This window comes from Bos javanicus, chromosome 3 (genome assembly GCF_032452875.1).
Source record: "Bos javanicus breed banteng chromosome 3, ARS-OSU_banteng_1.0, whole genome shotgun sequence".
NCBI classification, from domain to species: Eukaryota; Metazoa; Chordata; class Mammalia; order Artiodactyla; family Bovidae; genus Bos; species Bos javanicus.
Window position 1 is genome coordinate 33,340,245 of NC_083870.1, and position 144,179 is coordinate 33,484,423.

The following is a 144,179-nucleotide window of genomic DNA, read 5'->3' on the forward strand; positions in this document are numbered from 1 at the left end:
TGCTGTGGCTATCAGGGTGAAGATCATTTCTAGTTGAGGGATTCAAAAACCTTTTCACTTTTGAAATTAGCCTTATGATTAATGACTAGGCTTGGAAGATAGACATGGTGGTTTGGGGTGAACATTAAAGACCCCAGAAACAGCAGGAAGACCGTTTTCCTTGCTGGCTGTTCCTTTCTTGTGTGTCTTAGCCAGCAAAGGCTATTGGCCAACACAAGTGTTGATACTTTTTATGAGAAAGCCTTGGGGGAAAAAAAAGCGCCTTGCCTCTTCCATATGGCATTTTCTTCGCAACAGAATCCTGCCACGCTGCCGGGTCAGTGCCTCCTCCTGAGCCTGCACCCCTATCTCACCCCCTTCCTCTACCTCAATGAGAGACTTGAAAGGCCTGGGCCTTTCTCTCCCCATTTTAGATTCGTCTCTGATTATGCCTTAACCAGGGAACTGCATTTCCTGGCTGTCTCCTTCCCACCACATGGGGCATCAATGAAATATCTCCCTGACAGAATCTAAATGTTACCAGCATCAATCACACGGATAAACCACAAACAAGCCCAGGACAGAGCAGTCATCTCTGTCGGATCCAAAGTGGTATTAATTAGAAAACTTAACTTCTGGCCTTGGAGGATGAGAACTGCCGCCCTCGAGTTACCTGTCTCAGCAGTGTGTCTGCAGCCACGGCGGGCAGCGAAGCCCCTCTTTCTGGGGACCTTTACTCTGCAGGGTGCTTCTGCCCCTGGTGGAATTTAATGCTGGAGCTTGGTTTCCTGGGATCTCAGGTGTGCACATGCCTCCTTGGGTTTTTGAGATGACATTGTTGTGGTCCCCAGGCCTTCCCCACCTAAGCTTCCTCGCCCATGGCATTCCCTCAGGCTCAGCAGCCACAGCAGCCTGCCCGTGGCTGGATGCTGGATGTCCCAGCTTCTGTCTTACTGAGAGGCTGTCGCTGGCCTCCCTTTCCTCCATGGGAATCCACACACAGCTGTGACCTAGAAGAGCCTCAGAAGAGCTTGCACCCCACACGCTGCTGTGACCCATGGCCTTGCGCTGGCCCAGTCCTCTACCCTCCAAGAATCTCAGCTGTCCCGACTCTCTGACCGGGACCCTTCAGCCTTGGTTCAGCCTCTACTAAGAGTAAAGACGCCTCCCCGCTGGGAGGGCTCCCTATGGGGCCGACCAAGGAAGGACTGAGTCGGGTGAAGATGCAGGGATCTTAAAGTAGGGCTGCTGGGTAACTTTCCCAGTTGGGTAACCAGTATAGACTGTGGGTGGTTGAGGGCAGGCTCGGGCTCAGCCAGCCCACACTTGATTTGAGCCTATGCTAGCTGAGTAACCTTAGGCAACTCGCTCAACCTCTCCGAGCCTCAGTGCTCATAGTAATACTTCACAAAGTTGCTCAACAGTAAATATAAAACAGTATAGCCCCTGGCAGTACTCGATCCTCAACAAATGTTAACAATTTCTTGGGGATCAGGGGGTGGGTTTTGTCATGCTTGTGCTGTTACAGTTGTGTGTACACAAAGAACATGAAGTCCTAGGAGAAGGACAAGGGAACAAAGGCCAGAGATCCTGCCACTCACATCCCTAGACGCTCTCTTTGCTAATCAATGCTTCTGCAAACTCATAAAGGAGGTCATCCTACTTTCATATCTGCTTGTACAGAGAGTGATAAACTGTTATCTCCTTAAAGTAATCTGGGCTGTTTTCTGCTGGGCCCTGCTCCACCTTGACAGATGGAATTACATCCATCTCCCTTCCCCTTTGGCCATCGGAAAGATCAATGAGACATTAGTCTCCTTGCCTCCTACTTTTTCCTGGGGGAAATGCTGACAGCCCAGAATTAATGTGGCAATTGATTTACCCATGGTATCTAAAGGCACAAGACAAGTCTTCCCACTGCTGGGCGGGGAGACGGGGAGACAGCAGCCTCTGGCCACTTTATGGGTCTGGCTCACAGGCCTGCACTGTCTAGACTGGTTGGGGAGACAGTGGCAAAGAGGCCAATTCACCTGGGATCTACAGCCTGGAGACTGGCCTGCCCTAGTCTTGAAGTCCCAAAGCCATGGACACTCTCAAGTTCTACAACCTTAACAAGCTGTAGGCCTCTCCAGACCTCAGTTATTTCATCCACACAATGAGGCTGGAGATCCCTGCCATGATGACTGGGGGAATATGAATAGATGTGCTTTGTAAATGTTAATTTTTTATCTAAGTACAAATGTAAATGTAATGTTCTTGAGTGAGAAACTGACCAAGTTTACAGATATTAAAACTGAGGCCTAGAGAGATGAAATTCATATCATTTAGGGAAGTTAGGAAGACTGTCCACCGCCTTCACTGCTGTTGACACTGGGATTGCCTCCCATTCCCCACTTTCTACCGGTTCCTTGGGAGCAAGAATAATGGACAGATGAAGGGTTGAGAGGGTCACGTTCTTGAGATTCTCAAAGGAGATTTCCTCTTGAATAGAACATTTGTTGGGCACCTGCTGTGTGTCAGATGCTTTCCTAGGGACCATGGAAAGCAGACTCTCCTTGAGAGTCCCTTGGACAGCAAGGAGATCAAACCAGTCAATCCTAAATCAGTCCTGAATATTCATTGGAAGGACTGATCCTGAAGCTGAAGCTCCAATACTCTGGCCACCTGATAACGAAGAGCCAACTCGTTGGAAAAGACTCTGATGCTGGGAAAGACTGAAGGCAGAAGAAGGGGGAGACAGAGGATGAGGTAGTCGGATGGCATCACCGACTTGACAGACATGGGTTTGAGCAAGCTAGGGAGCTGGTGATGGACAGGGAGGCCTGGCATGCTGCATGCAGTCCATGGGGTTGCAAAGAATCATATGAGGCAAGTGAATGCATAACCATGAGACCACCAGGGAAGTCCCCCCCATATAACTCATTACTCACACAAAGGATGAGATGGTTGGCTGGCATCACTGACTCAAATGGACATGAGCTTAAGCAAACTTCAGGACACAACTGAGTGACTGAACTGAACTGAGGGACCAGGGGGGTAAAGACAACACATTCAAGTTCTGAAAAGCCCTCGATCCTGAGGATTTGGTGATTCTCTTTTCACCCCCTCTCTCTCACTGTCATCTTCTCCTTCCCAGAAGCAGCTCTGCTTGCCCCTCTGAGTCCTTTCCTCACAATGAGCCAGACATTCGGGTTGTTAATGGTAATGATCATTGGTCTGGAAAGTTTCTCTTACCCAAAATAAAACTTGGGTGTCTTTTTTTTTTCCTTTCATTACCTCTAGCTTATTTAGTGTACAGAACATAAACTCCTGCAGTGAGGAAGCTCTGCCTAATTTACTACTACTATCCACATTGAATTTGGCAAACTAAGAGTGAGAAATTGATTTTAAAAACTGGAACTACAGATCTATCGAGGAAGCGGGGTGGGGCGGGGGAGGTGCACAGCATGCAGCTGGCTGACATACAGACTCTGAGATGCAGAATCTTTATGGCCCTTATCTTTAGAAGCACAAAGCAAAATGACTAGCCCCTTGAATTCTACATACTTCTTTTTTTGTTTTTTGGCTGCGCTGGCTTTTGTTGCTGTACTTGGGATTTCTCTAGCTGGAGTGATGGGAGGTCCTCTGTTGCAGTGCTTGGGCTTCTAATCGAGGTGGCTTCTTTGTTTGGAGCACGGGCTCTCGAGTGCAGCTTTCAGTAATTGCGGCACGTGGGCTCAGTAGCTGCAGCTCCCTGGCTCTGGAGCGTGGGCTCAGTAGTCGTGGTGCATAAGCTTCGTTGCTCCGAAGCATGTGGAATCTTCCCAGACCAGGGATAGAACCTGGGTCCCCTTATTTGGCAAGTGGACTCATAACCACGGGACCACCAGGGAAGTCGTCCCCGCCCCCCCCCCCCCACGTATAACTCATACTCACACAAAGCATGAGATGGTTGGCTGGCATCACTGACTCAGATGGACATGAGCTTGAGCAAACTTCAGGACATAGTAAAGGACAGGGAAGCCTGGCTTGTTGAAGTCCATGGGGAGTAGCTGAGCAACAACTCACACAGAAGAAAGGGCAGAAAACTCCCCACTTCACTTGCCAGGAGGCGGAACGCTGCCCAGGAAAGTTGCTCTTGGAGCTGTGGAAGGAGCTGTGGGTGCCCCACCTGAGAGCTTCCCTCATGCAAAGCAAGAAGCCCCCTATAGGAGACACGGGAAACACTCTCCAGCTGCCAGCCCCCTGTGAATGCCTTTGCTTTGCTAAGGGCACTTTCAGAACAGATAGAAAAGGCAGGCGTTTCCTCTTCAGCCTCCTTTGCACCTAAAGCCAGGCATGTGATCCAGGCTGCATCACTTAAGCCTACCCACATGAGACTTCAATTCAGAGGCTCTGCAAAAATCCTACCCTGCTAGCAAGGGCAGCAACAGAGGGGTCTGGCTTCAGGGGCACAGTGGTTACAGAATTGGGTTCCTGCCACAGTAACAGCCTTGGTGCCACAACTGTTGTGTGTGTTGCTGTGACACCAGTGGCAGGGGTGGCATGGTGGGATTAGAGCTTCATCACCAGAAGCTTAGACTGAGCTCTCCGGCCTGCCTAACAATTGGGTAACCATGAACTACTCAGTGTCAGTTTACTGATTTTTTTTTTTTTTAAAGCTCTGAGTTTTTGTTTGTTTGTTTTTTGGCTGTGCTGGGGCTTCCCTAGTTGCAGCACGAGCCCAGTATCATTTTAAAATTTCCTTTCCTACTCTATAAGCCAGGGTCAGCTTCTGTTGCTTGCAACTAAGAGCCCCGAATGACAGTCTAGTTCAACTTCGCCTCAGCCATCATTTCCTGAGGTCCCGGCAACAAGAGCAGCACTCACATGTTCGCTGTCTGCGGTGGTCCCAGCGACTGGGTTAGGGGCTTTGTATGCATGTCTCAAGGAGTTCCTACACTGTGAGGTGGATACTATTCTCATCTTCTGTGAGAGGTGAAAAAAATCTGAGCTATCAAGGCATTAGAGGACTTGTCCAAGGTCTTACAAGAGGGTAATTCAATGTTGCAGCAGTAGGTAAGCTCTCATAGTTACACTCGGATTCCAGGAGAGACAGTGGCAGTCAACTGCTCTGCATGGCAGGATGCGCAGAACTAGGCGGACCATCTGTCTTCACAACATTCTCTACTCTGAAGGAAGGACCAGAAACACTTCATTAAGTTCACAGAGGGTGAAGTAAAGACACAAAGATGGTTCACTGTCCGAGGAGGATTTTTCCAGGACAGTGGCAGAGATTATTAAGAAGGGATCACATTGTTACCCCACAAGCATGTTTTCTGAAACTTGCAAGGGGAGGGCTAAGGGAGTCCACGCCTGGTAGACAGTGAGGAGTAGCCAAAGAAGCTGAAAGCCTGCATTTAATTAAAAAGCATCAGTTTGCTCAGGCCTGCACTGCAAATACATTCTAATACAGGTAATTTCTGTTCCATTCATTTTCAAGCACTTATTTCATTTATGCAATTCCAAGGCCAATAAATCTTGGCATTAAGGCTGGCTTGATGCGTGATGCAGACAGTCTAATTAAGGATAGGGCATTTTATCAGCTCCTCGAAATTTCCTTTTCCCTAGTATACAATTTTTTATACGGGGCTGATCTTTTTTTTATTCATAAGGGCTTCATTGCCATTCATCATAGCTGCGTTAACTGGGCATCTAATGAAGACTTGGATATGGAAGTCTGCATCTCATCTCTCCTCAACAGGGAAATTAATAAAGCAGCAGGAAAATAGCTTCCTGAACTGAAATGTTTTTAGCCCACCCTGAGTCATCTAAAATAAATTTTGCTTGTGTCTTCCAAAATTGGGTTTTGTATAAACTTTAGGAGACAATATTCAATTTCAGCTCACACCCACTGACAGCCTGTACCCTACTCCCCTACTTAACACATCACTTGGAGAGGCTTGGATCAGAGTAGCCACAGCCTATTTTCCCACTACCCCCTCTACACACATTTACTGAGAACCTGTCATAGGCCAGGTTCAGGGACAGAAAACAGGCTCTAGAAGGCCACAGTCAAATGAGCCATGTTACCACTATTGGCCAGTGTAAGAAAAACATCTTAGTTAACCAAGCATCAAGGTTGGGAGCAAGCTAGGAAGATTAGCTGCTCTATCCTTTTGCCTCTGAGAGTGAGCCTCCTAACTCTTTTCTCCATAACTGTTGCCTGTGATCACAGACATTAACTTTTATGGATATGTGAGTACACTGGGTTTCCCAGGGGTGTCACAACAAAGTACTACAGGCTGAATGGCCTGAACAACAGAAGCATATTGCATCACAGCTCTGGAGTCTAGATGTCCAAAATCAAGGTGTCAGCAGGGGTGGTTCCTTCTGACAGCTGTGAGAAAGGGTTCACTCTTTGGCTTGGAGATGGCCATCTTCTCTCTCTGTCTCTTCACGTTGTCTTCCCTTTATGAATGTATCTAAATTTCTCCTTTTTATAAGGATGTCAGTCATATTGGATTAGTGAAAGTCACTCAGTCATGTCTGACTCTTTGCGACCCCATGGACTGTAGCCTGCCAGGCTCTTCTTTCCGTGGAATTCTCCAGGCAAGATACTGGAGTGGGTAGCCTATTCCTTCTCCAGCAGATCTTCCCAACCCAGGGATTGAACCAGGAGCTCCTGGATTGCAGGCGAATTCTTTACAAGCTGAGCTACCAGAGAAGGACCCACCCTAATGACCTCATTTTAACTTGATTACCTATGTAAAGACCCTGTCTCCAAACAAGCTGACATTCTGAAGTACTAGGGGTTAGGAGTTCAACATATGAATTTTGGAGACACACAATTCAACACATAGTAATGAGTGTCTCTAAAACTGATTTAACTGGGAAATGCCCTGGTGGTCCAGTGATTAGGACTCCACACTCCCACTGTAAGGGGCCCAGGTTTGATTCCTGGTCAGTGATCTAAGATCTTGTAGGCTGTCCGGTGCGACTAGAAAAAAAAATTTTTTTTTATTTAAAATAAAATAGGTGTAAATAAGCAGTAGCAGCACAAAACAGCTAGAACACTGCATAGAGGGCTAAGAATTCCATGTTCAAGTTCTAAATTAGCCACTTCCCCTCTCAGAGTCTTGGATTTCTTCTCTAGAGAATAAGAGAGCTGGACGGGGCCTCCAGAACCCTCTCATCCCCCGGGATCCTGTTGCTGACAAAGTGAAAGAAGTTGAAGCAGCACAGCAGGAAGGTTAATGATGAGGCTCCCCCACTCACTAGAAAACTGATCCTGAGCAAGGACTGATGTGAGCCTTGGGGATTTTTTTTGTTTTTAATACTCTAAAGTGAGGACAGTGATAATACCTACTTCAAAAGGTTCTGAGGACTAATAAGGCCTGTGAATTGCCTGACATACGGTTGTCACACCAACCGTTATGTTATGAACCTCTAAAGGTATTACTGCTCTTATTACTACCAGGAATCAGGCGTTGGACCTAGGACTCGGCTCTCAGGTGGTGTCCGCGATGATCGGAAGGCAGGGGTCTGTGTCCCAGGGTCCTATCCCATAGCTCACGTGGAGTGAGAGGCTGCAGCTGGCAGGATTCCTGTGAATTTTGTAGCCATTCTCTTCTCCAAGGGACCTTCCTGACCCAGGGATCAAACCCGGGTCTACTGCATTGCAGGCGGATTCTTTACCGCTTGAGCCACCTGGGGAAGCCCAACTTTCCCCACCTCCACCTTATCCAAATCCCATCCCATTCTGACATCCACATTCATGTCATTAGGGTTAGGGCTAGGATTTCAGGTGATTTTTTTTCTCACTGTTTTATCGATTTTATACACCCTAGAAAAGTTTAATAAAATCTATTTAATTATCTCATTTAATGCAGCCCTGTGACCTCACCCCCACATGAACACTAGATTGCTTGGGGTCTGTAGTAATCATTCAGCTCTCACCTTCATTGAACTGTTAATTGTTCATATGTGTCTCCACCTAGACTGAAAGTAACTTGAGAAAACAAATGGGTCTTCTTAGTGATATTTAGCAAAGCTTATTGATTGACTCCCACAATGCACTGGCCCTCTTACATAAACTATCTCATATCCTCCTGATGACACGATGAGGCAGGTAATGGTGCTCCTGCATCACAGATGAGACTCTGAGGCTCAGAGGTCGCATGGGTAGGCAGTGACCAAGCTCAAAGTCCAATTCCACATTTGTCTGACCCTGAGGTCACCAACCTAGCCTAGTGCTGTCCTCAGCAAGCTACCAGCTACGGAATCATGAGCGCTCCTGTCCCTCACCTAGGCTCCTCCGGCCTGATGGGGTTTTCCGTGGGCTTGCTGCCCCCTGGTGGCCTGTGAAGGCCTGCTCCCCCTCCCAGCTTCAGGCTCATTCCACTCCAGACCTGAGACCCTAAGCACCTCCAAGAGTTACCAGCGGGGCTGGCCTTGGTGCAGCAGAGCCCTCTGCACCTACGGGAGGGTTAGAGCCTCTTGCAGAGTGTCACTTTTTAAATGGACCCCCCTACCAGGAGGATTCTGCTCCTAACAGCCAAAGAAGAGGGCTTAGGGTCCGGGGCCAACACCTGTGAGATGACCCACAGGGTTTGGTTCACCCCACCCAGCTTCTCATCTCCCCCTTCCCAGTCAGGACACGTGGGCGTGGACACTCTCTGCAGAATCCGCCTGGGATTTCCATTTCCCAAGAGCTTGTTTACGGACCAGAGGAGGGAGAAAAGGATAAAGGTGGTTAAAGTGAAGAGCTTAAAGTTTCTTTACGTAACACAGAGTCCTTTTCTCAAACAACCCATCAAGATTCTTCAATAAGTACTACTGGATTCCTATTGTGCTCCGCAGCTGCAGTGCTCAGGATGCAGAAAACACTCTGTCTTGAAAGTAAACATATAAAAAATTACAATTCAGTGAGACAAGTACTCTGATATTGGCGTCCTGGGACTTCAATCACACGAAAAATGGTTATCAGCACTCAACACTGAGAATAGTTTCATCACAAACTGAAGAAAGTAGAAAACAATGAGGGCTCAGACACCTCCTCCAGCTAACCATCACTCCAACCCCCAGCACTTCTGTAACTCATATAAGCCATTTGCTCCCTCTGCCTACCTGGGCAGGGGAAAAACAGCAGGAGGACACAGCAAGAGGGGGTGGTGTGGAATAGCCTGTCTTTCCATCTCTGGAGGGACAAGGATGTTTGAGCCAGTGGTCATCCTTTTCCTATTTGTTCGTTTGCCCTCCAAAGACCTTCCTTAACAGAATAAAAAGTGATCACTACCTTTTCTGAGACTCCTATAATGACTGTGGAAAATTCTGAAAGAGATGGGAATATCAGACCACCTACCTGCCTCCTGAGAAACCTGTATGCAGGTCAAGAAGCAACAGAACTAGACATGGAACAACAGACTGGTTCCAAATTGGGAAAGGAGTACATCAAGGCTGTAAACCGTCACCCTGCTGATTTAACTTATATGCAGAGTACATCATGTGAAATGCCAGGCTGGATGAAGCATAAGCTGGAATCAAGATTGCCAGGAGAAATATCAATAACCTCAGATATGCAGATGATACCACCCTTATGGCAGAAAGTGAAGAAAAACTAAAGAGCCTCTTGATGAAAGTAAAAGAGAGTGAAAAAGCTGGCTTAAAACTCAACATTCAAAAACCTAAGATCATGGCATCTGGTCCCATCACTTCATGGCAAATAGATGGGGAAACAATGGAAACAGTGGCAGACTTTTTTGGGGGGCTCCAAAATCACTGCAGATGGTGATGGCAGCCATGAAATTAAAAGATGCTTGCTCCTTGGAAGAAAAGCTATGACAAACCTAGACAGCATATTAAAAAGCAGAGACATTACTTTGCCAACAAAGGGCCGTCTAGTCAAAGCTATGGTTTTTCCAGTAGTCATGGTCGGATGTGAGAGTTGGACTATAAAGAAAGCTGAGTGCCAAAGAATTGATGCTTTCAAACTGTGGTGTTGGAGAAGACTCTTGAGAGTTCCTTGGACTGCAAGGAGATCAACCAGTCCATCCTAAAGGAAATCAGTACTGAATATTCATTGGAAGGACTGATGCTGAAGCTGAAGCTCCAATACTTTGGCCACCTGAGGCAAAGAGCCGACTCACTGGGAAAGACCGTGACGCTGGGAAAGGTTGAAGGCAGGAGGAGAAGGGGACGACAGAGGATGAGATGGTTGGATGGCATCACCAACTCGATGGACACGAGTTTGAGCATGCTCCAGGAGTTGGTGATGGACAGGGAAGCCTGGAGTGCTGCAGTCCCTGGGTTCGCAGAGTTGGACACAACTGAGCGCGACTGAACTGAAGATGCTCCAGCCCAGCAAAGTTTTACACCACAAGGGACCACTAGGGGGCGGTACTGCAATGGCAAGCTGCCTGGGGCAGGACTTCCACCGCCAGCCCGCCAGCTTTTTACGTTTTCTAATGCTAATTTTTAAAGACTGTTTTAAACTGCTCTTTCTAAAATTTAAATGACCCATAGTACGTGACCCCTGCTGTTGCTGCTAAGTCGCTTCAGTCGTTTCCGACTCTGCGACCCCAGAGACGGCAGCCCACTGGGCTCCCCGTCCCTGGGATTCTCCAGGCAAGAACACGTGACCCCTAAGTTAATATAAATAATTTCTCTAGGGCAGAAATCTAAAACTCCCGAATTACAACATTCAAGACTGGAATTAAGAAGGGGACAAAAAGTAATTTTTAAGGCAGCTGCAAGTTTCTCACGGTCACAGCTCGGGAACGAAGAGAGACTCTGAATTTGAGAAGAGCCTTGAAGCTGAGCCCCAGAACAGAAGGTGTACTGTAAAAGCTCGAAGTGAGAGGATTGGAGAAAAGGTAGATCCAGGAGTGATGTAAGGAGGGCTTAAGCACAGGGAGTGAGTATCGGCTTATGGAGGATGGGTGAACTCGGGACATAAGTCCCATTTTTATCAAAATGCTACCAATCTTACTGTAAATTGGCACCACCTTTCTGGGGTACAACATGTAAGTGCATATTAAGTCTTAAAAATGTCAATATCCTTTGACCCAATAATTCCATCTTAGTAACTTATAAGGAAAATTTTTAACTGCACAAATATTTGGCTATAAGGATATCCAGCATTTGTAAAAGCCAAAACCCCCAAAATAACAAAAAACTATAAACAACCTAACTTCACTTTAATATGAGTTGCTTAAATCAATTAAGGACTATTTTGTAAGTATTACAAAGGATGTGTAAATAAAAACTTACATGTGCGTGCATGTGTGCTCAATCGTGCACACTCTTTGGGCCCCCATGGACTGTAGCGCCACAGGCTCCTCTGTCCATGGGCTTTTTCAGGCAAGAATTTTGGCGTGGGTTGCCATTTCCTTCTCCAGAGTGTAAGGTATAGTTCAGACCGAGACAGAAAGAGGAAAGACAACCTCAACAGAAGTAGGTTACCTTTATTCAGGCAAGGAGGGGAGACAGTCGGCCTAACGACCAGGCTGAGCGCTGAGAGGGATCAGGGAGGCTCCATATTTATAGGGAGGTTTGTGGAAGCCATAAGGGAAACATGAGTCAGGCAGGATGTTTTGGGTATTCTTTAGTTGAGATGGCATTTGTAGTTGGGCAGGGGGTGATAAGTCTTCTGGGCAGGTGCAGGGGGTTACAGGTGAAGGTTTCTGGACAGGGGGTGATAAGTCCCAGATAGATGCAACCTACCTGGAGCATCAGGGCGGGACCTAAAGTTCTGTTTTGTTTTCTCTGAAGTTAGATGATTCAGCAAGGGTCTTTGAGACTGTTGTTTTCTTTTCTAGGCCCAAAAGACTCCTTCATTCCAGACCCTGAAATCATAAAAAAATGGGGAAAAGGGCGCCGTATCTCTCTGACTACTTCCTGCTGGATAGGGGTGACGATTTTGGGTCTGGAATGGAGGATCATCCTAGGGCCTAGGGTCTCCTTTTTCTGAGCTTGGGGTGAGGCTCTCGAGAAGAAGAATGGTCTTGACCTGATCTCGAGAGATGGCCCAAATCCATTCTTGGAGAAACCTTTGAAAGAGATTGAAGAGACAGGGTCCAAATAAGAGGAATAGAATGATAAGTACCAGTGGTCCCAGGAAAGGGAGCAACCAAGAGAGGACCTGTTGGAACAGGTTTTGGGGACTGTAAAGGTTTTGTAACTCTTTTCTGCGGCCTTCAATTCTGTCTCTAAGTTCTTTGACTCTGCCCTGGACTATGCCTGTTTCATTAACAAAATAGCAATAGTCCTCTCCTAGGAAAAGACAGGTCCCTCCCTTTTTTGCAGTGAGAAGGTCCAGGGCTCACCTATTTTGTAGGGCCACAGAAGCTAATGAGTTAATTTGTCTTTGGATTGAAACGAAGGACTCCACTACCTGCTCCATGTCTTCATTAAGTTCTTGGGACAGCTTGTAGTAAAAATGGGCCGAGGTCGAGATGCCCCCAGTCCCAGGGCCTAGGGCTGCTGCCATGCCGGTACCAATCAGGATGGGGGCTATGACAGCTCGTCTTTTCCTGTGGGAAAGTTCTCCTTGGGGGTAGACTATTTGTTCTACCTCTTCTTCTTTGAGGAATGTTAGGCCCAGGGTCAGGAAGACCAAGATACAAAGTCCAGGGGGGTCCAAGGGGAGACATGAATATGCATAGGTCCCGCAGAGAATGAAGATTCCCGGATTGGTGCAATTATTTGTGCTGTTCCAGAGAACCCAAGTGGAACAGAAGGAGGGAGCGGAGTTTATAAGACCAGTGTAGTTGGGAGTAGAGTAGTTGATACAGGTTAGGTTTGAAGAGGCTGAGAGTAGGACATTGTCAGAGACTGGCCCAATGAGTTGTGTAGTTTTTTTGTTGGGAAGGGGAAGTATAGTTGCCCTGTAACAGCCAGGTTGAAGGTAAGGGAGTTGCTATGTGCGGTGAGAGAGACAGTGACATGCATATCCAACACTGGGATGTGTGTTGTGTATACTGAAAGAATTGGAAGGAAGAGTTGAGAAGGCGGGTAAGGTTGCCAGAGGGAGGTTTTAGGAGAGGCCGTAATTGGGAAAGGAGGTCTAAGCGTTTTTAAGGCTCAGGGGTTGCCTGTAACCGGGAAATTATGTTCTTTATGACTTGTTCTTGTTTCTTTTCCCAATTTTGATCTAGTACCCCGCCCCCGTCTGAGTTCCCCTAGTGGGTAATGGGATAGAAACATATGTTTCTTCCATTTGGCTTATGGCAGGTACTCACAAAACTCCCTCTCTTTTGTACTTTAACAGTGAGTAGGGATTTGGACTTCTGCCCCCGAGGTTCATGGTGCATGGTTTTGGAGCTGTATTATAACATGAGGAATGTACATAGGAATGAATGTCAGAGCAGGGGCAGGGAGTAGCCAGAAGGCTGTGGAGTGCAGCAAGGATAAGGAACAGAGAAGTCATGGGGCTGTTAGTTAGGCAGTGCAGAGGAAATAGAACCCTAGGAGTGGAACACAGCTAGCAATGCAGGCAATACCCACGGAAAGATGAAGGATAGGTGGCCAGTCCTGAGGGGAGACAGTTACTAGACCTATAGCAGGATTAAGATTAAGAGTGCTATTATAGTTAGAGAGACAGGGAGAGGCCAGTCAGGGCGAGGGGAAAAAGGCTCCAAGTTGGTGGTTGTTTGAATCTGAGGGGGAACAGTGTTCATTAGGATGTAGAATGATGTAGAGAATGAGAGTAAAGAAATCAGTTTCGTCTGAAGTCAGGTTGTAGAAGGTTCCCTGGAGCCACAGTTGAAACACCAGTGTGTCAGGTCTTTGAAGGAGGTTCCTGTCAGGGTGCTGGTCCAGAGGTCTTGTAGTAGTTGGGTCAGGATCGGTTGTAGGTTAAGGAGAGTCCAGGTCACTCAGTGTCTTCTTGGATGGTTGACAGAACTTGTTGCCTGGTGGATTTTAAGGAGGTGGGTCCTGTGAGGGAGACCTGATAGGGGTCAGTTAAGGAGGGAAGTGCAGGGTCAGAGGTGACCCGTTTTAGGCAAGAGAGGTGTACCCAGGAGGTGACCTTCTCGAGTTTAGCTGCAGTTGGGGTAAGGAGGGTGATTTTGAATGGTCCCTGCCACTTTGGGTTTAGGTCACCCTGGGGATTATCAGACAGATAGACCATGTCCCCAGTTTGTAAAGGGGGCAGGGAGGCTTGGGGGTCAGGGGCAGGCACGTTGTGGTTGACATATTTCCAGAGGGCATTGCGGAGTTCCGCCAGCAGAGGGGAGCGTAGGAAGCTTGGTGTGGGAGGAGGTTCAGGGGGGAGTCCAGGAGGGAGCATGGGCCTTCCATACATCACCTCAAAGGGGCTCAGCCCCAGGGGCTTTCTGGGCAAAGCCCATATTCTGAGGAGAACAATTGGCAAAAGTTTAGTCCAATCCAGATATACTTTGAGGGTTAGTTTAGTAAGGGTTTTTTTTTATTCTTTTCATCCTTTCTACCTTTCCTGAGGACTGGGGATGGTATGGAATGTGAAATTTCCAGGGTATCTGTAAGAATTGGACAAGTTGTTGGGTGACCTTGGATGTAAATTCTGGGCCATTATCAGACTGTAAGGATGAAGGCAGGCCAAACTTGGGGATAATTTCTGTGAGGATTTGGGCCACGGTGTGGGCTCTTTTGTTTGTAGTGGGAAATGCTTCTACCCATCCCGAAAAGGTGTCCACAAGGACCAGGAGGTATCTGACTCTCCAGACTGGGTGCATATGAGTAAAGTCTATCTGCCAATCCTGTGCTGGAAGCCTGCCTCGCATTTGATGGGTTGGAAAGGATGTCGGTTTAAGGTTGGAATTGGGGTTAGTACGTTGACATGTTTGACAGGAGTGGGTAAGGTTATCTAAATATTGTTGGTCAGCATTGGATATGGGGAAGTGGTTATGCAACAGTTGAGGAACTGTTGGAGTGTCTTGGATTAGGGATGAAAAAGTGAGTGTAGACAAGAGAGGATTTCTCTGGTGGTGGGAGGGTCGGGTGGAGTCAGAGCTAAGATGACAGGAGACTGGAGGGAAGGATGGGACAGGGCTATCTCCTTTGCCTTCTGGTCTGCAGCATTGTTGTAGGCTGATATGAGACTTCTCTTTTGATGTCCGCTACAATGGAGGATGGCGGCTTTATTTGGTAAGAGTGCTGCTTCTAGAAGTTTGTGGATCAGGTCTGAATTAATAATGGGGGATCCCTTTTGGGTTAGAAAACCTCTCTCTCTCCATATTAGGATGTTTGAGTGAAGTATGTTATAGGCATATTTGGAGTCTGTGTGGATGTTAACCCTTAGATTTTTAGCCAGAGTCAAAGCTCTGGTGAGAGCTATCAGTTCTGCCTGGTGGGAGGTGGTGTGAGGTGGCAGAGGTGAAGCTTCAATTGTCTGGGTCTCGTAATTGTGGCAAAGGTCCCCCTGGATGATGGTATATCCTTCTGCGAAGGGTGGGGATTTTTGAGAGCTGCCATCAATGAACCAGTGTGGGGTGTCTGGGTCTAGGATGGGCTGATCTGTTAAATGTTGGAAGGGGTTTTGGGTAAGATCTACTGTTAGGTTGAAGCTATGTAGGAGAGGGTCTGTTGTAGAGGATGTGGGTATTAAGCTGGCAGGGTTAAGGGGAGAGCAGGGAGAGAATGAGAGCTGAAGGTCGAGGAGAAAGCCATGTAGGACCTGTACCCTGGAAGGGGGAAGAGAGAGGAAAGTCCAAAGTGATAGTAAGTCTCAGAAGGTGTGTGGAGAACAGACTGTTAAAGGGGCATGCCTAGAGAGTTTATTTGCTTCGGGTACGAGGGCTGCAATAGCAGCCATGGCCTGTATGCAGGGAGGCCACCCCTTGGTCACCATGTCAAGCTGTTTTGATAGATAGGCTATGGGAGCCCAGGTGTCTCCAGCCTGCTGACACAGAAGTCCCAGGGCCTGTCCTTGGTTGGAATGGGCAAAGAGAAAGAATGGTCTGGTGTGATCTGGCAGGTGGAGAGTTGGCACTCGGAGGAGGCTCTGGGTGAGCTGGCGAAGAGGATTGGCCAGCGAGGAGGGATTAAAGAAGAGCTCATCCAGACATCCTTTAGTTGCCTCATAGAGCGGCTTTGCAATGAGGGGAAAGTTAGGAATCCAGATACAGAAAAAGTTTAGGAGATCGAGCATAGACAGGAGTTCCCTTTTTGTTTTTGAAAGTGGACAGTTAATCAAGGTCTGGATTCTATCTGGGGGGATAGTTCTTTGTTGATGGGATATGGAGAGCCCCAGGTAGGTGACGTTTGTCTAGGCTATTTGGGCCTTAGATTGGGATACCCGATAACCACAGGATCCCAGGGCCCCAAGGAGTTTGGCAGTATGTTGAAGGCAGAGTTTTCCGGTTGGGCTACAAAGGAGGAGGTCATCTATGTATTGGAGGAGATGACTCGGGGCTAGGTCAAATGTCTGTAGGTCCTTTTGTAAAGCCTGTCCAAAAAAGTGGGGACTGTCTCTGAACCCCTGGGGGAGAACTGTCCATGTTAGTTGTTGGGAAACGTGAGTCTTGGGGTCTTGCCAGGTGAAGGCGAAAAGGGGTTGGGAGAGGGAGTGGAGGGGGATGGTGAAAAAGGCATCTTTGAGATCTAATACGGTGAAGTGGGTTGCAGTCGGGGTATGGTAGACAGAAGGGTGTAAGGGTTAGGGACTACTGGGAATGTCGATGTGATGGCCTCATTGACTTTTCGCAGATCCTGGACCAGTCTTCAAGAGTTTGGTCCCTTCCTTACTGCCAGAATAGGGGTGTTGTGTGGTGAATGGGTAGGAATTAGGATAGAGGCTTGAAGAAGACGGTCTCTGATAGGTTTAAGTTCCTTGTGGGCATCCGGAGTGAGAGAGAGTACTGTTGTTGGGTGATTATAGTCGAGGGGTCTTTTAGGGTAATGTGGACTGGGGGATGCTGTTTGGCTATGGAGGGGTGATCAGTGTCCCAGACTTGGGAGTCTAAGGGTAGATCCAAGGGAAGGTCAGGGGTGAGGGATAGGGACTGTCCAGCTGCCATCTGCATGCAGAATATAGAGACTGTATCGAGGTGGGGTATGGTAATAAAGACCCCCAATTTGGATAACAAATGTCTCCCTAGGAGTGCCATCGGGCACTGAGGCATTGAGGAATTAGTGTATAAGGGTCAATCTTCCAAATTGACAGAGTAATGGAGGGCTGATTTTTGGCCTTAGAGGAACTCCAGAGACCCCCTTGATTGTGAGTTCTGAGTCTTAAGTTGGGCCAGAGTAGGAAGTTAAGAGAGAGAAAGTGGCTCCAGTGTCTACTATATAAGAGGTCTTTTTTTCTGGCCACTACCCCGTCTACCCTAAGTTCCAAGCTCGTGTTCGGGACATGGGCTGGGGGTTGGAACCCAGGCCCCATCATTGGAACAACTCTCGTAGTGCTGGGCTGGGGTTCTGGGGAGAAGTGGGGGTTTCCCCAGAGGCGCCAGGGCATCCCTGTGGGCATTCCACTCTCCAGGTCTGGGAGGTGGGGACCTCTCCAGGGGCATCAGGGCACCCCTGGGGACAGTCCATCTTCCAGTGTCCCCATTGGCCACAGGTTGGACATGCTTTTGTGGGGGGCTGTGGGTTTGGGCATGCCTTTGCCCAGTGTCCTGACCAGTTGCATTGGAAGCAGTGTCCAGTGGCGGGGGGGGGGGGGGTGGTGGTCTTAAGCCCCATTCTGGGATGACTTGGGCCAGGCTGATCTCTTTTTTTAATTGCTGCCACCAAAAAGGCATATTTAGCTTTTCTCTCATGTTCTTTTTTTCTCTTAGCCTCCTCTTTATTATTGAACACCTTGAAGGCTACTTCTAGAAGGTCTCTTTGGGGGTCTCAGGGCCCTTTTCTAGTTGTCGAAGCTTGCGTCTAATGTCAGAGGCGGACCGGCTGATGAATTAACGTGAAGGTAGAGTAACCCAGCAAGGGTGGTGATACCTAGGTTGGTATACTTCTGCACTGTGTCTGTGAGGCATGCTAAGAATAAGGCTGGATTTTTTTCTGTCCCTTGGGCGATTTCTCTGACTTTATCATAATTGACATGGATATGAGTATTTTTTTGCATTCCTTTGAGAATGCAGGTAATCATATGATTGAGTTTTTTGATACCTGGGTCACTGAGCTGGTAAGTCCAGTGGGGATCTAACTGAGGCACCACCTCATCAGCAACTGGGCTATCTCAGTCTTGGTTGTGTAAATGATCAGCATGGGCTTTTGCCACTTGCCAGATACAGTCTTTTTTGTCATGGGTGAGAGTGGCATTTAGGATATAATATATGTCACTCCACTTGAGGTTATAGGCCTGGGAGAGTCTCAGGAATTTTTTTTCTGTATCTGGTAGGATTTTCAGAAAATGACCCTAACTTTTCTTCTATCTGGCTCATATCTGACAATGAAAATGGCACGTGGACTTGGGTGGAACTTCTGGTCCTGCCACCTCTCTCAGGGGAAACGTGTTGGGTACATGACCATGGGGGTGGGGCGGGGGGGAGTCGGGGAAATGGGGTAGCAGGGTCGAGGCGGATTCAGGAGAGGTTTCTAGGCCAGTAGGAGAGTTGGATGAAGGGGAAGGAGAGTGTTGGCGGGGTGGCGGGTAGGGACAGGCTTGTCCACGGGGTCGAACTCCGAGGGTGCGAAGGTCGCGGTCTGCAGTTAGTTGAGGAAGAAGAGCCCTTTTGCTTGGGAGGCAAGGTGCATAGACGACCTCATGGGTGGAGCAGGCCTTGTATAGGAAGGGCCTGCTCCGAAGGGCCCAAAAGGCCTGGGCATATGGGACCTCCGACCACTTGCCATTCTGTTTAAGGAAGTCAGTGAGATTTTGAAGAATGTTAAAGTCAAATGTGCCGACCTCAGGCCAGCGGTCTTGATTGTCTAATTGGTATTGAGGCCAAATCTGTGTACAGAGTTGTTTTAAACGGTCATCTTTGAGTTCAGTGAGTGAGAGTGGTTTGAGATTTTTGGGAACACAGGTCAGAGGGGAATCTTTTGGGACAGATTGGTCAGACCCCATAATTGAAAGGCAAGCGGAGGCTCCTATTGAGAGCTGGAGTCGTCACCCGTAGTCGCAATAGGAGTTATGAGAAGAGAGCTCTGTGTCGAGGTGGAGCATCCCCCACCGTCGCCCTCGGAGCGGCCCTGGGCCGGGGGTCCCCGGGACCCGGAGAAGCCTGAGTTCTAGGGCGCCTCTAGAACACCATCTGGATCTTACCTTAATCTAGGGGCTGGCTTGAGTGGAGTGTTGCGTGTAGAGCAGTAGAATGGCAGGAGTTCCCTATTCTGGAGGTCGTCAGAGAGAGAGAGAGAGGGGGCGCGGGTACAGCCGAGGCCTGGGGGGTACGCAAAGCATCAATAAAGCCTTAGCCCAAGGCTTGCACCACTCACGAAGACACTAGGCGTCCCCGAGGGGAACTTGAGCCCCGGGAGAAAAGTGAGCTCAGCGGATGTTCACCCTCCCAGGCTCCGAGAAAATGGAAAGCAACGAGAGGAAGGGAGAGTGAAAGAGGGTGAGACGAGTGCCTCGCCCCTTCCCAGTTTCGGCACCAAGAATGTAACGTATAGTTCAGTCCGAGGCAGAAAGAGGAAAGACCACCTTAACAGAAGTAGGTTACCTTTATTCAAGTAAGGAGGGGGCGACAGTTGGCCTAACGACCAGGCTGAGCGCTGAGAGGGATCAGGGAGGCTCCATATTTATAGGGAGGTTTGTGGAAGCCATAAGGAAAACACGAGTCAGGCAGGATGTTTTGGGTATTCTTTAGTTGAGATGGCATTTGTAGTTGGGCAGGGGGTGATAAGTCTTCTGGGCAGGTGTAGGGGGTGGAAGGTTTCCGGACAGGGGGTGATAAGTCCCAGATAGATGCAACTGGCCTGGAGCATCAGGGCAGGACCTAAAGTTCTGTTTTGTTTTCTCTGAAGTTAGATGATTCAGCAAGGGCCTTTGAGACTGTTGTTTTCTTTTCTAGGCCCAAAACACTCCTTCACAGAGGATCTTCCCAACCCAGGGATCGAACTCACGTGTCCTACACTAGAAGACAGATTCTTTACCCCTGAGCTACCTGGGAAGCCACTTACTGACAGGGAAAAACATTTATGCTAAATACTGTGAAAAAGATCAGCAGCAGAATTGTATACCCAGTATGTGTGTCAATTTTGCTTTAAAAAGATACAACAACAACATAAAAGCATTTACTTGCAAAGATAATTGGTTGAAGAATAGTCTCCAAGGGATTAATATTCATCTTTGGACAGAGACTATGGGTGGGCTAATTAACTTTTTTAAAAGGTTATTCTAAAGTAGTCCTGCTGCTGCTAAGTCGCTTCAGTCGTGTCCGACTCTGCGACCCAATAGACGGCAGCCCACCAGGCTTCCCCGTCCCTGGGATTCTCCAGACAAGAACACAGGAGTGGGTTGCCATTTCCTTCTCCAATGCATGAAAGTGAAAAGTGAAAGGGAAGTCGCTCAGTCGTGTCCGACTTTTAGCGACCCCGTGGACTGTAGCCCACCAGGCTCCTCCATCCATGGGATTTTCCAGGCAAGAGTACTGGAGTGGGGTGCCATTGCCTTCTCCGAAAGTAGTCCTACCTAGTCTTTATCACAAGGGCCAGGTTTTTTCCCTTGCCAAAGGGGAAGAACCAACATTTTCCTTAAAATCCCGACAGTTTCCCCAAACCTCCATTAGCCTCGTTCCATCTCGTCCTCTAGTCTGTGTTCAGTCGTTTCCCCTACAAGCCTGGGGATCCTTCACTGGGGTCCTGTGTCGCTCTTGTCTGTCCCTGCCCCACCGCCTGGATGAGATCCCGCGGAACAGGGCAGGTTATTTATTGTAAAACTTCAATTAGATCTGGCCCGACTTCTCGGAGTCGGTGGGACTGCAGATCTCCCGCCGCAGGGAACATTCCACGCCATCCAGTCGCCCGTCGCCCGTCGCCGCGCGGAAAACAGAACCCCTGCCAATACGCGGCGGCGGGCGCGTAATGATGTCATCCTGAACATAACGCGCCGCGAAGTTTGTCCCTTTGGAGGCGCCGTCCTTGCTCACGGCCCGCTCACGTCATGTGACCGCCCGAGAAGCACCTGACACCAGTGGCGAAGAAGAAGGAGGCGACCCGCGACGAGATGGAGGCTACCTTAGAGCAGCACTTGGAGGACACGTGAGTAGTATCCTTGTCGGCCCGTCCTGGGGTCGCGGGTGGAGAAGTTGAACGGGACAGACTGCGAGCTGCGAGCGCCGGCTGGGCGTCTAGGAGACGCTCTGTCCCGGAGCCTCCGGTGGGGGTGCGAGGTGACCCGGAATTAAATCGCGCCGGGGCTCCGCACACTCCCTCCCGAGCCGGTCTCCGCGGTCCGAGCCCCAACCCCTCTGTTGTGCTGAAATTGTCTGGACAGGGTCGTTCTTCGACAGTTTCAGGAACCTGGTTCTTTTGAGGGAAAGATGTACCACCTGTGCCGAGCCCTGCCTTTATAAACGTAAACACACATGCTTATTTCCTTCCGGGTGTAACCAGTTACTTGTCGCCTAAGGAAATGAAAGGCATCCCTTAAATTTTTCGAATGAGTAATATCTACATAAAATCCAAAATTGGAAAAATATAAGACAGCGTACAGGGGAACGCCTCCTTCCCATCAGTACCGCTGAGCTTCCCACTTCCTCTGCATGAGGCAACCCATTGTTACCTAAGAGTTTCTCAGCAGTTCTTTCAAGTGAGTAGGTATGCTAAAGTATGCGTTTTTAACAAAGGCAACAAAATCCCAGCTATTGCAGCGTTCCTGGCACTCCAGAGCTCAACAGTACCGTGCCAGTCTTTTCTCTTATGAGAGAGAAATTGGTTTAACTTCATTCAAAATAGTTGTAATTGAAGTTTTCTTGGGGTAGGAATGGATGATAAGTGAAAAAAGATTGAGTAACACGAATTTAATGTCTGGTACATAGAAAGCCTCTTTGTGTTATAATTAATGTCATTTTCCCACATCATTTTCTTCCTTTTTCCTGTGTTCCTGGAATTAGAATGAAGAATCCATCCATTGTTGGAGTCCTGTGCACAGATTCACAAGGACTCAATCTAGGTTGTAAGTATCTCACATCATCCCTTTTGGTGGACTGCATAGCACTTGATGTTGACTGAGAGCCTGCTGCTAAGTCACTACAGTCGTGTCCGACTCTGTGCGACCCCATAGACGGAAGCCCACCATGCTCCCCCGTCCCTGGGATTCTCCAGGCAAGAACACTGGAGTGGGTTTCCATTTCCTTCTCCAATGTGTGAAAGTGAAAAGTGAAAGGGAAGTCACTCAGTCGTGTCCGTCTCTTAGCGACCCCATGGACTGCAGTCTACCAGGCTCCTCTGTCTATGGGATTTTCCAGGCAAGAGTACTGGAGTGGGGTGCATTGCGTTCTCCGGACTGAGAGCCTAGTGTGCTATTGTTCTCTAGTTTTTATTTCTTGTTATCCGGACCCTTTCTGGGGACTTTTATGAGAGTAGATATCATCTCCAAATAACAAGATTAGAAAACTGAAACTTCTCAATTGACATTTGTAAAAGTAGAAATGTTCCTTGCAGTTCTGGCACTGCACAGTTGCTGCTACTGAAGTAGTATTTGAATCATTTTAAATTGGGTCTAGAAAGGACTTAAGATAATGACAGTAGTTACTATTTATTGAATAGATGTTGGGGCTGCTAAGCTCTGTATACATTATCTCTAATTTTCACAGTAACCCTGCTAAATGTGTGATGGTGTTATTTTTCAGTTCAACTTCACTTAACGGTAAGTGAGTAGGCAATAAAAATGTGGGATGCAGGGTTGGACACACGTAGGTTCAACCCCTTGCTCTTCTATTTACTAGTAGTGTGAACTGGGACCAAAAAGAACATCTCAGAGGCTCAGTTTCTTTACTGAGTTGTTTTTTAATAATAAATATTACGGAATTGCATCCATGAGCTCTTACTGTGTACCAGGTACTATTCTAAGTGCTTTACATACACTAAGTCATTTAATCCTCATGACAACCCTATGAGGTAAAGAAACTGAGGCACAGAGGTTGAGTAAATTTGCCTAAGGTCACACAGTTAGTAAATGGTTCAGCTAGGATTTGAATCTGACTCCAAAGTCTTTTAATCACAGTACTATAAGATTATATATATAATACACTCAACACAGAGTTCAGACATAATGCTCAGTAAATGGTAACAATTACACATGAGAAAATAAATCCAGAAAAGTAAACAATGGAAGGCTTCAGCTAAGTCATGTCAGAACAAGTAAACCCAGGACATCTTGTTCTTTACTCCTCTGTACTATGGGGCTTTTTAAAGCTCAGAATTGTTGCTGGCAGAGTAATTGAAAGTAGTAGTCTGTGTCACCCAGTTAGATTTTGCACACAGACTGGTTGGTTGGAGGAAAAAGGGCAGATTTTTTTGAGGTGCTTCCCACGTTCATAAATGGAAAGGCTGAAATTCAAGTGCAGAAATCTAAAACTAAATGTATTCCTTCAAGAAACCTTCAAGGCCCAAACGACTGCACTGTATGTCCGATTAATGTTTTACATAATAATAATAAATCCATCATCCCTGCCATAGTGGCATATCTGTGACCTGACTTAGTTTCAAGCAGAGGGGCTTGTGTTGCCTTTATATACAGAAAGATATTGTAAACTTAGTAATTACTTTTTGGACCTGGCACCTAAGATTTAGTTATTATTTACAGGCTAAAACAAACATTAGTAAAAAGTCAATTCTGTTGCTCTTTGAAAACAATCAGCTTATTCTAGTGGAAATAACTGCTCGCAGAATATTTATATATGCTGTCAAGGTGATCTTACAGCTGAACTCCTGAGTAAAAATCTTTATATCCTTTGAGGTTGAGCTCAGTAAAAGGAAATCAGATTTCCCATGAGGAATTAGTTTCAACGAGTCTCTGGCCCTTACCGGCTGCTTTTTGTCAGTCTCACCTCTGAATTTCTTCTTGGTTTCAGTTTGCTTTCAGATTGACTTGAATTATAGCTTACTCATATGCTTGAGAAGGTGTTTAGAGACGGTGATGGGAATGATCTGGAAAACTGAGTAGTTATGACCTTACTGAGTTAAAAGCTGTTGTTGGTTTTCTGGCTAACGTAACCAGCTGAATATCAGGGCAGAATGATTTTGTCACCACATAACCTAAGAGACCATGAGAACCCTCTTTTTGTGAATAATTCAATTCAGTTCTGTGGTACCTCTGTACTCATGTTTGGACAGTCAGGCAACATGATATCATCTCTGTGTTCCAGGCCGCGGAACCCTGTCAGATGAGCATGCTGGGGTGATATCTGTTCTAGCCCAGCAAGCAGCTAAGCTAACCTCGGACCCCACTGATATTCCTGTGGTGTGTTTAGAATCAGATAATGGGTGAGTAAATGGCAACAGATCCCTTCCTTTCCTATTTATTCAGGAAAATGCCTCAGAAACGCGACCAGGGCTTGCCCTGTGTTCATCAGTGATTCCTCACTCCAAGTACTTGGAGGGAGCTTCCACCCTTTGGACAACAGGACCAGATAGGTTGGTCTCTGAAGCTAATGTGCTTTCAGACCACAATGACATTTAAATGAAGAGTAAGAGTTGTCATGAACTATCATAAAAGAAAGTAATAAATAACACAGAGGAAGACTCAACAACAGAAACAATGTCTGTAATAACAGAAGCACTAAAGACATTTCAAGTGAGAGTCCTCCGAATAATAGTGAAAAAAGCAGAATACAAAGGTATGCACATTATGATCACAGTTTTGTATCAATAAAATGAGAGAAAATGTATATATAGTATACATGCAGATGAAAAAAAGGAAAATATTAATAGTGGTTGTCTTTGAGGGATAGGATTATAAGATTAATTTCACATTTATATTTTATACTTTCCTGTATTTCCCAAATGTTTTATTGTGTTTAGATATTGCTTTCATATATAGAAAAATAAGTATTACTTTTTTAGTTGTATCCTAAATCAAACAGCCTCTTTAATCTTATATTGCCACCCACTTGTAGCACTGTATTGATATCTTCCATGTTGCCTTTCAGGAACATTATGATCCAGAAACATGATGGCATCACAGTGGCAGTGCACAAAATGGCCTCTTGACATCTCGTATCACTTCTCCTGCATATCAGTTCTTCCGCAGCCTGTCACAGGGACTTAGTTGTACCTTATGTTAATTATCTCATAGAACTATTAAACCATTCATGTAATATGCATTGGGCACTTTTCTGTTAATTTTAGAGTAGGTTGCTTTTTGACACTTTGTGGATTTAGTTAGGAAAGGATCATGTTTTGAAGCAGCAGGTTTAGGCCACCTTGTATATAGAATTTTGTTAAGTTTAATAAACCTGGTTGGAGGAAAGCTTGGATCTTTTCTGAATTCTTTAAACTCTTAACAAATGTTCATTTTTTCAATTATCAAATTGTAATTTTTCTTAAAAAGGGTAACTACTACAAATTGTTTTCTTTCAGAAGCTCCTGAAATACATAGATTCTCACAGAAGCATCTATGGATATGTAAACCAAGTCAAGCTTACTGTTACCCCATAATAAAACATAATAGCAGATATCATAAGTATTTACTATATGCCAGGAACACATTTAATTCTCATTAACAACCGTATATGGGTTTTCCTAGCAAAAAGGTGGAAGCAACTCAAATGTCTTACCGATGGGTGAATGGATAAGCAAAACATGGTATATACATACCATGGAATATTATTCAACCTTTAAAAAGGAAGGAAATTTGGACACATGCTATAGCATGGAGGACTCTGGAGGACATTATGATAAGTGAAATAAGCCAATCACAAAAAGACAAATACTGTATGATTCCATCTATATGGGGTGCTACCAAGAGCAGAAGAATTCATAGAGACAGGAAGTAGAATGGTGGTTGCTAGGGTGAGAGAGGGGAAAAATGGGGAGTTACTGTTTAATGGGGTACAGAATTTTTGTTTTACAAGATGAAAAGAGTTCTAGAGATGGAAGGGGTGATGGCAGCAACAATATAAATTATTTAATCCCACTGAACTGTACACTTAAGGATGGTTACAATTAAAAAAATGATTACAATAGTAAATTTTATGTTTTATGTATTTTACCACAATAAAAATTTTAATTTAAAAACATGAATAAAAATACCACATGAACTAATAAATAATTCAGCACAATTACAAGAGGAAGATCAACTTATAAAAGTGAAAAGGATTTTTCTATATCTCAAAATAGAAAATAAAAATTTGCAATAACAATAATAATGAATTTAGGAATTTAATAAAGGATGAAAAAAACTTGTATAGGGAAAAAATTTTTACTCAAGGATTAAAAAATGAGCAGCACTAAATAATTATACAATGTAACAAAATATCAAATCTGCAAAGAATTTTTCCTGAATATAGTTTTTCTAATAGTAATATAGTTTTCCTGATTTTTCAATATAGTCCTAATAAAGATGGTGGTAGAAAATTTTTTTGTAAACTTGATACACTTTTCTAATATTTCATGGAAGAATAAAGTTTTCATAAATAGTTGTAAAAAAAGAAAAAACCCATATGGTAGGTACTCATTTGTCCCATTTTGCATTTGTATAATTAAGAGATTAGCAGTCACCATTTGTACCTAAGATTCCAACTCCGAATCTTACTTGTCTTGGTTTCTCCCATACAACAAGGCAAATCAATCATAATTGTACATAAATTCCTTCCCTCCAAAGCCTCCCTCCCCTTCCCTCACCCCCTCCCTCCAGGTCATCACAGAGAGCCAGACGGGGCTCCTTGTGCTATACAGCAACTACTCACCAGCTATCCATCTTACACCTAATAGCATGTACATGTTGAAATGGACAGAAGACCTAAACAGAGCCTTGTTTTTAACAGCCCAATCACTGCAGAAATAGGTATGATTGGCCAGAAGAAAATCTACCGTTCGAAATACATGCTATCTTCTTTTCAGCCTTTATCATTCTCAACAACAGAACGGTGCACAAGCAGATTAAAAAGTCTCCATTTTGTTGAATTTGAATGCAGCTTCTGTTGCGTTCTAGCAGTTTAATATCTGACAGTATAAAAAGAAATCTCCAGAATAATATTCAAAAATACCAAGCACCTACAAATAAAAAGTGCTAAAGTAAGCCCAGTGGCCTACTCCTATAACTTAAGAAATGGTGGGAACTCTCCCCAAATCTTAACTCTTGTGCACAAAGAGTGAGGACAGAAAAATTCAGCTAAAAATAAAATCTTGGTAGTTCTGTATTAACACTCTTAAGTCCCTAAGTGCCAAAAAGTATTCATGGGCTATGTTTGTCAGTGGATTGACAGTGGTGACAGGAAAATCATGCTGCATTCTTGCTGAATAACTTTAAGGCCAAGAGTTAGAAAGTCAGAGGTTGAGGGAATTATTTATGCTTAGTTGAAGATCCTAAAAGCTTTATGAAATCAATTGGGTACAGATGTCAGAATTGAACCAAAAAATTGAAAGCATTTCCTCTAAAGTCAGGAACAAGACAAGGGTGCCCACTTTCACCATTACTATTCAACACAGTTTTGGAAGTTTTGGCCACAGCAATCAGAGCAGAAAAAGAAATAAAAGGAATCCAAATTGGAAAAGAAGTAAAACTCTCACTATTTGCAGATGACATGATCCTCTACATAGAAAACCCTAAAGACTCCACCAGAAAACTACTAGAACTAATCAATGACTATAGTAAAGTTGCAGGATATAAAATCAACACACAGAAATCCCTTGCATTCCTATACACTAATAATGAGAAAACAGAAAGAGAAATTAAGGAAACAATTCCATTCACCATTGCAACGGAAAGAATAAAATACTTAGGAATATATCTACCTAAAGAAACTAAAGACCTATATATAGAAAACTATAAAACACTGGTGAAAGAAATCAAAGAGGACATTAATAGATGGAGAAATATACCATGTTCATGGATTGGAAGAGTCAATATAGTGAAAATGAGTATACTACCCAAAGCAATTTATAGATTCAATGCAATCCCTATCAAGCTACCAACAGTATTCTTCACATAGCTAGAACAAATAATTTCACAATTTGTATGGAAATACAAAAAACCTTGAATAGCCAAAGTGATCCTGAGAAAGAAGAATGGAACTGGAGGAATCAACCTACCTGACTTCAGGCTCTACTACAAAGCCACAGTTATCAAGACAGTATGGTACTGGCACAAAGACAGAAATATAGATCAGTGGAACAAAATAGAAAGCCCAGAGATAAATCCACGCACATATGGACACCTTATCTTTGACAAAGGAGGCAAGAATATACAATGGATTAAAGACAATCTCTTTAACAAGTAGTGCTGGGAAATTTGGTCAACCACTTGTAAAAGAATGAAACTAGAACACTAACATCATACACAAAAATAAACTCAAAATGGATTAAAGATCTAAACGTAAGACCAGAAACTATAAAACTCCTAGAGGAGAACATAGGCAAAACACTCTCTGACATACATCACAGCAGGATCCTTTATGACCCACCTCCCAGAATATTGGAAATAAAAGCAAAAATAAAGAAATGGGACCTAATTAACCTTAAAAGCTTTTGCACATCAAAGGAAACTATTAGCAAGGTGAAAAGACAGTCTTCAGAATGGGAGAAAATAATAGCAAATGAAGCAACTGACAAACAACTAATCTCAAAAATATACAAGCAACTCCTACAGCTCAACTCCAGAAAAATAAATGACCCAATCAAAAAATGGGCCCAAGAACTAAATAGACATTTCTCCAAAGAAGACATACAGATGGCTAACAAACACATGAAAAGATGCTCAACATCACTCATTATCAGAGAAATGCAAATCAAAACCACTATGAGGTACCATCTCACACCAGTCAGAATGGCTGCCATCCAAAAGTCTACAAATAATAAATGCTGGAGAGGGTGTGGAGAAAAGGGAACCCTCTTACACTGTTGCTGGGAATGCAAACTAGTACAGCCACTATGGAGAACAGTGTGGAGATTCCTTAAAAAACTGGGAATAGAACTGCCTTATGATCCAGCAATCCCACTGCTGGGCATACACACTGAGGAAACCAGAAGGGAAAGAGACACGTGTACCCCAATGTTCATCGCAGCACTGTTTATAATAGCCAGGACATGGAAGCAACCTAGATGTCCATCAGCAGATGAATGGATAAGAAAGCTATGGTACATATACACAATGGAGTATTACTCAGCCATTAAAAAGAAAACATTTGAATCCGTTCTAATGAGGTGGATGAAACTGGAGCCTATTATACAGAGTGAAGTAAGCCAGAAGGAAAAACACCAATACAGTATACTAACGCATATATATGGAATTTAGAAAGATGGTAACAATAACCCTGTGTACTAGACAGCAAAAGAGACACTGATGTATAGAACAGTCTTATGGACTCTGTGGGAGAGGGAGAGGGTGGGAAGATTTGGGAGAATGGCATTGAAACATGTAAAATATCATGTATGAAACGAGATGCCAGTCCAGGTTCGATGCACGATACTGGATGCTTGGGGCTAGTGCACTGGGACGACCCAGAGGGATGGTATGGGGAGGGAGGAGGGAGGAGGGTTCAGGATGGGGAACACATGTATACCTGTGGTGGATTCATTTTGATATATGGCAAAACTAATACAATTATGTAAAGTTGAAAATAAAATAAAATTTAAAAAAAAAAGAATTCTGCTCTTGATATTAAGCCCCACATGATTAATAAGAACCATTTTTAATGAACTAAGTATACCAATAGCAGGTCATTTAAGTGCAGTTACTATACATACAGAGTCCTCACAACAAACTTTCAAATAATATTAGCCACAATTTACAGGGCTGGAAACAGATTCAGAAAGGGTAACTTGCCCGGAGTCTGCAGACTTAAATAACGGTAAGGTGGAGATTCTACCCAAGTTTGCATTTCCCACTGTACCTCAGAGTTTTCTGTATGAAAGATATGTTTCAAGGGGTTCATCTCTTACAGCATATTTGCAGCTTTCCTAGCCTCAGTGAATGACTCACTGTTCTGCTGCATTTTAAATCGGACCCCGCCCTCAGTATCAGACCTGTCTATCAATACAAAGCTAGCCTCTTGTCATCGTATTATCAGAATCAGCCCTGCTTTAAAGAGTAACAAGTTCCTACCCTTCCCCCCAAAAAAACTTACAGATGTTTACTAAAAAGTTATTTGTAGAGTATGATCAGTATTACCAACCACGCATAACTGCCCACTTAGAGGGCATCTTCTCAAACCACAAAAGCTCTGCTTCTGGTAGCACTTTAATCAAAAAGTATTATAGAGTTGGTTTTAAAAGCCTGAGAAGCCCCTTACTTTTTAAAAAGGAACATGCATAAATATGTGCAGATTTTTCAGATAAGAAAAACACACATTGGCCTAAAACACGCTCTGGTTTAAAACCTGGAATGTTGGTGCTGGGGAGATGAAAGGCAATTTCCTATTTACTTTTTTTTTTTTTTTATGTGGAAGGTGGAGCAGAGGAAGGAAATGGGATAAGAAAACTGAATTATCCCAGTTATTTTCTAGGAGACTTAGCCTTCACCACTTCCAAAATGAAATGGGAAAAAAACAAGTTGCATTAAAATTACAAGAATATACCTTTCATAGGAGGTGTGTGGAGTTAATCAAGTATAGAAAAGTAATTAAAACAGGGCTTCGAACTTCAAAGTACTAACCAGAATCTTCAGTTATACACAGAAGCACACACAAATAGGCTGCAGATTGCCATTTGTAGCCCAGAAACTGTATCTCTCTGGAGAAAGAAATGTCAGTGCACTCCAGTATTCTTGCCTGGGAAATTCCATGGACAGAGGACCTAGTGGGTTACAGTCTATAGAGTTACAAAGAGTCAGACACAACTGAGTAACTCAGCATACACCTCTCCTGGACTTTACAGGTTTCTCAAACTCCTACAGAACTCAACTCTCCCCAAACCTGTTTCTTTGTTTTGTTATCTGTCCCAGCTTGGGACCTTGGAATTATCCTAGACTTCTCATTCCCTGCGTCCTAGCAGTCTTCAAAATCCTTCTCTTAAAGAATTAATGGGCCTTGTTCATTCTCCTGCTTGATTTTCTTCAAAAAATACCATGTTGACTTAATTTCCAGGTTTAAATGTATTATTTATAGAGGCAGTATTTTCTTTAGACATTCTTTAGGAATTTTTTTAAGGTATTCTTTAGACAATGCGAATATACAAGAAAGGTAGTCATTCATCCCACCAGCAAGTGATAGTTTATATTATTTTACTGTATTACTTGTATTTCAAAAAACAACAGCTTACATGCTTGGGAACAAATGTATGCTTGCTATATCTTGTTTTGCTTTGTCACTTAAGTACCATTTTTCTTGTCGTTAACAATTCTCAGGAAGCACGGTCATACTCTTGAGAGTCCCTTGGACTGCAACATCAAATCAGTCAATTACAGGAAATCAACCCTGAATATTCATTAGAAGGACTGATGCTGAAGCTGAGGCTCCAATACTTTGGCCACCTGATGTGAAGAACCGACTCATTGGAAAATATCCTGATGCTGGGAAAGGTTGAAGGTAGGGGGAGAAGGGGACAACAGAGGATGAGATGGTTGGATTGCATCACCGACACAATGGACATGAGTTTGAGCAAACTCCAGGAGATGGTGATGGGAAGGGAATACTGGCGTGCTGCAGTCCATGGGGTCACAAAGAGTCGGGCACAACTGAGCGACTGAACAATAACAAACTCTTATACTCTATGTGTTGCTCTCAAGTTCTTGCCAAATAACTCTGATAATTATCTTTGTAAAAAAAAGAACAAACTGTTTCCCAACTCTGGGGCTCCACCCTCTGCCTTGAGCATAGAGTTAAACGATAAATCGAGGCATATTTAAAATGATAGTTTTTTTGAGCAAAAAAAATATTTGAAGCAGGCACTGACAAACCTGAAGAGGTTAGGAGCAGTCTATCATCAGGAGTTTAGGGAGAGGCTTTTATAGAGAAAATGCAGAAGCAAAGCAAGGCAATTACTGATTGGCTACAGCGTAAAGCCTAGTTCAGTTCAGTCACTTAGTCATGTCCAACTGTTTGTGACCCCATGGACTGCAGCATACCAGGCTTCCCGGTCCATTATCAATTCCCAGAGTTTGCTCAAACTAATGTCCATCGAATCGGTGATGCCATCCAACCATCTCATCCTCTGTTGTTCCCTTCTCCTCCTGCCTTCAATCTTTCCCAGCATCAGGGTCTTTTCTAATGAGTCAGTTCTTTGCATCAGGTGGCCAAAGTATTGGAGTTTCAGCTGTGTGTGATTGCTTGTCTCTAGGTTTTAGTTTAAGAATCTTTAAGCATTTACAAGCTTAGGTTTGGGTTTGTTTATGTAGGCCACACAGCACTAAAGCCACCTTGTTCCTAGTGGCCTCCTTCTGCTTTAGCCAAGTGACTTATCAATTTCTTGTATTCGCTACAGTATCAGAGGTGTTGATCCAGGTATAGCAGGAGGTGTTTGCCATGGCACAGACTCTTCCTGGTTTAGCCAACATGTAATTTAAAGCAATTCTACTGTCTCAAATCATCTTACCAAAAGCCTAGGGACTTTTGTTGTATAGGTATGGCTTTAGCAAGATTCAGTGATAGTTGCCAGAGGAGCATTGTCTTCCCATGCATTAACAGAGAGAAAGAAAGTAGTGAAAAGGCAAAATGAATAATGGTTTCAAATAGGTGATGAAGATCTTGATCCATGATCTTGGGAGAACTGTCTACCTCAAGATGCTATCTGCCTGTGGGGAGGAACTTCCGTAAGCCAATTTTAATTTTAGTCTCCAGTTAGTGCACAGTTCTTGGAGTCTGGAGGAGCCCTTTTTAATTGGGAGATATGGACCCAAGGTTTAAGGCTCTGAAGTTTTACTGCTGACTTGGTGTGGTCCCTTCTAAGGAGGTTCAAGGGCAATCTTTGTTCTTAGTGATTTCAAATCAGAAGGGCGGGAGAAAATTGGAAATCTTAGTCTGGAGAATAACTAGATATTTGAGAAAACTAGAACAATTCAGGATTCAGCTTAGTTTACAGGTATTTAACAAAAGCTCAAAAACAATAAATAGGACTAGAATGTGATACCCACAAGATTCTATTATACTTTTCCATTGAAATTTAATTTTTTTGTAATCACCCCCATCATAGTAAGACTAACTTGTTTGCAAAATAATTCTAGTCTCATTAAACTTGGCCTGATTATTTACAGAGATGCAGTAAGAACAGTAATTGACCATACAGTTTCTATTAAAAATCTTTTATTCTAGAACTTTTTTTTTTTGCTAGAACTTTTAATAAGGAATCTTACATTGAACTTTTAAAGGCTCTCCAGATTAAGAAGCCAAATCAAGAGTTTGTCATTTCAGACTGTATCTGGAATACCTATAGATTTGTGTGAAATCCTCTCTTCTTGAGGTTCCCAAGATGTCCTGAGGTTCCTGGGCCTGCCAGGAAGTGACCATTCTTACTTACCTGGTAAAGTTTCTAGGAACCCTGTAAACAAGATGCCAGGTCAGTTTTTCTTTAGGAACTTTATTGCATCCATAAAGTCAACCTTAGTTCCTTAAAACTGCCTGGTCATATCTGATTTTATGTATATTCTCAAATATGACATTCTAATCAAAGCCTTGGTAATATACAATGCTTTCAACTGTATCCTGTTATAAGAACATATTCTTATTACTGCTAAGTCACTTCAGTCGTGTACGACTCTGTGTGACCCCATAGACAGCAGCTCATCAGGCTCCCCCATCCCTGGGATTCTCCAGGCAAGAGTACTGGAGTGGGATGCCATTTCCTTCTCCAATTCATGAAAGTAAAAAGCAAAAGTGAAGTCGCTCAGTCGTGTCTGACGATTAGCGACCCCGTGGACTGCAGCCTACCAGGCTCCTCTGTCCATGGGATTTTCCAGGCAAGAGTACTGGAGTGGGGTGCCATTGCCTTCTCTGCATATTCTTATTGGGCTTATGTAAATCACAGTATTGCCATGAAAATAAGACTATGTAACAAATTTCCAAATTCTGGAGGGATCAGATAGGGGAAAAAAGTGAATGTTTCACTTTTGTTTACCAAGGTACACTTTACTAAATTGCCTGAAGTCATAAGTAGTTTAAGAGAGAACAAGGTTTTGTTAAATCTGGAAAACAAAACATTAAGGAATTAGCAGTGTTTCAAAGAAAAAGTTGTTAAAAAATTTTCATCAGTTCATTTAATCATGTGTTATTAATTCTTATTGATCTTGAATCCTGTTTTTTTCCTTAGCTTTGAAAATTCTTACCCAGTTCACTTTTATGATCTTAAACTTATCAGAAACCTGTATTCTAGATCTTTCCATGAATCTCTCAAGACAAAGAGGGACTTCTGTGAAAGCATCAGTCAATAAGTCTCTGTAAATGACAAAAAGACTTTTTAATAAAGTCCTTCCATACCTTTCCTTACCCTCCAGACACATTTTACCTTCCTTCTTACTTTATACACACAGTTGTTTCCTTTCACCCTTGTATTTCTAAGTGGTTTTTAATTACATATAATAATTAGCATTTATAACCCTTAGAATCCTTACTTTCTAGTAGAAATTAAAAAGAAGTAAGCAATTGTAGACTGACTGTTACACTAGTATTCCGTGGATTGGCACATTTATAAATACATTTCATAATTTCAAGAAATATATTTTTCCTCATAGTAAAATTTTCAATGTGGCATAAAACATGTTTACCAATAAACCCAAATATCTTTGAAATAAGGGTCTGGGGCTCAGTGGTAAAGAATCCACCTACCAGTGCAGGAGACACCGGTAATCTTTAGTTCCTCTGTGATAAGAAGCCAAAGTAGATAAAAAATCAAAAGTAGGTAAAACTGTGTTCAATAATTAAGGTTTCAGTATTTTATCTTATTTGGAAATGATCTAGTCAACAAATATCCAAAATTTAACTTAGTATAACTTTTTACTAGTTTCCAAATTGCCCTACACACACTTGTTTTTGTCCTTCTAATAAAAATCACCTTCCTGAGATCTACATTTCAAACAAATGTCTCTTGAGATCTAGAATACTTACATCTCCAAGCTCTAAGGCACAGAAAAAAGATATTAAGTTCCACCAAGAAGGACCCTGATTCCCTAAATCCAGATGTTTTATAACATCTGCAAGCCTTTTGAACTGAATGGGGAGCTTTCGAGATTGGTAAAAAGGATAGGTGGGCTTTTCATTATTTCTAGAGCTACATTTCTGTTCTTGTCAAGACTTGATTTGTCAAGACTTGGTTTGTAAGAACGATTTGTAGTCATTCTTAATTCCTCAAAGAACTGGGTTGCAAGCTGAATGATATGAAGAGGCCTAAAGGACCCACCCATCCAACTATATTATCTTCAATTTGCTTCTTCATGTCAGGGAGATTCCCAACTAAAATAGAAATTAAAAGATTCCTCTGTTCCAGATTTAGGGCTGTGCCTCTTTTGAATGGTTTAGTAAATCCTTCCAGAGTGGCTTCATAATGTTTTTCTTTTTCTCTGGGTACACAGTTTCCCTTTAGCTTAGGGAAGAAGGCCTAAAAAATGTTCCTATCAGACTCTGAATATCAGCTTCCAAAGTGGCCAACTTCTAACCACAGAGCTCACTAAAAAATCCTTTGAAATATCTTACTAACACATTTTAGGTGGGGCAAACAGTAAATACCAAACAAAACTTTCTTTTACTTTTAAACCAAAGGTATCCATATCAAATGAATCAAAACCAAAACCATGGCTTAATCATGGATGCAAGAGGCATTCCCAAAGAAGATGAAAAAGATATTACTCCCCCATCCACAATATCCAGAGCCACCCCCTAAGATGGCCAAAGAAAGACTTAGACAATATCCCTGAGAGTGGGTGACAGTGGATACTAGCTATAAACAGGGTGCCACCCACATTTCTGTCCAGCCATATTTTGGGGGCCCCCAACATGACAGCTGAGCTGCCTGCACAGATACAGAACTGCCAACCTGCATGCTCCGATGGACAGAAAGCCAAGCCAAGGTCTTAACACAAAAGATAAATGAGAAAGAAATAGCAGTCTGTGGGTATAAGAAATAAAAACTTAATAAAACTAATAAAACTTTTAAGTTAATAAAAACTTAAAAATGGACCATTTTCAAGAATAGCTAGCTTTGAGTGACAGCTTGCTGATATAATAGACAAGAGCATCAGTCCTTCCAATAACCATTCAGGACTGATTTCCTTTAGGATTGACTGGTTTGTTCTCCTTGCAGTCCAAGGAACTCTGAAGAGTCTTCTCCAACACCACAGTTCAAAAGTGTCAATTCTTTGGTGCTCGGCTTTCCTTATTGTTCTGCTCTCACATGTGAGAAGGAATAGGTGCTCAAGAAAGGAGGAAACAAGATGTCAAGGAGGGGCAGCCCATAAAGTGGAAGGAGATAAAGCTAGGTGATGTCTGGGAAGATTGTTTACTCCGTAGTACTTAGCTAATGAGGAACTGGGGGAGGGACTTATGTGCTAGGGATAAATTGCTCATTGTAACGACTCTGGATGTGCCTACCCACCAGACACCCAATCTTGCAAGACCATCATTAAAGCTTTGCTTCCCACTCATCTTCTGTCTCCAAGTCTTTGAGTTTGGGTTGGTGAGTGTGTTTCTCACACTGGGGAGAGGAAGAATCCAATCATCAATGTGGATGTAAATGAACATTCACAAGCCACCATTCAAAGATCTAATTTTTTTTCTCCTGCCACTCTGAATCTAGAATGGAAGGAACTCTGTAAAACTGCACCATAGGTGGCAGTCCAGAACTGACTTTCGTAAGAATTCTCACCCTTTTGGGGCTTCTGCCAGTTTTCCCAGGATCTCATCAGCAGGTTCTCAAGCAAGTGGGGTGTCCCAGCAGGTCTCATCCTGGCCACTAGAAACTTGGGGAACCACTGACTGAAACCGCCTGCCCTGTCCTGGCACCATAGTAATCACTTGCATGAGTTAGCTTAAATAGGAAATCTGGGTAAGGAATGTAGAACAAGCTACCAACAACCAGAAATATTTGAGAAAGGTCAAAAGGTGAGAGGAGACCCCAGTCCATATGTCCTACCAACCTCCCAAAATCCTTCTGGCTGGAATCCAGCTTGGCTGAACAATTCGAGTGCCACCAGGAAGGATCTTGAGTCAGAGGTGTTAGCCAGAGACAACCCAAGAACTAACCCCATCACCATAAAACCTGAGACTGTAAGCCATGTGGCAAAGCAACTCTCCTGGGTTTCCTTAACCTGCAGCTCTCTGCCCAAGTGCTCCTTCCCAATAAAGTCTCTTGCTTTGTCAGCATGTGTGTCTCCTTAGACAATTAATTTCTAAGTGTTAGACAAGAGTCCACTCTTGGGCCCTGGAAGGGGTACACTTCCAGCAACAAAATTGTAGGGGAGAAAAAATAATTTTCCTTCTACTTTTAAAGTGCTTGGCTGAGACCCCTTTTTCTCTAGAGCACCTCATAAGTGGATAAACTTATCCAGGTTAAAAGCTTTCCACTGTGGCCACTGTAATACAAGATTATCTTTGGTAAGTTTAGCCTATTTGTTCACCCTTAAAACAAAATTTTATTCACCTGAGGCCTCACACAGGACCAGCCCAATTTCAGTCCAACCCGACCCTGGACCCAGGGCAACTCCAGCCAGTTTCTGAATGCCATCTGGAAAAAGAAATGCTCAAATAAGGTCTGATGGTTCATAATGCAAAAGCTGCAGAGCTTGGATGGACGAAGGGCCAACCCCCACCTCCAGAGGCAATGAGAAAGCAGTGAGCCTAATGGGCTCACTGGTATCGACCTTGGGCTCCTCAGGGTCTCCTTCCTTTGCTCCCTCTTCTGATACCAGAACTATTTATTTGAACAAAAATTGGTTCAAACTGGGCAGTAACAAACTAGATGTTAGGAGTGCACTGACTGGAGCTCAGGGAGAGGTTTTTACAGAGAGAAGGCAGAAGCAAAGTAAGGAAGTTATTGATGGGTCATAGCTTAATTCTGGAGAAGGCAATGGCACCCCACTCTAGTACTCTTGCCTGGAAAATCCCATGGATGGAGGAGCCTGGTAGGCTGCAGTCCATGGGGTCGCTAAGAGTCGGACACGACTGATCGACTTCACTTTTACTTTTTCACTTTCATGTATTGGAGAAGGAAATGGCAACCCACTCCAGTGTTCTTGCCTGGAGAATCCCAGGGGCAGGAGAGCCTGGTGGGCTGACATCTATGGGGTCACACAGAGTCAGACATGACTGAAGTGACTTAGCAGCAGTAGCAGCAGCTTAGTTCCTGGCTGATTGTGACTGGTCATCTTTAGGTTTCTATTTTGTAGCCCTGTTTCAATTTCTGGTTTGTTTCCATAGGCTGGCTTGGCATTAGTACCACCTCAGTGTGGTGGCCTCCTAGTTTAACAATAGTTATCCAAAGGATTTTCTACTTGGTTTACTCTGGTGCTTGTTTTTGAGATCATGGTGTACAAGTCTATCTTCTGGGTCAGGGTGGGGGGAGGAAAGGGCCTAGTATAATGTCAAATCCCAGTCTCCCCTCCTCCCCTCAGGAAGTAAAGTCCATCAGCAGGAGTGCCTAAGTTGGCTCTAGCCCTGAGCTCTTACAATGCTTGCTTGTTTTCACAGGGCAGCCGAATGAAATGCTTTAGAAAAAGCACAACATTCTGGAAAACCGTATAACTTTTCTTCCCAGATTGCTTCAAGTCTGTGGAGGATTCCCTTGCTGAATGCCACATCAAAGGTAGGATGAAAATGGGGTTGTGTGTTGGGGTTTGTTCTTTATATAATGTTTTGAATGACCAGCATCTCTCCCTGCACAGCCTGCTCACCAGACAGACTGTCATGCCCCACACCCTGCCGGCAGATTCTCCTTTCCAGGAAGAAACAGACTGCCTGCCTATCTGCCAGTGGCAAATAAAGACTGCTACCCCCTCTCTCAGAATATTTACATTTTCCTTTTGCTATTTCTCTTTTTATGTATTTATTTTATTGAACCACTTGTGTGAAGGTAGAAGACATTTCACTCCTGAGCATTTTAGCACACATCTCCTAAGAATAAGCACATTCTCCGATAGAACCACGAGACCACAATCACCACCAAGAGATCTAACCTGGTCTACTATACAGTCCTCATTCAAATTTCCCCAACTCAGTTCCCAAAGTCCTTTCCAACGTTTTTCAGGCCTAGAATCCACTCAGGGAAGTCATTGCCCTTTGTTGTCATGTCTATTCAGTCCCTAAGAATATTTTCATTTCAGCAACTGCTGTAAAAGGGAATATCCAAACCTGAAGTTCCCCATTCCTTTTAAAATTTCTCTAATTTTAAGAGCTTATTACCCAGAGGACCAGAGGTTGGTACACAATTTGCCCTAGGATTTGACTTCAGACGTGGGGGGAGGACAGTGTGAGGAGTGACCACCCAGCAATCAATGAGGTCAGGCTTTGCAGTCAACTGCTTTGCAATTCCTGCCTGAAGTGAACTGGTCATCTTTTATTAGAGGCCATTCACACTGGTGTAAGAGAGATTTCTGTGGTGGCGTTTGATGTCCCTCATATCACAGCCTTTTGTTACCTTTTTCTATTTTCTCCCATGGTTCTGCCTGGATCGTGATTATGGAATAAACAAGGATTAAGGGGAGTCTAGTTGGGCAGACTTATGTTAAGTAAGGACATACTCCAGGAGAAGTCAGCACTGTGGAATTCCAGGGGAAGTCAGGCAGCAGACCTCCACAAATATTCCTCAAATGGTACAAAGCCTTGCTGTATTTTTGAGGTTGAGATCAGAGAGCCTATGAACAACTTTAGACATGAGAAGTGTCAACTAAAAAGATGTACAACTTGAGAGTTGCAAGTTTTATCTGGGGCAAAATGAGGACAGCAGCCTGGGAGACAGCACCTCAGCTAGCTCTGAGAGACTGCTCCAAAGAGGCAGTCAGTGAAGGTCAATATATGATTTTGGTGAAGACGGGAGTTCAATGCAATCAAGTGATTACTTTATAAAAAGTTTTCTGCTAGTCACAAGAGGCTGAAGTCACCAAGATGGGATTCAGTGATTTTCTAGATCTGAAGAGATGTTAAGGATTGGGATCATGAAATAAGTTCCTAAAAATATCTATCTAAAGACCTGCTCCACCAGATTCTCTGGAGCACAGAGGCCTCATTCCACCTTGAATGCTAACAGCTGCAGTAGCACAGGGTTCAAGCTCCAGAGGCAGATGGCAAATGCCCTTGTTGCTGTTCAGTTGCTGGCAAAGGCTCTTGGAAAATGCCAATTTCTAGTTTACAGGCAAGTGCCAATTTGCTGACAAGAAATCATCTATTCTTAAAGGGGTGGGCTGAAAAAAATTACAAGTGGTTTAAAAATTTTTTTTATTTATTTTTTGTGTGCTGGGTCTTCATTGCTGCATACGGGCTTTCTCTAATTGCTCCAAGTGGGGCGTTACGCTCTAGTTGCGGCACATAAGCTTCTCTTTGCAGTGGCTTCTCCTGTTGTGGAGCATGGGCTCTAGGGTGGACAGGCTTCAGTAGTTGCAGGTTCCAGCTCTAGAGCACCAGCTCAGTAGTTGTGGTGCACGGACTTGGTTGCTCCATGGCATGCGGGATCCTCCCGAACCAGGAACCAAACCCATGTCTCCAGCATTGGCAGGCAGATTCATTACCACTGAGCCACCAGGGAAGCCCGGCACAAGTAGTTTTATACCACAGAAATAAATAAAGTTTAAAGTTCAGATCAGTTTGTCAACTAAGCCAACGTCCGTCTTGGATTTGTCACAGGGATCTTCTGCATTTAAAACAAACGAATCATCATGCTGAAGAGGAAGGTTCAACCTTACAAGAAAACCCTGGATGGAGGTTGGGGATGGATGGTCATATTTCATTTCTTCCTGGTAATTTACTTTCTCCTTCCCCACTGCCTGAAAGAAAGTTTTCTGGGGAAAGGCTCAGAGCAGCCTAACAAGAAGATCATACATGAAACCCTTGACATTTGAATGGAAAGGGGATCCAAGTAAAGCCAGGAACTGCCAATGAACCTTCAAGTTGGAAATGTTCTCCTTGAGTGAAACCAGAAAGACTGCCATCCTGTCTCCTACTTCTCCTCAGCATTCCTTAAACCTACAGAATGCTCCAGCCACCATTAGCAGCTCTGCCCTGGCTGCATGGCAGTTAGGATTTGGGGACAATCACATTTAGCCATCCGAGAAATAGCGCAGGGAGGGGATTCCCCAACTCAGTCAAGCAAACATGTAACTGCTGCAAGCAACTTCCTTCTCTCCTAGGAGGCTGGGACTTTTCTTCTGTTCTGCCTGGTGTCCACTTCCCCACCCATCCCCACCAACCATAACTTATGCCAGAGTTAGGCCCAATGTGTATTTCTGACATGTCTGGAAAGGAAGACAGGGTTGTGAATCCTGAAACTGGAGCCTGATTTTTTCCCTTCATTCATTAGCAAACCCAACTCCATTTTTTAATTAACTTCTTGCCCTCATCCTCCCAGAAGCTCTGGGGGTTGTTACGTGAGACTGTGGTGATCTGAATCGGCATGGTCATCCTGATGGGATTGATGAATCCCATCACTGCTGTACCTTAAACCCTGAGTGTGGCACCAGTTCCACGATTCCTCTTAAGTGTTCCCAAGTAAGTCAACTTTAAGATGTCCTCAACAGAGATATCCTTCCCTCCTGATCCTCCTCCTCAGCCCAGTCCTACAGTAAGAAGCTTCCAAGGAGGGGAGTGCAGGTCCTGGTGACTTCTAACTAACCTGCAGCCCATAGTATAGAAGGACCACACCTCCTCCATCATGACAGAGAATGGGAAGGGAGGGAGGCAGAGGCCCTCAGCCAGGATTTACATAATACAAAACTCACAACCTGAGGACTATTTGTTAAACATTAGCTTCATTACTAAAGAACATGGACTCTCTTTTCCTTCCTCCCAGAAGTGTTACTAAAAAGGACAACAAGGACACACTAAGTCTGAGAGCCTTCCTGTGGCTGGGCCACCTCCTCACATCACAGGCTTTGCAGAACCGGCATTATTGGCGAGGATCTTGAGTTCTCCCACTTTTTCCTGCATTATGCTCTGAGGACAGGAAGTTATCTAATTTAGTGGCCGCTAAGAACAGTTGTCTAATAATGAGATTAGTAAACAATCTCTCACTTTTTATGGGCTTCTCAGGTGGCTCAGTGTATAAAGAATCTTCCTGCAATGCAGAAGACACAGGAGACGTGGGTTTGATCGCTGGGTTGGGAAGATCCCCGGAGGAGGGCATGACAATCCATTCCAGTGTTCTTGCCTGAAGAATCCCAGAGACAGAGCGTGGCAGGCTACAGTCCATAGGGTCACAAAGAGTTGGACATGACTGAAGTGACTGAGCATGCACACTTTTGGGGGTGTGGTGCTACTCTTAAGCACACACATAAAACATTTTGGGTCCTCAAAATGTTAATAATTAACTCAGGCCAATCAGCCACAGTAGTAATGTGGGTACCTGGATGATGATGATTTCATGTCTGTATAAGTCCGCTTTTCTAGAATAGATGATCTCCTGAAAAGGTGAGTGAAAAACCCAGGTAACAACATATCCTTCAGGAGCTCCTTACTTTTTTTTTTTTTTTAAAAGGTCTCATTCTAACTTACCATACTTTATAACTGCATCATCTGCATGACTGTTTTCTATATTCAGCCTGTCTCTCTGGACTGAACGTTCTACGAGCACAGGGCCATTTGCTGGGTCTGTTTGCTCACCACTATAAGCCAAGTCCCCTAGTCAGCAACCAAAACACAGAACACACTCAATAAATACCTGCTGGCAGATGGGAGGATGGATGGACTGATGGATACATTTATGAATAAACAAGGTGATAAATATGAAGTTGGAGAGATGGGCAGGGACTTTGGAGGACTTAAAAAAAAAAAAAAAAGCAGGGGAGTAATGGAATCAGTTTTGTATTTCAGGACAGTAGCTCAGGTAGTGGGCTGCTGATGGATAGGCCTGGAAGCAGGGAGGTCCACTGGAAGGATGCTGCAGTAATCCAGGTGAGAAAACAATATGACAGTAGCAAACGGGGTGGAGAAGAAATACAAATCTGAGCAATACTGAAGACATATTGTTAAGACTGTAGAGTAATTGAATGTCAGGGAGACAGGGAATCATGGGGTCCTAGGATGCTGGCTTGGACAACATGGAGGATAATATATGCCCTTCACTGAGTTGCACAACATGAGAAGGGGACAAAACCTAAAGAAGGCTTGAAGGGCTTATCTTTGGGCACTGAGTCTGGGCGACTTGTGACATAACCAGTCATGTATGTGTTCAGTAAAGTCTACATGTACCTGGAGCCCAGGATCTGCATACTGAGAATTGTGAGTTAGCAGCACACAAAGGGGCTTGAACCATAAGTCAGTGTATTCAAGTCACCAGGGAGTTCAGTTCAGTTCAGTCGCTCAGTCGTGTCCGACTCATTGTGACCCCATGAACTGCAGCACGCCAGGCCTCCCTGTCCATCACCAACTCCCAGAGTTCACTCAAACTCACGTCCATCGAGTTGGTGATACCATCCAGCCATCTCATCCTCTGTCATGCCCTTTTCCTTCTGCCCCCAATCCTTCCCAGCATCAGAGTCTTTTCCAATGAGTCAACTCTTTGCATCAGGTGGCCAAAGTATTGAAGTTTGAGCTTTAGCATCAGCCCTTCCAAAGAACATGCAGGACTGATCTCCTTTAGAATGGACTGGTTGGATCTCCTTGCAGTCCAAGGGACTCTCAACAGTCTTCTCCAATACCCCCCAGTTCAAAAGCATCAATTCTTCAGCACTCAGCTTTCTTCACACTCCAACTCTCACATCCATACATGACCACTGGAAAAACCATAGCCTTGACTAGACAGACCTTTGTTGGCAAAAGTAATGTCTCTGCTTTTGAATATGCTATATAGGTTGGTCAAAACTTTCCTTCCAAGGAGTAAGCATCTTTTAACTTCATGGCTGCAATCACAATCTGCAGTGGTTTTGGAGCCCCCCAAAATAAAAGTCTGACGCTATTTCCACTGTTTCCCCATCTATTTGCCATGAAGTGATGAGATCAGATGCCATGATCTTAGTTTTCTGAATGTTGAGCTTTAAGCCAACTTTTTCACTCTTTCACTTTCATCAAGAAGCTTTTTAGTTTTTCACTTTCTGCCGTAAGAGTGGTGTCATCTGCATATCTGAGGTTATTGATATGTCTCCCGGCAATCTTGATTCCAGCTTGTGCTTCTTCCAGCCCAGCGTTTCTCATGATGTACTCTGCATAGAAGTTAAATGAGCAGGGTGACAATATACAGCCTTGACGTACTTCTTTTCCTATTTGGAACCAGTCTGTTGTTCCATGTCCAGTTCTAACTGTTGCTTCCTGACCTGCACATAGGTTTCTCAAGAGGCAGGTCAGGTGGTCTGGTATTCCCATCTCTTTCAGAATTTTCCACAGTTTATTGTGACCCACACAGTCAAAAGCTTTGGCATAGTCAATAAAGCAAAAATAGATGTTTTTCTGGAACTCTCTTGCTTTTTCGATGATCCAGTGGATGTTGGCAATTTGATCTCTGGTTCCTCTGCCTTTTCTAAAACCAGCTTGAACAGCTGGAAGTTCACGGTTCACATATTGCTGAAGCCTGGCTTGGAGAATTTTGAGCATTACTTTACTAGCATGTGAGATGAGTGCAATTGTGCGGTAGTTTGAGCATTCTTTGACATTGCCTTTCTTTGGGACTGGAATGAAAACTGACCTTTTCCAGTCCTGTGGCCACTGCTGAGTTTTCCAAATTTGCTGACATATTGAGTGCAGCACTTCAACAGCATCATCTTTCAGGATTTGAAATAGCTCCACTGGAATTCAACCACCTCCACTAGCTTTATAGTGATGTTTTCTAAAGCCCACTTGACTTCACATTCCAGGATGTCTGGCTCTAGATGAGTGATCACACCATCGTGATTATCTGGGTCGTGAAGATATTTTCTGTACAGTTGTTCTGTGTATTCTTACCACCTCTTCTTAATATCTTCTCATACCATTTCTGTCCCTTATCGAGCCCATCTTTGCATGAAATGTTCCCTTGGTATCTCTCATTTTCTTGAAGAGATCTCTAGTCTTTCCCATTCTGTTGTTTTCCTCTATTCTTGCATTGATCTCTGAGGAAGGCTTTCTTATGTCTTCTTGCTATTCTTTGGAACTCTGTATTCAGATGCTTATATCTTTCCTTTTCTCTTTTGCTTTTCACTTCTCTTCTTTTCACAGCTATTTGTAAGGCCTCCCAGACAGCCATTTTGTTTTTTCGTGTTTCTTTTCCATGGGGATGGTCTTGGTCCCGGTCTCCTGTACAATGTCACGAACCTCCGTCCATAGTTCATCAGGCATTCTATCTATCAGATCTAGTCCCTTAAATCAATTTCTCACTTTCACTGTATAATCATAAGGGATTTGATTTAGGTCATACCTGAATGGTATAGTGGTTTTCCCCACTTTCTTCAATTTCAGTCTGAATTTGGCAATAAGGAGTTCATGATCTGAGCCACAGTCAGCTCCCGGTCTTGTATTTGCTGACTGTATAGAGCTTCTCCATCTTTGGCTGCAGAGAATATAATCAATCTGATTTCGGTGTCGACCATCTGGTGATGTCCATGTGTAGTCTTCTCTTGTGTTGTTGGAAGAGGGTGTTTGCTATGACCAGTGCGTTCTCTTGGCAGAACTCTATTAGCCTTTGCCCTGCTTCATTCCATATTCCAAGGCCAAATTTGCCTGTTACTCCAGGTGTTAATTGACTTCCTACTTTTGCATTTCAGTCCCCTATAATGAAAAAGACATTTTTGGGGGGGTACTAGTTCTAAAACGTCTTGTAGGTCTTCATAGAACCCTTCAACTTCAGCTTCTTCAGCGTTACTGGTTGGGGCATAGACTTGGATTACTGTGATACTGAATGGTTTGCCTTGATCATTCTGTCGTTTTTGAGACTGCATCCAAGTACTGCATTTCAGACTCTTTTGTTGACTATGATGGCTACTCCATTTCTTCTAAGGGATTCCTGCCCACAGTAGTAGATATAATGGTCATCTGAGTTAAATTCACCCATTCCAGTCCATTTTAGTTCGCTGATTCCTAGAATGTCGACATTCACTCTTGCCATCTCCTGTTTGACCAATTCCAATTTGCCTGGATTCATGGACCTAACATTCCAAGTTCCTATGCAATATTGCTCTTTACAGCATCGGACCTTGCTTCTATCACCAGTCACATCCACAACTGGGTATTATTTTTGCTTTGGCTCCATCCCTTCATTCTTTCTGAAGTTATTTCTCCACTGATCTCCAGTAGCATATTGGGCATTTACTGACCTGGGGAGTCCCTCGTTCAGTATCCTATCATTTTGCAGTTTCATACTGTTCATGGGGTTCTCAAGGCAAGAATACTGAAGTGGTTTGCCATTCCCTTCTCCAGTGGACCACATTCTGTCAGACCTCTCCACCATGACCCGCCCGTCTTGGGTGGCCCCACATGGCATGGCTTAGTTTCATTGAGTTAGACAAGGCTGTGGTCCATGTGATTAGATTGACTAGTTTTCTGTGATTATGGTTTCAGTGTGTCTGCCCTCTGATGCCCTCTCGCAACACCTACCGTCTTACTTGGGTTTCTCTTACCTTGGACATGGGGTATCTTTTCACGGCTGCTCCAGCAAAGCGCAGCCGCTGCTCTTTACCTTGGACAAGGGCTATCTCCTCATGGCCGCCCCTCCTGACCTTGAACGTGGAGTAGCTCCTGGCCCTCCTGCGCCTGCGCAGCTGGGAAAGAACCTTGAGGAAAGTGATGCCTAGGGGATGGGCGGAGGGTGGCTCAGAGGAAACTGAGAAGCAGTTAGCGGTTAGCATCACAAAAGCTAAGGCAGAAATGTGCAGAAGCAGATGGTGCAGAGACCAGATATGATAAAAATGATATGAGCTATTGGTTTAGCAACAATGAAGTCTCTAATAACGTTGATAAGAGGCATGCATTGGAGTGAGATGAGAGGAAGCAGAGATAACCTAACAGACTACTCATTGATGAAAGAAGTTTGTGAAGGTCAAGAGCTAGGGTGATACTAGAGAGGAACCTGGAGTAGAATAACATAGTTTTGTTCAGTTCAGTTGTGTCCAACTCTTTGAGACCCCATGGACTGCACCACGCAAGACTTTCCTGTCCATCACCAACTCCCAGAGCTTACTCAAACTCATGTCCATCGAGTCGGTGATGCCATCAATCATCTCATCCTCTGTCATCTCCTCCTCTCGCCCTCAATCTTTCCCAGCATCAGGGTCTTTTCACATGAGTCAGTTCTTCGCATCAGGTGGCCAAAGTACTGGAGCTTCAGCTTCAACATCAGTCCTTTCAATGAATATTCAGGACTGATTTCCTTTAGGATTGACTGGTTCCATCTTCTTGCAGTCCAAAGGCCTCTAAAGAGTCTTTTCCAACACCATAGTTCAAAAGCCTATCAATTCTTTGGTGCTCAGCTTTCTTTATAATCCAACTCTCACATCCATACATGACTACTGGAAAAACCACAGCTTTGACTAGTCGGACCTTTGTTGGCAAAGCAATGTCTCTGCTTTTAATATGCTGTCTAGGTTAGTCATAGTCTTTCTTCCAAGGAGCAAATGTCTTTTAATTTCACGGCTGCAGTCACCATCTGCAGTTATTTTTGAGCCCCCCAAAATAAAGTCTCTCACTGTTTCCATTGTTTCCCCATCTGTTTGCCATGAAGTGATGGGACCAGATCTTGGTTTTCTGAATGTTGAGTTTTAAGGCAGCTTTTATGCTTTTACTTTCATCAAGAGGCTCTTTAGTTTTTCTTCACTTTCTGCCATAAATGGGTGGTGCCATCTGCATATCTGAGGTTAATGATATTTCTCCTGGCAATCTTGATTCCAGCCTGTGCTTCATCCAGCCCAGCGTATCTCATGATGCACCCTGCATATAAGCTAAATAAGCATGGTGACAATATACAGCCTTGACACACTCCTTCCCCAATTTGTAACCAGTCTGATGTTCCACATCCATTTCTAACTGTTGCTTCTTGAACTGCATACAGATTTCTCAGGAGGCAGGTCAGGTGGTCTGGTATTCCCATCTCGTGAAGAATTTTCCAGATTGTTGTGATCCACACAAAGGCTTTGGCGTAGTCAATAAAGTAGGAGTAGATGGTTTTCTGGAACTCTTGTTTTTTAGATGCCAGCAGATGTTGGCAATTTGATCTCTGGTTCCTTTCCTAAATCCAGCTTGAACATCTGAAAGTTCATGGTTCATGTACTATTGAAGCTTGACTTGGAGAATTTTGAGTATTGCTTTGCTAGCCTGTGAGATGAGTGCAATTGTGTGGTAGTTTGAACATTCTTTGGCATTGCCTTTCCTTGGGATTGGAATGAAAACTGACCTTTTCCAGTCCTGTGGCCATTGCTGAGTTTTCCAGATTTGCTGGCATATTGAGTACAACACTTTCACAGCATCATCTTTTGGATTTGAAATAGCTCACTTGGAGGAATTCCATCACCTCCAATAGCTTTGTTCGTAGTGATGCTTCCTAAAGTCCACTTGACTTTGCATTCCAGGATGTCTGGCTCTAGGTGAGTGATCACACCATTGTGTTTATCTGGGTCATGAAGATCCTTTTTATATAGTTCTTCTGTGTATTCTTGCCACCTCGTCTTAATTTCTTCTATTTATGTTTGGTCCATACCATTTCTGTCCTTTATTGTGCCCATGAAACATTTCTTTGCATGAAATGTTCCCCCTTGGTATCTCTAATTTTCTTGAAGCGATCTCTGGTCTTTCCCATTCTATTGTTTTCCTCTATTTCTTTGCACTGATCACTGAGGAAGGCTTTCTTATCTCTCCTTGCTAGTCTTTGGAACTCTGCATTCAAATAGGTATATCTTTCCTTTTCTCCTTTGCCTTTAGCTTCTCTTCTGAGCTATTTTTAAGGCCTCCTCAGACAGCCGTTTTGCCTTTTTGTTTCTTCTTCTTGGGGATGGTCTCGATTACTCTCTCTTGTACAATGTCACGAACCTCTGTCCATAGTTCTTCAGGCACTCTATCAGATCTAATCCCTTGAGTCTATTTCTCACTTCTACTGTATAATCGTAAGGGATTTGATTTAGGTCACACCTGAATGGTCTAGTGATTTTCCCTACTTTCTTCAATTTAAGTCCAAATTTGGCAGTAAGGAGTTCATGATCTGAACCACAGTCAGCTCTCGGTCTTGTTTTTGCTGATTGTACAGAGCTTCTCCATCATTGGCTGCCAAGAATATATCAAAATGATTTCAGTATTGACCATCTGGTGATGTCCATGTGTAGAGTCTTCTCTTGTGTTGCTGGCAGAGGGTGTTTGCTATGACCAGTGCGTTCTCTGGGCAAAACTCTATTGTTATTAAACAATAATCTCTGACAAAGCCTTATGTTCTGCGTTAAAAAGGAGCCACTGTGATCCAGCCTCCTTTCCCAAGACAATTCTTAGAATGGTCTGGTGAGGGAGTTCTTACTATGGGAGGAAGCTGGTAGGAGGAAGGCATGCTCTTAAAGATAAAAAGGAAATGAGAGGGCTGCAGAATTTCTAAGGGCTTTTATTTTGGGGGAAGACCATTTATAATGTCTGATGTGGACTCTGGAACAGGACTGAAACTCATCAACCTTAGTCCAAAACATGAGATGAAATAGTAGACTACAGACTTCAGTTAACTAATGGAATATCTAGACCTTGGGATCTAGACTAAAAATCTAGATAGACTTTTACTATCTAAGTCAAATAGGAACAAAGTTGGAAGGTTACAAGTTAAGGGAGGGAGGCAGAGTAGATACAAAGGCTGTGTCCTTGGTCTTTCTGATATACACAGTGGAAGGTACAGTCCCAGTTAGTAGAGACAAGTCACATCTACTTACTGCTGCTATGCCCAGACATCAAGGAAAGACCAGAGACAAAAGGTTCTTTTTTGGGGACCAGTAGTTCGCCAAATTCAGGTGGCTAAGAACCTAGAAGCCAGCATCCTGCAGATGCCAGCATGGAGTCCATGACCACAGAAGAGGAGGAAGGGTAATTTTATAGAATGAGGACCCATTGTATTGCTCCTTGCTCATTAGAGGACGCAATCACCACTTTGTATTCTGAACCAGAAGAAACAAGTCTGTGTCATTTAAAGTTCGTGTATATTCTCTAACCTCATTTCCTGATAAAGGCACCTTTGAGGAACATTATGATTACAAAGTGCTTGATAAAATAAAATGACTTTTCATTTTTTAATATATAGCCCTGGTACCCATAGCATTGTTCACTCTAAATAAGTAAAGTCTTATAGTTTCTATCAAGTCAGAATGGGAAGAATACATTAAAGGACTTCCTCCTCCCTATCCCATCTTTTGAAGCCTTTGAGCCACCACTGATTCCTAGTCCCTCACTCCAGGCAAGAAATAATACTTATCTGAAGAGTCTATTGGTGAGGATGGAGCAGAACGTCTTGATTACTTTATTTAGCAGGTAGAAGCTGAGGAAAGGAAGTTTCTAAATGGAGGCAGGTCTCTGATTTGGATGAGTCAGTAGATGGTACCAATCAAGAGAAATGAAAAGGAAACACAGGCATGGGGTAAGAGAAAGATGAATTTAGTTCTGGGTAAGTTAACCTGAGTTAGAAAGATATCGCAGACAGTAATATGAGTCTCGAGCTCTTAGGAAAGCAGAATGGTTATACAAAATGATAAAAACATAGTTAATAGGTTATTATTTACCAGAATTTTGTCTTCACAGTCCCATGAACTAGGTGGAACTATGAACTATGAACTAGTCCTTTATCTCCACTTTACAAAAGAGGAAGTGTAACTTTTGTAGTTCACCCAAGTTCACACCCCTAGTACAAAGCAGAGCCAAGATTCCAGCAGAGGCAGGCTGACTGCAGGCAGAACACAGTATTCACAACTACACCGTGAGTTCCCTCATAGCTCAGTCAGTAAAGGATCCACCTTCAATGCAGGAATCTGCCTGCAATGCAGAACACCAAGTTTTGATTCCTGGGTCCGAAGATCCCCTGGAGAAAGAAATAGCAACCCACTCCAGTATTCTTGCCTGGAAAATCCCATGGACAGCCAATTATAGTGAATGACTGTCTATGTCTATCTCACTATAAATTGAGATGAGTGCAGAACCAGAGAGAAAGAATCAGTGATAAGGAACCCAGGACCTGTGGTCCTTCCACAAAGCATAGGAAGTGAAGTCGCTCAGTTGTGCCTGACTTTTCGCGACCCCATGGACTGTAGCCTACCAGTTTCCTCCATCCATGTGATTTTCCAGGCAAGTATACTAGAGTGGGTTGCCATTTCCTACTCCAGATCTTCCTGACCCAGGGATTGAACCCGGGTCTCCCACATTGTAGGCAGACACTTTACCGTCTGAGCCACCAGGGAATCTCTCCACCATGGCCAACTTCAAAGCAGAGAAAGTAGCCTTCAAACAAGGTCACTGAACAAAGGAAAAGAAAGGGGCCACTAGGAAGCCCCTGGAGACAGAGTGAGTAGGAGTGGTTTCTGGGCTTTTTGACTACAGAGACTGGCTAAGTCTCCCTTCCAGTTCCCCTCAGAACCTTGCTCCTCACTGCCCCCCTTCTAATCAGAATTCCAAAATGTGAGTACAGCACACCTGACCTCAAAGAGGGTGCTCCCCCTAGTGGAGAGGAGAAGGATGGTGCGGGCAAGGAGGGTAAGGTGGGACCAAAGAGTTGGGGCACATGACTCAAACATAAGGTGACCATACATCCTCATTACCCTTGCTGTCCAGGCATATTCAGCTGAAAAGCCGAGTTAAAGCAAACTCTTAGGTTAGTCTAGCTAACCTAAAGTCTCCCAGAACAATTCTTTTGGACCAACACATCTCTCTCACAGAGGTACCTAGAATTAGCTATTTTGAACAGATGCTGTTGTTAACAGAATGGTACAGTGGTTGGTCAATATATGACCTTTAAGCTCTCTAAACCTTAACTTCCTGTATTTCTTCCTATCTACCAGGCTGTGCTGGATCTTTCTTGCGACACATAGGATCTTCATTGCAGCACAGAGAATCTTTAGTTGCAGCATGCTAACTCTTAACTGTGGCATGTGAAATCTAGTTTTCTGACCAGGGATCAAATCTGGACCCCCCTGCACTGGGAGCGTGGAAGGAAGTTCCCTGAATTTCTAATACAATATTGACATACCTATTCCATGCTCCGTAATGAGGATTAAATGAGATGCTTTCATGTAATGTGATTAGACACTCTAATGGGACAACCGCCCCATAAAATATAACACGGTACAAAAAGGAACTGACAAACAAACTGGTAAAATACAGGTGAGCCAGAGAATCACAGCTGCCAGCAGTTCTAACCTCCCCTATAATGGCTTACTCACCACCTGACTTGGACTCTGTTCTGCTTTGATTTAGGTAAATGTATTTGTGATGGGGATGACCAAGACTTTTGCAATTTTCTTTGTGGTTTTTCAAGAAGAGTTTGAAGGCACCTCAGAGCAAACCGGTTGGATTGGATCTATCATGTCATCACTTCGTTTTTTTGCAGGTATAAAGTCAACAATAAGCTTGTTGTCCAAGGAGAAGGAACACAAAGGGCAATTTCAAGAAGACTCATCTGTCAGTCATTCAAGACAGAAGCATTACGAAAACTCAGGTTCATTTATCAATATGTAAAGCTGAGAAAAGGACTTTACCTCCACTTGATTTGGCAAAACTGGAAAAATTAGGGTTCAAACAAATGACGTTGAAGAATCTATTTAACATCATAGGTTCAGTGAGTCAGTCTCTCAACTGGCAAGTCAGACCATAAAGCTCTGACCTGATCATCTAAGTATACTCATCACAGTGTAGATAAATAACTGAGCTTTGTTCTAGTTATAGGTCACTAGACACAACCTTTTCTTGCAGAAGTTTTATAATACCTTTTCAGTAAGCTTCCATTCCAAATCTTATTTATATCATCTTTTCTTCAAAACAAACAAAAAACAACAAAAACTCTTCTTCTAAAAAAGCAAAATAGTGTGGAACTAGGAATATTAAGAAACCCAATACAGACACCCTTTTGAAGGATACACAAAAGTAAAGTCCTTTTATTTTTCTTCAGTTGCCCATTTAAACTGTACACCAGAAGAGAAGGGATGCCGGGGCATATGTAACTTGTATTTGTTTCTTTTCCCAAGGTCCCCTAGTTGCTGTTATTTGTGACATAACTGGAGAGAAAACTGCCTCCAGTCTTGGGGCTTTCCTTGTTGCTGGTGGATATCTGATCAGCAGCTGGGCTACAAGCATTCCCTTTCTTTGTGTGACTATGGGATTTTTACCTGGTGAGTCCACTGTGAAAATAAGACTTAAAAAAAAAAAAAAAGGAACCAGGAAACTTTCCTTTTACTGTGAGTTCAAAGGCCTACTTATATTATCTCAGGTTTGGGAGAATATCTCATCCAGTACCAAGCCACTTAATGTGAAAGTGACTCCTAGCTATTAACATTATATTTTTCTTTTAGGTTTGGGCTCTGCTTTCTTGTACCAAGTTGCTGCTGTGGTCACTACCAAATACTTCAAAAAACGATTAGCTCTTTCTACAGCTATTGCCCGTTCAGGGATGGGACTGACATTTCTGTTAGCACCCTTTACCAAAGTCCTAATAGATCTGTATGACTGGACAGGTGAGTCCTGAACCTGCACAATCAATTCTGCAAGATTTAATGTTGAGCCCTCTCCCTTTGATGACTAGAGAGGAGGTGATCATGATTCTTCCCTGGAGAACAGATAGCAAAAGAGACTCTGAATTCCTTCAAGGCCTTGCCAGCCTACACAGGCAACTCAGAATTCAAGTCTGAGGGGATGGAAAGCAATTTGTATGGCTGAGGGAGCACACCTTTGCAGGGATAGCAGTACTCCTGGGAAGCAAGAATCCCTTCCTCAAAGCCTTCTCTTTTCACATTTTTTCTTTAAGAAAAACATCTGCATTAAAAAAGATAAAAATAAAAGACTCCTCCATTAGATTCACTAAAAAGGATGGAATTAGGCAAAAAGAGGATTATGTTCCTTAATAATATTTATATACTGTCATATATAAAATTTTCATGAATAAAAATCATTCACTCTATACTTTTTCTCATACCTGAGATGAAACAATTGGTTTAAAATAACCTCAAGTTATTGGCGAAAAAAACTATGTATATGTAAATATACATGACTATTCCTACCTACAGAGCAGTTTTGTTGAACTTTCCCTTTTCCATTCCTGATTTAAAAAATCACTAATATGGTGAACAAGACCAGTTGACAAATCCCTAAGACAAGATAGCCAGATGGTAGAACCTACAGCCAATTCTATCTCTAGAAGCAATACACACGAGTCACAGCTTTGGTCAGGACATGCTGAAGTCAAGCAACTACTCAGTTTCAAGGGCAACAATGGCATCTGTCTTCTTTCAAGGAATTTAAAACATCATGAGATGAAATGGCTATCTCCTCTTCTAAAGCAGTTTCCAAATAATTCCCATTGCCCAATTCTGTATTTTCTGTACCTAAATCTAAAGCCTCAAATCAGGATTTAAAACACATTGTAATTTTCTATCATTTGAAATATGACTCCCCCTCTCTACCCCCACACACCAAAACATTTTTTTCCTTTAGTACAAATAACTCCTCCCATGCCACCTTTGGTATGGCTTTCTGGCTATCTCCAAAGGTCTCCCTGTTTTCACAAGGATACAGCAGTGTATACAGCTAACAGTTAAGTCAATGGATTTAAATACTTTCAGCTAAATTCAAAGACAAAGCAGTGCTTTCAGAAATTATTGTACTATGACTGAATATTTCGTGGTGGGGCCTCTTCTGAGTCTAAGGATACAGAGTATTGTGAAATCAAAGAGGTAATTTGAGTTTAACTTCTCAATTTTTCTCTGTTTAGGTGCTCTTATATTACTTGGAGCTATCATATTGCATCTGGTTCCTTCTAGTATGCTCTTGCGACCCATTCATATCAAAAGCACGAGCGATTCTGATATTAAAGATGAAAGTAGTTTGTCTCCAACTGGTCCACAGGCAGCATGTGGAACAGAAACATCATGCTGCAATGAGATACAAGAGTCGGCCATTGAGGACAGTATTATGCAGAAGGAACGACGACCAGGTATAAGTTTAACTGTCTCACAAAATCAAAGCAAAGAGTTCAACAATGAATATAACAGAAATGGACTTTTCCGAAAAACTAATGAAGAAACTTATTGGAAAAAAACTACTTCACGGAGCTGTAAACAAAAACTCTTTGACTTTTCTCTCTTTAAGAATCCTTTTTTCTACATATTTACGTGGTCTTTTGTTCTCAGTCAGCTGGCATATTTCATCCCTACCTTTCACCTGGTAGCCAGAGCCAAAACATTGGGGATAAACATCATGGATGCCTCCTACCTTGTTTCTGTAGCTGGTAAGAAAGCCTACTTCTACCTCACCCTCAAAAGGAAAAATATATTCTACAAAAATTGGTTACATTTTATTAAAAAGTTGAAGAAAAATAATATTTTTAAAAAGGAGTTTTGGGAGGGCCAGAAAAGCAAGTTTTTTGAAGCTGATGGGAGCAGCAAGCCTTCCCTTTCACAGATCTGTCACTGCATCTTGCACACAAGCTCTCCCTACAAGACAGTGGACCCCAAACCAAGTCTTATTTTCTATCAGTAGCTAAGTATTTGCTAGATACTGAACCTTACTGGATCGTAGTGGAAACAGTCATTTTAGGAAGCAAAAAAAATCTGATGTAGACAGGACTGTGCAGTGGTTGAAAGAACTGATTCTAGAGCTAGATTTTCCAGGTTCAAGTTTTTGCAGGGTATGACCATCATGACCTTGGGCAAGTCACTTGCCACCTCTGTGTCTTGATTTCCTTATCTGCAATATATGAATAATAGTATCTACTCTCGTAAGGTTATTAGGATTAAACAGGTAATGCATGTAGAGTTTAAAATAGTACCTGAACTATCGTTAGCATTCAATAATGTTTTAGTAATATTTGTAGCTAACAAATTTCCCCTTTTAACTCATAGTAAAGGGATAAGATAAATATGTGTACTTAGGCTAGTCATTAATGGATTGGCTAACATTTAAATTGAACTAGAATAAAAAATAAAACCAATCATTTTAGTTGAGTATTTATAAAAATAAATGGAAACAGAATGCTTGATCCAGAAAATATGGATTCTGTCAGCTAACAAAACAGGGAATCTAAAAAAGTGAAAATGAAGGAAACAGAATTGCTTTGCGCTACCTGGAAATTCTCAGTAGCACAACATTAACTTCTCTTTCGCCAATTTCTGGAAAAGACTTTTACTAAGTCCTTGCAAAACTTACAGCACCCCATTTCCAACTGCTTCGGTCATAAAACTTGTGTGCCCAAGAAAAAGATACATAGCTAAATTGATGTTTTCTACTGAAATGTCTGGTGGTATCAATTTAGATCAGATTAGGGCCTTACAGCGGAGAAGGCGATGGCACCCCACTCCAGTACTCTTGCCTGGAAAATCCTATGGATGAAGGAGCCTGGTGGGCTGCAGTCCATGGGGTCTCGAAGAGTCGGACACGACTGAGTGACTTCATTTTCACTTTCATGCATTGGAGAAGGAAATGGCAACCCACTCCAGTGTTCTTGCCTGGAGAATCCCAGGGACGGGGGAGCCTGGTGGGCTACTGTCTCCAGGGTTGCACAGAGTCGGACATGACTGAAGCGACTTAGCAGCAGCAGCAGCAGCAGGGTCTTACAGGGCTTCCCAGGTGGTGCTAATGGTACTAAAGAACCTGTCTGCAAATGCAGGAGACATAGAAGACTCAGGTTTGATCCTTGGGTTGGGAAGATCCCCTGGAGGAAGGCATGGCAACCCAGTCCAATATTCTTGCCTGGAGAAACCCATGGACAGCTGAGTGTGGCAGGGTATGGTGCACAGGGTCACAAAGAGCTGGACAAGACTGAAGAAACTTACACACACACACACACACACACACACACACACACACAGGGTTTTACAACAAGGCCAGAATATAATAGTTTCAATATGCATTCTAGGAAAAAAACTGTAAAAACAGATATGGAGATGGCAGTATGCATTTTAAATACCTTTTTGTGGAGCAATCTGCCATTTGAACCATAGGAAGAATTTTAAGTAAAAAACAACCACAGTTCAAGCTTCTCTTCGTGAAAATCTCTTTCAGTATTTAACTGGTACATTACATATAATAGGATAAAGGATAAGAAGGTTCTACTACCATGAAACTCAGTAAAAAATGTTAATCTTAAATTTTATTCAAATTACACCACAGCGTCACCATTCAAAACATGATTTCCCATTTCCAGACTTCCTACATATTTTCAAGTTAACCATAATAACCTTTGGAGGACTTAACTACCAAAACCTCATATGCAATACCTCATATGCAATTTTAAGAAAGTGTCTCAACATCTATTGTTTTTTCCAGTTTAAGACTTTATTATTTATACTCCAGTCATTCACCATTTGACTTCCCTAAGACACTAACCTGTGGGTCTACTAATCCTCAAGAAATCTCACTTCCTCACCCGTAGGACCTCTTCAAGGGAGGCCTGCTGAGCCCAGGGTCTTCTATAACCTGGTATTCCCAGTTTGGTGGTATAAGGTTTCCAAACACAATCAGAATAAACACTTGATGACGACTCCAACCCAAATCTGGAGGAGTTTTTTCAGTATTTCATTAAATGTTTAGAATAGGTACAAAAATAATACAATCTACTGATACAAAGGAAATCAGCCCTGAATATTCACTGGAAGGACTGAGGCTGAAACTCCAGTACTTTGGCCGCCTGATATAAAGAACTGACTCATGGAAAAGACCCTGATGCTGGGAAAGACTGAAGGCAGGAGAAGGGGACAACAGAGGAGGAGATGGTTGGATGGCATCACCGACTCAATGGACATGAGTTTGAGTAAACTCTAGGAGTTGGTGATGGACAGGGAGGCCTGGCCTGCTGCAGTACATGGGGTCGCAAAGAGTCAGACATGACTGAGCTGAGCAACAGAACTGAACTGATACAAATTAAACCATTTTTTCCCTCATATGTCCTAGCCACAGGGTGAATGAAGTCTTATGACATAGGAAAAGATGCCTTATCCATTTACATTTTTCAAAAGGGCTAGAAAAATGCAATTGGGATTTCATAAGACCTTTTCAATACTGTTCCAGGTATCATTGAAACAGTCAGTCAGATTATCTCTGGATGGGTTGCTGATCAAAACTGGATCAAGAAGTATCATTACCACAAGTCTTACCTCATCCTCTGTGGCATCACTAACCTGCTTGCTCCTTTAGCCACCACATTTCCATTACTTATGACCTATACCATCTCCTTTGCTGTCTTTTCCGGTGGTTACCTGGCATTGATACTTCCTGTACTGGTGAGTAGACACACTCGTTAATGTTCTTACACCATTTAGTAAAAGTATGAATCATCATCGCCCCCAAAGAAAAAACATACTTTGTATTACTTTTATAATAACAAAAACAACATACCCAAGGCCTCAGAAACCTTGTAGCTACATCCTATCCAGCTATTCATCTTATCTTGTAAGGAGGGATGATGAGAGGACTGCTATTGCTAAGTCACTTCAGTCGTGTCCGACTCTGTGCGACCCCATAGACAGCAGCCCACCAGGCTCCCCCGTCCCTGGGATTCTCCAGGCAAGAACACTGGAGTGGGTTGCCATTTCCTTCTCCAATGCATGAAAGTGAAAAGTGAGAGGGAAGTCGTTCAGTCGTGTCCAACTCTTAGCGACCCCATGGACTGCAGCCTACCAGCCTCCTCTGCCCATGGGATTTTCCAGGCAAGAGTACTGGAGTGGGGTGCCAAGGACTAGCCATGTGGAACAGGAAAGAAAGAAAAGCAAAGTAGGGAACAGAAGGATTCTACTTTATCAGTCTCCCAGGTTAGGCTTCTATTCTTTACTTCAGCTCCAGAAATTTCTTTGGTTCTAGGATACATCTGGGAAGAGTTCCTTAAAAGAAAGAGGAGCTTCCTGACAAGTGATGACCTCTCTCTTGTTGAGAGAAGTTCTGTATACTTTAACAGGGATATTGTGCTTTTAACTCCTCTCCATCTTTATCCCAAACCGACATAAAATCCTAGAGCTGAATGGAATGGAGTTGTAGAAATACTGAGTTTGTCTTGGAACCCCATGGGTCCTTAGAACTAGGTCCCCAGTGTGCTGGAACATAATCCCCAGGAATCTTTGGGCCTGGTATCAATATTAGCATAAGTGGTGAAGAGTATTACGAGGCTTAAGCAAAAATTAAAAGTTTCTAACACTTAAATCAATTTCCTGTGATATCTGATTTCTTATAAACCAGTTGGTACTCAACCATAGGTGGACTGAAGAATACTATCAGCTCCAACTGTTTATCATTTCCTAACAGAAAAGAGTAGTGAGACTCAGGTGGAAAAATATCCCCGAACCAACTAACTAAAAGATTTTTCAAAAGAAATAAAAACCAATGGTTCATATCAGGTAGAATTCCATCCAAACCACCTCAGAAGCCAACTGTTCATAGCTTGAGACAACATACACAGTATTTTATCCCTCTGTAGGTAAAAGTCTCTGTAGAATACCACCCTCAGTATGGTTAACACTGGATTCTAATCCCTACAGGTTGATCTGTCTGGGAATTCTACAGTTCAAAGCTTTCTGGGACTTGCAAGTTTCTTTGCTGGGATGGCTGTCCTTTCTGGACCACCTTTAGCAGGTAACAGCTTAGCCTTAGTAAACTTCAATCACAATGAACCAAAATGTTGATCCATGATGAATGGTAACATGGAATGACAATATTAGATAGTTACAAGAAACTGATGATCGTCTCTGCTGTTCCTGTACCAACTCGCACAACTCCAGTACGAAACCAGGAGAATCTGAGGGTTAATTCACCAGATGTGCACTAAGCAGATTTGAGTATTGTAGCAGGGGCTGTGTATCTATCTATTTCTCTGGAGAGAAAATCTAGAGTTTTATCAGATGCCCAAAGATATATGATGCTTAAAAACAAAAAAATAAAAACCACCAACACCTTTTATCCAAACAGCAGTCATTACAGAGCTTGAAAACCGCAGGCCTGATCCCTTTGCTCTTCAGACGTGCTGGTGCTGTAAGACTAAATGCCAGAATCTGTGCAGAGGACATGTGGGGCCACTAAAGACTCATTAAGTATAAGTATAGTAAAACTTTGGAAGTTCTGTTTTTAAATAAACTTTAAGACCAAAGCATTGTTTTACATTCACTTTTTACCTACTGGAACATAAGACTATTAAAAGACTAACCACTACACACAAATATTTTTAGGAAACAGACTTAAGCCTTAGTATCATATACTATGACTACTGAGTATCTTATATACAACTACTGAGAGTCTATAAGAATTACAGTATATAGAATATACTATGTAAGACATTAGTAAAAATTATAGTATGCAGAATTACAAATTACTACAGCATTTCTAATCATCCACAATAAGGAATCTAATCTAAAAATTACTTTTGCTTCCCTCAGTCCTGAAGTAAGACAGAAAAAGGGTCTGATTTTGCCCCACATTTTTTTAAACTAAGTTTTATAATAAGATTTGCACCTCTATAAACTTGAGACTGAGAAAGGCAAATATCAAAAGAAAAAATATAAAAACTTAAGAAATTATTACTGAAGGTAAAAAAAAAAAAAAAGTACCACTAATCTGAGGTTCAATTTCAGTATATCTATCTAAAGAAAAAATGTACACAAATATACAACTAAATCCTGATTTGAATTTATGAACACACCTCTTTCCATGAGGTCTAACTTGGCCAATACTTCATAACTGGAAAACAGGCGAGAATTTTATAGCCCAGAATTATATAACAGGGAGTGGTAAAAAAAGACCAAACACTAGAGGCTCCAAGCAGAGTTACTCTATGTCTTGTATCCAGGTCAGTGAAATAGAGGAAAACAGAGTTCAAATACAGTTTGCTGATGAATTTTTTCAATCTTAACCTTTCTTCACTCACTGTGCCAAAGACACTTTGGAACTTTCTAAGCCTGTTAAGCCAAAAACATCAGAGGTAACAAATACCAGGGCACAGAATATATTATTCAAATGATAAAAGCAAGTAATAAAACTACATGTTTAGAGATACACGTTTTTGTATACACTTAAAATGTTTAAACAGTTCAATGTATGGGAAGACAACACAAGCTTTGTGAGGAGTATTACTTAAAAGGAAAAAGCTATAGATGTACGTGTGGGTTTCAAAACTAATTTGTTGGTCTTTAAAAAAAAATTTTTTTTTAATAAAAAAGGACCACAGAGCAGATCAGAAAACAGAGTGCATCACTTTATTGTGAAATTTATTTACACCTATGTAATAGAAAATATATATATGATATAAATACATTTCTTATTGTGAGTCAAAAGAAAAGTTACAAGCCTTTTGTTACCCAATATCCACAATATCCTAGCACCATATGTAAGGATAAAGATAGAGCTCATGGTAGAATTTTTACCTGCTAACTCTCAGAATACTATGTAGGCAATCATAAATTTTATAAGTTCTACAAAAAAAGTTAAAGGAAGTGATAAGGCTGTTGCTAAAAGCTTAAGTATAGATTCTTAGTATGGGAGTTTCTTAGAGTTTCTTAAACAAGACTATGATAATTGATATATAATTCAGTTAAGTTTCCTTCTCTGTATAATGATCTCTCATTGACTACAATGTTGCTCTACGCATCCTGTTGAAGGGAGATTTCAGGATAGTCCTTGCTCCTGTAAGTCACTGTTCTGTGAAATGACAAAGAGGATTTTACAAAGGCTGTTATATTTGTCCCTAACTTCCAGCAGCAACTACTTAAGAACATCAGAAATAGTGATCTGCAGATCCACTTATCTCTCAACTGGTATGGACAGTTACATTTTTGTCTTTAGCTTTAAATAAATTGAAAGGCTTACTGGTTACAAAATATTTTTCTAAACCAAACTCAGATCTTCTGAAATGTATGAGATCCTCATTTTATACTTACCTAGATTTGTTACTATCAAATTAGAAAGTTGAAATTCCTATAAAAATTACAGGTATTACAAACGAGCAATCGAGCAAAGAGTAAAATGTTTCACAATAATCCTCAGTCAAAAGACTAGTTAAAAATGGTACATGAACAATAATTTTCTCCTTCCTGTATGGAAATGAAAAAGAAAAACAAGTTAGTCCTATACAGCATATTTTAATAACTCAAGGGAAGGGGGTGGGGGGGGAGGAAAGCATAGGATACCCAAGGAACCTATTTTCTCTAAAAAAATGTTTTAAGGAAAAAGGATGTTTAAAGAAGTAAGAAAATTATATATACACTTTTTGTAACAGGTAATTGTTAAGAACTACGGTAGCAACAAAATTCTTTATCAGATCTTGGCTAAAACTGACAGGGATTGAAATAAATTAGTTCAAAAATTAATCCCCTCACACACACACAAACACATTCCCCACAAGGGACCACTCTGCCCTCTCCACCTCACAGCCCTCCCTATTCTTGTCACTACTCAGCAACAAATTCAATTTTAGTTAACAACATGACCAGCTTCAGAATGGGCCAGCTGACCCAAGTGTAGGTCAAACGTCACTGTTCATCCAAACCCAAATTCTATTTTTTTGCTGGTAGATGGCATCCAGAACTATACACTAACACCAAGACAGAAGTTTGAAAGATTGTGAAAAAATTAAAAATATTAATATTTTTAAAACATAATATACATTTCTAATCGACCCCTGTTAGTGATATAAGTAGAAAAATAGTGCTTTGGCAAAAAGCAAGTATATAATCATATTCTCCAATATATCAATACAAGACAGATATACATTACTTATGTGAAATTACTAATCTTGTACCCTACGCATTTGACATGTGAGCTTAAAATGCTATGGACTGTTCAGTTTCATTTAAAAATAAAAACACCAATAGCCCATATTAGCTGCCTATAAGACAAACTGAGTATAGTTCCCTTCTTCCACATATCCCTCCATTTCCCAAATGATAAATGCATATATTAAGCTAAAATATATTTTAATATATATTTGAATCAATAATAAATGTCTGAAAACTCACTTAAAATGTCATAGATAACTGTTTTTTGTTTTCACCACCAACAATTTATTTTCCATCCATACAGTTGAGATCTCTCTTATCCATTTAGCCCTCCCCTCTTGCACCTTCCCCTATGATAACCACTACTCTGATCTCTGCATCTACATGTTTGTTTGGTTTGTTCATTTATTTTTGTTTGTTTCATAAATCACAGCTAGGACTTAACACTAGGACTTAGTCTAAAATGTCTCTCTCTCTCTTGCCATCATTTTTCAACCTCAAAATTCATCAGAAATACCATGGAGCAAAACTGGTTAATTTTGTATTAACATTTTATCTGTGTTTTACAAGAGAAGACAATGACTAAAATGGAAATTCATCCAGCTAAGCCTGTCTCTCTCCTATTAATGCAAAAAAGTGCATCTCTTCATGAAATGAGAGATCATTTCCTACCTCTATTCCATCCTTATTTCAGATACAATGTTAAACAAATATTCTACCCAGTCCTCACTCAAACTTTTATCAACCATGCCTCTACAGTTTTACCAGTCATCTTAGCCTATCAGTTGAGAATTTCTCTATGGCCTAAAATTTTATTTGGAAAACAAACACACAAACAACCTTTTGGTCTGCTATAAATCCCTTTTGGATATTAGGGGTATGGGGAACAAGTAAGAAGGCAGAACAAAGCTCCTTGTCCCTTAAATCCTGAAGAATATATTATACTCTGAAGAGGCAAAAGAAAACAAATCATTTATTTATGATTTATGATTTAAATCATTTATTTATCCAGTGGTTATTTTCCCCATAAACAACACACCTCACAGAATTTTACTTTGATTAAGTATCCCTAAGATTAATGAATCCCTACAAAAACATTAAAAACAAATTCCAAACAGCTCTCTACTGTGGTTTAAAAAAAGAGGAGGTAGTCCTTCCCTTGCAAGGCCAAGAAATCAAGTTTCAACATCCCAACACAGACCAAAATCCTCTTAATAAAATTTACAACACAGAACCAATAATTAAAGCACTACCAGTAAATCTTTCAGCAAACTTCTATCACAGGGTCTTTAGGGAGTTCCTATCTTAAAAGACACTAAGGTTTATATCTGCTAAACCATGTTTCCCAAGACTATCTACCCTCATGGCATACATAGGAAATATTTGTACAGCACACCCAAAGTAAACTGACAAGGCTGCTAATAGCCAGGACCCCAGGAATGTGAAAAGATCATTATCTCTGTACCTCAGAAGTCTGGCACTATGCTACAGCCCAATAGCTAAGTAGGAGCTCTAGTTCAACAACAGCAAATCACTTACAGAATTCTCAACTAGTTTGAACTACTATCAAGAAACTTTGGAATTAAGGGCCTTTTAGGAGTATTTTAAATCTTAACAAAATGACCAATAATAAACTTACAGTAGTAATCCTACTATACAGGATTTATAAACCCAGCTAAAAAAATCACCTTCTGAGCTATCACAGACATGAATACTTTTTAGGCAAGATGTCATAGTCATTTTTAAACGTGTATGGTTTAACCCATAAAATGATACAGAGTAGTTTTAAAATGATGACATTTTAAAAAATGAATTTAGAATACTATATTAAACACCAAACTTCAAAGACTCTAATCCTTTTTGCCTATAAGAAAACTGGTTTTCAAAACTGTTTAAGGAAGCTGAGTCCTATCTCCCCAGTTGTTTTAAATTATCACAGGAAACATTATTTGACATTTCTATCCAGAACAAAGGTTACACAGTTATAGATAAAAGGAAGTAATTTGGACCCCAACGTCATTGTACGTAAGAATCAATTGGGTGCCACCTAGGAGGAAGATGCTTAGGAGCCAATGAATTTGCACAATTAACATGCATCTTAAGTGTATCTGGCGCAGGTAGTCTGGAGACATTAAGGAAATGCTTAGAGGGCACTTCAGCTTAGGAAATCTGCACCAGTAGCCAGTGTACTTCTCAGAATGTTGACTACATAGAGTATTCCCTAGTGTGGAGTGGAGGCTCAGATCCATGCATGCTTTCCTAGACTGTAGCTGATATTCTCTGCCATTCACAATGTTTTTGCTATGACCACAGAGGAACCCAGTCTTAAATGTCAATTTATGTGTGTATTTCCTTTTAAAAATGATTAGAGCGCAGAGGTTTCCAAACTACCAACAGTAATCTTGAAACTCATTAGGGTTGAAAGTACATTTGTATATAGCTATTTCATGCTATTATTAAAAAAGTACAAAGATCTAATAAAATCAAACCAAATATACCATCTTTTTGTTTGTTTTTAGCTGTGCCTGCCAGCATGCAAGATCTTATTTCCCTTGCACTTTATAGGGGAAGCACGGAATCCAACCACTGAATCCAACACTGAACCCAACCACAGGGAATTCCCTATACAGTCTTTTTTTACTTTCAGTGGTGGGGAAAAGCTAATCATTCCAACAAAAGATAGATGTTGGTTAGAACAATGAAGCTATAAATTTAACTCAGCTAGTTGTTGTTTAGCCGCTAACTCACATCTGACTCTGCAAACCCGTGGATGACAGCCCACCAGGCCCTCCTGTCCATGGAATCACCCAAGCAAGAATACTGAAGTGGGTTGCCATTTCCTTCTCCAGGGGATCAAACCTGCATCTCCTGTGTTGGCAGGCAGATTTTTTACCCCCAAGTCAGCAGGGAAGCCCCACATTTAGCTTGATTATGAAGCTAATACTTTCACAGGACAACTAATTAATAATAATACCATTTAGTCGTCTATCTCACTTTTCACCTATTTGCTATTATAAACAGCATCATAAAACTAACTACTCAACTGCACATTAATATCCTAGTGAATGGCAATTAGATCTTAGAGAAAGAATTTTAAAATATGCAAATCTCTCAATTCTCAAGCATGAACGGGAGAAATAGATTTAAAACAATCTGTTTCATTAAACTGCACTGGGAATTCCCAGGCAGTCCAGTGGTTAGGACTTGATGCTCTCACTGCCAAGGACCTGGGTTCAATCCTTGGTTGGGGAACTGAGATCCTATAAGCCACATAATACAGCAAAAAAATAGTAATAATAATTAAAAAAAAAAATCTTTGAATGGAAATACAACTTTTGCATGGAAGCAGTTCTATAGGATGCTAAATAATTCCCTGCCCTGCTAAGAAAATATACTAAATATATCTTAATCTTTAATGTTTCAGAAGCAAGATTCTGACTTTAAATGTGTGTGAAATGAATGGCCTTATAAGCAGTTTTCTCTCAAACTGTTTAAGTCCCTCTAGGATTTATAAAACAACTCATTTTCACTGTTTTTAGCTTTATCCTCCTGACCCTTCAGCAGCACTAGCTACCTCCTTGTCCAAGAACTTCTAGTGTTTTCCCAGAGTATAACTTCTAATACCCCTGTTATGTACATATACTCTAGTAGAGCAATTGCTCTACTAAAGGACTAAGGGAGGAGTGACAAAGGATAAAAGAGGGTGCTGCTGATATCCAGCTTCTCCTTTATAGAAATTTCTAGAAAACTTAATAGAATGGTCACCTGTTTCTTAGATATCTAAAGGTCAACCAACATAATACAAAAACGTGTGAGTAGGTTTCACTATTATGCTTATCTCCAAGAAACATTTAATTGAGGTCACTGATCAAGCAAGGAGTTAGTAAGTAAAAGCAACTTAAAGTTAGCTGAATTTAAATAAAACATTCCATTTATTCATTACATTAAGAAAAGGAAACAAAAAGCTAATAAAGCAAAGAAACAAAAATTAAAAGTATTTATCAGAGCCAACTAAGAGAATAGAGGACAGGATAGGAGATAAAGACATACACAATCAGATAAAAATTTTATTTTAATCAGACCCATCCAGTGAGAAATCATGTTCCAAGACATAAGTGAAAATCAAAAGACATGACGTCAGCTTCATGCAGCCAGGTTTTTTCATCCATTTTTATCCACAGATATAGTCTTAGTACCCAGAACTGTGCTTGTATACGGTACCAAAATTTTTTGAATAAATGATCAGAATAATAGCCTTGTCTTAAGGTTTTTTTAGGATTTTAAATATAAACACTTATAAAACTCATATTATTATAAGTTTGCATCTACAAACATAATATGCATACAATAATCTAGAAAAGACTGTGAACCCCTAGAGGTCCTGAGCCCTTTTTAGGGAATCTCAGGTCAAAATTATTTTCCTAACAATGTGCTAAGTCACTTCAGTCATGTCCGACTCTTTGCAACCCTATGGACTGTAGCCCACCAGGATCCTCTGTCCATGGGATTCTCCAGGCAAGAATACTGGAATGTGTTGCCACTGTCTTCTCCAGGGGATCTTCCTGATCCTCAGGGATTGAACCTGCATCTCTTGTGTCTCTAGCACTGGCAGGCAGGGACTTTACCACTAGCACCATCTGGGAAGCCCTTTCAATAATTTTGATACTTTTGCCTTTTTCATAGGAATGACTTTTGCAGTAATGTATAAATGTTGGTGCCTTGTACTAATATTCCTTGCCACCAAACTCACTTAAAAAAAAAAAGGCATTTCACTTAAGAAGTTCTAGTATGTCAAAGTCTGTTTCGCTCAGTCGTTTCTGACTCTGTGATCCAATGGACTGTAGCCTGCCAGACCTCTCTGTCCATGGAATTCTCCTGGCAAGAATACTGGAGTGGGTTGCCATGCCCTTCTCCAGATCTTCCTAACCCAAGGATCAAACCTGGGTCTCCTGCATTGCAGGTGGATTCTTTATCATCTGAGCTACCACGGTGATTCAAGTATGTGCCATCAACCAAATGATTCTGAGAACCTTTCAATTCTTGTTTTAAAAGAACACTTTGATTTCAGGGAGAAATACTGTCATTGTTTAACCCATTTGGCCAAGTCAGTTCCTTTTCACTTGTTCTCACCTAAACCATCCCTGCATAGCCCTTATTACAGGTGTAATACCTAAAGCCCCGCTAAACTATGAGTGCAGGGGCCATGTCTAGTTTGGCTCATTATGGTATCAACACCTAGCACATCGCTGGGAACATAGTAAGAACTCAAATGTTTGTTCAGTGAAGGAAAAAAGATAATAATCAGTTTTCACTTTTTTCCTTTTCCTTGGAAAATAGTTGTTTTTTTTTTCTTTGTAAGAATAATTGTAAAATGAAATGGTATGTGTTCCCAATTTTCTCCAACTTCCATTATAACACTGGAGATGGGCTCTGGGTCCAAAATTACTTTTTTGCCAAGGTTTAAACCACTAACTCAGATGGAATTGATTCAGCTTCAACAGAAAATAAGACAGGTAAGCAGCTTGACTAACTTTCTAATGGGTCACAATACAGACTAATTACAGGAGGCTCCTTCCTTCAATGGTTCATGGCTGAGAACTACTAATGGCACGATTTACATCATTAATAGAAATCTTTCCTTCCTTATAGGCTGGTTATACGATTATACCCAGACATACACCGGCTCCTACTACTTCTCGGGCACATGCTATCTCCTCTCTTCGGTTTCCCTTTTCTTCATACCATTAGCTGAAAGATGGAAAAACAGTCTGAGAACAAAGAGAGAAGACTGCAGTCAAGTGAGAGCTTAAAAGAAAATCTAAACTAAAAGTCACTGGAAGAAAAAGCATGGAGGAGAAGTACCCTCATTTATAAAATGAGAAGGTGAATCACATAGTTTTTTAAGGTTCTTTTTTGCCTTAGCATTCTGAAGAATGTCTAACTGGTGTTAAGTAAAGAGTAATAGCAACTGAACAGTTTGCTTCTTAACTAGAGATAATCTTTGTTTTCTTTTCATTATTTTGTTTCTTAAATTTTCTATAATAAACATGTTTTGCTGTGCAATAAAACATAAATAAGAACTGCTAAAAACCCAAACAAGAAACCTTTATTTCAAGATCATTTCTGAATACTATTTCTATCCATCCAATGTTATTTTTTCACTATATTTAATTATCTGAAATGGTCAAGCTCATTATGTAGACATAACTTTAGAACAAGTTTTATATGAAAGTTGAATAGGTGGCTCTTAATGGGAGACAAACTAAGATGTTTTCTTAAAAACCATCCTAGTGTTCTCTGCAATACCAGTCTCTCTAGAATCTCCTTTGGCTTCTGTTATTACTATTATTATTCCATCTTTCCATTCCTCTCTGCTTTAAAATATCTATTAATTCCCTACAGAGAAAAATCCCAAAATGAAAGCCTGGTTTTAGCTCCAAAATGTGGCATTCTCTCACTCTCTACATGTACCTTTGTGCCACCAGTTAAATCCCAATGGTTTGCCATTGTCCACCAGACAGTCTCGCTTATCCTTCACAATCTGACTCACCAAAGGCTTCTGGAAAACCTCTCGCAGCATGAAGTCATTCTCTCCTCTGGAATCTCATCTGACTTTTAACAGAGCACTATATGAGCTGATATGTCAATCTTTGGCATCAATCTACAAGATCAACAGGCCCAGCACCAATTTTGGAACCAAATTTATCTGAGTTCAAGTCTAGGTTATCTTAAAAACTGTAGTTGGTCATGTTTAAAATGTATAGGTTTTACACACAGACGTTAATGTCTAATATTCTTTTTACATTTTAGATGTAAGACAATATGAATAGTCAGCAACAGTACCCCCTCACACAAACAGCAATAATAATAAATTCAAGCTCTGCTACTTGTTACTATGTAACTTCATGAAAGTTACTCAACTGCTCTTGAGTCCCAATTTCCTCCTCTGTAATATGAGGATACCACCAACCTACTTCACTATGAGGATTAAATAAAAATATACTTGTACCAAGCAAAAAACTCTTCAGAGAGAGTAGCCACTAATTTCCTTTCTGTCTACATCAAAACACAAGATTTAAAAAATCAGTGACTTACTAGGAACCACTCTAATCTGTCCCAGCTTCCCTATTGAGCAATAATAGTTCTCAAAAGACTGACTGCCTAGGACAACTAGATTCTTTTCTCCAATGAAAGCAAACTATACATTGTAAGTAGAACCAACTAAACAGAGTTCCCTGGTGGACTAGTGGTTAGGATTCTGGGCTTTCATCACCATGGCCTGGGTTTAATCCCAGGTTGGAGAACTGAGATCCTGCACACCGTGCAGCCAAAAACAAAAAACATAACAAAACAGTAAAAGTAGAACCAACTAATGAACTCCAAGTTGAACTCTAATTTACCCAGGCTTCGTGACTCATACACAACTGAGTAGTTCTTCATGCTACTCAGTGGTAATAGGCCCCTGGGTGGTGTGGATCAAGAAAGGGTGAATCCCCAGACCACAGGAAGCTAAAGACTTCATAACTAATGTACTCATTGTACTGACAATTAACTTAAAATGTTCCTATTTACTTCTGCCCTTGAACACAATATTATACGATGTCAACACATTTTTAAGTAACCATAATCTAGAAATATTATCTCAGACACATATAGGGTTTCAAGAAAAGCAAAAAAGTACACCTTTCTCAAGATATCCCAAGTGGGAGGAGGGGTGGGGGTAGGGTCCCTAGTGGTCCAATGGTTACAACTCTGCCTTCCAATGCAGTAGGCACAGATTTGATCTCTGATCTGGGAACTAAGATCCCACATGCTATGGGGTACAGCCAAAAAAAAAAAGATATCCCATGGGACAAAGAGGAAACAAACAGTAGACTTCACATGTGTGTGCAGAAGTAGGCTGGTGAATAACCTTGTATCAACATCTAATACATACCAGTCACTGAGGCAGACATATTTTATATTTAATCTTCAGAACCCTTAGAAGAAACTACTATGATGACCATTTTACAAATAAATAAAACTAAGGTCAAAGATATTAAACATCCAGTATGTAGAGGAGTCCTAACTCAAACACAAACTAACAGAAAACCCTACACTTTCCCCTTTAGACAATCCTGGCTTCTTGGCAGTATACAAGATTATGGAGTTAATTTAATTGCAAGCAGTCATCTTATAATAAATTTGTTCTAACTCAAATTGGCATCATTTTACTATCTAGGTTGAAATGAAAAAGAGGATGCAAAATACCTAAGAATCAAAACAAACAAAGTCACAAAACATGTTATAATACAGTAAGAATGTAGTTATTAAAAAATAATGAACATTTTAAAGTCTTCCAATAAAGTCACAAAACATGTTATAATACAGTAAGAATGTAGTTATTAAAAAATAATGAACATTTTAAAGTCTTCCAATATTCACCAACCCTGACCAAAGAAGGTAATGCTTAAGTATGGGCCACTTATAATTCCTTAATACAAAATGTTAGTTGAAATGTTTATAAAGTATAAGAATTACCTATAAATAGATATATATTTAGTAGAGCCATTGATAATCTGAACATAAAAGTTCAGTTGGAACTTTTCAACACAAAAGTTTGATCATTGTTTTGGATGAAACAATGATCAAACAATGATCACAAAATACTACTTTCTTCACACTTACTGAGTTATTTAAAATTATTAAGATAACCATTTCCAGCGGTTCTAACTCTAAGAAATGCGATACCATTAATGTAAAAGGAATTTCTATATATGCTGTTCATGAAATACTGTTTCTGGTACTAAAACTCTACCTTATAGTACTTTTAAGTTTTAAACATTCTTTCCCACCTATTACTTCCTCAGCATCATGTCAATCCTGTGAGGAAGATGGATAATTATTAATATTCCTATCTTATACCTAGGAACAAAAGCAAATTAAGACCAAGTTATTTGTCTAAAGTTACAAAGCTAATCCTAAGGGAGCTAATTGTGAATACTAATTAACAATGCTGATTAGATCATAGTCCCTGGCTTTTCTTCTTTGATGATGAGTTTAAAATTTAATAAAAGCAACAATTATATTTAAATGGACTGAAATAATCTGTGATATTTTTCAAATAATCTAGGGACATTAACATATGTGATGCTATCTGTTTATCTGCAAAAAATCAGCTCCTTTAGTACATAAACTTGCCTAGTTGTAAAATTAGCTTTTTCCATGAGAGTAAAAAAAAAAAAAAAAAAAAACAGCAGTGTATTAATATTTGAATTTAGATGTAATTTTTAAAAGAAAGAGAATCCAAACCTGAGGACCCAAATTTAAAACCAAAGCCCAATACTTTTTAAAAGCCTTGAGTCATTAAGATAGAAAAAGCTTGTATGAGGCTTTATGTCCATATATTTGCCTCATTTGGCTACTCATGCACCACAAGCATCTACCTAAATGTCTCAAATTTATTACCCATAGTCTTCATATATACAAACAAATGAAAAACAACAAAAAAAAAGGCCTTGAAATCATCTTTTAAATAAATCAGTTTAAAATTCATGTTTTATTTCTATGAGAGGGAAGCTGGCATTACCTAGGATCACTGAGACAAATAAAAACAATCATTTCCTAAAAAGAACTTACTCTCTTGTACATTCTGACTAACACATCATAAAAATCTACTTTCATCCAAAACAATGATCAGTAACAACCTAGTGAGGCTGCTTCAGAGATGCAGAGGATAAGACGGGGCTCCAGACAGAGCCAACTGTCTGGCTTGCCTGGAAATCAGGGAGTTTCTGGGACCTAGGACTCTGTTTTAAAACTAGGACAAGTTGGCCACTCTTACCAAGGAGTAATAAATAACACATGTGGATGTCTGGATACTTCTAGCCACATTTACCAAGAATCACAAATTCAATTTCTTTTATACCATTCAAGGGAAACAAATAGGATACACGGCAATACTTAAGGAATAGAGGCATACACTTCTTAATGAAAATCCACTTTCAGGCATTAACTGATCAATGACTTGTGAAGTGAAATTTCAAAAACTGAATTAACTTTCCTGGTGGCTCAGATGGTAAAGCGTCTGCCTGCAATGCAGGAGACCTGGGTTCAATCCCTAGGTTGGGAAGATCTCCTGGAGTAGTGAATGGCAACCCACCCCAGTATTCTTGCTTGGAGAATCCCATGGACAGAGAAGCCCGGCAGGCTATAGTCCATGGGGTCGCAAGAATCAGACATGACTTAAACAAACACACACACCCAAACAAGTTCCAATTTTCACTTTTACACTATTTTTACAAAACTGACAAACTGAGCCAAAAGAAAGCCAAGATGTCCCTTTCTTTGGTTGGTGTTAACACATCAACATTCTTTTAGCAAGGAAAAGAGAAATCCATCCTTTAAGAGTAGTATTTCAGGACCACGGAAATGACAGATAAGTTTTAAAGAGTTAGAGCTAACATAACCTTCCTTCAATATCTCAAAGCTAGTCAGAGTTCAGTATAAATTATTTACATATACCAACCTCTAGAACAGAGGACTTTACCACACTTGATTAAGCTATTTCAAGCCTAAATGCCCAGCTATGCAGCACAGTCCTCTGAAGCCACAGTAATAAGATGACTCACCAAGTGGCAGGTGTCTTAGGTTCTACGATTAATGGGTGTCTGCCTGGATGAGAACATATGTATGTGCCCAACAGACGATCTCATCCTGTTTGGCTAAGAGAAGAGAGAGGCTAAAAAAACTGGTCAGTAGTACAGCACCTGCTTTATAATGGAAAGAATCAGACTTTGTCCCAGAGACTTGTAATTCATGCAGACTTTTAAAATGTCCTCTGTATGCATTATACCCCAATTTTCACTTACCAGAAAAGTACAAGAGTGATCTAAGAGGATAAAAACCAACTTTATCACCCCGAAATTAAATATAGCTGAAAAGTGAGAATTATCATACTGAGTTCATTGCTTCAAGATATGCGAAGTCAGAGTCATGAGAATATTAAATCCATATTTAAACCCTCCTATTACATTTAATGACTTGATGTCAGTTTCCACTCAAGTAAAAATCAGTAGTTCATATTTGAGTTCTAGTTCACGAACATATATATATCCTTATGTGAAAACTGATACCATGCCACAGTTAATAAGATATGGGTTTATAAATATGGAGTTTAAAAGAAACTTACCCTTTCCCTTTGTGCAGCTCTGACTTCCAACCCAGTTTCTATAGAAACAGAAGGACAAGTGCCAATGCCAGAAGTCTGCCAATTAGAACTCATCTTTTAGTTGCTGAATAATAAAGCCATATCCCAAAGTCGGCTATAGGTTTTTGATTGTCAGTAGTTCCTAAAAAGAAACCCAGGAGGAAAAAAAGACATTTAACCAATTACTATACTTAGAAATGCTCCCTCCTTTAAACTTGGCTATTAAAAGAAAATAGAAGAGGGTAGATCTAACACCATGTGTTAAATTTTTTTTTAAATTAGGGCTTCAGACACTTCTACACTTAAAAAGCAGCAAATAGAAGAAAAGGGGTCTTTGAAGGTTCACAATACCTCTAAGCCAATGTATTAAAGAACACTCGTGTATCACAGACAAAGTTTTTTCAACCACCAAACCTTAAAGTTCAGATGAATTTCATCCTTTTTGTGGAATTTGCAGTAAGATTTTTAACACTGCAGAGGGTAAACTTCATAAGTAAAATTTGTTGGGAGAAATAAATGATACAGGTAAATTTCCACTGAAAAATAAAAAAACACTTCTCATGTCTCAGGAGGCATCTATAAATCATAAATGAACCCTAAAGAAGTTTTCTAAAGATGCTGACATTGCTGTGCTTGATGAAAAATCCCTCTAAAACATACATGCCAATTGAAAAACCGTGAGACATGAGAATAATCTGGCTGCAATTTCTCATTTGGTATCAACAAGGCTGCTTGGTTAATGTACTTTAGAATCTTTTACCTTAAAAAACTTAGGCATTAAAAAAGAGCATTTCTTTAATAAATTGATACCATGCAAGTCACAGTATTTTTATTCACATTAGTCCATTCTCTTCGATATATATAAATCTTTACTACTTGTCACTGTGAGCTTTAACATAATTAGATTCTTATTGCTATGTGAGGAAAATCAGTTTCTTAATGAAGTTACTTATGTACTATGATTAAACAACAAAAGCAATCAGGAACCACTCCTCAATCCTGTCCATACCTATGCTCTCCATAGAAAGCTCTGAATCCATCTCTACCAAATTTTCTAAATTATGGGGCACCTATCAGTACAGTCTCAAATATCCTCACCTGTATCTATAAAAAAAGAACATGCTCTTACAATGAAAAGAGTGGACTAGAACAGAATAGGAGGGAGAGAAAAAATATATTTAAATGTAACAAAATAAGCAAGACCCAACTAAGTAGGATGGGCTTCCCAGGTGGTACTACTGGTAAAGAACCCCACCTGCCAATGCAAGAGACATGGGTTCGATTCCTGGGTCAGGAAGATCCCCTGGAGGAGGGCAGGGCAATCCACTCCAGTATTCTTGCCTGGAGGAGGGCAGGGCAATCCACCCCAGTATTCTTGCCTGGAGAATCCCAGGGACAGAGGAGCCTGGCAGGCAGCAGTCCAAAGGGTCACAGAGAGTCGGACACAACTGAAGTGACTCAGCAAGTAAACCAACTAGGACAGACAACAGATAGCCCTCCCCTGTCTTGGTGGCAGAGACCTCTGGTAATTTTCTGGTCACTAGAGTTCACTACCTATGAACTCTTGTACCAACTTTTCTTAATGAAAATATGTATTTTTTTAATCCTTAAAGTAAATGTCCTTGACTAATGCACAAAAATGAGAATCTTATGCATGAGGGACTAATACAATATTGTAAAGTTTAAAAATAAAATAAAATTAAAACCAAAAAAAAAAAAAAGATGCCAATCACAAAATTTTACTACCCTAAACATTTATATATCTACATATTAGTAAGTACTTATCAAACTTTCCAGTAGAGGAATAACTTGGTTTATCTGAGTTCATTCAATAGGTTTGTGTGAGGGCTTCCAGTTCTACATTTCTTAACAAGCTTCTATGTGATGCTATTACTGCTGGTCTGAGGATTGTGCTTTCAACAGCAGAAATTCTACAAGGCTAAACAATATACACACTGCAGTGAATCCAAATTCACTCTGAAAGTTTTTGGTTTTGATGTCTGAACAATTTTTAAGAGGCTGATTGTGCATGTGTTGGTCAGTATGTTTACGATTTGACTCTCAAGCAGTGATTCTCAACCTTGGCTACACACTAGAATCAGGTGAGCACTTAACACTAGCACCTTGGCAGAACCCCACTGGACCTAGATGAGTCTCCCGGCTACTGGTATTAAAATTCCTCACATGATTTTAATGCATAGCCAGGTTTGAGACCTCTGGTACAAAAGAATTCTAAAGAATGCAGTTTATTGAAGTGTTTCTCTATAAGAGAATATACATAAACTATACACTTATCTTGGGAGCAAGGCAAAACTGAGTCAGTTTCTATATGCTAAAATAAAAATTTTATGAAACAATTTCCCCCAAATTCCTTAAAAACATGAAATAAAATATATATGTATATGTGCCTCAAAGTGTTCATTTTACCTGTAATAATAGTTCTACTCTGAACATTAATGCAATAAAAGGATATGTATGGAAGTTTTTCATTTAGCCTCTTGTTTGGAGTTACAGCAGAAACTATATGTGACTACAGTGTAAACTGTTGTGACAACTTGCTGAAAGCAGAGAAAACTGACATGCTGAGAAAATGAGGCTATATGAGGAAGACCTCAGGATGGCCAACAATTGTGAGAATGAAGAAGAAATAAAATCTCTATTATAATATTTAAATAAAAGGACAATACTTATCTCTAAGCAAGAACATATTCACAGTCTTGCAGAGAATTTGAAATGCTAATCTATCTTTGAAGGAAATATTATCTTTGATGTGTTAATGGTTGAAAGATTTCCCATTTTGAACTACTTATACTGCCTTTGTCTTCAATTTGTATAGCTAATTAACTAATTCTTCGAATATTTTGGTATCTACTATATACCAGGCACTGTTCTAGATCTTGGGAATAACAAAGAAATCTGAAAGACATTTGTTCCTTTCCTGAGATACGTAGCCAAATCTTGATCAAATCACTTGACCCCCTTGCTTAAAACCTCTGCATTCAGCTTTAGAACACAATCTAAACCCTTGGTCCTTGGCAACAAGGCTCACTTAGTTTATGACCTCCCTTCCTTGATAGCTCAGTTGGTAAAGAATCCGCCTGCAACGCAGGAGACCCCGGTTGGATTCCTGGGTCAGGAAGATCAGCTGGAGAAGGAATAGGGTACCCACTCCTATATTCTTGGGCTTCCCTTGTGGCTCAGCTGGTAAAGAATCTGCCTGTAACGCGGGAGACCTGGGTTGGATCCCTGGGTTGGGAAGATCCCTTGGAGAAGGGAAAGGCTACACACTCCAGTATTCTGGCCTGGAGAATTCCACGAACTGTACAGTCCATGGGGTCACAAAGAGTCTAACAGGACTGAGTGACTTTCACTTCACTTTCTTTGATTATAAGCTCCATGAGATATAAGGAACTTGTCTGTTTTCCTCACCAATATAATCTTAAGACCTAGAATACTGCTTGATACATAAGAAGTACCTAAATATTTGAAGTATTAAATAATTAGCTACACCAATCGAAGATAAACCCAGTAACAATTCCAAATGGGAAATCTTTCAACAATTTACAAGCCAAAGATACACTCAATTTTACCTATTACTCCATTGTACCCCACTCAAGCCTATTAGTAACCTAGTTAGAAGTTAGTAGACAGAAGTAATAAATGGTTCATTCACAGAAATTACTTACATGTATACATACACACTCAATCCCAAAATCACTTTCAATTTTAAGACAGACTACAATTACATTATTTTTTAGATTAACTGAAAACTCAAGGATATCTCAATCAATTCCTGACAACATACCCCTTAGCTAAGCCATAAAATTTTTCTGGTATCCCTTTAGCATTTCATAAACTAAACAGCAGCCCTTCTTCACAGACAGTTATAAGGTAAAATTAAACACTAAGTTAGACTGAATTTCTGGGGGAAATAATTACATGACTACTACTTTGACAATGTTAAGTGCTAAATTCCATGGCATTTGCCGCTTCATTCTGCTTGTCCTTTCAATAGCTCTGAATTTATCTTCTGGAAGCTCCTCTCAGCTTCACAATCTGAATACCATTCTGGTTCTCCAACCTGAGACTCTTTTCTGGCATCATTTTCTCTTCCCATGCCTTAATATGATACTACCCCAAGTTTACACTTCAACACTCTTACTCTCTAACCAATGCTGCTCAACCCACGACCACTGAACACAGACTACTACATCAGAATTACCTGGAGAGCTTGTAAAAGAACAAAAACTCCTGGGCCACGCATGCTGGTCCTAACAAATCCCACAATTTCTGGGGTTGGAGCCAAGGGCCTGTATGTTTCCCAAGAACTTCAAATGCTGACACACTATAGTTTAAAATCTACCACCCAGACATTTTCTCAGGTTTGCAGCTTTAATCCCATCCCAGCCTCCTGAAAACAGTGAGTTATGACAGTGACCACAAGCCCTAGCAAGAACAAAAGCCTGGCTAGAACCCTGGCTGTATCACTTACTGTCAGAGTATGGTCTATGCTGAAAAGTAGATCAGACAACCTTTGTTGAGGACTTGGCAGAATGCTTGGCCTCAAGTATCTAATAAAAATGACTGCTATTAGTACTGTTGCTTTACATCCATATCCCTCAACTAACTATCCATCCTCACTCCCCACCTGCCTAAAATTAGCCTTTCAGGACTCCCTATTGTTGCTGACCCAACCATATTACTAGTTTTCTAGACTTAGCCTGCATCTTTCCCATGTATCAACAAGCTGCTCTATTATTATTAATCATGCTTGATGGACTGACATCTCAATTCCAACCTCCCTCCACCATTCTAGGTTCTAACAAATTATTTTTTAAACCCTTTCATAATCAGCTCAGCTTAAAGTTCACATAATCATATACCCATATCGCCAGTAAGAAGTCAATTAATCAAATATTGGCCTGTGACATTTTTCCCATGGTTGTCTTGAACAATGAACTTGCCCCAGTATTTAACTATTTCCCTGTTTCTATCTAGTTTCTCCAATCAGAGTCCAAGTTGCTGATAGGAGTAGAGACTATTGGATACATTCTTCTTTATGCTCAATCTTACTTAACGTACAGCCAGAATTTAATTTATACAGGAATCCTACCTGAATGCTTAATAACATAGTATTTGGGAACAGAGGCATGTTAAATAATTTTACCTCAAGATTAAAATCTTGGTTGCTTCTCAGCAACAAGCTTGTCTGAGGTTTGAAGAAATTTTGTTTACTCTTCTTAAATTTATAAAATTAATCAACTCTGTTTAAAACTTGTAACTAGGTTATAATTGAAGTTTTTAAGTAAAAGGCTCTTTTAACCAGGAAAGCTTAAAAACAGCAAAGTGAAATGGGAGACAGACGTGATGGTCAGATAAGCCATTATCATATATCCTACTGCAAGAAAAATAAATGCTGTACAAACCATAAGTATTAAATTTATTGCCTCAGATAAACAACTTGTAAACAATAATGTGACTTAAGCTACTGAAGTGGCTGTTTTACTAGTCAGAGTAATCCCCATTTTCAATTTTAATACAACTAGATCTTTCAAAATGAACTCAGAGATGTTCTTGGAACTATTTCCTTTACAGCAGAACCCTAAATCAAGATCCTACAAAAGACACTGGGAAACCACACATATAATTCAAAAGGGCAGTTTCCAATTTATAAAACCAGGACTCTAGATTTAACACTCAACCCAATTAATATTTTTTTCTTCATGGTGTAAGTAGAAATAAAATGATTTCATTGAGTGGTTTCAAAAAACAGTGTACTTTTCCATTTTGTATGACATATTCAATAAACAAATGCCAAACAAATGCCCTGTCTGCAATATTTTTTCTTCTTGAGATAAAGCCTGAGATCTTAAGAGATACCAAACATGTAGAAATATGTTGAGAGTATAATAAAATTTTCCTCAAATTGCCAGGGATTTTCTTTTTTTTTAACTAATTAGAAAACTACTTAATGAGCTTTCAGTATGGACTAGTCAGAGACAGAAAATACACCGGAAATTAACATTTCCAACAGGAATAAACAGCTTAAAGAAATGTACATGACAGATCATTTAGCAAAGCTTTAAATGGCAGTCAATTCATAAGCAGATGTTTTACAAATTCTTGAAAACAACATACTGAGAACCTGAAAACTGCTGTACTTCACTTTCCCCATTTGGAAAGAGATGAAAAACAAAAATCTAATGAAAAAGAAAAATCCTCTTCAAAATTTTTGATCCCATTTAAAATACAGCAAAGAAAACCTAAATTGTATTATGCATTTAAAAAGCTGTACTTGTATTCAGCTGCCAAAGCCTCACATCTGATTAATAACAGAGGAAGGGGCTGGAAGAACTCAGAAGGCTAGCAGCACTAAATGGACAATGAAAATGGTTAAGAGATTTTACTCAACACTGCCCATTCACTTCCCTAAGATTATTGCAGCTACCTAATGTTACAATTAAATCTCCCTGAGGAAAAAGAAAAAAATTAACCATTTTGGCTAAATTATCTATCACTCAAAGTCCAGTAATACACCTTCTTGCTACATATAGTAAAATATTCTTAACCTGGAGGTTTAGAGATCAGTGTTTATAATAAGCAACATTTTTACACCAGTTGAGTTCTTCCAGCACCACTGAATCACCAATAACAGTGAATGCTACAGTTAAGAGAAAACATCAAATTTTTACAGGTCCAAATTCATCACCAGAATTTTAACACTTTGGCTCCCACATTTAAAAGACTTTTTTCAAATGTTAAGATAAACTTTAAAACTTAAAAACATCAAAACACCAAGAACAAAAGTTCTGGTCTGCAACTTTGTTAATATATAACACTTTGGTGAGGGGAAGAAGCTAGTAACAGCAGCAGAGTGCCTAAATCAGAGAAATATATCCCCAAACATTAAAAGCCCTCACCCTGTTAATTATAATGCTTTTGACCTCTAAAAACCCTCTTACCTGTTTATAAGAGTTTATACAGCTGTTTGCCACTGGAACACCACCTTGCAGAGTATAAGCGTGGCATCCTTTGTTGATAATCACCTGTTGCCTAAGTAATCATCATCCCGCATGGAGACAGACAGCACTAGGGCTCTTCCATCCGAGGTTAAAATTCAAAACAAGCCCAACAAGCCTGCATTTCAAGGTGGTCTTCGTCTGCAACTATTAAGTTTAAAACTGGCAAACAACAGTGGTGTCTGAAGCCAATGGTGCAGCACTGCTGGCTTCCTCTTGAACTCCAGCGTTGTCACTGTGCACCGAAGTCTCCTGCGGCCAACAGGGGAGTTGTTCTCCTGTACTGGAAACAGCTTCCAAACATCAGGAGCCCCTGTACAGGATAATGCAGGAACTAAAGGCAAACACTTTTTCCTCCTTAAGGATGCCTCCATTTTTTCCTCACAATCTGTACTACCAACCGAAGTGACTGGGCCTGAGTGTGCGTTCGTACCTATGAAACCGTCACGGTGCATGCACATCCAAGGCATGTGGAACCACAGGTCAAATAAGGCACAGATACCAAGTAATGGTTCTAATTACAAACGCTAGCTCTCAGGAACTCTTCATCCATTCAGAACTAAACCCATCACTGCATAACTCTGGTAAGAAGCCCCTGAAGATGGAGGAGCTCCTCAAGTGTGTCAGGAAAGGCTTTATTAACATCATCATTAACATTTAAAAAGCAAGCGGAGCATTTCTCCTTCTTTTGGCAATTTGGTGCAAATGTTAAGTGCAAGATAAAGCAATTTCAAACTTTTCTTCAAATTAAAAATGAAACTAAGGCCAAACGTGATGGGTGGACAAAATAAATCAAAACTTAAAATTCAGCAACTCCGGCTCTTCAAACCAGCAAAGCCCCCGACTTGTGCACTGTGGTGAGGCTTACGGTGCTTGCCCCGGCTTCTTGCGTGCCAGCAAACAGCACCATTTCCTCATCAAGTTGAGGACTGAGAAGCAAATGATCCCCTTCACTGCAAACAAAGGGGGTCACAGTAACACTAGTGATCCTTCAGAATTGACACACTGTGATAGTCAAAATGATGGTCTCCCTGCTTCTTGCTCAAGACATACAAGATCTGAGCAGCAGCAAGTACCTCCTCAGCTGCAAACAAAGGGGTCAAAGGTTTGCCGTCAATTCACTTCCAGGCAGAAAAACATTTTCCTCAAAAGAAACAATTTATTTAGAATAAAACAAAAGCAGCTCAACTGTGAGCGCACGTTTGAGTGACAGCTACTTTTAAGCTGTGTGAGCCATAAAAAGGGTTTTTCTTTTCCAGAAATCTTGTGTACACAGCACAAAGCAAGGTCATTTTTTTTCCACTTAAAACACCGGTATTGGCATCACAATAGCAGATACACAACTTTAAGCTGCCATTTTAGTAAAATGCACAAATACTAAACAGATTAGCTTTCTTCCATCAAGAGGCCCATGTAAACTTCACATAAGCCACAACTTCTCTTCAAAAAGGTCCATTAGAGCTTTGAATTCCATGTCTTCATCCGTTGTTCACCAGTTTTGCTTGCAGGGGGGGAAAAAAAGGTTATTCAGTACAAATGTTTACAATATTAAAAATATATATATTTCCCCTATGCCATTACAGATGAACATAACATTAACAAGACCTTCCTGGACAATCCACCTTGACTTCAAAAAGCACCAATAATACCCACTGGCACAAACCTTGAAATGAACTTACTGTGAACAGACAACAAGTAGAACAATAGGGTGAATTTTTTTTTTTAAAGACTGCAATTAACGATTATAGGACTGAAAATATCCTTTGTACTCATGTAACTGAGTAAAACATGTCAAAAAAATTCAGAAAAAATCAAATTTATAATCAATATATTCTATATAAGTTAAAAAAAATGAAACTATAAAAAGGTAGAATTTAGTCAAACTTATACCCCCTCTATTTTCATTCTGTAATTTATATGGAGCAATACAGACCTACTCCATCATTGTAGAAAGGGGTCAAGATACAAAACCTTTTAAAAATCCACCTTCATTTGTGTTACCAAAGACAGCAGCTGTTATTTTCTTTAAAACACTCATACAAACAATTGCTAAACAGCCAAAGAACACTGTGGGACTTTAAATTTCCAACTGTTTAAATCATACATATAAAACTCCTCATTAAGCTAGACAGTTCACCGTGGTCACCTGAAATCATTTTCTCCCTTTAGGCATATCACTATAACCAGAATGTTAACAGGGTCAGCTCCATTTCTCTTCCTGTTCTCATACCTAACTCCTATCTCCAAAGCAAATATTGTGGCAGAGACAGAAAAAAAAAGTCCAGAAATTCTCTCCAAAAACTTTTTCACAAAAAGGTCATTAAGGCCCTCTTCTCAAGAGGATTTCCTAGTTCTGTTACCACAGAGTTTTTGGTGAATGGTTCCTATATGGACCCAAACTGCAGTTTAAGTTGTACCTGCGTAATGAGCAATTTCACTGTCTGAAGAAACTATTAAAAGAAATTAAAAAGACAAAACAACAACAACAAAAACTGTCAGTGAAAATCTGCTCATGAAATAGTTTTTAAATAAACTAAACAAGTGTTAGACTCTGAAAGCAACACACCCCTTACTTTTACTGTTGTACCTCAAGTGGTCTAACTGAGCTAAGGGCCAGAACATATTACCTTCAAAATGTGACAAAAGCTTATATCAGCCAAAGGACGGACGTTTTAAGACGTAATCCTTAAAGGGAAAACTCTGCTTACTCTTGAGTGAGAGTCAAAACAGACATCTCAAACCAGGAATTTAAATTTTTTCGTGGAAAACTCTTTATAGAAATCCCAGTAACAACCAACAAAATAACACTAAAAATAAATTGACTAGGAGCTGAATGATTAATTTTTCATAAACTTTGAAATTGTGATTAAAAATCTAAATTAGCTTGATGCTTCTTTTTTTCACCAGTAACACTTAATGAGTCATTTAATGATATACTTAAGAAATTCCATTCATTTGAACTTGAGTTCCAGAAAAATCAATCAAACAAATACATTTTTAAAAAAAATAAAAGCAAAAGAAACAACTGGCTGTCACAAAGAACATCCAATGTTGAGATTACAAATTCTGGCTAGTGAGAATTAGAACCAGATTGTTTTAGACAAATGCTTTCATTCTACTCTTAAGTTTAGGTAGATAGTTTACCAATGTTATAAACCTGAACAACAGAATGAACAATACAAATAAGAGATTCATCTGAATGATGGCACTCTGTAGGTAAGCACCAAACTAAACATAATTTTGTTATAATACATACATTTAGAAATGGTATCAAGCCATTGTTTCAAAAGCACTGAAGTGCAAATTGCCCAGATCTAACAAAAGCCACGATGTCAGATAAAGAACCAAACAAACATGGAGCAAACCCATAGTACTCTATTCTTCGATAAGCTGGCATATCAACTTAAAAAAAAAAAAAGCCACACACACTTTGGATTAGAGTAAAATTAGATATCAAGGACTTTACTCTCTAAAAGAGTAAAATCATTTGTTCAGCCATCTTATCAAAAGGTATTCAAAAGTTAATGGTTAGTGAGACTATTTAAACTGGAAAAAAATGTATCTAGCCACAAATTGTACTTTGACCCCATTTATTTATGCATAGACTGCACACTGACATAAGTTTCTGAACAGGTGTCTATTCCATATTAGCGTGTCAAGCAGTTTTTTAAAAGCAAAAGGACCAAAAGTGTTCATTGTAGGACTTCCAGGTGTTTTCCCTACAGGCACACCAAGGACCTCTGTGCTCATACCCTATTATCTTCCTTCTCTCAAAATGGCTAGTTTTTCCAGTTTAAAAACAAAAAAAAACACAAAAGTCTCCAAACTTACAAAGAAAACTTATAAATGCATAGTGAAAACTAAAAAGGATGACACAGCAGTGATGAGGCTTTCATGCTAACATGCATTAGACACCTGTCATAATGGACAATTAAAAATTACATGACGTTTCCCTGGGTTATTATTGGTGCTATTTCAAAACTATCAGCTTTGATAACAGAAAGAAAACAGTTGAGTTCTGCCAGGCTTTCAGTAAGTCACTTACATAGCATAGAAACATGACCATGATCCAAAGGTCCTCAAGTTTCTAATCATAATTAAATATCAAGGGCTTTAGCTAAAGTCCTCAACATTTAAACCACAGGGGAAAATACACTTACAAATGACCTGAGAAACTAGGGATTGGGGGTGGAGGAGGAAAATAAAAGACAAGGAAACCATGAATTGTTGTTAAGCAGCAAAAGCTCTTGTTAAGAACCAGAAATTGATAATCTTCAGTTTGGGAAAAAACTGTGGAGGTGGGCTAAATTATTTTATACTAATTCCAGGTGTCTGAGAAAATAAACCACTAAAAAACGGTTTTCCTAAACTGATTATTTCAATTCTCTGTGGCTGGACACCAATGAAAATATAAACACAAAATTTCAAAGATACTCAAAATACTTTCAATAATGTGAAGTCATCGCTGTTTAAATATGAAAATAAAAATCCAAGCAATATTTTGAGAGTATGTCAAAAGTATTTCAAAATGACTTAAAAAAAATTCTGCAATCCAGATATGGGTGATTAATGCCCACTGAAATAAAAGGATGACTTATGAGCCTGCAGACAACTCTTCTTTCTATTACTGAAGTCCGAAATTTGGGTGAATACAATACAAAAACTCACCTCTGATGAAAAACACAAGTTTTGAAATTTTCAACAATTAGAACTGTACCTGCTATACCCCTCAGAAAGTCAGTGAAAACACCACCACACACCAATAACTGACCAAAGAACTCTGATTTTAAAAGCACCTACTCACTTCCTGCATACTAGTGTAAGCAAAAGACAACGTGGTTTGTAACACACTCCTCTATTTTTACTGAACAGCTACAGCTACAAACCAAAAGTGCATATATGGGATACAGAACTCAAAAACTAATGGTAAAAGCATATATGTTAAAGCAAGCTCTTGGGAACACACCACGTATTTTAAGAAAAATACTCAAATACCTGATTAAAGTAATTGCCAACGTTTTATGTATGCTTTACCAGCTTATACTCCTGAGATCCCTGCTCAAATTTCAGCCACACAAATAACATTTCTGGTACAGGAATTATTTACCTACATACCAATCAAAGCCATTTTTAGGGGTGTATTATCTTTTTACAGCTAGTGGGCTCTTTGTTTTTCAAATTCTAACTTTTCAAATTTCTGGTTTTGTAACTTTGAGGATTTTTTTAAGTTCAGGATTAAAAAAGAAAAAAAAATCCGCAGAAAAAGAGGAAAACAGTTATACATAAGAGTGGAAACTCCTGATTAAAGTAAATCCACTTGCCTGCTACCTTTAGGGGAGTCCTTTCACTTAAAATAATAGCTAAACTCTCCTGACTTCTATTTTAAAGAGGTTTATAAAAATATAAAAAAGAAAATACCTAAAACTAAACAACTAATTAAAAAGAAAATTTCATCTGACGCTGTATCCCATTACACATCACAAAACAGGAACCATGTCAAAGTACTAAATACAAGTTACACATGGACTTTAAGACGCACCACGGACAATGATCATGACCAGGTAATCTTCTTCAGATTTGGCCAGTGCCTTGGCAGGGGAATCCAGGAACTGCTGGGAGAACTCACAGGGTGGAAAGGCATGAAGGACTCCGGTGTTTTCCTTGTCTTTGTTGCCCCCCACAGGGAGGCTGATCACCCCAGCGGCCTGCTTTTGCTTTAAGTAGGACACAAGGTTCCTAAGTGGCCTCTGAGTAGAGGTGGCAGTGTCTGATGTGGCTGAAGAAGAAGAGGACCTGCTATCAGAACTTCCAGGCACAGCCAGAAGAATAGCATAACCATTGGGCCCTGCCACTTTGATGCGTCGCGTTACTTCATCCAACTTGGGCTGGTCCAAACGAAGACGCTGAGTGATCTTGAGCTGGGCCACTTTGCCCCCAGTTGAGCCCTCCACAAGAAGACTACTAGCCACCTGGAGGTCACCCTGCAACAGATGCATGTTGGAAGGAAAGTTGCTGTTCTTCAACAGAAGCATGCCCTGCCAGGCCAAACAGAGTTTGGGAGATGCTGCTGCTGCAGGGGCGGTCCCCCCATCCTGTTTCTGGGAAGGGGACTTCAGCTTTGATGAAGCAGTGCTGGTGCTGGATGCACTCCCATCAGGCCGATCTTCTTTTTTCAGAGGGCTTTTACCCTCCGTGGAAGCAGTTGTCCGGTGCTTCTTATCCCGTTCAGCTGATGCAGAGTTTTTACGGTCTCGCTTGTCACCCTGGCTCTTCTCCAAACTACCTCGTCGGTCTCTGATTGGAGAGGGCCTTTCCAAGAGAAGACGGGAAGATCGATCGTTGTCGCTGTTGTAGCGATCCCGGCTACTGCCCAATTCTGGACTGCGGTCAGGAGAAGGCGCGCAATGACGTTTTCGTGGACGGTCACTCTCTGGGGACCTATCCAGATGCCGACCCCCACTCTCCTCAGGCAGCCTTCGCTTCCTAGGTTGGTCTCTGCTGCTGGGCAGATCTCGATCACCTCTGTCCCGGTCCAACGACCAGCCATCCCGCCTACGATCCAGGCTATCCAGTGGCTCATAAGCAGGCACAGCAGTAGCTGCAGTCCGAGTGCTGCGTTCACGGACTGGGGGTGGGGGCGGAACCCAATCAGAGTCAGGATAAAGGTCCCTATCACGATCTCTGTACAGTATGGGTGGTGTCCTATCCCGAGCACCCCTCAAAGGGTCGGGTGCCCGGTGTCCAAAAGCATCTGTCACCAGTTCATAATGAGTTAACGGCAGAGGCTGCAGATATTGCTGCTGGTAACGATGTTCTGTGTCTGCAAAGTCTACTCTGAGGCGACGATCTGGGCCACCAAGTGGGAAGCCCCTCATATGGGTCCAAGCAGCATGAGCTGCATCCAGGCTTTCGTACTGGATATACGCCCAACTATCACCTTTGCGGTAGTCAATGGTGCGTATGGTGCCAAATCGGTCAAACTCCCGTGCCAGGGCAGCAAGAGGCACCCAAGGACCCAGGCCACCTACCCAAAGGCGGGTGGTGGGTGTAGCTTTGCCATAGCCAATTTTGATAGGATTCCGAATGATAATTTTGCCAGACATCGCTAGTTTGGCCCGGTGAGACATATCTAGGTTTTCAAATTTGAGAAAGCCATAGGTACTGGTCTGGCCCCGAGAAGGCCTCTTGATGTCTACCTCTGTGATGACTCCGAAACGGTCAAAAGCCCTTCTTAGATCACTCTCTGTCACAGTGATGTCTAGGTTGCCCAAGAAAAGCGTCCGGTTAGCTCGCTGATCATCCTCGGGTGAGATCTCATCTACTTCTCTGAAAGGAGCAGCACCTGCTCCAGTTCCCACCCTTGGCTCAAGACTGTAGGCTGGGCGCACTCTCTCATAGAACGAGTAGTCTCGCTCTCTCTCCAGGTCTCGGGGCAGTGGCGGCGGAGGTGGAGGGGGCAGGCGGCCGAGGGCCAACTGCTGCAAGCGGTAGTCTCTGTATCCCAAGGCTGCACCACCAGGGGAAAGTGATCTCTGGCCTCCACCACCTCCTCCAGGGGGGTGCCGGTGACCACTTACAGAGGACCCGACCACACTGGCTGAAGGAGGATAGGAATCTTTGTCTAAAGGGGAGCGGCTGCGGCGCCGGCTCACATACACGGCTTCTATCTTCAGAGGCCGGTCATAGAGCACTAGGCGGCCTCTGGCATGCTTGGCCGCCCGCGCGTCCTCTGGCCGCCGGAAGTTCACAAAGGCTACTCGCTCATCCCCGCTGCCAGAACCCGAGAGATGACTGATTTTGACACTTACATCACCGAAGCGTTTAAACTCGTGAAACAATCCGTCCTCCACTGCTTCGTCACTCAGCTGGGACCCCAACTCGCTTATCTTCAGGGTCTTGTATTCCCCGCCATCTCCGCCGCCAGGAGCTGAAGAGGCGGCCCCAGAGGAACGTGACTCCCCGCCTCCACCCCGGGAGCTGCTGCGCGACTCGCCCCCGCCCGAGGAATTTTTGGTGCTTGGGGAGCTGTAACTATGCAAGCGGCTACTGGAGCTGCCCCCTCCGGTGTCGTACTCGCGGCTACCACCTCGGCTGCTAGACTTGTCCAGATGAAGGCTGCGCCGCGACCCGCCGCCGCCGTCTGTCTTTCCGCTGCTGCTCCCATTGCTGCCACCAGAGCCCCCTAACTTCTTGCTCCGCTCCCCGCGGGAAGTCGAATCCTCACCACCACGGGAGCGTTTCGGCTTGACCGGAGAGCGCTCTTTTCCCTTCATGGTAGCGGGGCGTCGGAGATCTTCTCCGCGGAACTGACTAACCCGCCGCCCCGCGCTCGTTTCACACAGCGGAACCGCACGCCGCCATCTTGGACTCTGCCGCGGCAGAGGGTCCCGCCCCGCAGTCTTCATTGGTCAATTAGTTCCGCTCTTCTACAGTCTCATTGGGAAAACTATTTGTCTGTCTTTACATCTCCCCGCGCTCCGGGAAGGCGCCCGCCCAACCACTGTTATTGGGCTCCCAACGCCCTAGTCAGAGTACCTCATTGGTTATACTCGTTGTCCATCTTAACGGTTCCTCGCGCCAGACTGTAGCTCCGCCCCGCGTACTCGACGGTCACCTGACCCAAAGTCTTGAGGCGTTGATTGGACAAAAAGTCTGCCCTCTAACGGTACTTCTTGCGGGGCGAAAGCAGTGATCCCGCCTCCTCATAACTTTCATTGGCTTATGACCCCGTCCTTTAACCTACTATTTGGGAAGTCAGGCCATATGTTCTAGCATTTTTTTTTTTTTTCTGAGAGGGCGGCTCACAGCGATCTCGCGAGAGAGAGAAAGCTCTCTCTTTCAACGCCTTTCTTCCAACTCCTCCGGCGGCTGAAAGAAGTTTAAATCTGATTGGATGTTAACGATGAAGTTGATAGGCCGAAATAACTGTCCATCACTCGCTTAAAGGCGTAGGCTCTTACAATGAGGAGGCTGCCTGAAGGTGAAAGAGTAGAATACGTGCTTGCTGTGCGACGTCACTTAGACGTCGCGAAATGGTGACCATAAAACAGTTCCTCCTCCCCGCGTTCGGCGTTTTCCTTTCCAACATTTGTTCGCTCCCACGGCGTACTTGGTTGGGGTTTGGCCCTCGGACCTCAGAACTTCTAGGCGCCCTACCTCCTACCTGTGTGGGACAAGGAGCTGGGCTTCTGTCTCTCCCCTCTCACTGTTGGGCCCACGAATCCCTCAGGAAACCGTCCAGGGGTGCCCAGCCGACACCATCTTAGCCCCGTTGGCCTTTGCGTGAAAGGCCTTTAAAAGCCCCACCCACCGTACGCAAGAAAGCGCTCTGGGGCCCGCGGAGCAGGCGGGGCCGGGTTCACAGTTCACGAAGCGCGGGGTCACACTAACTCCCGGGTCCGGGCGGGTCGTAAGCCGACCGCAGCCCCTTGGGGCCCCGCAGCGCTGGAGTCGGTGCTTAGCCCAGGCTGGAAGCCGGCACTGCTCGGTGCGTTTCATTCTCGCCCGAGTGTCCTGGGGTAACCTAGGACAGAGAGACTGAAGCTTCCAGTTTCGACTCTTGTAGTCGGGGTGGGGACTCTCGGGCCACGGCGGACGAGTCTAGGCTTCATGATTTATGTTGCAAATTCACGTAGATTTGGGGTTTTGTCGTCCGATAATATAGCTGCGTTTGATTTTTATATGTTAATAACCTTCTCTGGTAAATAATCGAGTGAAATGAATGTACTTTGCTCCCTGCAGATGTGTCGCGTTTTTTCCTGTGGCTTCTTGTACGTGCCCCCACCTTCAGTTAGTTTATGCTAGAACCGGGTAGAACAGCCACCTTGCCATCTAAGTCCATCTCTTTTGACTCTTACAATTATTCGCCGCTTTAAAACCCAACTTTCTTTCCATAGACCTTCATTGTGTCAGACAGTAAAGCACTTGTGTGGGGTGCTGGTGATACCGAGGTGAAAACAGGTACAGTTTCTATCCGATGAAGGGAGCTAGTGCTGAGTTCATCACAGGGCTAAGCTTTTTTTTTTTTTTCTTTTTTTTTTAAATTTTATTTTATTTTTAAACTTTACATAATTGTATTAGTTTTGCCATATATCAAAATGAATCCACCGCAGGTATACATGTGTTCCCCATCCTGAACCCTCCTCCCTCCTCCCTCCCCATACCATCCCTCTGGGTCGTCCCAGTGCACTAGCCCCAAGCATCCAGTATCGTGCATCGAACCTGGACTGGCATCTCGTTTCATACATGATATTTTACATGTTTCAATGCCATTCTCCCAAATCTTCCCACCCTCTCCCTCTCCCACAGAGTCCATAAGACTGTTCTATACATCAGTGTCTCTTGCTGTCTCGTACACAGGGTTATTGTTACCATCTTTCTAAATTCCATATATATGCGTTAGTATACTGTATTGGTGTTTTTCCTTCTGGCTTACTTCACTCTGTATAATAGGCTCCAGTTTCATCCACCTCATTAGAACGGATTCAAATGTTTTCTTTTTAATGGCTGAGTAATACTCCATTGTGTATATGTACCATAGCTTTCTTATCCATTCATCTGCTGATGGACATCTAGGTTGCTTCCATGTCCTGGCTATTATAAACAGTGCTGCGATGAACATTGGGGTACACGTGTCTCTTTCCCTTCTGGTTTCCTCAGTGTGTATGCCCAGCAGTGGGATTGCTGGATCATAAGGCAGTTCTATTCCCAGTTTTTTAAGGAATCTCCACACTGTTCTCCATAGTGGCTGTACTAGTTTGCATTCCCAGCAACAGTGTAAGAGGGTTCCCTTTTCTCCACACCCTCTCCAGCATTTATTATTTGTAGACTTTTGGATGGCAGCCATTCTGACTGGTGTGAGATGGTACCTCATAGTGGTTTTGATTTGCATTTCTCTGATAATGAGTGATGTTGAGCATCTTTTCATGTGTTTGTTAGCCATCTGTATGTCTTCTTTGGAGAAATGTCTATTTAGTTCTTGGGCCCATTTTTTGATTGGGTCATTTATTTTTCTGGAGTTGAGCTGTAGGAATTGCTTGTATATTTTTGAGATTAGTTGTTTGTCAGTTGCTTCATTTGCTATTATTTTCTCCCATTCTGAAGGCTGTCTTTTCACCTTGCTAATAGTTTCCTTTGATGTGCAAAAGCTTTTAAGGTTAATTAGGTCCCATTTCTTTATTTTTGCTTTTATTTCCAATATTCTGGGAGGTGGGTCATAAAAATAAAAACCATATGATTATCTCAATAGATGCAGAGAAAGCCTTTGACAAAATTCAACACCCATTTATGATAAAAACTCTCCAGAAAGCAGGAATAGAAGGAACATACCTCAACATAATAAAAGCTATATATGACAAACCCAGAGCAAACATTATCCTCAATGGTGAAAAATTGAAAGCATTTCCTCTAAAGTCAGGAACAAGACAAGGGTGCCCACTTTCACCATTACTATTCAACACAGTTTTGGAAGTTTTGGCCACAGCAATCAGAGCAGAAAAAGAAATAAAAGGAATCCAAATTGGAAAAGAAGAAGTAAAACTCTCACTATTTGCAGATGACATGATCCTCTACATAGAAAACCCTAGAGACTCCACCAGAAAATTACTAGAACTAATCAATGACTATAGTAAAGTTGCAGGATATAAAATCAACACACAGAAATCCCTTGCATTCCTATACACGAATAATGAGAAAACAGAGAAATTAAGGAAACAATTCCATTCACCATTGCAATGGAAAGAATAAAATACTTAGGAATATATCTACCTAAAGAAACTAAAGACCTATATATAGAAAACTATAAAACACTGGTGAAAGAAATCAAAGAGGACACTAATAGATGGAGGAATATACCGTGTTCATGGATTGGAAGAATCAATATAGTGAAAATGAGTATACTACCCAAAGCAATTTATAGATTCAATGCAATCCCTATCAAGCTACCAACAGTATTCTTCACAGAGCTAGAACAAATAATTTCACAATTTGTAGGGCTAAGCTTTTATACATTCCTCCTCATGTCCTCTGGGCAGAGGAAAGGGAATTCTTGTATTGATACTCTCTTCAACTACATCTCTCAAGATTCTATCTGTAGGAGACAATGTGAGATGTTTTTAAACATGACAACTTTTGAGGTAACTATGTCCCCCAAACTGAAACCTAAACTTTGAAACTTTTAGAAACTCAAAACTGTTTGCTGCTGCTGCTAAGTCGCGTCAGTCGTGTCCGACTCTGTGTGACCCCATAGATGGCAGCCCAACAGGCTCCTCTATCCCTGGGATTCTCCAGACAAGAATACTGGAGTGGGTGGCCATTTCCTTCTCCAATGCATGAAAGTGAAAAGTGAAAGTGAAGTCGCTCAGTCGTGTCCGACTCTTAGCGACCCTATGGTCTGTAGCCTACAGGCTCCTCCGTCCATGGGATTCTCCAGGCAAGAGTACTGGGGTGGGTTGCCATTGCCTTCTCCAGAAAACTGTTTAGCCCTGGCTTTTTAAGAAATTTGGAGGTGAAGATGTGAGCCTTTTATCTGGAGTAGACTATAAAAGCTTAAAATAAACCAAATATGCAAAAGCATTTCTATGATACTGTAATGTGTGGACATAGTCATTGTATTAAAACTGTTAAAATAACTTCATAAGGCATAGTATGGTATGTATAATATGCTACCATTTGTAGTCTTAAAAAATGATATGCCTGTTTATGTGTTTGTACATTTTGTGTGTATATATATATATATATATTCATAGAAACAGTTGAGACTACTTAGGTTATTGAGATGCTGAGGAGAGGGGAGCTGAGGGTCTGGGTGGGAGAACGACTCAAATTTTCATTATATAGCTTTATGCGTTATTAATACTTGTTTTACCATGTGCATGATATTGTTATTTGTGTTTTTCAAAATAGCAATTATTTTTAGCTTTCCTTAAAAAACTTTTTATGGAAAAACTAAAAAATGCACAAAAGTACAAAGCTTTAAAGAACTCTCTTGTACCCAACATTTCAGCCATTTTCAGATCATGTCAGTCTTGTTTCATCTACATTGTCCTCTTATTCTTCCCCCTCTTGATTATTTTGTTCCAAGCTTATTGGCTCCGGAAATAAAATAAACCATTTCTCCAAGTAATTCTGGTTCCTTTAGTGGGAAATGATCCTTAAAGATATAATTTTTTTTTTAATTTAGGCCAATTAAAAAAAAAATTATTCAAAAGAAAAACGACTTTACATAGGGGATTTTCATAGAACACAACACAAAATTGAAGTTAAGCCATTACCTGATTAAGCATTATCTGTTACAGCTAACCTAGAAAAGATTAAAGGCAGGAGGGGAAGGGGACCACAGGATGAGATAGTTGAAGGGCATCATCGACTCAATGGACATGAGTTTGAGCAAACTCCGGGAGTTGGTGAAGGACAGGGAAGACTGGTGTGCTGCAGTCCATGGGTTCACATGTGGGACACGACTGAGCAACTGACTGAACAACAGCAATAGCTAACCTAAATAAATCAGTCTCCAGGGCGACTGTTTTTGGCCTAAATTGACCTGCTTAGGTGACTCACTGATTTTTTTTAAAAAAAGTAAAAATAATGACCAAATAAGTATAGTATCCCAAATCTCGTAGGGTCTGAAGGAGCACAAGAATTGAGGGAGAGAATAGGGAGAATGATACTGCCGTGCCTGAGGCTCTGTGAGGCTTAGTGGCTTGCTGTTTGAAACACCAAGGAACTTGATGTAAGATATTGCCTACAAGTGGCTATGGTAGGAAGGCTCATCTGGGGTGGGGGTGGGGGGCACCAGAGGGGAGGTGATAGCCTGTCTGATATAAAGAGGACTGGTAAGTTTAATGGATAGGTATGAAAAGGCCTGGATTCCATTATCAGTAACAGAGCCAAAATACCACCTGTGTGTGTGTGTGTGTGTGTATGTGTATGTGTGTGTGTATGACAGAACTGAATAATGAATGACATGACATGTTGATCCAAGCTGTAGTTAAGTGATTTATTCTGGTTTCATTTCCTTTGTGTTCTTTAAAGTATGAAGTGGCTTATTGAAGTTATACCAGCCTGTGTTCACACATGTGCTTTTGAGAGGGCTGAGAGGATAAAAGTGACCCACGGTTTAGAGGGGCAAGACTTTGAACACTTTTTCTACTGTTGGTGATGGAGTTGTTGAGGTCCAGTCCAGGCTTTCATCTGCTCTCCTTGTGGTCTATGGCCAGATTTGTGAGGATAACTGACCTGGGTGAGGAGGATCTTTCAGCGGTCATGGAAACAGAGTTAAGCTACCAACAGATTCCCTGAGCATCATAGCAGCAGGATGATCTCTCCTTTTAGTGCCTTGTCAAAAACCAAAAAATAGTGTTGAGGAAAAGCTGCCATTGCCCATTGTGGCTTCAGTGTTGACCCCTTGCAGCTGTACAACTCAAAGCCCCTAGCTGTCTAAATAAAGTGCTTTCTCCATCTCCTTTAGAATCAGTTTTGGATTAAAAAGGAAAAGCAAAAATGAAAGTTACATTCAAGGAAGAAAGCTGGGCAATTAAAAGATATCAGTATGTTTCCTGTCAAATGTGTTCTTTCCACCCTTTTCCTTCCTAGGTTTTATTGTTTGTGTATCCTCAATACACACAGAGACAATTATGACTGCAATATGAAATTTAGCTTGGGAGCTGAGAGCCCTTTGATTTCCTGGCAGATGCAAAGAGGCCTGAAGCTGGAAATTTTTAAAAAAATTTCCCACTCACAGTTGTGAATTAAATTTCTCTGTTTCATTTTCTTTTGTGAAATGAGTGGCCTGACAGTAAGATTTGTTTTGTTTGCTCTGCAGAAAAAGTGTGTGTTTTACCCATAGACATATATGAAATCCCTAAAATAGCAAATAATCATTTAGGACACAGTTTGCACTATAAAGTCACTTGTTTGTGGTTTGTATGGTTTTTTAAAAACAGCTTTATTAAGATATAATTTACATACCATAAAGTTCACCCACTTAAAGCATACAATTCAGTGGGTTTTAGCATACATAAGCTATGCATGTGGTTCACCCTTTAACACTGTTACAGAAAGACTCTGCTATAATTTTTTTCTACATGACTAAGCCCTAATATAATTATCTCTTTCATTTATTTAGACATTTTATAGGGCATTGGCTAAGAGCATGAACTTTGGAACCAGCCAGCCTGGATTAAATGCCAGCTTTGCTGTAGGTCTCAAAAGAATTACTATTAATTTCTCTGGGCCTTTATTTTCTCATCTATAAGATGAGAATAATCATAAAACCTCTTTACCAGGAGGATTAAATGGGTTAAAACATACAGTTTGACCCTCAGTATCCACGGGTTCTGTGTCCTTGGATTCAACCAACCATGGCTCATCTGATTGTATAAAGAGCTTAGAACAGTGCGTGGCACACAGTAAGCATGCATTGCTGTTAACTAGTATATTTTCTCTTTGAACTTTAGTATATAGAATTGGATTTATCATAATCCTCAGTTCCTGAGACATAATGATTAATGGTCCATTCATGGGTCTTTAAACTTTTAATTTACTTATCAAAACATAGTACATACCCATGAACCTATCACTCAATCCAAGAAATAGAGAGTTACCAGTATTTTATGTCTACTCTTTATATAGACATAAGGAGTCTACTTATGTAGACTACTTATGTAGACATATGTCTACTCCTTATATACTCCTTATATAGACATACTCCTTATATAAATGTTCCTCCCTTATCCATTGCCTACCCTCATAGATAGCTACTATCCTGAATCTGGTATTTAGCTACCACTTGTTTTGAGAACTTAAAAAAAATTTTTAAGGAATTTTAAAGTCCCTATCATGAAGTTTGGGGAAAATATATATAAAAGTGGATTTTTAAAAATTCATTAATATATGTGCATGTGCATGCACTCATGCACATGCACATATATCACCTTAAAAGTATATTATTTTAGTTTGCCTTGTTTTGTAACTTTATACTAATTTGTATCTGTAATCTTCCTGAGGCTTGCATTTTTCATTCATAATGTTACTATGACTCTTCCATGTTATCAGAAAACTTTCGAGGAATGGATTATTTTCTTCTATTTTGATGTCCTGCAATCCTTATGCTACCACAGGATGTATTATATTAATAATATGGCTTTGCAAATTCCAGCCATAAAATAAGCATTGCAGGCACCCAGAAGGGCAGATGATGGGAGGAACAACTGCATGTCCTCCTCTTAAGACCACCTGGAAGTAACTCACTAAAATTATGCTTCTATCTCATTTGCCAAAACATAAACCTCTGGCCACACTTAGAAAAGAAGACTGGGAAGTATACTCTGTATACTTTAGGCCAGATAAGAATCAGGGGTCTTATTTCTAAGGAGAAAGAGGGAGAACAGGCATTGGGGCCACCAACAGTCTCTTCCACAACTATGTACTGGGTGAATTACATGACACAATGCATGGAAAGCTCAAGGTACTTAGCAAGCTTCAATGAAAACTGTCATTTCATGATTTCACTTATATTATCCAATTTGATCCTCATAGTAATTATATGAGTTAGGGTAAATGTGATTATCTTAATTGCAGGTTGGGAGACAGGTTCGAGAGGCTAATTGCAGTTGCTGGTGGTGGTGGTAGTGTTTGTTTATTTCATTTTAAAGAAAGAGTCCAAGGGAAAGGAACCATAGGCCAATTCTGGAGTCCTGGCTTCTCTGGAAAAACTCTACCTTTCATAAAAACCTTGTAATTCTATGTTCTCTGATTTACTGAACTTGGCATGTAAATCTGCAAGGTGTGGGATGGAACTTAAATCTACTAAGTCCCCCCTGTGGGACACTTTCCACTGAATCCCGTATGAACCAGGTTGTTGGAAATGAAATGGCTCTCCAGCAGGGTGAAGCCTGAACAAACAAATCAGATTACATAATTGACAAATAGATAATAAAAATCAAAGCCAGACTTTTTTGAGCACATACTACATACCAGGTATTCTGCTCAAACTTTTCTCCCATTGGCTTGCTTCACTCTCACAACAACCCAAGGAGATAGGCAGGCTTATAATCCTCCCTTTTATTTTAATGCCTTTTTTAAACAACTTTTGGTGGCAAGTGGACTTATTGCAATGGCTTCTCTTGCTGTGAATCACAGGCTCTAGGGCACAGGCTCAGTAGCTGTGGCCCACAAGTTTAGTTGCCCCACAGCATGTGGGATCTTCCTGGACCAGGGATTAAGCCCATTTCCCCTGCACTGGCAGGTGGCTTTTCAACCACTGGGCCACCAGGGAAGTACACCGCCCACCCCCCCACCCCAGCTTCTTTATCAGGTAAAGGAAACTGAGGCTTAGAGATCCAATTTATTTTACAAATATTTAAGAAGAATAATATGTGTAGGTTTGGTTTTTTTCCCAAGTCTGTGAAAGCATTTGATTTGAAGTCATTCTTATGTATTAAGGGTGACACTGCAGATTGCCCCCCATATCTATTCTCCCTTTCTGTGTTATGAACAGATACAATACTCTGACAGGGAACATTTTATAACAAAAAATTATAACAAATGATATAAACAATTCTTTTAGTCACTAACATAGAATATATATAGTAACTGTGTTAGTATCTGCCTACTTGAAGAATGGTACTTTAACCTCAGTCGTTTATAACAACAGGAAGAAAGTATTTCATTTGATTGTAGGCAGTTTAGAGGTGAAAATTAGCTGTCTTGCAATGGAGATGGGAATTCACAGATTCTCAGTTATTGGACGAAACTTCTAAAGTCAGAGGCAATAAAAGCTTTATTTGCTGCTCCTTTTTGAGTATTAGGCAAAATCCTCTTGCTGCTCCTATGTCAGGTGGAGATTCCAGTTTAAAGAGCTCTGGATGGTGTATCCTGTGTGTCTTCCTATATCTTTCATGTCAAATTCCATCCACCTATAAACACTGAGGTTATAAAGCTGATAGAGTGTGAGTGCTTCTGTCACCAACTGTGTTTCAATTGGACAAAAAGTTGTAGATTCTATATTTCCTGGGGTGTTTAGTACATAAATTTTCTTACAGAAATGCAATAAAGTTCTGAGATCTCATGAGCCATCTCTGTGAGCCCACTATTAGCAAGAAGAAACCAGCTTTGGGGAAACCCAGCCCCTCGACACAGCCTACTGGAAACAAAAGAAGACTTCTACAAATGTTTGCATATGTTTGTCCATGACCATGGACAGTATTTCTGTGACATTTTAAAAATTATGAGTGCCTTTAACTAATCAATCTTTTTCAAACTATGTTCTATGTACCCAGCATAGTAAAGTACAGAGAGAAATTGTATGACATGAACCTTACCAAGAATTTGCTTGGATGAGAACAAAAATCAGGTACATTTAAAATTTGTCACTGAATTATTAAAATGAAAAAAAAATTTAATTAAGTCAAGTAGAGAAGTTTAGTGATAAGAGAACTCAGTGTGGGCTGGGGTAGTCAGGGGAGTTATGTAGATTCCAGACCATAAAGAATGCACAGGGTAGAATTCTAAGTCCAAGCAATGTTTTATAACGGTTCTGACCCTAAATTTCCTTACTGAATTTCCTGAACGATCTTTCCAAAATACAAATCTGAGAGTTTCCATTGCTCCGCAGATAAAGATAAGAATTCTTAATACGCCCTACAAGGCCCTATATGGTTTGGCCTTTCTACCATTCTTGCCTCTTCTTGCTCTGCATTTCCCCTGGCCTTCTTTCTGTCCCACACACTCATTGAACTCCCTCCCTTCCCAGGGCGTATGCTCTTCTCTACCCTCATCACCATGTGAACTATTCATACTTCAGGGATCATTTCCAGGTTACCTCCTCAGGGCAGCCTTCCCTGACTAGACTGAAGTCCCCTATTACAGGCTCTCATTTACCATGTAACGTGCCTCTCCTTCATTGCACCTGTCACAGTTGCAATTTTACATTTGTTGTAATTATTTTATTTACAATTTAGTGCATTTGATTTATGTCTTTCTTCCCCCAAGTTTTCATAAGGACAGCACTGTGTGTGTCTGGTTACTTACCATTTTATCCGCAGTTGTTAGCATACCATCAGGCACACAATTGACACAAGTTTTTGTTTGATGAATGAATGAATGAACATAATCTATATCAGTATTTCCCAATATCCTATAAAATGGTCCCGAGATAAAGAGTCAAATGAGTTTAGAAAACACTTTATACTGTATCGTCCAAGGCTCCACCCCTGCCCCCATGTATCTTTGCATATAAAATACTCTAGCAAACAAGAAAAAAAAAAAAGACTGTAGCAAATCCTACAGTAAAGAAGGATTCATCTTAATTCGACCACAGAATGTAAACCAGAGTTCCCTAGTGTTTCCACTCAAGGGAGGTAACCTAGCTGCCCGTGCTGATGTTTTTGGTTCAGCAAATGGTAAGAAGTGTTTTGTTTCCTGAGAGGAATTTCCCAGTAGTTAAATTGCTCTGGGAATCCAGGCAGATGTAGGATTTAGAATTTGAAAAATGGAGCCACAAGTACAAACAAGCTCTATGAATACAATCTGCTTCATGAGCTGAAGGATGGACTCTCCTCAGCAAGTTTGTAGCAGAATAAATATGTGTTCAAAGAATGAATGGAGAGAGAAAATAACTGTGGTGATAATCCTGCAGCTAGTGAGTGGTCCCATCTTAGGAAAGATAACTATAGTTAAGTTCAAGTGTGAGCTTCCACCACTGAACCACTATGATGGTTTTGAACCACTATGATGGTTCAAAAGCTGTGAAAGCTTTTGAAGCTATGATGGTTAATGTACGGGCATTTTAACTAGGTACTTACTTTAACACAGGAACTTACCCAGTCACAGGATTTAAAGAGGCAATGCTGACACTCTGAAGGCAAGTAAATACTGATTTTTGCTTCTTGGTTTTGTGATAAACATTTTGTCAATTGTTATTTTTTTCTGGGATTTAACATTAACTTCCTTTTTTGTCAAATCCAATGTTTTATTTTTCCCCTCAGTGTTCATCCTCCTTGATCATTTGGTATCTTTTTGACTGTTTTCAAGAAACCCTTCTTGAAATTCTTCCTGCACTTGTTTTGTGACCTGCACTTTCAATTCAATGGCATTTCAACCAATATTTATTGATCACCTGTGATGTACCAGACACTGGACTATTATCATTCATTTATGAACTCATTCATCAACATTCATTGAGTTCCTACTGGATATCAGGCACTGTGCCAGTGATTGAGATACAAAGATGAACAAGATACAATCCTGGATCTGAGAAGCTTCACAGCCTAGGAAAGTAGACAACTAGCACATCATGGCAGGAGGCTATGATACAAATACAGACTCAGGGGCTGTGGCCCTCAGAGAAAGAATCAATTGCTTTTCTCTGGGAGGGAGGATACGTTGCATAGCACAGTGCCTGGCACAGGCTGAATCATCAATAAATACACGTTAAAAGAACAAAAAGCCTTCCAGGCAGAGAGACTAGCATGATTAGGGCATCTTCAGGGAGCCCAGCCTGGGACAGAGGACCAGCTTCTCTGGAAGCATGGCAGGGGTGGTGATGGGGATGTTGATCTGAAAGAAATGTTTTTTCCTACTGTTGCTATTTAATTTATAAATTTTATGCATATGCATATTAAAAGCACATTACATAAATTATTAATTTACAGATTTTTAATATATTTTATATCAAGAATAAGAATACAATTATTGTTTTCACAATACAAATGACAGAAATTAAAGCTCAAACTATAAAAGCTGGTATATAAATAGAGAATACAGAGGTTCTACAGCAAAGCCATTGTCTTCTTGAGGGTAGTGGTGAGATATTTAACAAAAGTGGGAGCAGAATATTGGGCTGAAAGGACTGTATCCTGTAAGTGAGGGTTTGTCAAATGGTGTCAGAATCAAAATCACCTGGGAGATCTCCTTTTATAAAGCAAATTTCCAGGTTCCACCTGTATTAGGGTTCTCCAGAGAAACTGGAGAAGGCAATGGCAACCCACTCCAGTACTCTTGCCTGGAAAATCCCATGGGCGGAGGATCCTGGTAGGCTGCAGTCCATGGGGGTCGCTAAGAGTCGGACACGACTGAGTGACTTCACTTTCACTTTTCACTTTCATGCATTGGAGAAGGAAATGGCAACACACTCCAGTGTTCTTGCCTAGAGAATCCCAGGGATGGGGGAGCCTGGTGGGCTACCGTCTATGGGGTTGCACAGAGTCGGACACGACTGAAGCGACTTAGCAGCAACAGCAGCAGCTCCAGAGAAACAGATCCAGGAGGATGTAAAGATAGATATAAATACAGATAGATACAGCTATGTCCTATGACCTGCAGGTAGCAAGCTGGGGACCCAGAAGAGGTGACAGTATAAATTTCAGTTCGAATCCAAATGTCTGAGAACCGGGAGAGCCAATGGTGTAAGTTCTAGTCCAAAAGCCAACAGGCTTTCAAGACCCAAGAAGAGAATTTTTCAGTTTTGAGTCCAAAGGCAGGAAAAGACCATCTCCTTAGTGAAAGTTGCTCAATTGTGTCTGACTCTTGCAACCCCATGGACTGTAGCTTGCCAGGCTCCTCTGTCCATGGAATTCTCCAGGCAAGAATACTGGAGTGGGTTGCCATGCCCTTCTCCAGGGGATCTTCCCAACCCAGGGATCGAACCCAGTTCTCCCTCATTACAGGTGGATTCTTTACCATCTGAGCAACCAGGGAAGCCCATAGTCCCAGTTCAATCAGGCAGCAGGAATTGCTTTTTACACAGCCTTTTTATTCTGTTTAGATCTTGGATTGGATGAGGCTGACCCCCAATTGAGGGGCCAGTAAAGTCGATTGACTTTATTCAGTCTGCCAATTCAAATGTTAATCTCATCCAGAAACACCCTCACAGACACATCCAGAATACATTTGACCAAATGTCTGTCACCCCCATGGTCATTACAGTTGATCATCCTACCACTTTAAGTGCATGCTGAATTTTGAGGACCTTTGCAGGCCATTCGAAACAGTGGAAGGTTTTCAAGAAGACAGGCAATTTGATCAGATTATCTGGGAACCACTTAAGAAGGAACCCTGGCAGTTCCATGGACGGTGAATGCTTGTGGGGTAGGGAAGATGAGGCAGGATGCAGTGTCATGTAACAGATAGGGAGCTTATTACACAGGACACAGTGATGAGGTCCTGCTCTCCCCTATGCTAATGACCCCTGTTTCATTGCTATGTAACAAATTAACCCATAGCTTGGGCTTACCTTGTGGCTCAGCTGGTAATGAATCCACCTGCAATTTGGGAGACCTGGATTTGATCCCTGGGTTGGGAGGATCCCCTGGAGAAGGGAACAGCTCTACCCACTCCAGTATTCTGGCCTGGAGAATTCCACAGACTGTATGGTCCCTGGGGTTGCAAAGTGTCCGACACGCCTGAGTGACTTTCACTTCATTTAGCAGCTAAAAAGAGTCTTGGATCAGGAATTTGAGAAGGGCTCCACTGGACAGTTCAAGCTTGAGATGTCCCATGTTGTTGCAGTCAGATGCTGGCTGGGGCTTTAGTCATCTCATCTGGGCTGGATGTCCAAGATGAGTCATTCACTTGGTTGGCGGTTGACATTGGCCGTCATCTGCTACACACGACTTCCTTGGCAGAGTAGTCTCGGGTAGTCAGACTTTTCACAAGGCATCTGGCTTCATTTCAAGACAACCAGGCAGAAGCTGCATGGCCTTTTCTGACCAGCAGAACTTCCACTCTACTCTATGAATCAAAGCTTCCACTAGCCTGCCCAGGTTCAAGGACAAGAGAATTAGACTCCACTTCTCAATGGGGCCAGTAGCCCGGTCGCAAAGTAGAACAGCCTGTGCAATGGGAGATATTGTTCTGACATCTTTGAAAGATATTAACTTATATAGCTCTCAAATCAAGATTTCCAATCCTGACCTCTTATCTACTCTCCTGTTTTAGATACACAATTGCCCACAAGATATCTTATTGGGAAGTCTTGTTGTCAACTCAAACTCAAGTCTAAAACAGAATTTATGACAACAATCCTTCATCCCATAATATTATTTCGGTAATACTTAAAACTTAAAAAAAAATAGACTAACCCTTTTATCTCTGACTTTTCTCTCTCTTTTTTAAAAAAATCAATTATTTATTTATATATGGCCGTGCTGGGTCTTCATTGCTGCGTGTGGACTTTGTCTAGCTGTGGTGAGCAGGGGATGCTCTCTAGAAGCTACTCTCTAAGCCCGCGGTGCATGGGCTTCTCATTGTGGTGGCTTCTCTTGTTGCAAAGCACAGGCTCTAGTGTGCATGGGCTTCAGTAGTTGTGGTGCTTAGTTGTCCCACAGCATATGGGATCTTCCTGGACCAGGGATCGAACCTGTGTTCCCTGCATTGGCAGGCAGTTCTTAACCACTGGACCACCAGGAGGTCCCGACTTTTCTTTCTCTGAAAAATAATCTGCTACCAAATCCTGAACTTTCTTCTTCTTCTTCATTACTGATTCTTGGACTCTCCTCATTGCCTTTGGTCAGGCCAGCTCCTCCTCACCCTTTGGTCCCCTAGCTGATCACGCCTCCATCCCTGTCCCTTGCTGTCACCATTTTACATGCTGTAGTCTGGCTAGTCTTCCCCAAAGCGCACTTCCCATTTTCCTGATCAACATTCTGGGGTGGGCTCCTAATGGAAAGTTTACCAATGGTCCATTTACCAAACTCTGATAGTGGGTTCCCGGAAAAGAGTTTAGCATGCAGGGTGTTTCTTAAATAGTGACTTTGAGACTGACACCCATGGAAGGAAAGGGAAAGAACTTGGATTGGGAGGAAGAAAAAGTGGACTTGTAGTCAGACCCAACCACAGCTCCAGCTGACCCCACGGTGAGTGGTGGAGTTAGAAAGTTCCACTAATTGTGGCCTTCAGAGTTGTCCCACAATGAGCTGAGATGGCAGGGCCTTCTATATTTCTGCATTGTTCAGTCATGGCCACTGTGGAAAGGATCATGACCTTGGATAAGGCAGCCCTCTGCAGGTGAAGAAAGCCTGAAGTGGCTGACAGCTCCCGGTGTCCCTTCCCAGGGGCTGGGGCAGCAGAGTTCCCCACACTCTCCGCATTCCCCGGTGCCCTGTCCTTTCAATCACATAGCTCACCACAGCTCACCTTATCCTTGGTGCTCCCAGGCTCAACTTGAAGTCCCTTTTCCATCTAATCTTCAGCAAGCTCCATTCCATATCACTCTCTCCACTTTGGCTTTCGTGCTGATTATTTCCTGTAGGTTATTTTGCCTCATTCCACCTGAGTTGGGCTTCCCTGGTGGCTCAGCAGTAAAGAGACGCAGGTTAGATTCCTGGGTCGGAAAGATCCCTTGGAGGAGGGCATGGCAACCAACTTCAGTATTCTTTCCTGAAAAATCCCATGGACAGAGGAGCCTGGCCAGCTACAGTCCACAGGGTCACAAACCTTCGAACATGACTGAAGCAATCGAGCTTGCACAGATGCTCCCAGGTTAGGGTATGCACTGTTCGAGAGAGGAAAGGAGGTGTGCCTTTTCCCCACGACATCAGCACGGCTTAAATTCAGCACGGCTTAAATTCAGCACAGAGATAAGTATTCCACATACATACAGCTGGAGCTCAAGAAACACTTGCAGATAGATTAACCAGAGCCCCTGGTTACTGCTGAGATTGCTCAGAGGGTACTGTTTCCAATATCCAATACCATAGCAGAATGAATGGTGTAGGAAACCACCACCTCCTGGTCCTTCTGGGGAATACGAAAACTAACCCTTACCGATTGTGCAGAGTTACTGAGCTGGGTCTTGTGTGGGAGCAGGCGCTGGGCAGGAGCTCACTCCAAGTTGAGACACAGTCGGAAGTTACTCCTAATCCCTTTCTTCCCACCCACAAAGCAGAGCCAGAGATCTTTTGGTCTCATGGGGTGCTGTGTACATTTAACTAATGAGTGGCCATCAAGTGTTGCCCAAATGCCAAGTGTAATTATAGTGAGCAATTATTTTTGCCTGAAGAGGCAGCATTCCAGCCACTGTCAAGGGAGGGAGATAAATGTCTGTGTCCTCTGAGATCCTGTGGGAACATGAGCTATTTTCCTGCCCTCAGAGGATCAGGAACCCAGATATAGCTTTCTTACACCCAGGGCACACCTGGGCAGGAATCCCCCAGAGGAGCATCTTTCTGTTTGTAGATTCATTACTGCTTTGGGCAGTGAGAAGGACATTCTCCTCCCCACTCCACTCCTCCACCCCTGGCAAGTGCACCACCGGAAGCCCCACTCAAGCAGCTTTGTGTGGGCTTGGGTTCTGAAGGCCACTCACAGCAACCCCTCCTCCCGTGGACCCAGAAAGGCCGTAGGCAAAATTCACTTGGGAATTTCCCATCACCCCACAGTGTCTGAAATCTAACAATAGCCTCCACAATCATAACAATAAATTAAAAATAAAACACTTTGGAGCTCCCTAAATGGAAGTTTTTCACATGGTTTTTATATTTAGAGTTCTGTTTCTCCCTCTGGGTAGATTTTATAAATAACCAGGGAATGCTGGAGAGAATTTCCATATCTGCTTCTCTTTTCACATAAGAAACTCCAAGCAAGTTTCTTTCTTGTCACCTTTCTCTCTGAAAGTCCATAAAATTAGATAATGCACATAAAAAGGTAAATATGAAAGGAAGAAAAGAGAAAAGACTATATGGAGACAACTTAAGGAAAGTATTTATTTAAAGAAATTCAAGGGACTTCCCTGGAAGTCCAGTGGTTAAGACTCCATTCTCCCAAAGAAGGGGCCTGGGTTTGATCCCTGGTCAGAGAACTAAGATCCCACCTGTCGTACAGTGTAGCCCAAAAAAGAAAAGAAATTCAATTATGTCATGTCTTGAGATAAAAACAGGTTCATCCCAATATCCTAACCTTGCTAGTTGAAGTCTTAGGCAAATACTAGTTCACACTGGTTGAACCGTTGCCATGTGTCCAGCTTGATTCTAAGGTGTTTCTTAGGTGTTAACTCATTTACTTCTCGTATTAACCCTGTGAGTAGATGCTGTTATTGATCCACTTTATAGAGTGGAAACTAAGGCCTACAGGAAAGAAGTAACTTATCCCATGTCAGTCTGACACCAAAGCTAGGGCTCCTAACAAGATGACTCCATTACTAAAAGCTAAGGCACATCGTCAGTGTGTATGAACTGTCATTTTCTAAAGGAAAACCAGGACACTATAAGGTCCTGGGATCATGAAGGTACTCCCACGCGAGCTCACTGGACACCCAAGAATCATTTCTCACCCTCTTTACCCATTCAGGGGCTATGCAGTTTCAGAAGCCTTCTTGAGTCTAGAATTCTGAGCCTCTTAAAAGAGGTTGGAAGTAAATATTGAACCTCTTTTCTCTGAGTGAAATTTGAGTCCGTGTCCATTATTTATGCTTATTGAGAAATAATCTTAGAAAAAGATGTTTTTCCATGTGATACACGTTTACATTTACACACTTGGATGCAAAATTTTCCCTGCCGTGTGCCCTTTCCCCAGCAGTCTAGGGCAGTGCCCATGCCCATCACGTACTCTCAGGGTATCCTGAACTTTTCCTTCAGAACACCCATCATGGTACAGGATTATATGCTGGCACAACTACGTGTCCAGTGTCTCTGCCTCACCGGACTGTAAACACCACGAGGCAGTGGCTGAGTCTGTGTTGCTCCATGCAACATCCCCAGGGTCTGGTGCAATGCCTGGCGTGAAACAGGCACCCAGATACTGCTGGAGGAGTAAGGGATGTTATCCATGGCACCATTTGGTTCTGAAAAAATGCTGCCACAAACTGTAAGAGGAACCAGCTTCTCTAAAATCTTTCAAGACCCACTTCCATTTTCAGACAGAATAAAGAATTTTTCAATATACAATTTCAATAATTTTTGAAATGAGTGGCTTTCCCTTGTGTTGAGAATACTGGTTCTCAAGTCAGAAGGTCTGGTTCTCATTCTCTGATCACTACTCATTGCTTGATGATGGCCCAATATTTTAAACTTCTCAGTGTGTCCATTTCCTCCTAGGTGAGGTGGGGCTAAACCAGTGTCAGAGCAATGATGTACAGATTAAAAGAGTTCTCAAGCAAGTGTTCGGAATTGTGCCTGGTACATGGGAATCCATAAATGTTGGCTCTTATTATCAACATAGCTATCAGCCTAGAACTCATACAATTCTGCAGCAGATTTGAGTCATTTCTAAGAATTCCCAGGATATGAAACCAAATTGAAGCCAGGTGTAAAGGCATCTGGACTCAATATCCCTGCTGTCAAGATCCTCTAAGGGGGCAAAGGGAACCTCTCCCAATCCCAGCCTCCGTGAGTGTCATTCATTTTATTGCCGATGTCCTGTGGTCTCAGGAAATGGGGAATTCCTGGTCTTCTGAGGTTTTTGGCTGAGACTCCTGACTGCTATACTGCCTAGTTGGGTTAGATGCTGAAGAAAGATCCTCTTAATTCAAAGAACTGGTGATTTCCTGAAAAGGTCAGCTCCCACCAAAAGTTATTAAAATCCTCCATCATTCCTCCCTCCTCTACCTCACCCTTCTCCCTATGCCCCCACAGTTTGTCCCCTGCTTTAACCCATCCTCCGGGCTTTGCCCCAGTCAGCTCAAATAGCCAGTTTCCAATTTAATAATAAAAATGCACTGCTCTAAGCACCTCACAAAAAAGTTAACTTATAACCCACAGAAACCCAGTGGGGTAGGTGCTTGGAGTTACTGCCATTTTACAGATGATGAAACTGAGGGGAGGAGAGGTTGACTGCCTTGCCCAAGGACACTCAGCTGGAGAGTGCAGAGCTGGGGTCTGAATGAGCCTCTGGATTCCCAAATACTACCCTGCCTCTGGAGGAAGGTCTCCCCACCCTGCCCCTGGAGAATGCTCCTCAAACTTTCTCCTCAGTGTCATTCACCAGCTAAGAGGCATGGAGAGAAACAAAGGTATGAGCACAAACCCAGGCAAGTGTGGAGCTGTGAGGGGGGTGGTTGAAAGAGCCAGCGCTACAGCTGGACTGTGTGGATTAGAATGCTTGGTTTTCAATTTACTAACCCTGGTAAGTAAAATGGGAATAACAATAATACATGTCTTATATAGTTGTTTTGAACATTAACACACATTAAACACTTAGAATAGGGCTTCCCAGGTGGTGCAGTGGTAAAGAATCCGCCTGCCAACACAGGAGACTCAAGCGACGCAAGTTTGATCCCTGGATTGGGAAGATGCCCTGGAGTAGGAACTGGCAACCCATTCTAGTATTCTTGCCCAGAGAATTCCATGGTCAGAGGCTCCTGGCGGGCTACAGTCCATGGGGAGGCAGAGAGTTAGACATGACTAAGCATGCACACACACAAGCACTTAGAACAGTATATGACAAACGGTAAGTACTCAATCCTTTTTTTCTGCCTTTTTTGATCTTTTTACATTCTCAGGAGGCAGAAGCTACAACAAATGCTTTTATAGAAAGAATGTTAGACTTGGAATCAGAAGATCAAGTGTGAGTGTCAGCTATGTTCTGTTTACTGTATGATCATGAGTACAACATTTTTCCTCTCTGAGTCCTCACTTTTCTCATCCCCAAAATGGGTATGAAAATAATTTCACTCAACTGACACAGCATGCTTGTAAAAGAGCTTTGTGAATTCTGACTCTAAAACACAGTGAAGTAGTGACTAAAGAATCATCCCACTTTGTTATTTAGGGCTTCTCCTAGGATCAGCAGATAGGTACCTTTCACGAGGTCTTTAGACTAAAAAACTAGACTTCCACTGCTGGAGAGTCACTGTCAGTGTCCCAGGCTTTCTGATTTTCAAGACTCCCCTTTTTTAAGAAGTCTCAGGAAGTGAAGACCCAGTGTGTTTGGAAGGAGAGAGGAAGAGTCTCAGGGATGTGACTCCCGTCTTCAAGAAGCCAAATGGTTGTCATAGGCTGGACAGGTCAGACTTGGGATTGGCTCACCCAAGAGGCAACAATAACAACTGGGTCTCTGAGTGGAAGTAACAAGACTCAGATTTAGTGTCTAGAAGAAAGGAAAACAATTCTTTTGATTATTCCTCTCAGAATGTGGGGAAGGGTACTCTCGTAGTGAGTGTGCTGGCAGTGGAGGCATTCAAATAGAGAACAGGGACCCCTCAAAGGGGTAGAGGAAATTGTAATGAGGTAGGAGGAGAGAATCCAGTGGGCCTGAGCCTGGGGCATTCTAGTTCTTCCTAGGAATGCAGCCTGGAGGTGAGGGAGGTGACAGGAGGGGCAGGCAGAAAGGAAGAAAAGGACCGCCAAGGAGCCCAGGCTCAGCTCCGTGAGTTCACTGTTTGCCAAGGGCAGTCCCCGTCTCTTTGGTCAGTTTAGACCCCAGAGCCTGGAACTGTAAACAATCCACTCACTCAGTCAATTCAGCAAACATTTGCAGGCCTGAGACTCAGTCCTCACCACGGCCCCAAGTGGGATCGCCAGCGCTTGCTAACCTCCTGCCCGACGACCGGCAGGGGGCAGGAGAGACGTACAGATGCCGAACTGCGCAGCTCGCTAGCAAAGCTTCGCTGCTGAGTAAACTGGGTCACTCGGTCCTTTCAAGCCGCAAGCATTCCGGGGGGGTGGGGTTGGGGGTGGGGAAGGGAGGAGTGGCACCTTGGGCCTCCCAGCAAGGGCTGTGAGATTCCAGATGCTACCTGGCAGTGTCATCGAAGTCCCCAGATCTTCTGGACTGGCAGAAGGAGGGATGAGATTGATAACCCGGGATAATAGCTGGGGCTGGCGGAAAGCTGAAGGGAACTCGTTCCATCAAAAGGTGTCCTCCAGCTGGACACATCCCAGGCCGTGTATTAGAGAAGAAGGCTGGCCACGGCAGGGCCTAGTGCGGTGCTTTGTTTCAGAGAGAACTGTGACCTCAGTAAGGGCTGAGGCTCTCAGGGCCGGTGGAAACCTCCCTCCGGGGAGGGGGAAGGGCTCCGTGGCTGGCCACGAGTCAGCAGATGCTAAACCTGGTCGCTCAGTGGAGAGGTGGCAAGTCTGGAGTCTGATTTGCTTTTGTGTCCTGGTTTTGCTGCCTGTATCTTATAAGATCTTGGGTGAGTCATTTTCCCTCTTGGCTTCCTTTTCTGTAAACTGGTGGTGCGGTTATACAGATGAAGTGGAGGGATGAGGGGAGTCAGAGCATTGCCCTTCTCAGCTCCTCCCAACCTGGTGGGCACATCCTCCCGGCACAGCAGTGGAAGAGAGGCCTTCTGCACATGGCAGTGAGGAGGGGAGGTCCACTGTGCTGTTAGTCTGGGCTCTGTGAACCGGTCCCGCAGGGACGCTGCCATGGAAGGTGGGGGAGGGGGCGTCTCCTCACACCCTTCTCCATCCCTTGGCACCAGGATCTGGGGAAAGCGGGTCTCTCCACCTTCAAACAGTGGTTCCTTGAAGTCTTTGAGGGCTGAGAAATCAGGGAGGTGGAGCAGACCTGGAATGAGAGGGGATCTGGAGGATGGAATGGGGAAAAAGCCACTCCTGAAACTCCAGTTCCTCCCATGGACCCTATAAAGGTTAGAAGGGCCCTTCTAACCTGCATGGGAAGTCAAGAACCTGCTTATGTATTCTTCCAGACTGTGTGTTTTCTCCACTCATTTAAGCCCTTGAAGCCGGGACCATGCAGGCCCTCATCTCCAGGAGAGGGATGGTGGTCACTGATGCTTCTGCATGAGGATTTAGCACAGCGCTCCTTGTCGTGTTTTCCTTGTTGGCTGTTAGTAAGGGAGGAATCTTGGAGAACTAATCTGAGCCCCCAGTTTTACTGATTAAAAACAACAAAAACATAAAAACTGAGGCTCAGAGAACAGTGGGACCAGAGAAAGGAAGTTTCCTGTCCTTTTCAGTTGCTTCTAGAATCTTCATCCATGACTGTTGAAGAAAGTGATTGGATCCCTACAGTGAGCTGCCCAAACCTAGGAGTATCCCCCTCCTTGGGGATTTCACTTGGCCCACATCCTCCCAGCTTCACCTCTGGCCATGCTTATATTACCCAATCTCAGGTGTGAGACGGACTGACTTCTCCTAGCCCTACCCTGGCTTCTGGGGCTCCAAGGAGCAGCCAGTGCATCTGAGGTTTAGGGATGCGATGTGATAAAGCAGTTGCCTGAGTTGGAATCCCAGCACTAGCTGGGAGACCTGGGGCAAGACACTTCCTATCTCGGAGCGTCCGTTTCCTCATCTATCAAATGGGCACCATAATAATGTTTTCCTTATAGATACTATTCTTTCCAGTCTCTTAATATGAAATTGGAAACAAGAACAAACTAAATAGCTTTCTTTTCCCCTGAAAAAGCCAAAGAGCAGGACCCTGAAAGAAAGAGGTGGGAGCCAGACTTTGGAATCTTCTAGTCTAGTTACTGGGAACTCTGGGGAGAAAATAACCCAGGGCTGGGGAACAGGGCTGTGGCCCAGCATACTTTTGTCCCTAGATTGCAGCGTGACTCTATTCTGGTTGCTGTGCCTCTTCGGCACTTACTGTCCTGCTCTGGACAACAGAAGGGTTGAGCTTGGTGACCTCTTAAGGTCTGTGTAGCCCTGCACCCCTGAGATTCCCATCAGCAGAGTTGAGCCCTCATTCTCTGGGATGCAGCCCAGGCCTCACGCAGCCACAGCAGCTAAAGAAGCAGCACTTTGCTGGGCTCTGGTCCCCTGCCCAGAGGAGGTCCTTCAGGCCCAGGGAAGCCCCTGGTTTCCTGGTTTGGATGCTGTGAAGGGCCAGGCAACAGGGACTTTGGCCTATTGGCATCTGGTTCCAGCCAGAGCTTTTCAGGGATGGATGAGAAAGAGCAGGGCTGGCAGAAGCCATGAAAAAACAGTCTAGAGCTCACATTCTGTGGCCTTGCTTTGAAATCCACAACCTGAGCCACCTGGGAAGTGATGAAGGCCTGAAAATAAATAATGCCCAGGGGCCCAGGAGAAGTTCCGTGTTTGAAAAGGCCTGGGTAAGCAGTGGATTCCATATGAGAAGACAAGTATTAGTAGGTGGAAGCTCTGTAAAGGCCAGAAAGCAGGGACTAAAGCAGGTACCCCAACACTGACTCAGTCAATAAGCAGGGACTTAATGTGTTCTCTGTGTGTGGTGCTGGGTGACAGCTGTGAGGATGTCATCAAAGGGCTCACGTGGGGCCAGCTTGGAGGATTTTATGATCCATGAAAATTGTATGTGGTGTAGACCACAAACAAGTGATGAGGGGGAAGGGGATGGGGAGCTGAAGAACTCCCCAGTAGTGGCCCAGAGCAGGCTGCTGTCCTCTGTTAGGCGGATGTTAGGTTGGTTTTCCTCCTTTGGGCAGTGAATCATCCAAATACCCCCTTGTTCAGTTCAACAACTACAAATGCCAAGTCTACCTGACTCTGAATTGAGCCCCATGCATTGACTGACTGGCTCTAGTGACCACTCTCTGGAGTCACCGGAGGCTGGGTGATTATGATCATCCTTGTCTTCAGACAAGAAACCAAGGGCCACTGGGAAGTACTTTACCCAGGCTACCCAGCTTGAGACTTGGAGCTGGGGTTTTTCTTTTCTTTTTTTTCATTTGGTTGCGCCAGGTCTTAGTTATGGCATGTGGGATCTTTAACTGAAGCATGAGAGCTCTTAGTTGTAGCATGTGGGCTCTAGATCCCTGACTAGGGGTCGAACCCAGGCCCCCTCCATTGGGAGTGCAGAGTCTTAGCCACTGGGCCACCAAGAGAGTCCCTGGAGCTGGGATTTGAATGCGTGTCCGACTATCTTTGAATTCTGTATTCATTCCAATAAGATGTTGACTCCCACTGCCTTCCCATTGCCTTATTGCAAGGATAGATAATACCTGCAGGGCAGTTTTTGCCAGAATCATAGACATTTCCAAGGAAAATCAGCTTCTCTGCTTGCCTGTCCCCACTGTAAGCAGCAAGACAGCTCAGTATTTGTGGGGCTACCAGTAGAATGCCTAGTGGCCTTCACCTTCCACAGATACTTCAGCTTGGGACCCAATGTCATCCAAGGTCCCCCGGGATCTTCTTGCCTCCACTTCCACTCAGCAACTCCATTCCAGGACTTCTTGGTGACTCATGCAAAGGAAAAAGCAAGGTCTTTGCAGAGCCTGGCAGAGCCCATTGGAGTCCTGGTGAAGGTCTCTCTGATGACCTTGAGCAAATTTCAGACCTTCTGAGCCTGGGCTCCCTCGTCTGTTAAGACAATGACAACCAACCATGCCAGACAAAATGTATAGCCTAGTTCTGAGAACCAAATGAGTTAACCTTGTGAAGCCACCTGACTCTAAGAAGATATTCAATAAATAATATTCATCAAGAGACAGAATTGGGGGACTTTTGGCAAGAAGAAAGATTGTGGAAATTATAATCCTTGAACACTTAAAACATTCCAGATACTGTGTTCAATCCTTCACTTGAACAATTAAGCCTTCCAACACTCCTATGAAGCAGGGAGTATCTCCTCACTTTGCAAATAAAGAAACTGAGGCTCCAAGACATTAGGTTACTTACCCAAGGTCAAAATCAAGAATCTGACCCAGAACCCAAGAGTTAAACATCTAAGATGCTCTGCAACAATTCCCACTTTCCTGCTGTGACTGAAGGATCCTTCCCTGAAATATACTCTCATCTATCTTTAGATTTTTGTTTAGATAAACAAGACCTTCCTGAAAGGGCTTCATATGGGTCATGACAATAATTACTCCTTCTCCTGTGTTCTCAGGACACTGCAGTTATGTTTATCCATTTCAGGTTCCAAGCATTACATGTATTTACACATCTGTTTCTGGCATTAAGTGGACCCCTTGTAGGGCATGGACAAAATCTTGTTATATTTCTCTTTGTTTCCTCTCCAAGCACCCTCTCCAAACCTAGCTTTTGCTAAATGTTTGTTGATTTGAGATGTGTGTTAGGAGGAGTTGAGTAGAGAGCATGACAGAGTTTAATCGGAATCCCTATTCCCACTGAAAGTGTGTGACCCTAGGCGAGTGACTCAATCTCCCTGGGCCTCCCTCAGTGTCCTCACCTCTAAAATGGGATAATAGTAGCTACTATCATGAGGCGTTGTGAGGATGAAGTGAAAAAATGCTGGTGATGCATTAACACAGTGCCTGGCACGTGTTACACAGTCAGTAAATCATGTGTACAATAACTCCTGAGGGCTGGAGACTGGACAAGGTGGATGCTGTGGCAAGGAAAGAAAGAGGTAGCCCTGGGTGCCACGCAGAAACAGGGATGCTGCTAAAGACAAAATCTGCTTACTTTTTAGAGCATGGTGGAATAGAGAGAGATAAACAGGAAGGAGATATTTTAAGGAAAGTTCAGTAAAATGGAGAGGAGCCAACACAATGAGTTTAAGGATGCTGGGACAAGAAGGGGAAAGGAATTGACTAGAAGTGAGAGAAGCCTGAAGTAGTGTTCCAGAGACTCTGTCCAGAGGACAGGAAAGAAAGGGACTGGAGAAGAGAGAGACACGCCTACCCAGCCAAAACAAGGAAAATACTGGGGAGACCAGGCTGGGGGGCATGCCGCTGGGAGGACATTACAGTCTAAGGTGGCTGTGGAAGGAGCAGCTTCCACTGGATCCAAAAGGAGGATCTGAAAGCCAAAAGGAATGAATAATCTAGGCATCAGGCTCAAGGCAGGAGGCAGCTGTTCATTTATGTCTTGATGAACACTTGACTAAAGCCCTTTTAGTTAAAGAAACTCCTTTGAATGCCGTTTGGACTGAGCTGTCTTTAGTTGGAACATATGCCTCGATGAAGACCCCATCTAGGAGGAAGCAGAGAGCAGTGGAAGTGGGGAAACCCCAGACCCACGACACGGTCTATGGAGACTGTCACCAGCTGTCAGCCCTGGGGTGGGGCAGCTGAAAGTTGCCAGACAGTAGGAGGAAGGCCTTCTGTTGGCAGTGCATTGGGCTTCTTTGTCAAACCAAACAGGGTCCTTCTGAGCTTCAAATCTAATCTGCAATTTAAATCAAAGATCGCTGACCCAGAGGCTTCTACCTGCAAGGATTGCTGGGAGGGAGGAATTTAGGGACCTCTTTCCATACTTTAGAGACAGGGGGCTGCTCTCAACTGAGGTCCTTGCTCCCTCCCCTGCCCATCACTCAGCTCATTTTTCAACAGTGAGAGAGGAAGAAGCTTGCCAATTGGCAGGAGCCAAGTCATTAACCAGCCTGCAGGAGCAGAAATGGTCTTTCTAGCCTGAGGACCGGACAGAGATTGTCCAAAGCAATTTATAGGCGCACTTGAAAGGTGACATGGGCAGGGAAATGGCTGGGGACTGAAAAATTCCTTCATCCACAGAGCCTCGAGGCAGACATGCCCTGCCAGTTAATCGGAAATAGCACAGGGAGCTGGGAGCCCAGAGGAACACCTCTAGTCAGATGTGAAGCACCCCCGTGGACAAATGTGTGCATGTGTGAACGTCCCTCTCACTCTAACACAGGCCCAGGTTGTGGGGGAGGGGTTCTGTTCTACACAGTTACTCAAGGGTCCAGGTGGCCCTGGCTTTGCCATGTTCAGCACAAGGTTGTCCTGTGTCCCAGCATCTGCTGGTAGGGAGAGAACACAGACAGAAACCGACCTGGGACATCTCTGTGGTCAGGGTTGGAGGTGATGCGCACTGCCTCACATACCATTGTCCAGAACTCATTCCCAAGGATGAGCTAAACTGCAAGGGAAGCTGGAAAGTGAAGCGTAGCTGTGTGTCTAGGAAGGAGGTGAAATGGATTTGGTGATCCATCAACAATCTAGGCCATGTGCCCCCAGTCACCCAGAACATTTGATAGAGGATGGGAAAGAGCCACCTGAGAAATAAACCAACTGATGAGAACTGAAAGGCTTAGGACAACATCCCACCTTGGTTTAGCCTTCATACCTGCCCCTTCCTTAGCCTTAGGAGCAGGGGGCTGTGTGGGGAAGACATCTGGAAGGGGGAGTCAAATAAGGTCTGACTTGGAGCGCTAGGAGAACTGTGGAAGCTCTTGGCCTAGGGGAGAGGTGCTCCAGGGGCCTGGGGAATGCTCTGAGGAGAGGACAAGGGTCTGGTCACTCAGGACAAGGTCTGGGCTCAGATGAAGTGGGTACAGGGAGCCTTAGGTCCAGCCCAGGTCACCAGGGTAAGAACAAAGGCAGACGCCCAGGACATACACCCTACATTGCGATTTGTTGTTTAGTTGCTCAGTCGTGTTTGACTTTTTTGAGACCTCATGGACTGTAGCCCACCAGGCTCCTCTGTTCATGGGATTCTCCAGGCAAGAATACTGGAGTGGGTTGCCATTTCCTTCTCCAGAGGATCTTCCTGACCTAGGGCTCAAACCTGGGTCTCCTGCATTGGCAGGTGGGTTCTTTACAGCTGAGCCACCGGGAAACCATACTTGTTACAATTCTTGTTACACACAATTCTCCTGTGCCCCACTTTCATGGAAGAAGAGCCTCAGGGCCAGGGCCAAGGAGGGGCGGGGGGCCACCTGGAGGTCAGCAGGCAAGTGGTATCTATCACTGCTCAGGAACCATTGGCGAGAATGGGAAAGGAGGGTGCCCAGAGTCTGAGGAGAAGGGGCCCAGAGTGAGGAGGAAGGGTTCTACTGGAGAAAGGGGACCACATGAGCCATTCTGTGCAGGGTATAAGAGATGTGGCGTTCATTCTTATGCTGATGTCGTTACTTTTAGATGTCACCAGCTTATCCAATGGAACTTTCTGCCATGGTGAAAGTGTTCTCTAGCTGGCTGTCCAACATGGTAACCATGTGGTTATTGGGCACCTGAAATGTGGCTAGCCTGACCGAGGAACTAAATTTTGAATGGCAGTATTCAATTTTAATTAATTTAAGTGGAAATAACCACATGCAGCTAGCAGCTACTAATTGGGCTGCAGAAGCAGAGTTGCAGCCCAGGGCAAGTAGGGCCTGGGAAACTGTGGCTGAGGCTCCTCAAGCCCTGCCTGTCACTGCTCCCAGGCCCTGGATCCGTCCCAGCTTTGGCTTATGAAGAGCTCTGGGTAGATGGTGGGTCTAGTTCTACCCTCAGGTCTGGGCGGACGGGGGGCTTCTGAAATTCTCATTTGCTGTCATCCCTGTGGGTCTGGGAAGAGAGATCAGTCTAAGTGCTGAGCAGCTGGGAAGCACTGCCGAATTTACATGGTCCTCGTGCCTGAGCAGAAGGGGCTTGAAACCTGCATTCTCCACCCTCGATTTCAAAGCACTGGGCTTTGATCCTAGCTTGTTTGTCAACAGAAGGGTCTGACCCATTGAGTCCCAGTCGATGCATCTGCAAGGCGCTCCGCGGGGCAGCTCACAGCTCGTGGATGGGAAATGTAATTGCATCTGCCACTCATCTGGTCCGTGCCCAGACTGTCTGCGCGGTAAGTGCTTTGAAGCCAGCTATCCACCCGCCACCCCTGCTCACTCCCCCAACCATCCCCCTAACTTCATTTTGAATCATCAGTACTTCATTCTTTTCTAGCACATCCCTCCCCTGGTTCCCAGTCCAGCTGAACTAGCTCTGCTTCCAAGGCTATTGTCACTATCTGCCATCCTCCCATCACTCCAAACACGATCAACAGACGTGATTGTCTGTCTCTGAGCCCGAGGGACCCCCAGGCTCAGGGCTGCCTGAGCACTGGCAGAGTGCTCTGGACAACGCTCCAGTCCCAGAGTCTGTTCTACAATTTATACTGAGCCACACCCTGCTCTTGGCCCAGGAGCAAATCTGGAGGGGCAGACTCCACTGATTCCTCCTCCTCCTCTCTCAGCAGCTTTTTCTTGTCTCTTTTCCTTTATTCTCCTCCCCTCTGGAAGGGCTGCTTTTCCTCCTCTTTACAGGATCCAAGATTGGCTGCTCCCCAAAATAGTATTTGGAAGTACTGAGAGAGAGTTTATAGGAAAGAGATGGAGTACTGTGTAGCTAGGGTCCCAGAGACTGGAGTCCAGGTGGGCCTGGTCTATTTTTGGCCCCCAAACACAAAGTCACTTTTTCATCAAAACCAAATTTTTCTTCCACCCCTGAAGGATGCCCCAGTCTCCATAGGCCTGAACTAAGCCATCCTCAAGTCTTGGTTTGAGCCCAGCCTGAGTCCCTGCCTCTGGTCTCACTAGGCCTCCCAGGCCTTCTTAGAATGGACACCAGCAAGCTCTTCCTAAAGGGCAAAGGTCAGGTATCCTGCTCTGGGTAGCATCTTCTAGTGGACCCTCAATGACTCCCCAGTAAGGGCCAGACTCCTTAGCAGGACTTGGGTGTGTTACAACCTCTTCCTCTTCTCCAGCCCAGGCTTCTCAAGCCCAGGCTACTCACCTTTTTTCCCTCTAGCTCACATATGACATGTGATGGGCCTATGAAAGGCTTGTACCTCTGCATATAGCCAAGATTATTCACAGTGCGCTGTGAGCTAGCGCTAAACCCACTCATTTCTCTTCTACTCAAGAAACACCCTCCCTCTCCATCACCATTCACATCTGCTCCGCACACCACCTCTGTAACGTATTCTCTGTCTCCTAACACCCGACAGGTGGCAGTGGTCCTCGGTTCTGTCAAAAGCACATACATGAGGTTTTATAGTTTTAATTTCCTTGTCCATCATGCACCTTCGTATCAGCTGGCAGAATGGAATGAAGCCCACCCTGACCACCAGAGAGACTTTCTCCCTGCCTGAAGTCAGATTGCAGCTCCTGGCTTGGAATGGACAAATGAGAAGATGAATTCAGGCCCTGTAGCTGATACAGTTCATCCAGTGCTCCTCAAACATTGACCGGCACTAAAAGCTGTTGTGACCCATGCATGGCCTTGACCCCAGCCTTCTCTCCTCTGAAGGATGGAGACCCAGGGGAGGCCGGTGTACTGTCTTTCACAGAGCAGGTGCTTCATAAATATTTATTGGATGACTAACTCCAGTGTTTAACTCTCAGAATGAAGCGAAGTTCAGATTGAGTTTTGTTTTGTTTTGTTTTCTGGTCCACAGGGAAGTGCACAGGACAGTGTTAGGGACAACCAATGTAAGCCACTTCTTCCTACCCACTGCTTTATGATTCTAGAGTCAGAGCTTTCTGAGCTGGGCCTAGCCAGCTCTCCCCCAGACTGCTCTCTTGGGACCAGCTTCCCACAGCCTCCCCCGTCCCTGGGAGCAGCCAAGACGTCTTATTCATGGATGCTCCTTCTGTGCGGGGCTTTGGTGGTGGCTGCTCTTCCACCACTCTGCCACTCGCTCAGCAGGACCCTGCCAAGTTTCCTCCTCCACACCTGATGGCATACCTGGCTGAGTTCTCAGCCTCACTTGGGATTGCTTTCTTTGGTTCCAAACTGGGTTGCCTTTCCTCTTCTTCTTTGAAGGAACACCCTTGGTGCCTGGACCTTCACCACCAGTCTGCCACCCAACTCCTTTTCTCTTCTGGCCTTCCCCTGGGTACATCTCCTAGAACACCGCCAGGGCCCTTCTGACCTGACCTTTGGCACCACACCACACTTGTCCTCCTTGAGCCTCAGTGGTGTGTTCTCTCCCTCCATCAGGCTGTGGATTCCTTGAGGGCAGACTCTGGGGCTAAGTACAGCTCTGCAGCCTCCCACACGCTCCACGTTCTCCCATGGGACCTTGCCCATGGTAAGCCTTAATGCCTTTTTATTGATTACTCAGAAATGGAGGCTCATTAAGAGGTTTTTGAAACTTGGGATCTCTTCCATTAAGACAATGGTACTTGGGATTTCTTTCACGAAGACAATATTTCCCAAGGTGAGTTTTAGGATATTTATAGGTATTATAGGATAAAGAGATGCATGATCAACTAAAATATTATGTACATTGTAATTCTCCAAGTTAAAGGATGTGGGAGTCTAGGATCTCCATGCATGAGGATCCCCATGGACCTAGGACCCCAAGACAGGTACTCAGGATGGCAGAGAACATCTACTATACCAGGTAAAGGATAGAAGGCAACTGGTAAGGGCACTGACTAGGAGAAGGTCAGCAAGTAAAGCCAACCTCACAAAGATGCACTCTGGACCACAGGGCTCACACAGTTAATGCCAGATACAGCTCCCATTAGGTGAAGCAGGAACCTCCTCACTTCATGGTCTTATCTACCCCCAGCCCCTCCGGCGGGTGGGGTGGGTAGGCTGTCATCAATAGCTTAACCAATAAACCCTCACTCAAAACCACCATACACCTGAACCCAATGGCTAGATTCCAGATAGAGAATTTCTAACCAAGCTGAAGATCTGCTGCTGCTGCTGCTGCTAAGTCGTTTCAGTCGTGTCTGACTCTGTGCAACCCCATGGACGGCAGCCCACCAGGCTCCACCGTCCCTGGGATTTTCCAGGCAAGAGTACTGGAGTGGGTTGCCATTGTCTTATCTGAAGCTAAAGATCTAGGCGTTTTCTAAGCCAGAACTTATAAGCAAAACAAGTGGCTTTCTATGAGGCTGGACAGGCTACAGCCAAATAAATTTGGTCAAGAGCCGACTCCCTCTTTTTTTTTCCTAAAACATCTCATGGGGTTGATGTGTCTGGGAACACCTTGGTAAGTGTGTCTTAGAGGGATTACTCTGTCTTCACAACAGGCAGGAAGCTCCATACGATCACCACTGGTGTTTTGTGGTCCTTTTGTTTATACAGCACCTCTAGGCATCTGTCCCATCATAGGAATCTCCCAACCTTTCCCTGGATGGTAGGACCAACATGGCCATTGGTATAGATGATGGAAGGGCCCTAGGATGGACAGTCCTGAGTCATGCATGTGAAAGTTTGCTGTGTCAGTTACTATTTGTGAGCAATCTATCTCCTAAATGGGAACATCTATCTCACAGGTTTACTGATGGGATGAAATGATATGTGTTAGGTTACTGTGTAAAAGCCCTTACCCCAATATGTGTTTACTGCATCCATGCTCTGCAGCTCTCCATAAAGAATAGCTACCATTCGCTGGATGCCATGCACAGTTCTTGGCACTTTCTGTATGCTGTTGAATGTAAGCCTCACAGTACCATTATGGGGTCTGTTATTATAATCCCCATTTACTAGATGAGGAAACTGAGGTTCAAAGATTTGAGGAGAGTCTCCCAAGTTTACATATCTACAGTAATAGAAAACTTAAACTCAGAGCCAAATGTTTCATGTTCTTTAATGTTAAGTTAAGATGCTCATGTTTCATGCTCTTTAATATTGAGTTAAGATGCTAGTTCTAAAAAAAAAAAGCCTGTCTTACATGCAAAAACAAACAAACAAAAGCTGATGAAAAGGATACTCATTCTAGGCTGTGCTGAATGGGGTTCCATAGTGTAAAGATCAACAGTATTAATGTTAATCTTTAAAATTTAAAGTAGTAAGTTGGTGTTAGAAGAAGGGTGTCCAAAGCTTAGTTCCACAAGTATTGGTGTAGCAAGTCTCTTTCCTGTCTGTCTTCCATTTTCCTCCTCTCAAAAATAGGGGAAATTGGCATTATTTCCCACGGCTGTTGCAAGAAGTAAATTGACCTAGAATATGCAAAAGCAGCTACAACAGTGTCTGGCTCTTGGCAGACACTCAATAAGTGTAGCTGAATGAGATTCTTTGTAGCTTATAATCCAGCAATAACACATAGGAACATGCCTGCAGATACAGTGATTTTTTTTTTTAACACTGAATATAAGAGCGGCAGTGAAGACATTAGTGCTCATTTCTATAACTGCGTGTTGACAATTAGGCAGTGAAACATGAGGACAGGGCAGAAGCAGGCAGAATAACCTAGGGGTTAAGAGCACCACCCAACCTGATCAAATCCACTTACCAGTTTTGGGCCCTTGGGAAAGTCATCAGCCTCTCCCTGCCTGTTTTCTCTTCTGTAAAATGGCAGCGCAGTTGTGCGGATTAAAAGAGTGACTGTATGCAAAGCACTGAGAACACTGGCTGGCCCAGGGTGAGCACTATGTGAGCAGCCCCCTCCTCGCACTGCCAACCAGCCATCTCTCCCTCCTCTGATCCTTTGTAACTCTCATGAATGCCACAGACAGGTCTGGATAACTTTCATGCCTCGGCGTTTTGGGGCATATACATGTTTTATCACTCCTACTAGACTGAAGCAATTTGAAGGCAGGACGCTGTCAGATTTGGCCCTTACACAGAAGAAGTTCTCCATAGTTGATTGTGGAATCAGTGAAAAAACTTAGAACACAGCCTTGGGGTCCAGTTCTGAGGGGCACAGGGCCATATGCTTCCCCTCCCATGCAACTCCATGCGGGGCCCCCTGCTTCTCCGGTTTTGTCCTGGCTACAGAGATTCCAAGAAGAGCACCCTTGCTCTGAAGAGGTTGACTGGGGTTGTAGGGGTCTGGTTACCCCTCCCCACAACACTTTATCCTTCAGCCAGCACCCGAGACCACAAACCAGCCTGATAGGCTGGCAGAGTAAGTGCCCAAAGAATGTGGGTGCGTGATGAAAGAAAGTTTCCCCTCGGTTCTGTCTGAAAGCCCACCCTTGCTCTCCAGGCATCCTCTGGGACACAGCTTGAAGATAATTAGCATAGGAAATTATTAGCTATGAGGCTTTCTGAGACTCAGGGTAGGAAAAGCGATCAAGGGCCCAAGGGACTGAGAAGGGGAAGAGGAAAGAAGGTGAATTTCTGGAGCCTGGGAAACAGAGGATGGTTCTCTCTCCCCTCCACAGTCCAGGGAGTGAGGGTCTGGTTCACAAGGTATCAGAGGGGAAGGACCCCAGAGGTCCTCTGTATCCAGCCCTCCTAGGGAAATGACCAGGGTAGGCAGACCACACTGCTCACATCTGTTTCAGGATTATTCCTTACCCCTGTCTTTCCATCCCCCTCCACTGATGTTCAACACATGGGTCATGCTTTGGGAACAATCAGACCTGATTTCAAAGGAGGACTTCATCAATTATCATTGGTGTGATGCTGGCCAAGTTCCCTAACCTCTCTGGGCTCCAACTTCCGATATTACTAATGTTACTATTCCAACAACACTAATTTCATTAAATTGTTGAAATTGATGAGGGCTAGTTATGTTAAGTCTCCAATGGTGCCTTGTACCAGATAACTGTTCAGCAAATTTTTATTGGGGTAATACAGTTCCAGGTTCATTGTACCATACAACCCCTTTCCCTCTGTTTTCATCTAGCTTAAAGCCAATCAGAGTCACATCAAGGAATCAGGCAATCTGGGGCGGGGGTGGGGGGTGAGGATGGGATAGCAGGACAGTCCTTCCTGTTGCCTGGGTGACCTGTCAGGGAGAATTACAGGCTGAACCGAACCTCTTGTCTGTATATGTGTGCTGGACAAGGCATTTATCAATTAGACTGAGCCATTTCCTGCCCTGAAACCTCTAGCTGAGCTGTCTGTCTAACCTCATCCCAAGCCCTACTTGCTTTTCTCCAGTGAAGACACTGGTATCTGAACAGACAGATAGGTTGGATGGTTGATTGGGGAAAGAAATATTGCAAAAGTGATATCAATAACAATCAATAACAGTAGCAAACTTTTGAGGGTGGACTGTTTGCCTGGTAGATTGTATGCCCGTTACTTCATTTCATTATTATGACTCTAAGAGAAAGGTGCTCTATTATCCCGGTTTTATAGATAAAGAAACTGAGGCTCAGACAGATCCAAAAACTTGTGCACGGTCACATAGTTAACAAGTAGGAACTTTGGATTTGAGTTAATCTGACTTAAGGGCCCATGTACCATGATGAACCCAATACCTTACTAGATGCCTTAAATAATTTCTAATCCTCACAACAACTTATGAGCTGGATCTTTCTTTTTAACTACTAAGAAAACAAATTAGAGAGGATATATGATTTGCCCAAGGTCATACAGCTAAGAGCTGTGGAGCCAGTGTCCAAATCTGAAGTTTATATATTTTCTCCATCCCATTCTACCCCAGTGCCTCTTGTTCATCAGAGCTTGGAAAGGGGGACTCTGAGAAGGGAAACTGACCTTGATAAACAATAAACACCCAGTATATTGCTGATGCTTTTACATCAGCACCTCATTTAATCCCCACAAACACTCTAATAAGAAGGTATACTTAGTCCCAAGGAGAAAATTAAGCCCAGAGAATGCAGTGACTTGCCCAAGATCACACAGCTACAAGCAAGAAAATAAGGAACCATCTTCACTACTGGCTCTGGAGGGCTTGTTCTTTTTGCTGGAGTGTACAGTCCACAATGCCCCCTCCGCTGGCTTGTGACTTCACTTTGTTCCCAACCCAAGGCTCCCTCTGTGCTTCAGGAGACTCACCTCTATCACAAGGCTCCTTGTCCTCTGCCTTTCAGTTTGGGTTGGATGAACAGGAAGCTTCAGGAGGAGATCAGAAGCCTTCAGAGAGAGTACGGGGTATTTGTTCCACTCACTCTCCCTGGGTCCTGAGAACACCCTCTCAGGCCTGTGGTGGGAACAGCTTTCTGCTGTTGCTCTAGCTGCCTCAGTACTTCTTGTCCCACCCCTGCAGGTGGTCCCTTAATCATCTCAGCTGTCTTTCTGTTTCCTTCTCGGGGTTGACCAAGTCTCCTAATGTCCACCTGAGGCTGCCCCTCTTAGGGCTACTTGGAAGGAAAGCCAGTGGCTTCTCTGTGGGCCAAACAGGTCCAAGGTTTCCCAAACCAATTAGTGCTGGGCAAGACAGTGGGCAGGCCCTGGGCAGGTCCCTGATGTCATCCTTGCCTCAGTCTGTCTGGACTGCAGCTGGGGGGTAGTGCAGACTTTCCACTTCCTCCTCTTCAGGATGTGAGGTTCAACTACAGGTTCTCTCTTAACTGGAGGGCAAAGGACTTACCCATCCCTTGCAGCGAGGCAATGGTGTGAGGACAAGAATTCCTGGCTTTTAATTCAGTTGTTAGTTCTCTGCTTTACTCTGCAGCATTTCCCTTCACAGCTCAATAAATATTTCACTAATGGTGACTCAAAATAATCACCCCTCCATGCCATCCAGACAGCTTATGACCTAGAAATTCACTGCTCTTTGACATATTCTTCCACTTTGCCCTACCAGGTCCCCAACCTCTGGCTCTTCTCACATGGGAGAGCTGGCTGAAAACCAGATCCGAAAGGGGAGAAGCCCAGTGAGAGGGGAAGAAGCCTGCTCTCTCCCCACTGCTATGAGTACCAAGAGAAGATGAATGTGATGCTCTAGGAGATCTGCTGTCTCCTGAGCAAGAGATGTCTCCATTGAGTATATTCCCATCTGGAAAACATGGCCTTGGAATAGTGCTTGGCTGATCCTGGCACTGGGCTATGAAAACTAAATTACTTCTGCCCCAACTCATTCCTCCCACATGGAGCATTTGGAGAAAGAGCTGGGGAGAGGTTGAGGAGGAAGGGGGCCCAGTATGTGGCAGGGAACGAAGGGTGGGCTGGAGATAGAGCATGTGAAGACATGGTGGTGTGGGGCTATGTCCCTGGCACTTCTGGGGGCAAATAGAAGGGCCCACGCAGGACTGAGCAGGGACTTAGGAGCTGGGCCCAAGATCAGAGCCCTCTCAGCCCAGCTGCTGTCCACGAAAGACACTGTTGCTCCAGCACTGCCTCTGCACTTCCCACTCAACAAAGGCTCCTTCCCGTTGTTCACACATTAGGGTCATGTCGGGAGGAGGTGGAGAAGGGAGCCCCTTGCATCTTGGCTAGGAAGTCCTGGAGGGGAGCGACAGGGAGCAGCCTGGAGCAGGGCCGGAGAGCAGCAGAGGAGAGAGGACCCATCCATGTTGGGGCCTAGGGTGAGGAGGGAGAGGAGGGCTGCACTGCAGGCAGCTGGTGGTGCCAGAACTGGGGGCAGAGGGCACACGGCGGGGACAGGCGGGGGAGCTGCGCTTCATTTCTGAGAAGGGGAGGCACTGGGCCTCTGTTTCCCTTTGGGCTTTTGCTATTTAATTGAGTGATTCCTGGCCCCAGAGCAACACAGCTCTTCTCTAGCACGCACTAGAGATGTCACTTAATTGCCTTCAGATTCTGCTTGGGGTTTTTCCTTCTGAATTTCTCCAAATAGTCTAGGTTTACCCTGACTGCCATCTTAGTGCGTTTTGTTTTCTCTGCAACTTAGTGTCCCAGCAGTCCCCAGGAGCTGCACACCTTTCTGTAAGTCCCAGGGTGAGCCTCCCTCTGAAAGTCTGGGGACACCCATGCATGGGTTGTGATTCGGGTACCTTGCCCCCTCCCCCATCCACGTACCCTCCTTCCTAGAGCACAGACTCTCAGACAGTGTCTGAAATGTCACAAAATGGAGACGGCTGATAGTAATTCTTCGGAAGAAATTGTAGGCTCCTCTTTTGGCTTGGATTTAAAAATGCAGACTTGAGGGACTTCCCCAGTGGTCCAGTGGTTAAGAATTCAGCTTCCAATGCAGGGGACATGGGTTGGATCCCTAATTGGGGAACTAAGATCCCACATGCAGCAGGGCAACTCTCGCAACACAACCATTTGTGCCCGCATGCCCTGCAACAAAACATCCTGCATGCAGCAACTAAGACCCAATGCGGCCAAAAATAAATAAAATTGAAATTCAAAGTAACACTAATAAAAATAAAATAAAATGCAAGCTCAAGGTAGGATAAAACCACCTTGCCTGTTTAGGGTGAGTTTGTTTACCAGGGAGTTTTCATTCTCTGAGAGAGATTGATCTGACAGTACCTGGAGCAGCTTCATTCCTCTGAACCCTTAATTTCAAATATGCTACCCTCTGGCTGCAAATCTTGTCCTTTCAGCTTTTCCCCATACCCCTCATTCTTCCTCAAGACCTTCAGCTCTCAACCCCGCTAAGTGTGTCAGCCCCTCCTGAACTCACCCCTTCCCTGACTAGGTGTCCTTTTCTTGGTTGACTGTTTGGCCCAGCCTCTTGTGATCTGGCCCTGTGTTAGTGTCCTATGGCTGCTGTAACAAAGTACCATGAGCTGGGGGTGGGGATGGGGTCTTAAAACAATGGGAAATATATTGTCTCACAGTTCTAGTGGCTAGAAGTCCAAAATCCAAGTGTTGGCAGTGCTGCGCTCCCTCTGAAAGCTCTAGGGGAAAATGCTTGCCTCTTGCAACTCTTGGTGGTTCCTGGCATCTCTTGGCTTGTGGCAGCATCACTCCAATCTCTGCCTCATCTTCACATGGCTTTCGTCCCTGTGGGTCCATTTCTGTCTCTTACAACACCAGTCATTGAATCTAAGGCCCATTAGAGTGAATGGGCTTCTGTGGTGGCTCAGATAGTAAAGAATCTGCCTGCAATGCAGGAGACCCAGGTTTGATCTCTGGGCTGATAAGATCCTCTGGAGAAGGGAATGGCTACCTAATCCAGTATTCTTTGCCTGGAGAATTCCATGGACTGAAGATCCTGGTGGGCTACAATCCATGGGGTCACAAAGAGAAGGACACAACTGAGCAACGAACACCTCCTTTCACTTTTCAATCTAGTATGACTTCATCTCAATCCTTACCTAATTACATCTACAAAGACCCTATATCCAAACAAGTTCACATTCTTAGGTTCTTGGTGGACATGAATTTGGGGAGGACACTACTATACCTACTACAGACCCCCTTTTCCTTCTATACCTGCCTTCCAAATCCCCATGCTTGGCTCATGACCTCAGCATCTCCCTTTGACCTTGGGGCTGCTATGCCCAGCTCTTAGCTCCTCCCACACCTCACTGCTTGCTTCCACAGCCTCGTCTCTCCTTTCCCTCAGGAGCCAGACTGCAGAGAGACAGTGGAGCTCAGTGGGCAGGAACTCCCTTGACCTCCAGCCCTAGGGCCATCTTTCACCTTTCCCACCTTCCTTCAACCCATTTAAGGCCCTAGATATTCCTCCTCTTCTTTGAGGTTCATTCAGACTTTCACAACTCTATACCTGGTCTATGGTAAATTATCCCGACTGTGTTTTTCTGCTTTCTCATTCATCCTACTCTTGTCTCTCCTCTCATTCCACTCTGCTTCTTAAAAGCCATTCATTCATTCACGTATTTATCAAGCGCCTGATATCTGCCAGCCATTATACTAGCTCCTGCCACCCCTCTGGCCTCATTTTCTACACCAGTGAAATCATTGTCTGGTCAGAGGTTAATAGTAGAGAAAGAGCTTCCCATGGCTTAGCTATAGGATAAAAAGTGCAATTTCTTAGGTTGTGGATAACCCCCTTAATAATGTGACCCAACTTACCTTTGACCTCTGTCTCCCTAGCTTACACATCTAGCCGGATCAAGCTGGGCACACACTTGTATGCTGTGGTGCTTGTCCTCTGACTGATATGCCCCTGCCTCCTGTCTGCCTGGAACACTAGCCATCTTCAAAGATTCCATGCTAATGCTACCGCCTCCCAGGAAACTTCCAGGACAATCCTGTCCCAGACCCCCTTTTTCTTGTCATATAGAATTCTTACTGCATGAATTATATTGCCTTTCAATGATTTGTTTACATGTCTGTTTCTCTTTTCCCTTGTAGTCAAGGACTACATTCACTCATTTTTATATATTCATTTCTATATTCATTTTTATATCCTCTGTATCCAGAATATATTTTAATAAATGTTTAAGTTTTTCATAAAAGAGATGGTGGAAATCTCAATTCAGCTGAGCACTGAACCTACCTAAAAGAGTTAGAACCTCACCCGCCTCACCCCATCCCCTGCACCTGACCCCACTGTGCATTCTCCTGGGCTGCCCACTGCCATGGAGGCTCACATGTGTTAGGAGTTGAATTGTGCTCCCTCCAAATTCATACATTGAAGGACTCTTGGTAGCTAGAATATGACTTTATTTAGAAATAGAATCTTTGAAGATGTAATTAGTTAAGATGAGATCATTCTGGAGCAGGGTGTGTCCCTAATCCCAGACAACAGGAGACTCTACAAAAGGGAAACATCTGGACACAAACGCACACATGGGATGGGGGGGGGGGGCGGGATGCCTTGCGAAGTTGAAGGCAGAGATCAATGTGAAGCTTGTTCATGCCATGCCACACCAAAGACTGCTGGAAAACTGCCAGGAGCTCAGTCAGGGGCATGGAAGAGACTCTCCTCCCAGCTTCAGAAGGAACCAACACAGAGGTGGCCCTGATCTGGGACGTCTAGCCTCCAGAACTGTGAGAAGATACATTTCTATTGTCTAAAAAAATTCTGTTCTTCAAGCGACTCTGTTTATTGCATTTTGTTACCCCAGACCTAGGGAACTAACACAGGAGATAAAAATGCTCAGAGAAAACAGCTTTTCATTTCCATAGCAAAGCCCTTCATCTTTCATACCTAGGTACCATTTAATCCCCCCTAAACCAGTGAGCAGGGGTCTCCTTGGTTATTATTCTCCCCATCTTCAGGTGAAAAAACAAAAACTGAAGCTCAAGAAGGGCAAAGTCATTTGGCTTTTAGTTTTCCCTGTTTTTTTCTTGCCTTTTTTTTTTTTTTTTACAGACTTCAGTTTTCGTCTCTTTCCACTACTACATCAGGCTGCCTTAAGGCAGCTTTGAAATGTCCAAAATATTATGTGGTTTGTGAAGTTGTTAGCATTATTCACGAATAACAACCTGTAGTTAGTCTTCTCCAGGAGAGTCCTGCCTTTGAAACTAAAGCATGTTGTTCTCACCCAGCTCTGTGGGTCCTATAGGACCCCTTTCAAGGCCCCCAAAAGCAGGGGACCATTGGGCCATCTGAGCACCTAGAACCACTAGGTGCCCACCCTGCCCCAAGCTGAGGACCTGGGAAAGACACTCACCCAGGCCACTCTTGCTGTCTCCACCCTGGCCAAGGAGCGTCCCCGAAGATTGGCCATTTCTCTCTTCTGACAAAGGAGTTCTGGGGACCAGCCCAGGCCTGCTTTTATGCCTCAGGATCACATCTCATCCAGACACCCCCCAATCATTGCCTCAGGCCCAGTGACCCTCCACCAATGGGATTGCATCTTTTTTTACAAAATAACATAATTTTTTTTTTAAGATTTATTTATTTTGGGCTGTGCTGGGTCTTCACTGATGTGCATGGGCTTTCTCTAGTTGCAGTGAGTGGGGGTGGGGCTACTCTTCATTATGGCGCATGGGCTTCTCATTGCAGTGGCTTCTTTTGGTGCAAAGCATGGGCTCTAGGGCATGAGGGCTGAATAATTGTACTGAACAGGCCCAGGTGCCCCGTGGCATGTGAAATCTTCTCAGACCAGGGATCAAACCCATGTTCCCTGCATTGGCAGGCAGAGTCTTAACCACTGGACCCACCAGGGAAGTCCTGGGATTTTCTTTTTAAAGGTTCCACCACCTACTCTCATCCTTGAGAGTTTCCTACCCACTCCACTGGCTGCAAAGGAGCCAGAGTGCTCAGTGGCTCCTTCCTTTTTTATTACCAAGTCGGATGCAAACCCACTCACTGGCCACACAGCAAAGCCAATCTATCTACCCCACAGCTGTGGGGAAGGAAAGTGCAGTGTTTACTTATTACTGGACCCTGAGCAAGGAGATGGGAATACCAGACCACCTGACCTGCCTCTTGAGAAACCTACATGCAGGTCAGGAAGCAACAGTTAGAACTGGACATGGAACAACACACTGGTTCCAAATAGGAAAAGGAGTACGTCAAGGCTGTATATTGTTACCCTGCTTATTTAACTTACATTCAGAGTACATCATGAGAAATGCTGGACTGGAAGAAGCACAAGCTGGAATCAAGATTGCCAGGAGAAATATCAATAACCTCAGATATGCAGATGACACCACCCTTATGGCAGAAAGTGAAGAGGAACTAAAAAGCCTCTTGATGAAAGTGAAAGAGGAGAGTGAAAAAGTTGGCTTAAAGCTCAACATTCAGAAAACGAAGATCATGGCATCTGGTCCCATCTCTTCATGGGAAATAGATGGGGAAACAATGGAAACAGTGGCTGACTTCACTTTTTTGGGCTCCAAAATCACTGCAGATGGTGACTGCAGCCATGAAATTAAAAGACACTTACTCCTTGGAAGGAAAGTTATGACCAACCTAGATAGCACATTCAAAAGCAGAGACTTTACTTTGCCAACAAAGGTCCATCTAGTCAAGGCTATGGTTTTTCCTGTGGTCATGTATGGATGTGAGAGTTGGACTGTAAAGAAAGCTGAGCACCGAAGAATTGATGCTTTTGAACTGTGGTGTTGGAGAAGACTCTTGAGAGTCCTTTGGACTGCAAGGAGATCCAACCAGTCCATTCTAAAGGAGATCAGTCCTGGGTGTTCATTGGAAGGAATGATGCTAAAGCTGAAACTCCAGTACTTTGGCCACCTCATGCGAAGAGTTGACTCATTGGAAAAGACCCTGATGCTGGGAGGGATTGAGGGCAGGAGGAGAAGGGGATGACAGAGGATGAGATGGCTGGATGATATCACTGACTCAATGGACATGAGTTTGAGTGAACTCTGGGAGTTGATGATGGACAGGGAGGCCTGGCGTGCTGCGATTCATGGGGTCCCAAATAGTTGGACATGACTGAGCGACTGAACTGAACTGAACTGAGCAAGGAGAATGGGCAGCTGGTTCTCAAAGACCTGAACTCCCAGATGAGTTTCAGGCAAGAGTTTTTAAAGGCAATATTAGGTGTGAGGCTTCCCTGATAGCTCAGTTGGTAAAGAATCCACCTGCAATGCAGGAGATCCTGGTTTGAATCCTGGGTCAGGAAGATCCCCTGGAGAAGGGATAGGCTACCCACAGCAGTATTCTTGGGCTTCCCTGTGGCTCAGCTGGTAAAGAATCCACCTGCAATGCGGGAGACCTGGGTTCGATCCCTGGGTTGGAAAGATCCCCTGGAGAAGGGAAAGGCTACCCACTCCAGTATTCTGGCCTGGAGAATTCCATGGACTGTATAGTCCATGGGGTCGCAAAGAGTAGGACACGACTGAGCGACTTACACTCAAGTGTGAGGGTTATAGGGTGTATGATCAGCTCATGAACACTGTTCTGATTGGTTGGTGGTGAGGTAACAGGGTGATGCTTTGGGAATCTTAATCGTCAACTTTCTGGTTCCAACTAGTGTGAGGTCTCCGTGCTGGTGGTCAGCATGTAGTCACCATGGTCCTCCAGGTGGGAGTCTTAGTTTCTGCAGAAAATCCAGAAGATAGGTGTGCTTGCATGCTAAGTCACTTCAGTCATGTCTGAATCTGTATGACCCTATGGACTGCAGTCTACCAGGTTCCTCTGTCCATGGAATTTCCAGGCAAGAATATTGGAGTGAGTTGCCATGCCCTCCTCCAGGGCATCTTTCTGACTGAGGGATTGAACCTGTCTCCTGCATCTCCTGCATTGGCAGGTGGATTCTGTACCCCTAGGGCCACCAGCAGGTTATTATATATATTCGTTGAGGAGGAACTAGGAGTCCTGTGACTCTATTGCTCCAATCATTAGCTACTTGAGTCTGCTCTTTGGAACTTGGGGAAGGTCAAGCAAGAAACAGGGGACAGAAATGGAGGGCCTTGTACCCAGGAAGGCCCCACAGGATCCTGCTCAGTTTCAATCCCTCCTTTTCTTTGATACTCCTTAATCCTGAGGAGAATAGGGGTTGGACTAGAAAGAGAATACAGTTTTGGATTTTTTTGTTGTTCAGCTGCTCATTTGTGTCTGACTCTCTGCGACCCCATGGACTGCAGCACATCAGGCTTCTTGTCCTTCACCAACACCCAGAAGCTTGCTCAAACTTATGTCCATTGAGTCAGTGATGCCATCCAACCATCTCGTCTTCTGTCATCCCCTTCTTCTGCCTTCAGTCTTTCCCAGCATCAGGGTCTTTTCCAATCAGTCAGTTCTTTGCATCAGGTGGCCAAAGTATTGGAGTTTCAGCTTCAGCATCAGTCCTTCCAACAAACATTCAGGATTTCCTTTAGGATTGACTGGTTTGGTCTCCTTGCTGTGCTGTCCAAGGGACTCTCGAGAGTCTTCTCCAACACCATAGTTCAAAAGCATCGATTCTTCAGCATTCAGCCTTCTTGATGGTCCAACTCTCACATCCATACATGACTACTGGAAAAACCATAGCTTTGACTATATGGACATTTGTCAGCAATATAATGTCTCTGCTTTTTAATATGCTGTCTAGGTTTGTCATAGCTTTTTTCCAAGGAGCAAGTTTTTTTTTTTTTTTTTTTTAATTTCATGGCTGCAATCACCATCTGCAGTGATTTTGGAGACCAAAAAAATAAAGTCTGTGACTGTTTCCATTGTTTCCCCATCTATTTGCCATGAAGTGATGGGACCAGATGCCATGATTTTAGTCTTTTGAATGTTGAGTTTTAAGCCAGCCTTTTCACTCTCCTCTTTCACCTTCATCAAGAAGCTCTTTAGTTCCTCTTTGCTTTCGGCCATAAGGGTGGTATCATCTGCATATCTGAGGTTATTGATATTTTTCCCAGCAATCATGATTCCAGCTTGTGCTTCTTCCAGCCCAGCGTTTCTCATGATGTACTCTGCATATAAGTTAAATAAGCAGAGTGACAATATAGAGCCTTGATGTACTCCTTTTCCAATTTTGCATGAGTCTGTTGTTTCGTGTCCGGTTCCAACTGTTTCTTCATGACCTCATACAGGTTTCTCAGGAGGCTGGTAAGGTAGTCTGATATTCCCATCTCTTTATAAATTTTCCACAGTTGTTGTGGTCCACACAATCAAAGGCTTTAGCATAGTCGATGAAGCAGATGTTTTTCTGGTATTCTCTTGCTTTTTCTATGATTCAACAGATGTTGGTAATTTGATCTCAAGGAATAACAAATGAAAAATAAATGAAGCGAAACAGGACCATGGAAGATGACTTTAGGATACCCTGCCCACTCAGGGATGGTGTTCAAAGACAGGGCTTTGTGTCTTCTCTCTAGCTGGACCTTTGGAAGTAAAAGCCCAAAGGTAAAAGTAGAAGTGTGCTCAGTCACTAAGTCATGTCCAAATCTTTGTGACCCCATGGGCTGTAGCCTGCCAGACTCCTCTGTCCATAAATTTCCCAGGCAAGAATACTGGAGTAGTTTGCCATTTCCTTCATCAGGGGATCTTCCTGAGCCAGGGATTGAACCCACGTCTCCTGTATTGGCAGGCAAGCCACCAGGGAAATCTCAAAAGTAGAAGTAGCAGTAATTATTTGAACAACCCTGGGGTCAGATGCAGTGAGGTCTGCCCTCCTTACTACTAGCTTTGAAGGTCTAAAATTGTATTAAGGTAGATAGTAAGTTTTCCAGGTTCACTACCCCATTTCCTAGTTCTCAGATACTTCAAAATGGTGGATGCCATCTTCACACCTACCTTCCTGGAGCCCACCCTTACCCCTACTGCCCCAGTGTCCAGATGGGGGAATTCCCTTTGCATAGACCTAGGGTCTGTCTTCTGAGTTCTGGTCTGAGAATCTTCTTTGTCTTCATGACAGATTCCTTCATGACTTTCACCCTACTGGGGGAGATCCTCTCTCTTCCCACCCACCCAAACCATTGTAGCCTCAACCTACAATCATGTTTGAATACAACATTAAATGTAATAACCAAGCAAGAGAATCACACATACAGTACAAGGGGATGTAATTTCTACAAATCTTGATTTTGCATTTGTAATCTATAGCTCTCTGAAGCTGTGGTTAAGAGGGGGATCATCGTAGCTATTCACGTTTGGGCTCCAAATACACCACAGCTGAGCCATATGACCTTAAGGAGTTTGATTAATTTCTCTGCGCCTCAGTGTGCTAATCTGCAAAATGGGATAACAAAAATATTTACCTCATAATAATCCACTCATTGGATTACATAAAAAGATGCTTGCAACCAGTACTCTGTGTGGCCTACAGTGAATTCCCAATATTAGTTATCAATATGCTATCCTCACTTCCCACAGTAAAATAGTTATTTTCAACATTTAAGAAAATCGTTTCTATCAGGGTGAGTATGGTGCTTGTCACATAGTAGTTACTTGATAAATGCTTTTTGAAGGAATGAGGTAAGCATATTTGGTTTGGGAAGACCTCCTTTCAGGCTCCTGACTGATGACAGTCACCATAAGGAGAGCTGTGATATTCTGATCTATAATAAGAAACACACATTTGGTCTTTGTTCCATTTCCTGGCACAAAGCTAAAACTCTTGGAATTTCCTGTGACGAGAGCAATAAAGGTGTCTTTTGCTATGTCAAAGAGGTGATTTTTGGAAAACACTCAAGGAAAGGAAGCTGATTGGCTGGGAAGTCAACCATGCTTGTGATTACAGGTTTGGAACCTTTAGTCCCTTTGCCCCCCTCACCTGGGGGAAGGGGAAGAGAGGGACTGGAGATTGAGTTCAATCACCAATAGGCAGTGATTTAATCAAGCCTGCTTACATAATGAAACTTCCGTAAAAATTCTAAAGGATAGGGTTCGGAGGGTGGCTGCCTCAGAGGGCACGGAAGCTCCGAGCCTTTCCGCACACCTCAAGCTGCATTTCTCTTCCATCTGGTGGGTCGAGTTATATCGTTTGACAATAAACCAGTTATCTAGTAAGTAAAATACTTCTCTGAGTTCTGTTAACCAGTCTAGCAAATTAACTGAACCCAAGGAGGGGGTCATTGGGACCTCTAATCTATAGCAGTGTGGTCAGAAGAACAGGTGACAACCCGGACTTATGATTGGCATCTGAAGTGGGGGCTCTGGGGCAGTCTCGAGGGACTGAGCCCTTGTCATGTGGGATCCTATCTCAGGTAAATAGGGTCAGCATTGAGTTAAACTGTGGGACACCCAGTTGGTGTCTGAGAATTGCTTGGAGGCATGGGAAAACCACCAACATATAGGAATTGGTGTCAGAATCATAAGGACACAGTCCATTCCAATACATGATTGAGATGCAATACTTTATGGTCTCCCTTGATCCTCATACCCTGGGTGAGGTTCGCAGGTCACTTCAAAGATGCTTTGCTGGAGTCCCTCCGCCTGCAGCTGCACAGGGCTCCTTCAGCAGAACCAAGAGCTAAGGGAGGGCCAAAAGAGCACAGGCTTATTGGAAGAGAATGGTGTCACAGGCAAATACCCAAGGCAGAGGAAAAGCAAAGAAAAGCTCTAATCTTCTGCTTATCTGTGGTCAGACATGCGTGAGCCCTGCTCCTCTCCTAACTCTAAAAAATAGAAAAGGAAAAGGAAGCAATGAGGCAACAGATGGACTCAGTTTTGGAGACAAAAAAAGAAGATTTTGTAAATACTGGAGGTTGTCTCTCATGAAAGGGGAGAAGTGACGCCAGCAGGGCAGGGTCCTTCAGCTCCACTCCAGGGATGACAGTTTCTTTTATCTCTTTCTTCCCTCTGGGATTAGGGGAGTGATGGAGATAATTTACCATTTAATGTGGGCAGATGGCTTAATTAAGCTAAATCAAAAGGCAACTACAGTGGCTGTGAGTGTGTGAAGGACTCCAGGTGAGACCTGCCAGATGTGTATTCTCACCTTCAGTCTCCTGGTTCGACCCAAGGCACTGCAGTGCAGGGTACCAGGGGTGACTCGCTTGTGAATTCAGGGTCCCAACTTCCGAGGCAGGTTCCTCCTGCAGCCTCTGCCAGAGCATCCTGGGTGAGTCCTGGCTCTCATTTGAGAAAAGCCTCTGGCTCTGTAGGCAGCGTCCAACTCAAGAGACAGTGGCCGCTACAGAAGCTGGTGCTGCTGGGCCCTCCTGAGGCTTCTCCTGAGATTTCTGGGTGCTCAGTCACCCAGGGATTGAAGCCAAGTCCTTGCCCTCAGGGAGTTTATAGTCAGGAGGGGATACTAAACTCTAGGGCCTTCACAGAAAAGGCTGAGAGATTCGAGTCCTTCTCCTAAGTCTGACAGATTCGAGTCCTTCTCCTAAGTCTGACAGATGAACACACGGAGACCTAGACATTGGAAGAAACTGGCTCACCGCAAAGAGAAGAGGGATGATAAGCAGCTCCCAGCTCCTGTACTGTGAGCATGCGCGGCTACAAGGATGCACGAGCGCACGTGTGCGAATGTGCATGTATGGCTGTATTGGGCAATATGACAACAAGGGTCGGAGGATATAGAAAGCACAGATTTTCTAATTTCTGCTCCCGCCCTGCTTCCTGTCTTCCTCAATTTATGGGTTCCTGATGTAGGTCAAATCCTTTCCTGCCTCTAGTTATGTCTGAAGTTGGGGGGGGGGTGGACCCCCACCACCCACCCCCAACAGGCAGTGAGCTTCTAGGTCCCACTCGCTCCAAGCCCAGAGCTTTACAGCCTTCAGGGGGTGGCTGCACATCATTTCCTCAGTGAATTCTACTTCGACGGCTCATTAACCTATGCTGTCTGCAGTTGGCAAGTCTGGGGGAGAAACAATTCCTCCGTCCTCTCAATCCCCCACCCCCATCCTCTAGACACCTCAAAATGATTGTTTTGGTCCAGAACCGGAGAAGTGATGTTTTCCAAACCTTAAGGCAATGTTTCTTGGCTCATCAGCTTGATTACTTTGCCGACTAGGAGCCCCCTCATCACCCCTACAGGAAGCCCGAGTCTGCCGCCTCTGAATCCCATGCCCCTGGGAGGATCTGAGTGATATGGGAAGGTATGCTTAGGGTTCTGTCCTCAGGGCTGCAGCTGAGTGCTTCAAGGAGGGTTCCAGGAGAGGCTAAACTGGGGAAAGATCACTGGGCAGCTCTGTGCAGTGTACAGGTGACAGTTACCCAGGAGTTCCACTGGGGGTAGTCGGGCAATGGAACAGGGGACCGTGGATGATGAGGACGCCAGCCAGCGACAATGCTATCTAGTAGATAGAATCGCTCCACAAAACATAAGATGGCCGATTAAATTTGAGTTTTGGATAAACAATGAATAATTTCCTACTATAAGTATATCCCAAATAGTCAATGTGTCATACTTATACTAAAACATTATTTGTTGTGATTTGAATCTCAAGGTTAACTGTTAAAATAAAAACCATCCTGTGTTTTATTCACTACATTGGGCAGCCCTAATGGTGGGGGGGACAACGAAGAGATGGTGGGACAGAGGACCAGAGGATGATAGCCAGTAGAATAGGGGGTGGTGGGCAGTAAGCAGGGCGTGATGGGAACGATGGGGCAGTAGACCAGAAATATATAGAGTGCCCAGGACCTCAGATCCTCAAGACTGACAAACACGGAATGGCTGGGGGAAAGCGGCAAAAGTGAGTTGATAACAAGCGGTTCCCCCAATAAGCTCTTAAAACTTGGCAGAGAGCTAGAACACCCTCTCCTCCCACCCTAGGGCAGCCACCAAACACGAGCACTCGGGCTGTTTCTGTTAGAGGATTTATGGTATTGGCTTTGCACGCACACTGGCCTGCATGTGAATCTGAGCTGAGTCCCCCACTAGCCGTGCACCTGGGCATGTAATTAACCACTCTGAGCCTCCATTTCTGAGAAATGGGGGTAAAAAGAGAATCAACCTTTTGTCATTGTCTAGTGGGTTAATGTTTATAAAGCTGTTAGATCACAGCACTCACTAAATGATAGCTTAAAATACCTAACACCCTCTAATCACCACAGGAAAGGGATAATAAAAAATAATAAATGCAGGGAAGTACACAGTACCAGGTCTTTCAAAGCTCTCATTCACAGCCATTATCCCTCTTTTAGAAATAATGGAAACCATCATTTCCACAGTCCCTTTTCTTACTGGAGAGTGGCACTCACTAAATCACCTCTCCTCCTTCTGTCCTGTCCTTCCCCAAGGCTGCTTTCTCCAGCATTAGTTCAGAACATGAGCTGTAGATTACAGTTCTTTCACCCCCTGAAGCCAAGCAGGCAGTGTGTATCTTAGGGAGACCATAAGGTGGGAGGCTCTTCATTCATTCAACACACTTGTATTAAGCCACTCCTGTGTATACTGAGGATAGACTAATGAATCAAACAGACCCTGTCCTTGCCTTCATGGAACTTACCGTCTAGTTGAAGGTCTCACCCCTTACCTCTCTCAACAGCTACTGCCACCTTCTCCTGAATAATTTAAAGACTGGGATGGCAAATTGATTAAACGACCATGCCAGTTCTGATGAGTCAGAACTGGCTTTAGTGTATTTAGCAATGCTCCAGTTCAAACGGGAAAAGTTTTGTGATTGATTAGTGATGTCTGCCATGGGTGCAGGAGGGAGAAGTGGTACCACATGTGCCATTGGTATTCACATCAAACATTTTCTTGTATTCTAAATCCCAGTAGAAGAGCTCACAGCTTGAATCTCAATGCTGTCTTAGGACAGTGAATTCAAGTCTCCAGGGAGAAGTGAGAAGCTTGAGTCCCCCGCTCAGCCGAAGGTAACTCTTCAGAACTGGCAGATCTAAGTCCCAAAGGAGGAAAGAAATGGACATGACACAGAGAAGTAAGATTGCACTCCTGGTTCCCTGGCAGACATGGCTGACAGACAGGAACAGAGTTGACCAGACAATGAGAGAAATTTGACAGTGAGAACAGTCCAGTGATGAGTGATAACCTAGCAGATCGACAGAGTGATACCATCATGGACCCTATCCCTACCCCATCAAGCCTCTCTAACTGAAAATGCTTTCTTTTAAAAATTTATTTACTTTTGGCTGCACTAGGTCTTCATTGCTGTGTGCAGGCTTTTTCTAGTTGCAGTGAGCAGGGGCTTCTCTTAATTGTGGTGCGCGGGCTTCCCATAGCAGTGGCTTCTCTTGTTGCAGAGAACAGGTCATTAGGCCCCCAGGCTTCAGTCGTTGTAGCACACAGGCTCAGTAGTTGTGGCGGACGGGCTTATTTGCTCCCCAGCATGTGGAATCTTCCTGGACCAAGGATCCAACCTGTGTCCTCTGCATCGGCAGGCAGATTCCTATCCACTGTGCCACCAGGGAAGCCCTGAAAATGCCTTCTTTGATGATGAATGTTCTGTTGATGTTGGGAGTGACAGATAAGATGGCAGCAGGTGGCCCTGGGTCTGCTTAGTCTGGAAGGCAGCCCCAGAAGGTAAGGACAGAAACAGGAAGCCCTCCTGATACCTGAGATAAATGCCTTGGGCCTTGCCATCAAAACTCAAGAGGTCCTAATTACACATGCTCATGTATGTTTTTAATATTCATACAGATGGGTAGATAGTCTTATAGCTTGACTGTAACTTAGAGATCATTTACCCCAGGATTTCTAAACCTTGACACTATTGACATTTTAGCCAAATAACTTTTTTTGCTGTGAGGCTATGTTCTGTGAATTGTACAATGTTTGGCAGCATCCTTAGAAGCCAGTAACACCACATATTTCACATTGTTACAATCAAAAATATCTCCAGGTGCTGCCAAATGACTCCAGGGGAGCAAAGTCATCCCTGGTGGAAAACCACAGACTCAAAATCATCTCAGTTTACGAATAAAGAAATCAAGGTCTAGAGAGGTGACCTTCCGAAGGAAACTTTGATTTATTCTTTGATGAGTCTCTCTGGAGAATTCTTTATACTTCTCACACAAAGAAAGGGTATTGTAAATAGACACATAGTGTGATCCTATCATTATTGTTGTAGGGTATATCATGTCCAACTCTTTGAGACTCCATGGACTTTAGCCTGCCAGGCTCCTCTGTCCATGGGATTTCCCAGGCAACAATACTGGAGTGGGTTGCCGTTTCCTTCTCCAAGGGATCTTCCCCACCCAGGGGTCAAACTCTCCTCCCCTGGTTGGCAGGCAGATTATTTACCACTGAGCCACCTGGGAAGCCCATAACTCTAATACAACCATATCACATTTTTAAGGGTGAGCCTACATTTGAGCTTCCCTTGTGGTTCACCTGGTAAAGAATGCCTGCAATGCAGGAGACCTGGGTTTGATCCCTGGGTTGGAAAGATCCCCTGGAGAAAGGAAAGGCTACCCACTCTAGTATTCTGGCATGGAGAATTCCATGAGTCCATGGGGGTTGCAAAGAGTTGGACACAACTGAGTGACTTTCACTTAGATTTAATCAGAGGTGGGCCCTGCTCCCGTATCCTCTCCTGGGGGTCCTAGGGCTGCACTGTTCACAATATGGCTTCCTACCCAGACCTTTATGGAATCTGGTTTAGAACAAAATGTACCAGGCTTTAGGGATGGAAACACTGTCACTCTCAGCTCCCACGGCAGTGCTCCTGGCTTGAATGTCAGTCTATAGGTCTTGGTATTAAAGGACAGAAAAGGACCTAGGTTTCATCAGAAAGGAAGAACCCCAAGGTTAGTAGTGGATGAGCTGTTTCAGGGGCAGATGAGGTGACTGAATAGGAAATGTGGCAGGCTGTCCGTTTCACCAATAAATCTTATTTTCTTAAAGAAAAGAACATGCCTCTGTTAATTTGTTGAGCACAGAGTTGCCCACGGCTTTAAAAGTGGCACAGGGAATAGCGTTACATTTCTATTATCTTCCTAATGCAGGCATCGTGCGGCTATGCTATATCACATTTCCAGCTAAAAAGCAAGCAATTTCAAAGGCATTCCGCTAGGCCTGAACATTTTTAATGATGTGCTCTTTCTTGACTTCACTTGTAATATCACCCCTATCAAGTGAGTCTAGCCCCTGTGATTATTGAAATAGTTGAAGGAGATGGCTAAATTAAAATTCTGCCACTGTGTGGGGTGGTAGGTGGTGCTGAAAGCAAACGCTTCAGAAGGAAAGGACAGTTTACAGGTCCTTAGCAATTTAGTTAAACTTGAGTCTCTTACTAATTAAAAATGTGTGAGCTGTTTTGGTAAATACACATGACCCAGGTCTCAGCACCACTGAGAGCTTATTGGGGGAACTGCCTATTATCAACTCACTATTGCAGCTTTTCCCCTGCCTTTCCATGTTTGTCAGTCCTGAGTTTGTTTTTGGCGCAGTGACATGATGCACCATGTCTGCATGAGATTGTAGGGCTGTTGTTTTCATGCTGTGTTGAATACAAAATGTCTTGCTCTCTCTGCCTGAAGATGATGCTGTTGGATTTAGATGCACTGAAGGACTAACTCATGCTAACTAACCTCCTAAGAGGTGGATGGTAACTCAGAATTGTCTTGAGAAATGTTGTTCCCAAACAGCTTGGAGTCAGGAGTTGTCTGGATGGTATTAAGGCAGAATGTGGGGGCAAGAGGTTGGCTTATACTTTTAATGGTTAACATACATGCCATGGAAGCCAGGTACCTACATCTCTGCTCTAGAAGAATTCCCACCAAGGAGTCCAGGTACCCATGGGGGCTGGTCAGGGCTCCCTCACATTCTAACAGAGTTAGAAACACTCATGTTCACTGGCTCTTTTTTGCCTGGACACCATGAAAGCTACTCCATTTCTATCAACTCACTCTTTGCATGAACAGGTTATAAAGTATACATTCAGGTCCTAATGACATTTTAGTCCTAGGAGTATCTCGGGTCCTCCCTATAACCCACTAGCTTCTAAAGCCTGGTGACTCCCTTAGAACTCTTAGGGCAGCCGATAAACTTTGAAAGAACTGGTTTTGTACTGCCTTTATCTCCCAGATGAATGGCTTTATCTGTGCATCCTGGGGGACTTCTCTACAACACCATTCACCCACACCCAGAGGGCATGTGTTTTGAGTTCATGGTTTTGAGTGATTTTAACCATCTTCCTCACCCCTCTGAGGTCTCCTTTTGTGACCCAGGAGTACATAGTCCCAAGAGTAACATGTCAGGGCCAGGATCACCGTCAGTAGACATGGAGCAACAACACAATTCAAACCCACAATTTTAACTAGAATTGAACTAATCAATTCTCCAATCACTTCCTCGTTGCCAGACTCTGCATGATAACCAGGGGTCCCTGTTCTTTCTGTACTCTTCACCTCATAGATAAGACGGACACAGAGATAAGTAACTCTCAGAGAAGGTAGACCCTAATAAAGGCTTAGTTGTAGAACTAACCAACAAAGCACTAGCGTGTTCGTCTCTCTCACTAAATTGAGAGGAAACTGTGTCTTTATTTCTCTGTTTCTTCAGCACCAAGCCCAGGATCAGGCACACATATGTGCATAGTAAATGTTTACAGAATGAATGAAGGAACCGGCTTAAGAAACACGGAACACTTCCCATCTAGGGACCAAGCCAAGTCGGTGGAAGACACTTTCTATCATTAACTAGATGCCCTTTTTTGGCTTCCAGGCTCATTTTCTCTAGGAAACTTTTTATGCAGTTATAGAAGTGGAACTTTTCTTCTTTCTCTCCTTGCTCGGCTTCTTAATGGGCTTTCACTCTGCCAAGCCAATTGTCAAGG

At 43.1% G+C, this 144,179-nt stretch overlaps 3 protein-coding genes and 1 long non-coding RNA gene across 11 annotated transcripts; 3 read left to right on the forward strand and 1 right to left on the reverse strand.

The window, feature by feature from the left end:
- The first annotated feature begins 20,859 nt into the window (after nucleotides 1–20,859).
- Nucleotides 20,860–25,282, forward strand: LAMTOR5 (late endosomal/lysosomal adaptor, MAPK and MTOR activator 5). The gene is made up of 4 exons (XM_061410868.1): nucleotides 20,860–21,069; nucleotides 21,924–21,985; nucleotides 24,180–24,297; nucleotides 24,963–25,282. The coding sequence occupies exons 1-4, from the start codon at nucleotides 21,035–21,037 to the stop codon at nucleotides 25,021–25,023; spliced, it is 276 nt and encodes a 91-aa protein (XP_061266852.1). The 5' UTR covers nucleotides 20,860–21,034; the 3' UTR covers nucleotides 25,024–25,282.
- A 13,164-nt stretch (nucleotides 25,283–38,446) lies between these two features.
- SLC16A4 (solute carrier family 16 member 4) lies at nucleotides 38,447–68,875 on the forward strand. Of its 5 annotated transcripts, none has more exons than XM_061410877.1 (9): nucleotides 38,464–38,694; nucleotides 40,728–40,840; nucleotides 52,419–52,659; nucleotides 53,186–53,329; nucleotides 53,510–53,671; nucleotides 54,925–55,146; nucleotides 58,218–58,429; nucleotides 59,678–59,771; nucleotides 68,552–68,875. In XM_061410877.1, the coding sequence occupies exons 2-9, from the start codon at nucleotides 40,760–40,762 to the stop codon at nucleotides 68,710–68,712; spliced, it is 1,317 nt and encodes a 438-aa protein (XP_061266861.1). In that variant the 5' UTR covers nucleotides 38,464–38,694; nucleotides 40,728–40,759; the 3' UTR covers nucleotides 68,713–68,875. The 5 variants fall into 5 exon arrangements, with proteins under 5 accessions (XP_061266862.1, XP_061266861.1, XP_061266858.1 ...); XM_061410874.1 differs by having other exon boundaries at nucleotides 38,467–38,694; nucleotides 54,925–55,440; XM_061410876.1 differs by having other exon boundaries at nucleotides 38,479–38,694; nucleotides 52,419–52,551; nucleotides 54,925–55,440.
- Nucleotides 61,363–90,166, reverse strand: RBM15 (RNA binding motif protein 15). 4 transcript variants are annotated; one of them, XM_061410873.1, is made up of 5 exons: nucleotides 86,649–90,166; nucleotides 81,053–82,610; nucleotides 74,073–74,232; nucleotides 62,066–62,218; nucleotides 61,363–61,826 (listed from the first exon to the last, which is right to left on the reverse strand). In XM_061410873.1, the coding sequence occupies exons 1-2, from the start codon at nucleotides 89,512–89,514 to the stop codon at nucleotides 82,588–82,590; spliced, it is 2,889 nt and encodes a 962-aa protein (XP_061266857.1). In that variant the 5' UTR covers nucleotides 89,515–90,166; the 3' UTR covers nucleotides 61,363–61,826; nucleotides 62,066–62,218; nucleotides 74,073–74,232; nucleotides 81,053–82,587. The 4 variants fall into 4 exon arrangements, with proteins under 4 accessions (XP_061266857.1, XP_061266856.1, XP_061266855.1 ...); XM_061410872.1 differs by adding an exon at nucleotides 73,513–73,605 and having other exon boundaries at nucleotides 61,363–62,218; XM_061410871.1 differs by having other exon boundaries at nucleotides 61,363–62,218.
- Nucleotides 90,167–90,508: 342 nt separating this feature from the next.
- On the forward strand, nucleotides 90,509–101,031 carry LOC133244134 (uncharacterized). Its single transcript, XR_009735313.1, has 3 exons — nucleotides 90,509–90,596; nucleotides 99,388–99,461; nucleotides 100,922–101,031. It is a non-coding gene; the product is annotated as an uncharacterized LOC133244134 (long non-coding RNA).
- Nucleotides 101,032–144,179: the final 43,148 nt, after the last annotated feature.

Excerpts from the sequence above, each read along its gene's own strand:
- RBM15 (XM_061410873.1), bottom strand. The coding sequence starts at position 89,514 with ATGAAGACTGCGGGGCGGGACCCTCTGCCGCGGCAGAGTCCAAGATGG. Across the intron at positions 82,611-86,648 it reads GGTCATGATCATTGTCCGTG|CAAAACTGGTGAACAACGGA; the intron begins GTGCGTCTTAAA and ends CCCCCCTGCAAG.
- SLC16A4 (XM_061410874.1), top strand. The coding sequence starts at position 40,760 with ATGCTGAAGAGGAAGGTTCAACCTTACAAGAAAACCCTGGATGGAGGT. Across the intron at positions 53,330-53,509 it reads GACTATGGGATTTTTACCTG|GTTTGGGCTCTGCTTTCTTG; the intron begins GTGAGTCCACTG and ends TTTTTCTTTTAG. Across the intron at positions 59,772-68,551 it reads TTCTGGACCACCTTTAGCAG|GCTGGTTATACGATTATACC; the intron begins GTAACAGCTTAG and ends CCTTCCTTATAG.
- LAMTOR5 (XM_061410868.1), top strand. The coding sequence starts at position 21,035 with ATGGAGGCTACCTTAGAGCAGCACTTGGAGGACAC. Across the intron at positions 21,070-21,923 it reads GAGCAGCACTTGGAGGACAC|AATGAAGAATCCATCCATTG; the intron begins GTGAGTAGTATC and ends TCCTGGAATTAG. Across the intron at positions 21,986-24,179 it reads ACAAGGACTCAATCTAGGTT|GCCGCGGAACCCTGTCAGAT; the intron begins GTAAGTATCTCA and ends TCTGTGTTCCAG.